We start from the raw sequence: 144,179 nt of genomic DNA, 5'->3' as shown, positions 1-144,179 counted from the left end.
TGTAGATAAGAGGACTCTGAGATAGTCTCTAAAACTGTGGAATTCATAAATATTATTAATTTCATCTGAATTATTTCCTTCAAATATTGTAATATTTTTGTTTTGTTGGCATACATGTAGTTTTACAAAAGTATAAATGTGGCTTCCTTCAGGTAAATGAGAATTTTTATCACTAATCACTTCTGTTGAACATAGTACTGGCAATCTTTTTTGTATTCCTGATACTGGAAAATACTCTGGCTTCTATTTCATTGTCTTAAATGCAGGAAGCATCCATGAACTATGCCTGAACTAAAACCATTTTCAAGCCAAGTTCAAGGCTGGAAAGTCTGGTGTGAGGAACTCCCAGCAGCAATCCTTCTGGTTTGAGAATGCCAGGTGCTTGTGGCTTCCTACCTAGCTCCATCAGAAGTGCAGCTTAGCTCTGGAGATGAGTGTGACCTGCTAAGAGCCAAACAACCTGCCTACCCCCACCTATATCTTGCTTTTTGTGAATATGCAAGTTCTGAGACAAGACTCCTCCCACACTGAAACCTTATACCTACCAATTCCCTTTGATCTATACTGCTATAAATAAAGCAGGAGTGGGATTCAACTTTGTTAGAAGCCATACTCCTCTGGTTGGCCTAGTCCTTCACTGCCCCCACTCTTTAAACTATATTTCTCATATTTATTGTTATTTCATGGTACTATTTACGTAGCTTGTATTTCCCAGTCAGCCCATCCCTCCAATGGGAACCCATTTCCTTGCCCATGCAGGACAGAGCAAGACTTAAGAAACTATGATACAATCCTCAATGGTAAAAATATAATTTTAAAAAATCTAAGATGAGGAATAAGACAAAGGGTGCCCACCCTTATCACTTCTGTTGAAGATAGTACTGGCAATCTTTTTTTTCTTTTGAGAGAGAGAGAGAGAGAGAGAGAGAGAGAGAGAGGGAGACACACACACACACACACACACACACACACACAGAGAGAGAGAGAGAGAGAGAATTTTTAAATATTTTTTTTATTTTTTTAGTCGTTGGTGGACACAACATTTTTTATTTTTATGTGGTGCTGAGGATCGAACCGAGCGCACTACCACTTGAGCCACATCCCCAGCCTATACTGGCAATCTTAATAAGAGCAATTGGGTAAGAAAAAGAAAGAAAGTTCATACCAGAATGTTAGAAGTTAAATCATCCCTGTTTTTAGATGACATGGTCTTTTTATAGAAAATCCTAAAGAAGTCACCTAGAACCTGATAGTGAAGCCAGATTTAAAGTTAGGTAGTCAGTGTAGTTAGGTAAATCGGGTCTAATATCGAGTGAAATCTAAAATGGAGGCCATGCTGGGAATGACTCAGGGAAAACGCAGAACAACTCATGGAATGTTAATGAAGCCCTGAAAAGGCCCTAGGCCAAAGTCCACCTCAAAGAAATGTTAATGGAGCCCAGGAAACAGCCCCAACAGATTTGGAGATAGCCCATCCCAAAAGGTGATAATTAAGCCCACCTGTGTCCCACCCCTGGGGGCCTCCAACCTACATTCCATCACCAAAACTATAAAAAGGAGAAACAACAACACTTCCACGGATTCCCACCTCTTGGGTCCCCTTCTTCCTCCGGGAGAAGTCTTTTCTGCTGTCCTTTAATAAACTTCTAATTTCTATTCTCACCTTGCCTCGGAGTGCTTCTTTGGTGTTATTCTTCAACATTGGGGAAGCAAGAACTCGTCACCGGTCAACAGCGGTATCAATAGAATAACCAAATTTAGTGAAGTTACAGGATACAAAATCAATACATAAAAATTAGTATAATTTCTATACACTAGAAAATATTTGACTAATAATTGAAAAAAAGCAATCCTATATACAATAGCCACAAAAAATAAAACAAAACAAAATCGAATAGGTAGGAATAAATTGAACCAAGGTGATGAAAGAACTCTATTCTGAAAACTCAAAAGCACTGATGAAGGAAATTAAAGAACACAACTACTAGAGAGGATGAGAAAAGGAATATTGCTTGAGTTTAGGAGTTCAGTGATGGTGACATAGGGAGATTCTGTCAAATAAATGAATACATAAATAAATGAACAAACAAGAGAATCAAATATTCCTTTACAAGCAAGAAATAAGTAAAGAGAATCTGTGAAATGGGGCAATTTATTTGCAAACTTATATGTGATAACATATTAACACATATAACATTTAACAATCAACAGTGAGAAGGAAATTAAAATTTGAAAAAAAATAGGCAAATGGCTTGAATAGACAAAAATATGAAAGAATATATACAGATATTAAATGGCATATAAGAAACCACTCAAATTCAATAATAATCAGGGAAATGCAAACCACATGAAATATCAGAAGCGTTATTATGAAAATAGCAAATGTTGGCTACAATGGAGTGAAAAAGGAATCCTTAACCACTATTGATGGGGATGTAAATTAATACAAATACTATGGAAAAATAATGAATCTTCTCAAAAAATTAAAAAGATTTCCATATGATCCAGCAATTCCACTATTGTCTATATATCCAAAGAAACTGATATCTCTATATTGAAGAGACATATTTATACTCCCATGTTCAGTGAATCATTATTCTCAGTAGCCAACATAAGGAATCAAGCTAAATGTTCACCAGCAGATGAACAGATAAAGAAATATGGTATTTACACACAGGGATTGATATTCAGGCTTAGAGAAGAAAGAAATCCTCTCATTTACAATAATGTGAATGAATCTGGAGGACATCATGTTAAAAGAAATAACTCAGGCTCAGAAAAACAAATACCACATGTTTTATTTTGTATGTGGAGTACTAAATTTGAACTATTAAGAACAAAATTACATGATGGTTATCAGAGTCTGGAGTGTGGGAAAATTTTGGTTAAGGACAAGAAATTTCAGTTAAATAGGAGGAAAAAGTTCAAGAAATCAAGTGTACATCATCCTAGCTACAATTAATAACAATAGGTTGTACATTTGAAAATTTCTAGAGAAAAGAGTTTTCAATGATCTCACCACAAAATATAGGACACAACGTATGTAAAATTGGTTGATACAAACTTGCACAACATGTACATATATTAAAAATCTCATAACCAAATTAAAATTTTTATGTTTCAATTAGGAAAAAATGAAATAATTCCAAGATGTTCAGAAAGTACTTTAAAATGAAATAGAGTCTCACTGCATTTAATGTTCATTTCTGAAAGCTCTTAGGCTTCTCTTCCCCTTCTTCCTATTATAGACCACAAACAGGAAAGGTGTTAGGGAAGCCTTGTTGTTCTTTCCTGTTGCACCTATGAGAGGGTGAGGCAACAGGAGTGGAAACCTCACTTGGGAAAAATCCTTCACCACACTCCCACACAGTAATCACTGTAGAAACCCAAGTTAGTCTCTCCTTTCTGGATTTTTCAGTTTTGGATCTGCTTGGGAGTTAGCCCTATTTTCCTAGAATATCACAAGTGCAAGTAGTAAACATTTTAATACTTTGATCATATGCATGTGCTATGTTCATACTGTACACCCAAGACAAAATTGTGTGTGCATGCATGTGTGTGTGTGTGTGTGTGTGTGTGTGTGTGTGTGAGAGAGAGAGAGAGAGAGAGAGAGAGAGAGAGAGAGAGAGAGAGATTCCACGTTTAGGATAATGATAAAATATAACACAATGACACATTTTAGGTAATCAAAACTTCTGTATAGAAGTTAGCATTCAGTTTTCTTTAGAACAAATAATAAATATTTTATGCTATTAGACATTTCCTAAATACACTTTTCTTTAAATTGAATTCAATATACTATTGTTTATTGATGTTTAAGAACAGACAACTCTTTCCAATTCACCAAATCTTTCTGACATTACTAGCTTGCACATCCCATCCTGAGGTCATGCTTTTTTCTACCCCCAACTGTTTCCCATATATACAAAAAATTATCTGTGGATCTGAAAATCAAAATCTTTCTCACCCACACACATTTCTTTGGAAACTAGTAGGAAAGCAATTGGAAAAAGAGACAGGGGTTCTTCAGTACTTGTCTGTCATCCTTCTGTTTGATATCTTTTCCTCATACTTAGCTTTATTTTAGTCTAGGTTTGCAATCACATGCTAATTTACACAGATCAATTTGCCCAGATGGAGCACAGACTTTCTTAGAGGGTAACAGCACTTTTCTTTAGACACCTTTTCTTTTTTGAAGCTCTCATCATTCAAACATCCCCAGGACCAACTTTCTTAAACAGCAATAAATATTTCCACTGATTTTTAAGTTATAAAAGTGTTTACTGAACTTTTTTTTTTTTTTTTTGGTGATGCTGGGGATTGAGCACAGGGCCTTGTGCATGTGAGGCAATCAAGCACTCTACCAACTGAGCCATATCCCCAGCCCTGAATTGTGTCTTATCATGTGGCTTTTATTTAATAGCCATGTGTTATACTAATTCTAGCAATAGCAGCAGAGATAAAACACACACACTCTCTCACAAATCACCTTTTGGAGAACCTGATTATGAAGAAGTCTATAGAGTGCAGGACATTTATTTATTAGGTAAGCAAGGTCTATGTGTATCCTGCGGTTATTTTAAGCACTAGGTTTTGGTTAATACATTCAAAATTGATAAGATATTTTCTTTTACATGATTCATATGTTTATGAGCACATCTAGTACAATGTACATCCCTTGCCTCCACTGTTTATAGTAGAGGTAAGGAAAAATAAGTTTGAATGTTACCTTTAAAATTTAATTCTCAAGAAAGAGGTTTTTGTTTAAGGGAAAATATATTTTGATTTATTATCTTGGATCAAACTTTGAGATGAACATAAAAAATATCTGTTTCTATAGGCAGGGATATTTTTGCATTGCACTAGTTAACATTTAGTTTTGAATGTGTCAGGAAGTATTAGCCATGATATTTTCTTGTGTTTCTATATTCACAAATCAATATAGCTATGATCATAGGCTCACACAATGTTTCAAGTCAACCCACATATCAAAATTGGAGCTCAGAGAAGTCTCTAAAATTATAGTTTTAGTATTGTGCTACTTTTAAACAATTAAGTGAAATTACAGTGCTTTGTCAGGTAGAGCAAGACTTAATTAACTCCTTATCACAGAGAAAAGTGTTGGTCATTAATTAACACTCTAACTCAGAATACAACATATAAACCAAAAAACAAAATTGTAAAATCTCATTAGTGCTGACTGTAGTGTTTACAATATTATTTAACTGATGTGATACAATGAGTCAGAATTAACTTTTTATGAATTAAATAAAACTGAAGGGGTAATTTTAAGTTAAATAATTTAAAAAGTCATTTTTTAATATGCAGAGTATTTAAAAACACCTATATCAAACACTGCTTTGGCCATATTTTTAAATGGTTGGGTAATAATGTCTAAATTTTTTTTTTAAACACGTGTTTTTCCAAATATTTCATTAGGATATTGATATATATATATATACATATATATATATATATATATATATATATATATATATATATATATATATATATATAAATGGAAAAGACCCTTCTTTGAGAAAAAATCTACACATTTGAAATAAGTATACATTTACACATGAAACTTTTAGATATTTAATAAAGAGGTTGACTGGAATTGGTTATAGTAAACTTATTTCTAAAGAAAGACTTGAGTCGCCAAATACTCATTATACAGAACAGCAGATACATGTCTTCCAAATTAAAATATTGGGATGGCGGTATCACCCTTTCTTCTGCTTTGCCTAATGATACAGAAATTTCAGAGATATTTGAGATAGGGAAAACTATTAAAAAGATTGGGCAGGTCCTAATGAATCTATCCCATATAGGAAAATTAAAAAGTACCTGATTACTATTTGCTAAGACTGGGCTCATCTGTGCACACATTTAATTTATGGTTTTAATTTATCTTTAATGTAAAATCTAACTTCCAAGGATTTAATATATTACTTGTTCTTAATAAATCTGTCATGAATGTGAGTTAGTCTTGTATGATTTTTAGAAGCAATCTTAGACTCTAAGAAAAGTTCAACTAAATCACATTTTTTAAAATGTTTGTTATATGCATTAGATATGTCTGCAATAATGCTACAGTAGTTAGTTGGGCATTTGCTTTCAATGGAAAGAAGCAGAAGATTTAAAAAAAAACTATATTGCTTGGAATTTTCTATATTAGTATATTTTAGTAAAGCAGGACTTATGACTCTTGAGATGACTACTCTTCTGGATATTCAATTTCAAGTGATTAGTGTTTACAGAAAAGAACTCAAGGAGCAAAATCTAGGAGAATGAAAATGAATGATGTTATTGTGAGACTCAAGGACAGAAGTTAAAATCTCTCTTAATCATGTTCAAAAATTCACCAACACCTGCTTATTCTGGTCCAAATACACTCTTTTAACCACTTTTAGAGATATTAATAGTTAAAAAATTCTCTTTTAATTCACACTTTACTTATGTGCCAGTTCCAGTTTCCTTTTTAAGTATTTAAGAAAACATTCCACAAAGTCAAAATTTGAAAGGAAAAAAAAGTAAAGGAGGAAAAAAAATCAAGCCCTGAACAGTGATCAATATGCTTCACTGGCATCTTTTTCTTCTATATGATAAATAAGATTAAATATTTAATTTTTTAGTCAACTTTTATTAATGGTCAAGTATGTCTGGAATATACAATAATCAATTCAGATATTTGAGTCTATAATGGACTATAGTATAGTTCACTAAACTGGAAATAAATCCTACATTAGACTTTCCTACAGAAAAGTTGATAACAACATATAATGAGTAATAAAAAAATCGTTCAATAATTTAATCTCATTGAAATTTCCTACTGTAAGATAACATTTGTATTTTAAAAGAACAAAGACATTTTAAAATGCTGTCAATCTTTTCACTTGAACAATTATCATTGTTCCATTTCAGTAAAGATACATTATACCAAAGGAATACTGCAATTACTTAATACTTAGCAATTGGATTTATAAGAGTATTGGTTCAAGTATTACTTAGTAAAGTTTCCAATTCAAATCCTAAGATAAAGGAAGCTAAAGTAATATCTGATTTAAGCATTTTAATTTGAGGTGATAGGTGATATTAGTTATAGTTCCAAATTTTCAAGTAATCAGAAGTATGTTTGAATAGGATATTTTGATAGCATATCTATACTCTGTCCATTTGCAATATATTTTTTTAAAGAAAGAGTGAGAGAGACAGAGAGACAGACAGACAGACAGAGAGAGAGAGAGAAAGAGAGAGAGAATTTTTTAATATTTATTTTTTAGTTTTCAGCGGACACAACATCTTTGTGTGAATGTGGTGCTGAGGATCGAACCCGGGCCACACGCATGCCAGGCGAGCACGCTACCACTTGAGCCACATCCCCAGCCCCAAATTTGTAATATATTTTATGATATTAAAAATCTAATATTTACTAATTAAAATCAAATTAATTGATTCAGATTTAATTTTTTCCTCTCACATTATATCAAATGGAAAATGTTATTACAAAAAAACCCCACAAAATCCCTTAAAGGAAGGGTTAGTAACAACAGAAAATTGAAAATATTAGTTTTGCTTATACCCTATAAATTGTATATCAGTTTGTATATGGATGACAAATATAGTCTGAGAGAGGATAGGACTAAAAATATTAGGTACTATAGTAATTCTCATAATGAGGAGGACGGAAAAAGTGCAAGCCAGTCAAATTAACCATTGTAAATTCAACCTCATCATCTAGAATTAAGTGAAAATGACAAGAACACATTCATGGTTTATAATTTATTAATTCATGCTTATATGAAATAAAAGTCTTTCAAAAAAGAAAATAAATATTCTATACATTACAATTAAAAGGGATATAAGAAACTTTGAAAATTGGAATATAAATTTCAATTATAACAATCCAAAGTAAAAAAATACATTTTGCTTTCTGAGATAACAGGGTGTGAGTTGTGTTTTCCCACTGCAGCACAATTATGAAAAAGAAATGCCAAAACTAACTCTTTATAAACATCAAGTCAGTCAGAATCAGAGTAATTCATTAGAACCAAGAGGTAGCCCCAATGTGTCCCCCACATTCCCATATATATTTTTCTTTCCCATTAGCCAAGTATATGCATGTGAGAGGGTATGTGTTCTTAAAAAGAAGGAGGAACTGATGATTTATTTGTCAGATAGATCTTTGCTTAAGCAAAAGTTTTGTGGTCTTCCCTGTGCATCTGAGTAATGGAGAAGAGAATTTGAAAGACTGCAGAGCAAAGAGGAAAGTGGTAAAAGAGTGGCCAAGAGTTCCACTGGGTCACTAGGACACAGGAGTACGTTTTCTCATAGAACAAGTGTACCTTTCAGAAATTAGTAGAACTTGAGCTGCCTTGCTAGTATTTCTTCTGAGAAGGTTATCAGATGATGAAACCAACAGCAAGGACTGTGGCATATATTAGATAGCAGGAAGCAAAGAGAATCATTGATGAAGACTAGGTAGAACTAATCCCCCAGTGTCAAGAATCCTAGGACATATCAAAAACTGGAAACCTTTGGTTGGGCATGGTGGCACATGCCTGTAATCCCAGAGGCTCCAGATGGTGAGCCCAACTTAGCAAAAGCAAGGTGGTAAGCAATTTGATGAGACCCCATCTCTAAATAATATTCAAAATTGGGCTGAGGATGTACCTCAGAGGTCAAGTGCCCCTGAGTTCAATCTGCAGTACCAACAAACAAACTAGACACCTTTGAAAGAGCCAGCCCTTGAACTTGTGCCACACCTAGAATACTGAAGCCAACTAATGTCAATCAGAGGAAGATTCAAAAACAAGAGAGAAAGAAAAAAAAGCAACTGCCAGTGGGTGAGAAAACATTGCTATTTCAACTTCCTCCTTTTTTTAATACTTTAGAAGAAACTCGTTTTAAAGAGAGAATATGAAAACAGTGACTCAAGGCTCACTGTAAACTTCTGTTTTATTCCTACCATTTAGAGTTTCTGATAAAACATGAGCTGCAGTATGGACATGAAGATGGGGGAAATTGAATCAATTTAACCTTAACTGGATTGACCTTTAAAGACCTCATGGTCTCCACAGAGTGGTGGAATCTGTTCAAGACATCATTAAGAAATAAAACATGGAAATTTGACAGAGCATGATTAAACCTAGTGAGTGGAATAAAATGAAATATTTCATTCCTAGCCCTCTGATTTGAGACTTCTTAGCACACTAAATTCAATATTTATAATATTTTTACATCTGTAATCATTTTAATATATCTATATTACTTTTAATATAGTGTGAAGGTTTTTTAAATATATAACCTGATTTTATATATGTAGAAAATATACATGGAAATGAAAATTATTTAAGTGATTGTGCTCCTTTGTGATACCATAGATATTTCAGAGGTGACAGTGTCATGCATATTATCTTTTCTCTATATTATGTTAAAAGTAGAAAGGAGATATTAACTAAGGTGTGAATTTGTCTTTATTTTGAACAGAAATGAACACAAACAAACCAACTGTAACAACAAAAGTGACAACAAAAACTTTCTTTTTCATTTAGTTAATAGCTATTTACTAGCAAAGAAAAATGTTTCATGTTTTTTAAAGTTACTCTAATGAAGTAATATTTTTATTATCAAAGATTTTTCACTAATATTGTCACTCTCATTCCAAATGTCTAATTATACATATCTACTCCTTATAATTTGCTTTCTTAAACAGGTCACTTATAATATAAGTAATACCACTTTGCTAGAAAACATTTACTTTGATGTTAGTAGTTTTTCAGAAAACCCATTGATTTCAAAGTTCATTGCTTAAAGGCAAGATATCTTTCTGTAATTGTTGGAAGTATATTATTCAAAAAAAAGGCACGTTTACCCTTGAAGTTTTATATATATATATATATATATATATATATATATATATATATATATATATATATATATATATATATAAACACATAAACACAAATATACATGCACACACATATATGTGTAAAATATAGTCTGTTCACTTAAATTTTAGGCATATGAGATGAATATTGCCCTTAAAATAACTTTCATTCTAATGAAATTCTTCACAAATAACAAATGATTTTGTTTGTTGATTTCTAAAATGTTAAAAAAAATATCTCAAGAACTACATGCAAGGGAGAGGCTAACTGAACATGTTCATGTTCTGGATATTGCAGATTAATAATCCAAATTATTAATAATGCAAATTCAAATTTAAAAACTCTTACTAATTCTTTGTTTTATCACATTAATTCAAGCAATTTGATAGTCTATTGCTCTTAGTCTGAGGGAAGTCTATAAAAGGGAAGTCCACTAAAGCCTTCTCCCTTTGACTAGTTTTGTAAAAGTGGGTTTCTAAAGATTTTACAAAGAATTTCTGAATGACATGTGTCAGGGAAGATGAAGAATAACCTAGAGGGAGAAAGGGATGTTATGGAGACCTATTTTCCCAGAAAAGCCAAAGCTTGAAAGCAAAACTTCAAGTTTTTTGTGGAATCTGACAGCACAATGTTTGTCTGAGTATGAATACAGGTGCATTCATTTGATTGGATGTCCGAAGGTTCTTAACATCTGAAGAAAAGCATTCAATGTTTCAAAATGAATATAGGATTTTTAGTGCTAGAAAATATTAATTAATCCAATACTCATTATAACATAAGGAGTTCATCAATAATGGGTTTAAATTTTAACAGAAGCTGAATAGTACTTGCTTAGGCCAATACCAATTATAAATGTATTTTGACAAGTAGTATTGAATTATAGTAGTCCAGTCCTATATGTAGAAATGAACACAAGCAAACCAACTATATTCAAAAAGTATGCCACCTAACAAAAATTTTATGCTATTTTACAACACCTCATTCTATGTGTATCCTGTATTGTAATTTCAACTATTGGGAGAATTACCAATGCCTACAGAGGAATATAAATTAATCTTGGCAGATTTGAAGCTGAACCTTTACTTTTAGGCTATGCATTCACAGGCAGATTTTGCTTAGTTAGCCAGTATCCAGTACTACAAGAAATTAAAGGCTGTAATTCACTAGTGAGGAGGCTGCTTAATACACACACAATAAGAACTTGTTTTATTTTAATTATGAAGACATGCAATGATAAATGTGATAGCTAAAGCTATAAATGTCAATGATATTAACATATAATTCATAGGGTAAGCTGTATTTTGTAGCATAAGAGGGAAACCTAATAAGTAAACTAAATTCTAATCAAAATTTTATTTTATATGTTTACCTTGTTTCTGTGAGTAATAAATTCAATTACTTCCTATGACTTTAAAATCTATCTCACAAAATCTAACAGCAAATCTTCATAATATGATTAGTTCCATTTATATGCTTTGAACCACATATATCCCACATATATGAATCAAAAATTTTCTTGAATATGTGAATCAAAAGACTCTTTTTATCAGAGAAGTTGCAGAAAAGGAAAGAATGCATGTAATTGTTCAAAGTTCTCTTTTCTGTAAAATATCAACCCTGTTATTATGATAGACACAAATTAACATATTGACAGCACCTTCCAAAACTGGGAATAGAGGCAAAACTTCTCAAGCCTTAACACAAGATGACTGTTTTTTAGAAAAACAACAACAATCAGAAAACCAACCAACAAACAAAAATAATAACAACAACAACAACAAAAAAAAAACAAACATTAGAATGCAGTGATTACTACTTATAACCAGGAACACCTAAGGGAGCTTGAGGAGAGTGGGAACATTGAGATTTCTTTAAGCAGCTCACTAAAGTAAAAGAAAGAAGAATGGAAATCCCAAAACATGACTGCAGGTTTATTTGAAGAATGAATATACTCTGTAGAGGATCCTCAGAAATAATTAAGATCTTACAGGTGTGCTATTTTAATTCATTTGGTGATTATTATCGCAGTAAATATTTAAGACATACACACTTTGGTTCTTGAAGATGAAGAAAGTTCTTCAGAAGATTCATTTTATATAAAGCTATTTGTGTCATAAAGTTGGTAAATCCTCACTGCACTCTATTATGATTTTCATACTTGAGAGTTTTATGGATTTCAGCAAGAGATGGTAAAGGCAATGTTCCGTATTTTATATTTTTTAAAAAATTACCTACTGAAATTCTGGCTCAATTTCTACCTGGTGATCCCAGCTGGGACACTTTTCATCTGAAATTCTAGCCTAGAGCCCTAAGCTGTTAGGTCCTTACTGATTCTCCCTGTGTCCCAGCATGACCTATTTGGTTACCCTGAATCAATAGTTCTTCATTAGCAGAGAAAATAAAGCTTCAGGCCAAAATAAGAAAGAAAAAATATAAAGTAAAGTAAAAGAATAGGCACATATTTCTCTCATTGGATTCCTTTACTTCTCTCATAAAAGGCCACATAGTTTTTTCAAATAATCATGGCAGATGAGAAAAATCGATAAAATCTTTTTCATTGAAGTTAAGTGTTATTCAATATCTTTCCAATGATTGTAGGTTTATTACGTCAATATATTATTGTGAATTTTTGTTATGTTTTCCTCTTTTTCAGAAACTTTTATGTCCATCATATTAATATTCCCTATACTCCATTACCATCTTATGGAGAATGAAATGCATTAGTTGAACTTGCGGCCAATTCGTATTTTTCTTACCTCTTTTCATCCCATTTTATTGTCTTCCCTTTGACATTTTTTGCATTTCAGCAATATCTACTGTGTTTAAGTTTTGAATTGGGGCAACCAAACAATGTAGATTTCTTGAATAATTTTATTAGCAAAATATTTCATTTAACATGTGAAATATCTGCACTGGAATTACTATGAATTTACATTAGTATAAAATTATGAAATTGAGGGATCCAACATGGCGGCCGGCGAGGAAGCAGCACTTTCAATATCTCCACATTAACGGGATCAGAAACACCCATTAAAACAGCTACATTCTACATACTGAGGATCTTCTAGCAAAATTCCGCTGAAAGGAGACCTGCCGAGAATTAGTAAGTTTATTAGACATGACAGTTTGCCCCAGACAAGTGAAACTTGACCGGCAGCGTGGGCTCAGAGTCCAATCCCGCGGCTACCCGCCGCTTCTGCAAGCAGCAGGCGGCCCAGAGCAGTTCGGCAGAAGGGTCCCCGCCCGGCCAGCAGACAGCTCCCGCCATCCCGGCTACCCTGGCGGCCCTGCTCTTGCTCGGCGAACAGCCACCCCGCCCGCCTGGTTCTTAGCCACGCGGCTGCAGTCACCCGGCTTTACAAGTGGCCCCCGGCGGCCCCGCTCTTGCCCTGCAAACAGCCACCCCGCCCGCCTGGGTCTTAGCCACGCGGCTGCAGCCGCCCGGCTTTACAAGCGCCCCCAGCGGCCCTGCTCGTCGAGAAGGGTCCCTGCCCGGCCGGCAGACAGCTCCCACCATCCCGGCACTCCTGGCGGCCCGCCCGCTATGCGAAGGGTCACCCCGCCCGGCTCTTAGCCACGCGGGCGCCGTCTGCCTGGCTCTGTGGGCGCCCCCTGCGGCCCAGCGCAGCCAGAAGGGTCCCCGCCTGGCCCGACAGAAGGCCCGTGCCCTTCCGGCTCTGCTAACGGCCCTGCCCACCCGGGAAAGGGCTCCCCCCCTTGAGAGGACGGGAAGGAAATCTAACCAAGCCTCTATGAATTAGCGAACTGGGATCTAAAACCAGAGATTGTGTCAGACCAGAGACAAGCCAGTTCCACCTCTCCCTTTGGTCACTTCTGCAAGGAGCCAGGGGCCCGCCATAGCAGAGAGGGGAAGTCACCAAAGATCGGCCAAAGAGATTCCTTCCCAGCGGATTCTAAATTAGCAGGAGCAGCGCGGGAGCCGGCAGGAGCCGAGGCGGCGCTGACGCAGGAGCTGGCAGGAGCCGCGCGGCGCGGGTCTCCCAGCTACCGCTCCCACCAGTGCTGACAACTGAGGTCTCTTGCACCAGATACGGGGGCGTGGCTACCAGAAGGTAAGCAAATTTGCTGGGGGTTCTCAGCCCCAAGCTCTACAAACTTAGGGCCTGAGGGAGGCAAACAAGGAGAGTGTGCCCAGGCACTAATGAAACAGCTGCTCCACGCGTGTGCAAGGTAGGCGGAACTGTGACCACCGACAAAACAGGCCCAGTGGACCGCCAGACACATCGCTCCAGTTAGGGGAGGGGCAGAGCCGCCGGGCGCCTGCAAGGTAGGCGGACCCACTACCCACCAGCAGAACAGGCACAGCAATACACAGAGCGGCAGAGCCACCCCCCGAGCCTACAAGGTAGGCAGACCTGCGACCCACCGGCAGGTCAGGCCCAAAAACCTGCGGAGGGGCACAGCTGCCCCACGTGCCTGCTAGGTAGGCTGAACTTGACCACCAACAGAACAGGCCCAGCGGCCGGCCAGACACATCGCCCCGCCCCGGTTGGGGGAGGGGCAGAGCCACCGGGCGCCTGCAAGGTAGGCAGACCTGCGACTCACCAGCAGATCAGGCCCAGTGACCCGCGGAACGGCAGAGCCACCCCCGCACCTGCAAGGTAGGCGCACTTGCCACCCACCGGCAGGTCAGGCCCAGCAACTCTCGGAGGGACACAGCTGCTCCACACATGTGCAAGGTAGGCGGAACCGTGACCACCGACAAAACAGGCCCAGTGGCCCGCCAGATACATCGCCCCGGTCGGGGAAGGGGCAGAGCGGCCACCAGCGCCTTTTAGGTAGACAGATCTGCAACCGACAGACAGAACAGGCCTAGTGGCCAGCGGAGGGGCAAAGCCGCTGCTCACGCCTGCAAGGTAGGCGGACCTGTGACCACCGAAAGAACAGGCCCATCGAAAGTACAGGTACAGCGGCCTCCTGGTGTGGTAGGCACATTGCCTCAATTGGAGGAGGGGCAGAGCCACCGCCAAAGCCTGCGAGGGAGACTTTGCAGCTATACAAGAGCAATATAAATATATAGGGGGAAAAATCAATAACACAACAGTTTCACCAAGCAGAAAGAAACGCGATCAGTATGAAAAGACAAGGAAAGAAAGAACCACAAGCAATGCAGGTCAACTCAACTTTAGAAGAGGTAATATCTGCAGCAGATGGAATGTCAGATAAAGAATTCAGGATATACATGCTTCAGATGATCTGGAGTCTCAAGGAAGACATTAGACAGCAAAATCAGACAATGAAAGACCACTTCGACCACTTCGACAATGAATTACATAAACAAATCCAAGAAGCAAAAGATCAATTATACAGGGAGATAGAGGTTATAAAAAACAAACAAACAGAAATCCTGGAAATGCAGGAAACAATAAACCAACTTAAAAACTCAAATGAGAATACTACCAGCAGAGTAGAACACTTAGAAGATAGAACATCAGACAATGAAGACAAAGTATTTCAACTGGAGAAGAACATAGACAGCTCAGCAAAGCTGTTAAGAAACCATGAGCAGAACATTCAAGAAATATGGGATAACATAAAGAGACCCAACTTAAGAGTCATGGGGATACAGGAAGGTATTGAGGTCCAAACCAAAGGAATGAGCAATCTATTCAACGAAATAATACGAGAAAACTTCCCAGACTTGAAGAATGAGACAGAATCCCAAATCCTAGAAGCCTACAGGACGCCGAATGTGCAAAATTATAAGAGATCCACACCTAGACACATTATAATGAAGATGCCCAACATACAGAATAAGGAGAGAATTTTAAAAGCTACAAGAGAAAGGAAGCAGATTACATTTAGGGGTAAACCAATCAGGATAACAGCTGATCTTTCAACACAGACTCTGAAAGCTAGAAGATCCTGGAATAACATATTTCAAACACTGAAAGAAAAGGGGTTCCAAACAAGAATTGTGTATCCTGCGAAATTAAGCTTCAGGATGGAAGATGAAATTAAAACCTTCCAGGATAAACAAAAGTTAAAAGAATTTGCAGCTAGAAAACCATCTCTTCAAAACATCCTCGGCAAAATATTACAGGAAGAGGAAATGGAAAATATCAATGAAAACCAACAGCGGGAGGTAGTACAGTAAAGGTGGGGGGGAATAATCAAAGAGGAAAACAAACCATGTTTAGTAACATAAATAAACAAATATGGCTGGAAGAACAACCCATATCTCAATAATAACTCTAAATATTAATGGCTTAAACTCACCAATTAAGAGACACAGGCTAGCAGAATGGATCACTAAACAAAACCCAACAATATGCTGCCTTCAGGAGACGCATTTGATAGGAAAAGACATACATAGACTGAAGGTGAAAGGTTGGGAAAAATCATATCACTCATATGGACTTCGGAAACAAGCAGGAGTGTTCATACTCATATCAAATAAAATAGATTTCAAGCCAAAGTTAATCAAAAGGGATGAAGAGGGACACTACATACTTCTCAAGGGAACCATACACCAACAAGACATAGCAATCATAAATATATATGCCCCAAACAATGGTGCAGCTATGTTCATCAAACAAACTCTTCTCAAGTTCAAGAGTCTAATAGACCACCATACAATAATCATGGGAGACTTCAACACACCTCTCTCACCACTGGACAGATCTTCCAAACAAAAGTTGAATAAGGAAACTATAGAGCTCAATAACAAAATTAATAACCTAGACTTAATTGACATGTATAGAATATACCACCCAACATCAAGCAGCTACACTTTTTTCTCAGCAGCACATAGATCCTTCTCAAAAATAGATCATATATTATGTCACAGGGCAACTCTTAGACAATATAAAGGAGTAGAGATAATACCATGCATATTATCTGATCATAATGGAATGAAATTGAAAATTAACGATAAAAGAAGTAAGGAAAAATCATACATCACTTGGAGAATGAACAATAGGTTACTGAATGATCAATGGGTTATAGAAGACATCAAGGAGGAAATTAAAAAATTCTTAGAGATAAATGAAAACACAGACACAACATATCGGAATCTATGGGACACATTGAAAGCAGTTCTAAGAGGAAAATTTATTGCTTGGAGTTCATTCCTTAAAAAAAGAAAAAACCAACAAATAAATGATCTAATACTTCAACTCAAAATCCTAGAAAAAGAAGAGCAAAACAACAGCAAAAGAAGTAGAAGACAAGAAATAATTAAAATCAGAGCTGAAATTAATGAAATCGAAACGAAAGAAACAATTGAAAAAATTGACAAAACTAAAAGTTGGTTCTTTGAAAAAATAAATAAAATCGACAGACCCTTAGCCACACTAAAAAAGAGAAGAAGAGAGAAAACTCAAATTACCAGCATACGGGATGAAAAAGGCAATATCACAACAGACACTTCAGAAATACAGAAGATTATCAGAAATTATTTTGAATCCTTATACTCCAATAAAATAGAAGATAGTGAAGGCATCGATAAATTTCTTAAGTCATATGATTTGCCCAGATTGAGTCAGGAGGATATTGACAACCTAAACAGACCAATATCAATTGAGGAAATAGAAGATACCATTAAAAGACTACCAACTAAGAAAAGCCCAGGACCGGATGGGTATAGAGCAGAGTTTTTCAAAACCTTTAAAGAGGAACTAATACCAATATTTTTCAAGCTATTTCAGGAAATAGAAAAAGAGGGAGAACTTCCAAATTCATTCTATGAGGCCAACATCACCCTGATTCCTAAACCAGACAAAGACACTTCAAAGAAAGAAAACTACAGACCAATATCTCTAATGAACCTAGATGCAAAAATCCTCAATAAACTTCTGGCAAACCGGATACAAAAACATATCAAAAAAATTGTGCACCATGATCAGGTAGGATTTATCCCTGGGATGCAAGGTTGGTTCAATATACGGAAAACAATAAATGTTATTCACCACATCAACAGGCTTAAAAATAAGAACCATATGGTCAGCTCAATAGATGCGGAAAAAGCATTCGACAAAGTACAGCATCCCTTTATGTTCAAAACTCTAGAAAAACTAGGGATAACAGGAACATACCTCAACATTGTAAAAGCAATCTATGCTAAGCCTCAGGCTAGCATCATTCTGAATGGAGAAAAACTGAAGGCATTCCCTCTAAAATCTGGAACAAGACAGGGATGCCCTCTCTCACCACTTCTGTTCAACATAGTTCTCGAATCACTGGCCAGAGCAATTAGACAGACAAAAGAAATTAAAGGCATAAAAATAGGAAAAGAAGAACTCAAATTATCACTATTTGCAGATGACATGATTCTATACCTAGCAGACCCAAAAGGGTCTACAAAGAAACTATTAGAGCTAATAAATGAATTCAGCAAAGTGGCAGGCTATAAAATCAACACGCATAAATCAAAGGCATTCCTGTATATCAGCGACAAATCCTCTGAAATGGAAATGAGGACAACCACCCCATTCAAAATATCCTCAAAGAAAATAAAATACTTGGGAATCAACCTAACAAAAGAGGTGAAAAACTTATACAATGAAAACTACAGAACCCTAAAGAGAGAAATAGAAGAAGATCTTAGAAGATGGAAAAATATACCCTGTTCATGGATAGGTAGAAGTAACATCATCAAAATGGCGATATTACCAAAAGTTCTCTATAGGTTTAATGCAATGCCAATCAAAATCCCAACGGCATTTCTTGTAGAAATAGAGAAAGCAATCATGAAATTCATATGGAAAAATAAAAGACCCAGAATAGCAAAAACAATTCTAAGCAGGAAATGTGAATCAGGCGTTATAGCTATACCAGACTTCAAACTATACTACAGAGCAATAGTAACAAAAACAGCATGGTACTGGTACCAAAACAGGCAGGTGGACCAATGGTACAGAATAGAGGACACAGAAACCAATCCACAAAACTACAACTATCTTATATTTGATAAAGGGGCTAAAAGCATGCAATGGAAGAAGGATAGCATCTTCAACAAATGGTGTTGGGAAAACTGGAAATCCATATGCAACAAAATGAAACTGAATCCCTTTCTCTCGCCATGCACAAAAGTTAACTCAAAGTGGATCAAGGAACTTGATATCAAATCAGAGACATGGCGTCTGATAGAAGAAAAAGTTGGCTATGATCTACATACTGTGGGGTCGGGCTCCAAATTCCTCAATAGGACACCCATAGCACAACAGTTAATAACTAGAATCAACAAATGGGACTTACTCAAACTAAAAAGTTTTTTCTCAGCAAAAGAAACAATAAGAGAGGTAAATAGGGAGCCTACGTCCTGGGAACAAATCTTTACTCCTCACACTTCAGACAGAGCCCTAATATCCAGAATATACAAAGAACTAAAAAAATTAGACAATGAGATAACGAATAACCCAATCAACAAATGGGCCAAGGACCTGAACAGAAATTTCTCAGAGGAGGACATACAATCAATCAACAAGTATATGAAAAAATGCTCACCATCTCTAGCAGTCAGAGAAATGCAAATCAAAACCACCCTAAGATACCATCTCACTCCAGAAAGATTGGCAGCCATTAGGAAGTCAAACAGCAACAAGTGCTGGCGAGGATGTGGGGAAAAGGGTACTCTTGTACATTGCTGGTGGGACTGCAAATTGGTGCGGCCAATTTGGAAAGCAGTATGGAGATTTCTTGGAAAGCTCGGAATGGAACCACCATTTGATCCAGCTATTCCACTACTCGGTCTATTCCCTAAAGACCTAAAAAGAGCACACTATAGGGACACTGCTACATCCATGTTCATAGCAGCACAATTCACAATAGCAAGACTGTGGAACCAACCTAGATGCCCTTCAATAGACGAATGGATAAAAAAAAATGTGGCATTTATACACAATGGAGTATTACTCTGCATTAAGAAATGACAAAATCATAGAATTTGGAGGGAAATGGATGGCATTAGAGCAGATTATGCTAAGTGAAGCTAGCCAATCCCTTAAAAACAAATGCCAAATGTCTTCTTTGATATAAGGAGAGTAACTAAGAACAGAGTAGGGAAGAAGAGCATGAGAAGAAGATTAACATTAAACAGGGATGAGAGGTGGGAGGGAAAGGGAGAGAGAAGGGAAATTGCATGTAAATGGAAGGAGACCCTCAGGGGTATACAAAATTACATACAAGAGGAAGTGAGGGGAAAGGAGAAAAAATATAAGGGGGAGAAATGAATTACAGTAGAGGGGGTAGAGAGAGAAGAGGGGAGGGGAGGGGGGAGGGGGGATAGTAGAGGATAGGAAAGGCAGCAGAATACAACAGACTCCAGAATGGCAATATGTAAATCAATGGTTGTGCAACTGAAGTGATTCTGCAATCTGTATATGGGGTAAAAATGGGAGCTCATATCCCACTTGAATCAAAGTGTGAAATATGATATATCAAGAACTATGTAATGTTTTGAACAACCTACAATAAAAATTAATTTAAATAAATAAATAAATAAATAAAAAATTATGAAATTAATCACAAAAGAAGCCACATTAAAAATATGAGCTATAATATGATAATGTTTCACTGCACACATGGGTGTATACAGGTATATGCTTTATTTTTTACTTATTATGTGTCTGTATCTAAAAGTGTACATTTATATTGTATGACATATACAGACATAATTTTTATAAGCTATGGTAGGTAATAATTTTAATAAGTGCCAATGTTAAAAAAATACGACAAGTTGGGGCTGGGGATGTGGCTCAAGCAGTAGTGTGCTCACCTCTCATGCACAGGGCACTGGGTTCAATCCTCAGCACCACATAAAAGTAAAATAAATTTGGTGTGTCTACCTAAAACTAAAAAATAAATATTAAAAAATTCTCTCTCTCTCTCTCTCTCTCTCTCTCTCTCTCTCTTTCTCTGAAAAAAAAAGACATGTTTATAATTCAATTTTCATTTTAATGTTGTACTTAATAATTAAATCATAAGTTTTGTTCTCTGAAATATACTGCTACATATGCTATACAGATTTCACTAAGTAATGACTTTCATTAAATATATACAAAGTTATATTAATTTGACTTAGAGTAATAAAAATTCTGTGATTCCACTTTTCTCACAATAAAGTAGCATAATATCTTTATGAAAAACTCATATAACGTAGGTATTTAAATTAATATATAATTTACTAATGCTCCAAATTTTATTCCCAAAGATAAATTCAATGCATTAACATGTTGTTATATATATTGTTGATTTCTAGTATGAAATTAGAAAAATTAATATACAAGCAAATCCTCACAACTGTCCTTTATTCTCATATTTTTTCCTGAGATTAAAAATATCTATGTTACCTTTTCATGGTAATATGCCTATAAAATTTATGGGTTTTTTTGTTTTGGATAATAATATCAATTTCATTTTGGTTTTGAAATACAATTATTTGTGTTTGGATGTATGAGCAAATTAGCATATTACCACCATTCTTTTTTCTATCATTAGTACCAAGGTCATGACACCCTATTTTACTCACTTTATTTAATAGCTGTGCTATTTTTCATTGTACTATTTTGCTGTGCTGACATTTTGATCTTGATACTTTTGAAGAAGTGCATACTATATTTTTTATAGAATCATGTACAAAATGCTGGTATATAATTCTGTACCTTTTACTTTAATATTTTAATGATAGTCTTCAGATGTGTTCTGATAATTTTTGTTCTACTTATTTCCTATTGCCCTATTTTTCAATGGTGTAAAGACTGTTAATTTCTGAAAAATTCTGAATTTGTAGGAAATTTCTTTTTGATTTGTTTATTTATTTGTTATTCTAATTTGTTATATAGGACAGAAGAATATTACAATTCATATTACATATACAGAGCAAAATTTTTCATATCTCTGGTTGTATATAAAGTGTATTTACACCATTTGTGTCTTCATATGTATACTTGGGGTAATCATATGCATCTCATTCCACCATCTTTTTTACCCCTATGCCCCCTTCCTCCCTTTCCCTCCCCTTTGCCCTATCTAGAGTTTATCTAATCCTCCCATGCTCCCCTTCCCAATCCCACTTTGAATCAGTCTCCTTATATCAGAGAAAATATTCAGATATTTCTTTTTAGTTGTTTTAAATAAGTATTAATTGATACAAAACAAATATTTTTCTTTGCATATTAAGAACTTCTATATCTCTATAAAATTTGTCTGTAATAGCATATCTTCCAATACTTTATATAAATTCATTAGTTCTGTTTTTCATATTGCACTGTATGCCATTCATGAGTAATTTCACTTATATTCTTTGTTTATGAGCTGGATTTTGGTTATTTTTTTCCAGAGGACATTGCTATAGTTCAAATTTGCATTTACATTTACCTAAAATTAATTCCTTACTTGGTTCCAATATTTATGCTTTCACCTCTCTAGTCTTCCATTTTAGTCAAATCTTTCCTTATCATATTTTCAGATACTACTTCAACAAGCTCACAGAAATATTTAAATTATGGCATTTATGTCCTTTAATAACCAGTAAATATTATCAAGGATAATATTTCATTTCTAATGTGCTTCTTATTTGAAATACATCAGTGAAACTATAGTGATCATTTTAGTGTTATCTTTCTCATGGTTTGTATTTTTTATGTGAATGTGGAAGTAGATGAGAAGATGGATTCAAGAGAATAAAAGGAAAATGGGTATTCTAGTTAAACTAAAGACAATAATCATTCTCAGCTCATTTTTAATGCAGAAAGAGGAAAATTATGTTAGGACAAAGAATAATGTTTTTTTTTTTTTTAACAATAGAAGGTATCCAGCATGTAATAGGGTACAAATATCACTCTGAGAGAAAGGGAGGGAAATTAAAAAAATAATCAAAACCAACTAAAATTAAGTATTTATTATATTTGTTTCTATGAAACAAAATAGAAAGATGAAAAGAATTACAGGTGCTGTTAAGTAAAAAAGATCTTTGGTAAAACACTGACATGTATTTCTACATAATTAGGAAAATATTTATGTATAAAAAATCAAGTTAAGTATTTTTAATGTGGTACATGTGAAATAATAATAGTAATACTTTCAAGTATTTGCCTAAGGTATACAAATAAAATGATGTGAATTTTTAAACATGTTTTTATAGCTAATTATTCCTACTTGTTTAAAATCTGCAATAACATAATTCTTAATGACTTTTTGAAGAAAACATTGTAGCTAATTTTACACAAAAATAAAAGATATTCATTTGCATTTTGAATGTAATTATGAGTATTAAATAATAACAGCATCTGGTTTCATGAACAATTTCTAGAAGATTTCTGTGTGTATATGTGTGCATGTGTCTGTCTACTTTTGTGCATGTGCATACACTTCTGTGAAGCTGCCTGTCACTTCCCTGTTTAGTGATTCCTAGTGTCCAAATTTATTTCTAAAAATAAGTCAAAAATTTAAAAACAATTTTTAGATTTTATATATATTTCATTACAAATTTAATTTTGAGGGGAATGCTGAAACATAATAAGACTTATCTTCTTTCCTTTAAGAAGATTAGAAGTTAAACTGTAGTCTCTAAAAACACTTCAGGCACCTTTCTTGATATTTTCTCTTATCTAAAAGGTGCCTGCTAGCATGAGAAACTTAATAATGAAAAACTATAACAAGTAAACCCAAACCTTTTCTCTTAAGGAAGAAAACATTCAAATCACCTGAAAATTAAGACTATTTGGGCTTTTAAAAATCTAATATTGTGCCAGATGTAGTGGTTTATGCCTATAATCCCAGCAGCTTGGAAGTTTGAGTCGGAAATCTCCAGAGATGATCAGCCTCAGCAAAACTGAAGGGCTAAGCAATTCAGTGAGACCCTGTCTCTAAACAACGTACAAAAAAGGGCTGGGGATGTGGCTCAGTGGTTGAGCGCCCCTGAGATCAATACCCAGTACCACCCCCAACAAAAGGCGGCAAAATAAACTAGTATTGTTTCAATGGCTAAGGTACAAAATCTGTAGACAAGCAGAATAGTATTTCACTTAAAATCTTTTCCTGCCTTTTGCACTAAAATATCAAGAATACTAGACTAACAAAATATATCACTTGTGTTCCTTAGGTAAGTAAATTTTATCACAAATAATAAGCACTAAAAATACAAAAATTATAATGTATATTTTATATACATATACACATATATACATATACACATATATACATATACACATATATACATACTATATATATATATATATATATATATATATATATATATATATATATATATATATTTATATATGAAATACTGCAATCAACAAAAGCTAACCTCCATTACTTTAGTGACCTCAGTGGAAATATGACTTTCCCTTATTCTTTGAGAATGACATTACTCTAACTCTGCCATATTCCCTTAACTCTACTAAAACCCTATAAGGGTAAAAGAAGCATAAGTGAAAGTCACGTAAATAAAACTGAAACTATAATAAAAATCTTTCTTTTAAAATAGACTTATTTCTTTTAAAATAGATTTTGGTGTCAAACAATCGTTTATATTGCAGAAAACAACATGTAAGTTGTCATTTTCTTTTTCACATTCAGGACTGTTATAATCAAATAATAATAATAAAAAAAACATAAGAATGGTACCCTTTCGTCCATATGTTTGTCTTACCATCTAATTTTTCATTGAACACAATGGATATTCATTTGAGATGTATGTTCATTTAAGAGAAAAAAAATATTATTATATTCTCAGAAAGATAAAGCTCTGTTTTTGTCTTTAAATCATCATATGAGAGATGCTCTCAAATTTTATGAATAGATCTTTTTTGAACTGCTAAGAAAAGCAGAGAAGTTTAGGAAGTTAAGTTATATGTGTTTTCTCTGATATTTGCAGATCATCCATAGTGGTGTCATTTGATAGAATTATATATTAGTAAAGGTAACAGAGTGTAGCGTAGTTTATGTGTGGCTTGAAAATTAACAAATCAAAGGTGAATGTTTCTCCAGCTTGATTCAGAAGTGAGTTTTATTTGATCTAAGTGGATTCTGACAGACAGAATCTCCTGCCTCAGAGCTAACTGAGAGAGCTTCAGCAGAATGGAAATATGTGCAAAAATGAACATGAAACTTCCACAGTGTCAAGTATGGGTGAAGTAACCTTAAACATGCCTTCAGAGTCAAGAGTGAAACCAAATCACGCACATCATGATCTACTTCGCAAGGCAAAAATGCCTTGTGAAACAAACATCAAAGGATGCAAACATTATGAAATGTTTTTTTTGAAAGATAGTAAATAAAAAATAAGGAAACACTCAAAAATAGGAACATTCTATTAATCACAGAAATATTACTCCTTTGTGGATATGTAAATCTACATATGGCATGAATCAATAAAATGGAATTTTCTTTTTCATTAAGAAAATTTCACATTATATTTTCAATTTATCAAATTCAATTATCATTTTTAGCAGTATTGTCCATTTGTCAAAATTTTTTCTAGTTCTGAAAATAATCTATTTTCATAGTGATTGCTTTCTTACCAGATTCTTTGGGGTTGTTGTTGTATTTTGTTTTTACAACTTACATTTTGTTTTTCCTTTTCTTAGTCTCTTCACTTAATATTGTGTAGTAGCCTAGGACTAAGTGAGAAAGATAGACAGGGTCATGTAGGAACTGACAGAAGTCATTCTGAACACTGGCTTAGAAAACCATCATGGTCTCAGATCTCAGGTAACAGATCAGGCTAGAGCTATAACAAACTTGTAACAACCATAACAAACTTCAGTAAACCACTAAAGTAAGTCAATGTGCAGTTGAATAGGGGAAGAAGCAATTGAGAAATCAAAAATTATATGAGCTAGTACTACAAAATTAGCTGTTTATTCTTATTTGCAATGCCACAGAGGATCTAGTGTATAATTTGACATACTCTGGTAACAGAGTGGTTTGTAGCTGACAGTCTCCTTGTAGTACAAAAAAATCAGTTCCCTGACATGTATCAAATTCTACTTCTGAAGGAGGATTGTGACAAAATTTAAGACAAATCATAATATTATCCTTATGTTATTTATTCACCAATCACAGGCATTAATTGTGTCATGAAGTTGACAATTAATGGTAGCTTTGGGGATTTGTTAAAAGGCAAAAAATATGGAAATGTTAAATTACAGTCATCTGTTATCCATTGTAGAACACCAATGCCTAGTACATAATATGGTTGACTGGGTCTGGTTAAATGTAGCATTTTGCCCCTTACTGGCTATTACATCATGAAACCTTCTGATTCGATGTGTATTTAAAGGTGAGACAAAAAAAAAAAATATGTTTCTGGAATTGTATTTCTCAGAGTGAAAAATTTCAATTCTACCAAGATTGTTTTCTAGCTCGATGATACAAATACAGCACATACATGTGGAAATCTATTATGATGTTTATAGTAATCACCTAGAGTTGTATTGAGAGCTCAAGAAATAAAAATCTCTGTTGAGCACTCTTGGATGTAGATACATGGAGATAGGAGGGTTATGCACCTGTTCAGGGGCTTCACAATAGCCACTCACCACATGCACCTGTTGAGCACTTGGCAAGCCTAGTGCAATGGCAAAGGATTTTTTTAATTTGTTCTTTTTGGACATAAATGACAGCAGAGTATATTTTTACATATTATACATACATGGAAATTAGGATTCTATTCTTTTGGTGGTACATGATGTGGAATTTCACTAGTTGTGTATTCATATATGAACATAGGAAAGTAATGACTGATTCTTTCAACTGTTTTTGCTATTCCTATCCTCTCTCCCTTCCCTTCAGTCTCCTTTGTCTAATTTACTGAGCTACTATTTTAATGGAATTTAAATTAAATTGAAGTTAAAATAGAAAAAAGTATGTGGTTAATGGGTATTTTTCTATACAGTGAATATCTGTAACATAAGTTAAAACATCTATAAATGAGTGACTGACATAGTTAAAAGACAACAGTTTAACAAGAATTTTGGTCTCATAGGTATCTTTGGTCTCACAGTTGTCTCATAGATAACTTCACTTCTAAACAGAAGTCCAAAGGAAAATATTTTGCGACTTATCATTCACCCCAAAGCCCAAGTTCTCCCTCATCATTTTTTAGGGTATGTAACTATTGCTATTATTAACAAATAATGTTTCAAAAGCTCCAAGAGTTCAATCCTCAATAAAACATCCTAAAATGGAAATGGAAAGAATGAAGTCTTCCCATTTATTAAGTAATAAAACCATCTCTACTTGTTTTAGGGTTACAATCAGTTAATAATCTATTATTGGCTGCATACATTAGACTAGGCATATGCTCAGTAATAAATAGCTAGAAGGTTTTGCATGTGCTTACTAATACCCTGATTTGGTGATTACACAATATATAAAGAGAATCATCATATTATATCACATAAGTATGTTCGAATATTTTGCCACAATAAAATATGAAAATAATAAAGATTAAAAAAAAAACACCTGTTATGGTTTAGAGATGGTTTTCCCACAGTGAGATAATGCAATCTCAGAGGTGAAATGACTGAGGCATGAAAGTCTGAACATAATTAGTGCATTAATCCCCTGATAGGGATTAATTGGGTGATACCTGTAGACAGGTAAGGTATTGCTGGAGGAAGTGGGTCCCTGGGGCCTGCCCTGGGGATTTATATTTTGTCCATGATGAGGAGAATTCTCTTTTTGCTTCTTGGCTCCATCCATATCCTGTTCTGATTTCCTCCACCACACTCTTCCACCATGGAGTTGGCCATCTGTGAACTAAGACTTCTGAAACCATGAGCCCCCAAATACACTTTTTCCCATCTAACATTGTTCTTATAAACTCCTTTGGCCAAAGCAGAGAGAAATCTGGTTAGAACAACCTCCAAACTCATTTAATTCATTTATATTGCTTAACTTGTTTTCTTGATATTTTAGTTTGCAATCTCTGATATAATTAATTGAAAACTTGAAAAGAATACAAAAGTATTCTTTTCGCTTAGTATTAGAGTCTCTGTAGAGAAACTAGTTTTAATTACTTCTATTTTTTCAGTGAAATAGAACTATTGATTGATAGAACTTTACTCTTATTGTTTAAATGTGCATATTTTGATAATAATTATTTTGTTTTTCAATTCAGGATATTAGCCAGTTCAATACATTAATTAACTTCAACTCCAAAAATTAATTAAATTTAAGACATCACAAAGAGTCCTGTTGTCTTCAATTAGTATTTGGCCTTAAGAAAACCTGAATAGAAAAACATGAGTGGAGCAATGAGGTTGGGAGGCTGCAAAGTTTATACAGGTTGACAAAGCTGTAATATTTTTCAGCACTGGTATGTTTCAACATATTTTTAAAGTAATATAATTCTAGAATAGTTTGTAAGTATAAGCCAAGAATGCATTAGAAGAAATCTGAAACTGTGACCCTGAAGCTTCATGAGAAGGTAGTTATATATCCACTTGTTCAATAAAGGTGAAAGAAAACCAACCTCTGGCCCCCATCCAGACTAAGACTTCAAGTGTTGGAAATTTTCTAAACCTTGACTATGCTCCCTAAAATTTGGAAACATTCAGAGAAGTGATTTAAACTGCATTGTGCTTCTGCATGTTTAGAAGGATGTTTGAAATTTGTCGGTGCCTTTAGTATTGAGGCAAAAGTTTATTCAGGAAAGGGGTCTGTATTTACAGCATTGCATGCCCTTGTGAAGGTTAAGGAAGATGAATCCAAAACTCATGAATAAGGGATAGCCTCTGACATGAGTTAAGGGACACAGAAAGGAAAGCACAGTGTGAATGAGATGTAAATGGTTTGATACATCTGATGCTGGGAAGAGGTCATTACTATCTGACTAAATTTATGTGTTACCAATCTCTATGAAAATACATATTATAATATCTGTATTTTAGGGGGAAAGAAGACAATATTGTGCAGTGAGAATGAGAAGTGATAAGAAGTATTGAAGTTTGAGGGGAAAACAGATGGTGCAAAAATGGATATTGAGAATGTGGGAAAACACACATAGTGAAGGGCAATAAGACTGCTGGACAGTTTTGAGGAACTATTAGAGATGATTTATGAGGCAACTGCTCAATATACACATGTGATTTTCCCCAACTAGCATCAATTGTTGATATGCTGGTTCAGACTATGCTAATTTTAATGTAATTAATTACCAATAATTGTTATATTGAGGGTTGATATATACTTTAATATCCATTACACACTTTAAATACATAAACTCATTTATAAAAATGAGGCCCTATAATCATTCAGGTACTATAATTAATCCAAAAATCACATGAGATTTTGTGATATTAAATTAACAAAACTATTTAAATAGAGGAAGAACTAAGAAATGATTACTAACTGTGGCACATACAACGACTAGCTGCTGTTTCTTATTTTCTCTTAAAATAATGAACGCTGCTTATAAAATCAGAATGAATAGGGAGAACAGAAGAATTTATATTCAAGGCAAAAATAATTACAGTATTATTAGTGTTTCTGACTTTCAACTCTTGACTCCTTGCTACATTTAGAATGAGGGTGGAATATTATTTTTTTACACTGCCTTACTATGAAATTTAATTTTACTCATTCTTATAGCTGCAAATAGACACTCAAAAAGTTTCTAGGTGACATTTATGTCTCTAAATATGCAATGCATTTTATGCTAGTGTTTTACTCTAACTTTAAATAATTAAAAAGTGTAAAGACATATCCTTACTTCTCTATTACTAAACCAACATTGCAAACTAATGAATTTTGAATCAAATTTTTACAATATTAATAATGGTTATTCCTGTATTTATTTTTCAAATTTCTATTTTCATAAGTGAGTAATAGGTTGTTTCAGCCATAAATGATTTTATAGAAATCCCTTACATTTGTAAGTTACGCATAACACTAAAACATAAAGAAAAAAATCCCTGCAATTAGACTATGTGTACCTGGAAGAATTTTATATTTAAAATTCAAAATAGCCTTTTATATCACTAGCTACAGAGTTTAATATTGTTCAAAAAAGTAAATACTTTCTAGAAATCCTTCTCCAAGCTATTATGTAAAACATTTGTCTGATCATCATGGCAGAAAAAAAGTCTTCAAAGAAAATATGTATGTCTCATACAATGGACATTTTATCTGCTGTCAAAGAAACCCCTTTCTTTTATTTCCTTCAGAACTTTTGAAGAGAGAATCTTTAAAAGAAACCTCTATATAATTGCAAATAATCACTTTCTCCATAGGTTATCTTGTATAGAATAGAAATAATTTTGTCAGTCTTTTGTGATCTCCATCCTTTTACAAATGAGGTTTTATATTGTGCTTTATTGAATATTCTCCATTTATAACAGTTTTTAGAGGTGCTTTTTAACAAAGTACAACACGGCTCATAATTAGTACATGCACAGGGTTTTCTTTCTTTAATTTGCTCTGAGGTTTTTCTACCAGCATTCTTTGACTCACTTCAGTGCATCTACACTTTCCACATGCCCGGACATTATTATTTTGTCTTTGATATATAATGTTAAACCTGCTTTCTATTTCTATTTCTTGTTCTATTTTAAAATTTTAAAATTGCTCTAGACTTTTGGTTATCTTAACTCCACTAAATCCATATTGACAAATCATCAACAAAAATATACTCTATGAATGCTCCAAAACTACTCAAACCCATCATTTCCTATCCACTTCTTTAAGGTCAGGTTCTAAATATTTTTGGCATTGTTCATTGAATTTATACAAATAATATTTCAGTTTTTTATGCTATTTTATTGTGCTCAATATCTACCATAATTTGTCTAGACAAAGATGAATTTATAATCAGAATCCTATGCTTTTTTATTTATTCATAGTATTGATATATAAATTAAATAATTTTGTTTTTATGTACAGATCAATAAATAAGTATCTAGTATGCATTTCCTAATAGAATAAAATATTTACCAAGCAATATAAATTTCTTGAATAAATGTTAATAACTAATTAATTTCGGTATCAATACAAATATCTTTAAAATTATATTTATTTTTTCAAGCTGCCAAAACAAAGTATCATGGTCTGAGTGGTATGAAATACAGTAACTTATTTTCTCATGGTAGTTCAGTTTGGAAGTCTAAGATCAAGGTTGTTGAAGGGTTGCTGTCTGTTTAAGGTCTTCTTCTGGACTGTAGTTATCTATTTTTTTTGCTGTGCCTTCACATGATCTTTAAAGTTTATGCTGAGAAAGGAAAGGAGAGTGAGAAAGAGATTGTTCTCTGCCATCTTTTCTCACCCTATGCCCTCATTGAAACTTCACTACTTTTTAACTACAAATATAGTCACACTGGAGATTAGGGATTAACATACGAATTGCAGAGGAGGGAGAACACATACATTCAGTTCATAACACAAGAATTTAAAATTTTTCATCAGGCTGATAAAAATTAATAATAATATTTAATAATTTAAAAAACATATTTCCCAGAGTAATTAGACATTGATATTACATATAAAATTTATTCTAATTAATTTACACTATTTGATTTATAAAAATTTGTTTCAGACTCAAAATTATGAGAATATATGTATGATTTTACAATGTCTGTTTTTTATATAGTCACCAGATTAAAAATAAACATTTGAATATTACTCAACCTTAACAAAGAATGAAATTATGGCATTTGCCAGTAAATGGATGGAGCTGGAGCATATTATTCTAAGCAAAATAAGCCAGTCTCAAAAACCCAATGGCTGAATGTTTTATCTGATAAATGGAAGCTAATTGGTAATATGTACATGCCTAAGAAAAAATAGAGGTACTGTGCATTAGGCAGAGGGGAGTGAAGGAGAGGAGGGACTATGGAGTAGGAAAGATAGTATAATGAATTGGACATTATTGCCCTATGTACATATATGATTACACAACTAATGTGATTCTACATCACGTACAACCAGAAGAATGAGAAGTTATACTCCATTTATATATGGTGTGTCAAAATGCATTCTACTGTCATGCACAACTAATTAGAACAAATTAAAAAATAATAATAAAATAAAAATAACCCCTTGATTCTCAGGATGAAATTGTGGTCATATATTTTAGAAGTACTTTTAAATCTATATGCTAAAGATAGATGGAGATGAAGTAACCCATATTTTTATATCAAATTCAAATGTAAATATAACTACATGAGACGATAGTTTAAACTGAAAATCAAAATATTTAAAGATTTTCTCAAAGTACAGTAGCTCCCCTTTAACCCCGGAAGATATGTCCCAAGATTCTCAGTGGATGCCTCAATCCATGGATAGAAATGGGCACTATATTGTTTTTTTCTATATACCTATGAATGATAATATTTAATTCATAAATTAAGGGCATTATGATATCAATGTTTTTTCCAGAATTGAAACTAAGGGTGCTTTACTGCTGAGCTGCATTCCCAGTCCTTTTTATTTTTTCTTTTGAGACAGGGTCTCTCTCAGTTGATTAGGGCCTTGCTAAATTGCTAAGGTTTTTGCTTTGAGCATGTTATGCTCTTGCCTCAGCCTCCCAAGTTGCTAGAATTACAGACGTGTGCCACCACGCCTGACTAGATTAATGATTCTAATGATATAATATAATAATGGTGGAATATTATAATAAAAATGCAACTGTGATTTCTATGTCTCAAACTATCTTATATACAAACCCTTTATCAAGTGAAGATGTGAAATGATACATCATTCCAATGAAAAAAGTATGTCCACTGTCCTGTATATTAAGGCCTATGTGATGAGATAAAGTGAAGTGAATGATGTTTGTGTTGTGGTATATCATTAGGCTATTAATAAGACTTACTTGAACACAAGCAGTGTGATATAGATAATTTGATATCAGAGAAAGCTAGTAAGTGAATAGTGGGTCAATAGAATCTGCAACATGTAGATAAAGGAATGAAACACCTCTTAGTCAAGACAAAGCAGAATGGCAAAATTTCATCATACTACTTAGAAAAATGTGCAATTAGAAACTTGTGAATTATTTGCTTCTGGGAATTTCCCTTTTAAGATTTTTAGACTGCTGTCAATTATGGTCAACTGTGAGTTGGTAACATAGAGCCACAAACAAAGGGAAACTATGTAATCAGTTAGAATATAATGGATTTTAAACATTTCCTTCAAAAATAAGTAGTATTAACTAATAATACTTTAGAAATGATTTCATAATAGAAAAGAATTTCAAATTTTTTAAAATGTAAATTAACTATAAATTATAAGGTCTTAATGTGGTAATGCAAGTACAAACAAGGCTAATTTGAAAGCCTACAGACAATAACAAAATAGTACCTCTTAAAATGAAGTCTTTGAACATGGAAATCTGTTTTTTTATTCCATTGTTCATTCATTCTCATTTTTATACCCTTTGGATAACTGTATTATTATTCTTTCCTTTCTAAAAAATATACAATTGACCGGAGACTAGGTGGTTTATAAAGAAAAAAGATTTACTTAGCTCATTTTCGGATTCTGAAGGTCCGTGATGGAATAGTCCCATCTGTTTGGCCTCTGGTATTGGCCCCCTTGCTTGTGTCTCCGTATGGAAGATGACATCATAATGTAAGAGCCTGAGGCCAATTACATAACAAGACAGAAAGCCAGAGGGATCAAGGATCCACCATTATTATTTTTATAACAACCTGTTTTTATGAAACTTAATAGGGTCCCGTGACAACTGCATAGGACTTCCAAGAATGGTACCCCCCAGTGACCTAATCATTTGCACTAGATGCACTTCTTAAAGATTCAACCACATCTCAGCCTCACTACATTGGGAATCCAAGCTTCCAGCATGTGAATATTTGGCGGGGGCGGGGGGAGTACTAGTTAAGTCCAAACCATAGCCTCTATCTTCCTCATAAGGGTACAAGCATCATAAGTAATGCTTCTTATTCACAATGTTCTAGCATTGTACCTACTCCACTACCCAACCAGAATACAGTAATTATTGAATATATATTTGCTTAGATAATTAAGGAGGAATAAAACTTTTATTTTATTAAAATTACTGTATATTATGAATTCTAAGACTGTTCTAGGTAGTATGATGAAGTCTTGTGCCATTCTGCTTTAACCTAAGATGTGTGTCATTCCTTTATCTAGAGTATCATTACTGTATATTCTTCCTACTCTCTCTAGCTGCTTACTAACCCTCTCTGTTATCAAACAGACTGTTATCATAGTGCTTGTGTTCACCTAAGCCTTATTCATTGCCTAATGATATAGCATAACACCAACATTATTCACTTCACTTTATCTCATCATATAGGCATTATTTGATTAAAATTGTATGCTATGTTTAAAAGGAACAGCCATGGAAGGTAGTATTATTTACATAAAGGTACATTAAGAAGAAAAATATGTCCACTGCTCTTATATTAAATACCTAAACTATATAGTTAGTGTACAAGTGATATCAAGAAAAATTAAAACGTGGAGATAAAATGATTCTTTCATAGGAAGAATGACTAATACTATTTTCTGCAAGAAATATACACACACAAGCACACACACACACACACACACACACATAAAGAAAGAGAGGTAAATATACAGATAAAAATGCAACAAAAAGAAGCAAGACAGAGGTAAGAAAAGAGAAGCAACACAGGTTGCAAGTTTGAAGTAAAGAGATCTCTAGAGTTGCTGTGAGTCATTGCATTTTTTTAATCATAATTATTTTAATTGCATTTTATTATGTTTTTTTTGAGATGCTTTGTCTCTTTCCTCCACTTTATAACACTGTCATAAAACATGCAATATATGAAATCTTATTTTTTGTTGAACTATAGCTCTCATATGAACATTAAACTTTAGGTCATAACAAAACATCACACAATCATTCAGATTATAGAACATGAAGCCAAAAATTTTCAGGAAGTTGGTAATTTTCATGAGGAATAAATGGTCTTCGGGTGTAAGGATTAGATAGCAACACAGTTTCCATTTGCCAGGTCAAATACAAGCAAGGAAGGCATTATGAAGATGATAATCAACAGATATATTTCTCCTTCTAAGGCTCCAACCTTCTCTACCTTTCTTCCGTTCATTATCTTACTGTTCATGTAATATACATTAATTTCAATAAAACACCAACTTTGTAGAAGAATTCTGTGTTAAAACATAATTTAAAAGAAACAAAGAAAAAAAATCTACCTTGATATAACACCGCTTATATAACTGAAAATAAACCAAACAAGTGAAATAGTAGGCTATCAGAGGATAAATAGGTTGTTCTTCTGAATTAAAATTGGAGGGTATAATTTCCAAGTGCAAAAATGCATCAAATTCATAAATAATAAAATTTGATAAAGGGGGGTTTGTGTAACACAAACATCTCAGGCTTCGTTAATCTAACAGTCCCAAATATGCAAACAAAGATACAGCAAAAAATGTAATTTAAAAGGAAGAGTTATATAGTTATATCTTAAGAGTTTAGTTATATCTTAAATTCATTGTTTCATCAACAGCTAATGTTCTTTCCCTTTTAATGAAAGTCAAAGAATTTTTTAAGTAATTTAATATTAGTCCACAAAGAATACTAAGATAAAATCTCTGAAGTGTAGTCTAAAATGTATATCATCATTATAAAAAAACCCAAGAATCTAACATGAAAATATTTCAATAAACAGCAACAACAAACACTTGGACATTTGTCATATTAATTTTATAAAAACAATGCATTTTATGAACAGTTTTTTGGTCAAAGAAAAAATATATCCATGAATTTAGAGTATCTGAAATATTATGGTAATAAAATAAGACATATAAAATCTGTGAACCTAAAGAATATTTCTAAAGGAACGTTTACAAGAAAAGTTAATGGAAAAAGTAAAGCAACAATTCAGGATATTTGGTAGAGGAAATAATGATCCAATACAAAAATAAAGTAGATTTCACATGGTAAAAATTTAAAAGTTCATTGACAGAAAATGGGGATTAAAAACACAGTAAAGTGAAAAGTATTTGGAGATAATGATGCCAACAATGTAGACATTGTAGACTTTGAATTCCCTGTAACATCTGCAAAGAGAGGAAAGACTCCAGGAAAAAAAGGAAAGAAAAGAAAACATTTTATGGTATATAAATGACAACCTTAAATATAGGTTTTTTTCTTTTCCAGACATGTCACTGTAAGACCAGGAGGGATTACCCAAAACGATAGTCCTGACTGATCTGTGAAGTAGACTTTTCAGAAACATAAGGAAAAATGACTGGGGAACCACCCCATTACATTAAATATACTACCACTGCTTAAAACTTTTGGAATGGTGACAAAGAGTATGAGAATGAAAAGGAGGGAAATTCTAAGAATGTTTGGAGTTAAATTTTTCTATCATTTAAGTAGAGGACACATGAAAGAAAAATTAGTTTAAGTCATAGAAAATATAGTACTCTGATTTTCTTGCAGATAGTTTATGGATTTTGACTTTCATGACAAATTGATAAAGACTTACATGTGGTACAAGAACTATGTCATGGATAGATTAAAAACTAAAACTTAACAATAATATTGATGCAGATGTTTTAACCTTGTGAAATAAGAATGTTTGGAATGTGGGTGGTCTTTCAGTAGTTAATACTCATTTAGGCAGTATTATCAAACTCCAATGAGCTCAAATTAAAAAGAGTAATATGGGATATTTGTAATTGTGACCAAAAGGAAAAACCTGGAGAAGGAAAGAAAAGTTAGTGAGTGAAAACTTTTAAGTAATTTTTTCACATGTTGAATCATATTGATTTCCTGGAAAATGTAGAAAGATAGAATAAATAAGTTTTTCAAATGCTTTCCTTTGATCTCATTCTTTTTAGCAGAAACTAAATACTCTTAGCTCAGAAACACACAAAAAATAATCAGAGAACTATATTCTTGTATAAATTCACAAAGCACAATCACAAAAGTCAAGTTGAGTCTAACTTCATCCCTTCTTTGGCCAGTAAAATATTTGATAAATTTGATTCAAAAAAGAGATGATTATACAGATGTTAATGGTTTATATGAGACAGTTTTACCACAATATACCAATATCCTCTGTTGTTTTAGATCTTGTGTGATTTAGCTTCCTTTTAAAATACCCAACAACCCAAAAACATTTTTGCACACTCAACTTCACATGCTAACTGGATTCACTTCTAAACAATATATAAATCTCTCAAAAATATTCAGGGTTTGAAATTATACCTTATTTCCATAGTAACAATGGTAACATGGAGATCTCCAATTAACATTTATTTTATTTCCCACATCATTTGTTGATTCATTATGGTTGTACATAATGATGGAATTGATTGTTATGCATTTGTACATGCATAAAATATAACAATATGATTGGGCCAATATCACTCCCCAACATGTCCCTCCTCCTTCTTTTGCCCCCAACCCTGATCACTTTCCTCTAATGATCTCCCTTTGATTTGCATGAGATCCACCCCCACTTTTGTTTTCCTTTGTTATTTCTAGCTTCTGAATATGAGTGAAATCATACAACTCTTGACTTTCTGAGTTTGACTGATTTTGCTTAACATAGTTGCCATTCATTTGCTTCCTGTTGAAATAATTTTATTATTTTTCATGGATGAATAAAATTTATATATATATATATATATATATATATATATATATATATATATACACACACACACACACACACACACACACATCATACTTTCTTTCAGCATTCATCCATGCAGTTCAATTCATGTTTTTCTGCAAATGATATGATTTTGTTCTACATCAGTCAATAATACTCCATTGTGTATATATGTACCATATTTGTTTTATCCATTATCCATCAATGGAAGCCTTGGCTGATTCTATAATTTGATTATCATTAATAGTACAATGATAAACATGGGGGTGCACGAATCTCTATAGTATGCTGACTTTGATTCCTTTGGCTACATATCCAGGAGTAGAATAGCTGGATTCTCTGGTAGTTTTTAGTTTTTTTATTTTCTTTTCCATAGTGGCTGTACTAATTTATGTTTCTACCAACAATGTAAAAGTGTTCCTTTTACCAATATTGTTACCTGCATTTGTTAATTTTAAATTTTTGACAATAGTTATTTTTCAGCAATAAGATGATTAGATTATGAAAATTGTAACTTCATCCATGAAATGATGCATTGGATGGATTAATAACTTAAATGAGCTACTGTGAAGTAAATGTAGGCATTTGAACCATGGCTAGAGGAAATAAGTCAGTTGGGATATGCCTATTATTGTTTAGAGTATGAGGTGTCCCTAGAAACTCATTAGTATGACAATGCAAAAATGTTCAGAAGCAATATTATTAGATTATGAGACCTGCAACCCAATCAGTGTATTAATCCACCAATTGTCTATTAATTGTGTTGTAACTGTGGGCAGGTAGGGTGTGGTTGGATTGTACTTTTGATCTCTCACTAGATTCCTGGGTGCCTTGAGTTATTCACTTTTTCTCTATCACACCCTTCTGACAAGGTGTTCTGCCACATCTTTAGGCAAGAGCAATGAGGTTTTCTGAACTTGGACAAAATCTCTGAAACCATGAGCTGAAAATAAACCTATCGCCCTTTAATTAGATGTTCTCAGATATTTTGGTTTCCTAAGAAAGAATTTGGTATCAATAAGTAGGGTCATTGATGTGACCATACCTGACCATATGGTTCATAAATCTTAAGAACTGCTTTGTAGGAGTGGTTTGAAAAGTTTTGAAAGTCAGGCTAGAAAAGTCATAAAATTTTGTAAGCAGAGCTTAATGAGTAATTCTGGTAGAAGCCCAGATCTGAATGCTTATAGGGATTCAGAAATAAAGACAGTGCTCACGAGGATCCAGAAGACATGAGAACTCTTGAAAATTGGACTACTGATCATTTATGTTACATTTTGGCAAATAACTTTTCTAAATTTTCTCTATATTCTGAGATTCCACATAAGGATGACTTTGATGGTAATGAACTAAGTTTTCTGGTAAAGCCAATTTCAAGGTGACACCAATATTCAGGTAGTGTCATGGATATTGCAGACAACTTTTAACCAGGTTTAATGTAAAAATCAGAGAGGAAAAATTTTAAAAATTTGATCAGAGAAGAAACACATGTACAACTGAGGCCAAGAAAGGTGTGAATGTTGAAGAAATTACTGCCACTAAGGAGGGGCTAAGTACTTTGCACAGAGACAATAGGAAAAAAAAATGCTCAGGAATTAGCAAGATTATACCCATTGCTGTGTCAAGGGTGTAAAAATGATACTTCTTTGATAAGATACCTCAGTGGTGCTAAAATATGGCAGTCACATTGTTTCACAAGTGTGCCTAGAAAATTCCTTCCCCAGGATTACTTTCACTATGTTGGACTACACAGACACTCATAGGCCACTGCAGCTATGGCCCAATGTAGTCTGGCTCTTGCTTGAGCCGATGGCAGACTGTGTTAGCGCTATAGGAAAGCTGGATGATAGAGTAAGAGGGTCATGTAGACTTATACTAAGATTGAAAAGGAAGAAATAGGAGGCTAGATAAAGTGTAGCAAGGTTGAAATTCCAGTATGCACCCACCAAGAGTGTGCTGCATGAAGATGTGAGAGTAAGGCTGAAGCTGCAGTGTAGACCTCAGAATGCCAGGAATGTTGAACATCTGCAAAGGAAAGCTTCAGAAAATAAACAGAGCCATCTTGTCAGTGTAAACAGCAAGGTCATAGGGACAGGGCTGCTCAAGACCTTTGGATTTCACATCTAAGTGTCATGTTCACTAGATGCAGGACATGTAGTTATAGGATCTAATGGTTGTCTGTCGGGATTTCAGTATTATTTTGATCCAATCACTTCTTTCTATGCCCCTATTCCTCCATTTTGGAATGTAAATATTTACTCTTTGCCACTCTATAGTGGATGTATCTAAATTGCTTTTGATTTTTTATAGGAACTCAGAACCAAAATTGCTTTGAGTCTCAGAGACTTTGGATTTAGAGGTTTGAGCAATGCTTACACTATTAAGCTTATGGTGACTATGGGAGATGGACTAATTTAATTTTACACTGTGAGATGGATAAAACTTTTGGGCTCTAGTTGCAGAATATTATAGTATGGACATGAAGTGTCCCCTGAAAATTCATCCATTATATATTTGGTGAATGTTCAAAGATGAAAAGTTTAGGTTATGTTATTGTAACCTCATCAGTCAATTAATCTATTTGATGCATTAATCATTTGAATTGATTATTGAGAGACAACTGTAGGCAGGTGGAGAATTGTTGAAGGAAGTAAATCACTGGGCACATGTCCTTGGATGCTGGGAGCCATCAGCAAAGTAGGTATGACAAATTCTTTGCCAGCTTACTCCCATGCTGTCTAGTGGAAGGACTTCTGAAAGGTGACCTTGCTCAAGGACCAGGGCAGGATCCGTGTTTAGGGTGTTCCCCCTTTAGAATAGGGCGGTTTAGCATAATAGGAGATTAGGGTGTTCCCCCTTTAGAATAGGGCAGTTTAGCATAATAGGAGATTAGGGTGTTCCCCCTTTAGAATAGGGCGTATCCTGCTGCTGAGTTCCTCTTGAGTGCTTAGGGTCAGACAGTATAATTTGGGAGACAGAAGCCCATGCGGAGTGGATTTGGGCAGAGTAGTGGATTTGGGAGAAGTGGATTTGGGCAGAGAACGTGGATTCCCCCAGAACGTGTTTGTAGATGGCCGGTGTGAGATCGGGAATAAAGAATTGCTGTTTGAATCTACAAGCTGTGTGGAGACTCGTGATTTGTGCCCAGCCAGAGACTGCGGCATTTGGTGGCTCGTACGCGGAACGCCTGAAGCTTGGGGGTAAGTGAAATTGCTCGCCCCTGAAGGAGAGCAAAAGAATGGGTGACCATTTCAAAAAACAATGTGTTCTTCTTTTGATTTATTTTGTTTTTCTTTCAAGCTGCCTATCCCTAGAAATTTCTCAGGCAAACTGGAAAAAATGGTTGACTAAAAGTTTGAAGTTTGTCGGCCCTGAGGAAGAGAAAATTGATACAACAATTTTTAATTCCGTTTTTGTTTCATTCAGTTTCGGTTTTGTTTTGTGTTACCATATTGGGTTGCATTATCTTTATAGTAGATTAAAACAAACTGAAAAGATGTTAAGTAAATTGTTAGAGGTTCAGAACATGGAGAAAGACATTTTAGATCAAGCAAAAGAGAAGGTCTCTCGAGCTAGTCAGACAGAGGAAGAAAATTTAAAGGAAAAGGGGTTGTTAGGAAAAAGGCCACAACAGGAGGCTGTTACTAACTCCGTTTTATCACAAGAGGGTTTAATTCAACCAACAGCCCCACCGATAGAGACAGCTGAGTGGCCCTCAAACCCCGTAGTTGATAATTGGGATCCTGAGACAGGACCTCGAAGATTAGCATGCCCTGTACTTGAACAGGTAGGAGGACAGCGAATTCACCGTGCTTTAGATTTTAAAACAGTGAAGCAGTTAAAGGAGGCTGTAACAACCTATGGTCCCCAAGCTCCCTTCACAGTGAGCATGGTCGAGTCCATTACTAACTTGGACATGACGCCAGCAGATTGGGCTAGCATGTGTAAATCTGTGCTAAATGGAGGACAATATTTGTTATGGAAGGTTGCCAATAAGGAATTTTGCGCAGAGACAGCTAGGCGAAATGCAGCAGCCGGTTACCCTCAAAGAAATATAGAAATGTTACTAGGGAAAGGACCTTATGAGGGTCAGCGGCAACAAATTGAATATGATCCTGCTATTTATGCACAAATTGCTGCAGACGCAGTTAGGGCATGGAAGACTTTACAAGGACATGGAGATTTACAAGGTCAGCTATCTAAGGTAATACAGAGAGCTAATGAAACTTACGCTGACTTTGTAGATAGGCTAATTCAAATGGCTGCCAAAATTTTTGGGGATATGGAACAAGCAATGCCATTAATAAAACAACTGGCTTATGACCAAGCAAATCGTTGCTGCAGAGAGGTTATTAGACCATGGAGACATGAAGATTTAAACACATATATTATATTATGTAGAGATATTAATGAACAAGGGCAAGTCTTGGCAGCTGCAGTACAACAGGCTTTAGATGCCAGGCCAAAAACATGCTATGATTGTGAACAAACAGGACATTTTAAAAGGAGTTGCCCCATAGGAGGAGGATTTAACAAAACTAGGTATCAAAGAAATAGAATACCGGGTATTTGCCCACGATGCCGTAGAGGGAGACATTGGGCTAATGAATGCCGTTCTCAAACTACCATAGAGGGTACTCCCTTATCGAAAAATGGACAAGGACCAGGTATTTACCCATGATATAGTGGAGAAAGGCATCAGGCTCCATTGCCAAAAAACGGACAGCCGGGCCCAATGCTCCGGGGTCCACAACCACAAATATACGGGGCAGTGGAGGAACCCAGCAACACCATCAGAGTAGTGCCCAGGACACATTGTCCATTAAATCCCTCATCAGACAAACCCGAGGGAGCGCAGGGTTGGACATCTGCGCCTCTGCCAGAGCAGTACTAACTCCAGAGTTGGGAGTTCAAATCATTCCCACAGGAATAAAAGGACCTCTTCCCCAAGGGACAGTAGGCTTATTATTGGGACGTAGTTCATCTACATTAAAAGGACTTATGATACAGAAATTTGTAATGAGAAAATTTTAAGTTTAAAATCACATTTTAAAAATTATTATTTTTATATTTATTTAAGATAACTAGATGAATAAAGAGGATGAAAATTGTAGATGAGGTTTTTTTTTTTTTCTAACCAGGATTCTCTCTGAAATGCTAACTTGTTACTATATTATTGTACTGTAGTAATAATCAGGACGACCATGTGGGAACCAAGACCATCTTTCAAGGGATATATCATAGAACAGAACCTATAGTACTTTCTTTCTCCTAAATTAAAGTGAATAATTAGCATAGCATGATTCATATACGGTAATTGGTTATGGGGATTAGGCTATCTGTGTCATTATGAATGACTTTATACACATAAACCTCAAAATTCTCGACATAATTAATATTTAATTATTTTTTTAATAATGTTGAGTTTTATTTTTTAATCTTTATTTATTTTATTTATTTTATATATGGTGCTGAGGGTTAAGCCCAGTGCCTCAAATGTGCTTAGACAAGTGCTCTACTTCAACCCCAGCCCCTTATTTTGTTATTTTTATTCTGGTACACTTACATTTAAACATATTCAGTAGTTTTATTATATAAAATGAAACTAAAACAAAATGGATACAGAATATGAAAAAGAATTAACAAATGTCAAAAATGTCCTTAATGCTATTTAGAATTAAAATCCATACAGGGAAAAACAATCAAATGTCATCATTGAGTAAGTTCAGTTTGGGAAGATAGCATTTCCAATGTATTATTCTCAATGAAATAAAGAGGCCTGCTGTTTTCATTAACTGAGAAGTCATTTCAGTGATTGTGCTTACCTACTTTTAAATGTGGCACAATGATCTATTTTGAAAACTTAATTTATGGCAGAATGGCCTTTGCTGTAATGTTTATGTTTGACTTTAATGCATTCCTTTAATTTCTGTTGTATTTTTGATTTGCAGATTGCTCAGGGAACAGTCACAAACATGGAAGAAGCAGTGAAGTGGATAAGTTACACTTACCTTTATGAACGAATGAGAGCAAATCCATTAGTGTATGGCATCAGTCACAAAGCTTATCAGGTAGAAAACTCAAACTCGTTTATTAAAAAAAAAACCTCAAGGCTTCTTTTTTGTTTTGTAATCCTTTCATGATGTGAGGATAAATATTTGCTACTGTTGCCTCATCTGAATAGAGTTATGGACCTAGAAGAAAAATAAAGAGCCTTAATCGTTTTTTAAAATACAATAAAAAAATTAAATTGGTTCCTTGTAATTATTTTCCTTTATTTAAATCTCTTTTCCCATTAATAATGTTGATATTTGTATCATTCTATTTTTCAGGTATATTTCTGTTAGATGTTAATATTTCACCATGATTTTTTACTCTGGTACATTGAGTTTTAGAAATAACCATATATAAGGAAACATATAAACCATTTTTAAGAATACACTTGTTATATACAATCTACTCCTCCTGTCGTGTCCCTTCTATTCCCTATAGTGAAATAAAAGACAGCATTAATGCATTATTGTCTTAACAGTTTAAAGTTTGAAGTCAGTTTCATGATTCAATGTGTGTGCATAGACAGAGAATTAGATACATGTGATAGCAGGTCTTCCTATGAGCTTTATAGTTGTGTGGTCCATGTGGCTTACAGATCTTGTCTTTTTTTTAGAACTCTGCTTTATATACTGTAAATGCTTCCTAATTACAGATAAAATTCAGTTGTAATGTAATAAAAACATTATTTCACCATCTTCATATGATATTTACTTCTGTTAAGTCAAAATTATCAAAGAGGTTGAGTCTAACTCAAAATTATAGTTTTTCTCTATTTACCAATATACATACACACAAATATTATATTGATAAATAAATACACATACATATGCATTGAGAGTGTGTGTGTGTGTGTGTGTGTGTGTGTGTGTGTATTGGTAAATACATATATATATATATATATATATATATATATATATATATATATATACACATACACACATACATACATTTGTTATCAAAGCAATTGCCAAACTTTTGGGGTTTTTCTTTCATTTTTCCTTTTCTTGTGCAGTAGATTTTGCATGGAAGAGTTGAAACTTAAGACTTGGGGGGAAACATTAAGAATAGTAGTAGCAACTAGTTCTGAAGTTGGTAATCTGAAATTTTTAGGTTTCCATACTTGGGTCTTCTTTACATAGAATTCCACTACTTTTCTGCTTCTCAGTTAAAATATGTGCTGATCTTTAAATGGATGTCTTATTAACAATTTATGACTGCATTATAATCTGTGATTTCATACATTTTTATATTTATTAATTTTTTTTTCACATGACAAAAGAAAACTGAATGCCTTTATTGATTCACAAATCCAGAGAGAGAACAACCATTACCAGATTACAGGCTTCATTTTATCAGTAGCCCCACACTTTATCTCCAAGTTCTGCTTTGGTTACACTGTCTTCTTTTACACACAAGCTATCTCCATGTGACAGAGCTCAGCAGTTTCAAGCTTATATACTCCTTACAATTAACAACAGAGTAGATTTCTCCTGAAGACTGCTGACGGTGCTAGGAAGCCATCTGGAGAAGCTGAACATTTTCAAAATCATCAAGATGTGGCTTCTTTGGGCTTAACAGTTCTTCCTCCAATCACATCTCTTTCCTCTCACTTTTTCCCATGAGAAGCAAGAATAGAATAGGTGACTCCTTCAACACTTTACTTGTATATCTTCCTAATTAAATAGTTGAGTTCATTACTTAGATGTTCTTATTTTGACAAAGTACAGGAAAATTTTCCCTAAGCTTTCAGTCAGTACATGACACAATCTCCCTTCTGGTGAGTTGCTAATAACCCATTTCTTACTTCCTTTGCAGCCCCTACTGAAAAGTGTCCCAAAAGCCCATATTTATACTGTCTTTGAAGGGAATATAGGCATTCTCCATAACAACCCTCAAAAGCCTTCCAGTTTTGCCACTGCCTGATTCCAAAGCTGTGTCCACATTTTAGGTGCTGTTAGAGTAGTAATCATCATTTTATAGTACCTATATTCTATGTACATAAAAAATGCTTAGAAGACAATTGGATAATTTTATCTTTAAATGATTATATGGTTTATAGAAATTAAAAGGAAAAAAATGAACAGTGATCTTCTGACTTGCACACTTTCTAATGCAAATTCAACCATTACTTGAATCATTGTTCCCCTGTATGTAATGTCCCATTTTTCTTCTGATGTTTTCAGTAGAGCATGATTCCTATGCTTATGTGAGGAGAAAGAAACAAAAAAATCAAATCAACAAAATGCAATAAAGGGTCTCAGGATTTTGTTGATTTTGTTGTCATTGTTACTTTCATTCTGAAGGAAAAGAATTTGCATTATCATTAATAGAAAATTTGCTTTATACATTGTTGTTATTTTTTCCTGAAGAGTATAAAACAAGCACAATGACCCTCAAATATAGCTATCACAAATGACAAACTGAAAAATAGCTGTCCTGAAAGAAGATACATGTGTGTGTGTGTGTGTGTGTGTGTGTGTGTGTATGCGTGCATGCATGTGTGTGTGTGTTTATATGCCCAGGTGTGTGTGTAAAACTAAATTTATGCATGAAAACTACATTGTGTGCTTTGTTACTTTTTTTTTTTTTAAAAAACTACAGTTTTCAAAACTGACATAAAGGTGAGTGGAGGCAGAGGTGTTCAACTTGAGGTGATCCATCCTTCAAGAGAAATATCCCCATCCTGACTTATTATTTTATCAACTATACTACAATTTACTTAGGGAATGTGGGACAGTGAAAAGTGCTATAGTTGGTTGACTTGTCCAAGCAGTAAATGCTGCAGTCTGTATTTTATATCATAGTGCTCTTAAACATGTCAAAATGAATTTCTTCCAAAGCCTGTGCATAAGACCAGGATAAACTAAATAAAAATAACTGTCTGGAGGACGGCATTCAATCACTTTCTCTCCTTCTCCCCAAAGCATTAAACTGCTAAAATATTATGTGATCTTAGTTGCGATTTTCTGAATCTTTATCTTTCTATACAACTTCTTGTATTTTGATGCTTTCTTCACCTTATTTTAAAGGAAAACCCTGTTAGGTAGTTTCCTGTGAGTATGTTTGTACCAAGCAGATCAGATGGTCACTTTAAGGGACACATCAAGTTTTCCACTGGTTTGTCTTTAGTAAATTAGTTACATGCATCTGATGTTTTTCCTTGCTTCCAACAATCTAACCAGGTAGCAGATCATAATGAGATCATATATTAGTTGATCTGAAAGTCTTCCTTAAATACCATTACTTCATTTTTCTATCCAATCTATCTACTCACTTTTTGATTAAGCCTCTTAAATTGATATCTGCTATGTTGGTTTAAAATAACATATTTGTGAGGTCCTACTGATTTTTTTTATATCTCAAGCTGCCAGCTATTATGGATATAACTTCAAACATTTCAAATTATGCTTGGAAGCCACCACTGTGATCTGAAATTAACTTTTTAAAATGTGTAAGGAAATAAAACACTTCCAGATCATGAAAATTTGAGCCTGGGTTCTGTTCTTTTCTGCCTAAACTTATGTTTATATAATATAAATACTTTAATATTTTAATATAAATTCTTTAATTTTCTTGGAACATTGCTAACATTTCTATGCCAACATTTTTTTCAGATGGATTATTAATTTAAGAGTAAGGGACAAAAAGTACATTTAACTCAAGTTCCTAGAATAAGTATCATGAACACTGTCATAGGCTGGGATAGATGGTCAGAAGGGCAAGGGGGAAGGCGTGGGCAGTGGGATGGTCTCAAATGTTGACAGTATCAGAAGATAAAAGGAACTAAAAGGTTTGAGACACAACCAGAGGCTCATACTAGCCACAAACAAGCATTCACATGTGCAATCAAATTCTAGCACCTATACCATTGCCCATTTCCATTACATCACACTGGTTGGTACAGTTAGCAGATGTCAAAGAAATGCATTTACATATTTCAAATGATACTGCAATGAAATACTAACTCCAAACCAGGAGTTACTATTTAGAAGGAAAATTCTTAAAGCATATTTTCAGCAGTAAGAAATACATTCTAAGTTCATTTAAGTGACAATGACATTGGAACATGGTTAAAAGTTCAAGTTTAAAAGTTTTTTAAACTTTAATATACACTAAATTTCACACTGAGTGCCGTTATGCCAATCATTTGCTCATCCTGAACAAGAACTAGAGCAAGTGGCATTACAGTTGAATAATCTACTAGAACAACGCACAATAAGTGAAAAATAAAATGAACCAAGTTCCATGGTTTTGCTACCTACAAAGCAACAAGAAGCTTGGGAAATAAAATTGGTGATTTTACTAAAGTATTTGACTATTTTACACAGCAGTGTGATTTTTATTTCTATAAAATACAACTATCTGTATTATAATTAATTACAAAACTCAGTTAACATAAAGAGTTAAACTTAAGCTGTTAGTGCTAACGTTTCTTAAAATAATTGAATACTGGAGCATTCACTGAACTCCAATTCTTCTCTCTGCTGAAACAAAGAGAGCTGACAGACTTTATCTCCCTCATGGTGTTACAGATCTATTAAAAATTGTTTAAAATTATAAGAGATCTGCACATATGAATATCTTACAACGTGCCCCATGTTGGCTCACAGAAGTGAAGAATAGACTCCACATCCCTCTGGACAGTGTGTACTATCTGTGTCAACAGCACCTTCATAATGGAGGGGAATTTAATGTTCAGTTGGTTAATAAATTAAAAAAAAAACTGAGACCCACGTTGACTTCAAAAGTCAAGATGCTTTTATGAGGAAAGTTAGCAGCATTAAAATAACCTCAAATATAAATATGATTTCCACCAGAAGAAAAAGGAAGTAAAGGGGCTGAGGTTATGGCTCAGCGGTAGAGCTCTGCCTTGCACGTGTGCAAGGCCCTGGGTTGGATCCTCAGCACCACATATAAATGAATAAAATAAAGTTGTTTTTTTTTTTTTAAAAAAAGCCCCTCTATTAAAAAAAAAGGAAGGAAAAATATTCTTGGGACAAAAAAATACAATCACATACCAAAAAAATCATGGGCTCATAAAATGGTAGCAAATGGCCCCTCGTGTTGCCATGAGAGTGCGAAGCAGCAGCAGTACTATCCTCCCCCTCTCTGGAGCGCTCCATCTTACATTGATGAAGGAAGGTTTCATACTAAAAGGGCAAAGATTAAAAGGATCAAGTAGCAGATACCAATGAGGCTCAGGATTCACCCAGCCTGCTAACACTCATTATGTTTCCTCCTCTCTCACTTCAACAGTTTCTGAATTGTTATTTTCCTAAAGGAGGTAAAACGAACCCCAATAATAGTAAGTAAATATCAACAATCAGAAAAACATCACTATTAATTTAAAAAATAATACACATCCCTGATGTTCAATAGAAAAAGCAGATATATTCTACATTCACTGAAAATTAAAGAAAAAAAATACCAGCCTGCTTTTCAACTGCGGTTTTCCAAACATAATTGGTTGCATGAGCAAATAAATAATAAAAGGCTATTTAGCTTGTGTTGTTTTTATAATTTCTGACACCATAGTCAGTCAGTCTCAGCATGAGGTCAAGTCCTTCCACAGGTCGACTTGAGGACAAGGGGAAGCACCTCTTGGCTCTATTTAGACTATGCTCCATTTCTGACAGTGTCTCTTCTCCATAGTTCCCATCTCTGCCATGCTGCCAAGCAACATATTAAGATCCAACACCAGGTGCAAAGAAAAACACAGATGCACATTTAGACACATCATGTCATCAAAGAGAAAAAGAAGTTCCTGAAAGCTTCCAACTAGGAATCAAAAGGACCAGCTTACAGGAATCCAACTTCACAGTAGCAGCACTTTTTAGCCATACCTGTCCAGGTGGTATCACTGGCTCCATAATTAAAGAGCATCTGGCACAGTGCTTGCGGCTATGTGGGGGGTCCATAGCTCACAAAGCCTGGTCCTGACCTGCCTGATACAAAACAGCTCTCCAAGGCAGGTGCGTAGCCCCCAGAGTGCAGCCCATAAGACATCCAGAGAGAGAGGGTCCAATAATGAGTCCTTGCTTCCCCAAATGCTGAAGTATAACACCAGAGAAGCACGCCGAGGTAAGTGCAGAGTGGAAAGCAGAAGGCTTCATTCTATTTATTAATTTTTAACTGATACTCTATAGGCAAACATAAAGGTGGGAATCACTGATGGTTATTCATACATGTACATAGCATAATTTGGTCAGTTTCTTCACTCGGTTCCTCCCTTTTCCATCCCTTCTCCCTTCCCTCTGTACCCTTTATCTACTTCGCTGATCTCGGTTCTATTTTCATGGGACATTGCCCACCCCCTTTCTCTGTTTTTTTTTTTTTTTAGTTCCTTAGTTATCTCTTGCTTCCACATGAGATAAAACATAAGGCTTTGTCTTTTTGAGTCTGGCTTATTTCACTTAGCATGATGTTCTCCAGTTCCATCCATTTGCCAGCAAATGCCATTTCATTCTTCTTTAAGTCTGAATAAAACTCCATTTTGTACATATACCATATTTTCTCCATTTATTCATATGTTAATAGGTACCTGAACTGGTCACATAATTTGACTATTATGATTTGTGCTGCTGTGACCCAACAATCCCAACAGACCTTGCACTTTTTAAATTATGTGTCTCTAAATGTTCTCATCACAAATATGATCATTGTGAGAATAGTCAAAGGTACAATGAAAATTTTCTGAAGGACTAAAAATAAAGAAGTACATGTATTTTCATGGGTTAAATATCCCTTGGAATAAGATAAACACATCAATTGATTTTTAAGTATTAGGTTACTATCAAAAGTTTTTTTGCAGTATAATGAAAACTTTAACATAGTTTTCTGGTATTTGAAAAAGAGGAATTTTGTTTCATTCCAGGATTCATAGTTTTACTGCCTTTACAGTTCTATATCTTAACTTTTTCTTTAACTTATATGTTTTGATTTTGTTGCTCTGTAAATTTGTATCTATAGAATTCTTATAGACAAAAACAAATCAAGTAGTTTGGACCTGATATATATAGTATCACTTACAGCAAATATTTGCTGATAATACTCTTGATGCTATGTTACTTATCTGCAGTTGGTTTCCTTTTGCCTCATTTTTCTGATTTTTAAAACTTTTTAAGCTTCCATAAAGATCTAAGTTAAAATAAATGGAAGAAGTATTAACTCATTAGATTTCTAGGAGTTTTACTACTTCTCCAACACCCCATTACAGGTCATATTTTACATTATTGCTCATAACAAGAGATTAATCTTCAAGACTTAGATGTGTATGGTTGTGCACTTGTACAGTATGGTTGTGCATGTATATTTGTTAGGGGGCTGGGAATGTGGCTCAAGTGGTGGCGCGCTTGCCTGGCGTGCATGTGGCCCGGGTTCGATTCTCAGTACCATGCACAAACAGGGATGTTGTGTCTGCCGATAACTAAAAAATAAATATTAAAAAATTCTCTCTCTCTCTCTCTCTCTCTCTCTCTCTCTCTCTCTTTTTCTCTCTCTTAAAAAAGAATATTTGTTAGTATTTTGTATTGAATATCAATTTATACTTAGAAAAAAATTATAATAGTTTTAAAACTATATAAAAGCTCACTGTCAACTTCATTTTATTTCTTTGCTTCTATTATTATTATAGACAAAATGGATTTTTCCACCAACAGTTGTGAAAATTACTAAAACAATAGAATTGTATTTTTAAGGAAATAACCATGCATTTATTTTACCTTTGACAAGGGAAAGCATTCTTGCCATCATATCCCCAAATGACTGATAAAATAGAAGTATGGTTCGGTAATTTAAAGTGCCTATTTAAGTGTGGGAAGGAGAAGATGATGTTTTTTTTTTTTTTCTTATACCACAGTTTCTTTATCCATTCATCTATTGAAGGGCATCTAGGTTGCTTCCACACTTTAGTTATTGTGAATTGAGCTGCTATAAACATTGATGTGGCTGCATTACTATATTATGTGGATTTTAAGTCTTTTGGGTAAAGACCCAAGAGTGGGATAGCTGGGTCAAATGATGGTTCCATTCCAAATCTCCATACTGCTTTCCAGACTGGTTGCACAGTTATGCAGTTCCACCAGCAATGTATGAGTGTGCCTTTTCCCCTCATCTACACCAACACTTTTTGTTTGTATTCTTGATAACTGCCCTTCTGACTGGAGTGAGATGAAATCTTAGAGTAGTTTTGATTTGCATTTCTCTAATTATTAAAGATGTTGAACATTTTTTTTTCATATATTCATTGATCAATTGTATATCTTCTTCTGATAAGTGTCTATTCAGCTCCTTAGCCCATGTATTGATTGGGATTTTTATAAGTGTTTTTTGAGTTCTTTATATATTCTGGAGATTAATTCTCTTCCAATGTGTTGTGGCAAAAATTTGCTCCTAAAATGTAGGCTCTCTCTTCACCTCATTAATTTTTTCTTTTGCTGAGAAGAAGCTTTTTAGTTTGAATCCATCCTGTGTATTAATTCTTGATTTTATTTCTTGTACTTTAGGAGTCTTTTAAGGAAGTTGGAGCCTAATCTGATGTGATGAAGATTTAGGCCTACTTTTTCTTTTTTCCTCTGTCAGGCTCAGGGTATCTGGTCTAATTCCTAGATATTTGATCCATTTTGAGTTGAGGTTTGTGCATGGTGAGAGATAGGGTCTTAATTTCACTTTGCTGCATATGGATTTATAGTTCTCCTAGCACCATTTGTTGAAGAGGCTATCTTTTGTCCAGTGAATGTTTTTGGCTCCTTTTTCTAGTATGAGACAACTGTATTTATGTGGATTTATCTCTCTGTCTTCTATTCTGTACCATTGATCTACATGTCTATTGATGCCAATACAAGCCGTTTTTGTTACTATAGCTTTGTAGTATAGTTTAAGGTCTGGTATTGTGATGCCTCCTGCTTCACTCTTCTTGCTAAGGATTGATTTTGCTATTCTGCGTCTCTTTATTTTTCCAAATGAATTTCATGATTGCTTTTTCTATTTCTATAAGGAATGACATTGGGATTTTAATTGGAATTGCATTGAATCTGTATAGTGCTTTGGGTAGTGTGGCCATTTTGACAATATTCATTGTGCCTATCCAAGAACATGGGAGATCTTTCCATCTTCTAAGGTCTCCACCAATTTCTTTCTTTATTATTCTGTAATTTCCATTGTAGTGGTCTTTCACCTTTTTTGTTAAGTTCATTTCCCAAGGTTTTTTTGTTTTGTTTTGTTTGTTTTTTGTTTTTTTTCTTTTTATAGGCTATTGTGAATGGGGTAGTTTTCCTGATTTCTCTTTCAGAGGATTCATCACTGATGTAGAGAAATACATTTGATTTATGGGTATTGATTTTATATCCTGCTGCTTTGCTGATTTTATTAATTCATTCTAGAAGACTGAGTTTGAATAATAAATTAATGACAAATTTAAAAATACATTGGACCTAACAACCAATGTCCCCCTTTTATTCTTCAGAATGCAGCTAGAATTGTTCGTGACCTTTTTGAAATTGCTCTGAGGAAACGTTGGCCTACCATGACCTACAGGCTCCTGAATCTTAGTAAAGTCATCAACAAGAGGCTTTGGGGTTGGGCTAGCCCTTTGAGACAATTTTCAGTGTTACCACCACACATTCTAACAAGATTAGAAGAAAAAAAATCTTACTCTAGATAAGCTGAAAGATATGAGGAAAGATGAAATAGGTAAGAAGGGGGAAAAGTGCTTAAATGAATTTTTATGTGAAAATAAAATATTTTACCAGATATAAAAATATTGTGGGGGCTGGGGATGTGTCTCAAGCGGTAGCGCGCTCGCCTGGCAAGCGTGCGGCCTGGGTTCAATCCTCAGCACCACATACCAACAAAGATGTGTGTCTGCCGAGAACTAAAAATAAATAAATAAATATTTTAAAAAAATATTGTGAATTTTCAAATTATTTAACATAAATTTATTTTCTTTTTTTTTTAAAGAGAGAGTGAGAGAGGGAGAGAGAGGGAGAGAAAGAATTTTAATATTTATTCATTTTTTTTAGTTATCGGCAGACACAACATCTTTGTTTGTATGTGGTGCTGAGGATCGAACCCGGGCCGCATGCATGCCAGGCGAGCGCGCTACCGCTTGAGCCACATCCCCAGCCCCAATAAATTTATTTTCTCTCTTCTTTTATTTGTTTTTTTAGTACATTATAATTTACATTGTTAATTTTGACATATCCATGAATGCATATAACTCAATATAAATTTTGAACCTACATGTGAAATCTCTTTATTTATGCAAAAGAGCAAAAATCACTCCAAATTTTATGAAGTTATTTAGCAGAATTAGCAATTAAGGCTGGATGTGGTCACACATGCTTTTAATCCCAGCAGTTCTGGAGGCTGAGATAGGAGGATCACAAGTTCCAGGTCAGCTTCAGCAACTTAGCAAGACCCTGTCTCAAAATTTAAAAAAAAAAAATTAAATGGGCTAGGGATATTGCTTGGTGGCTTAGCTGCTGGCCCTGGGTTCAACCCCCACTACCCCCTCCAAAAAATTAGCAATTAAAATAGTTTATATTAGCAAAGTTTTAAGTATTTTAAATGTAGATCCTACCCATAAATGATAATAATCATTCAGTGATTTTTATTCTCATTTTGTTTCTTAATATTGAACTAATTTCAAAGATCTGTTATGTATATCAGCAGTATCACAGTAAAAGTTTAAGTGAACAATAAGCTCTACATTCTCCAGAGTTTCTAAACAAGCTTAATCACACATAGATGCCTTTAAATCCAGTTGTCATCAGTGCATACATAGTATTCAGTGTCCAGCTTTTTGTGTAATATTGAAAAGTTATTCCTAAACATACATTTCCACAAATCCTAACATTTATGGAATAAATGTATAATGCCTTGATTAGACAGTATTGACTTCTGCAGAGGATAGACATTACACGTGAAAAGAGTCATTCTGAAGACGAGTAGAGAGGAGGGTTACTGTTGGCCAGAATTCTAAAGAGGAAACTGAGCTCCGTGGCACACCCCAGGAATCCCAATGGCTGGGGAGGCTGAGACAGGAGGACTGCAGGTTCCAAGCCAGCTTCAGTAAAAGCAAGGCACTGAGCAACTTAGTGAGACCCTGTATCTAAATAAAATTACAAAATAGGGTTGGGGATGTGGGTCAGTGGTCAAGTGCCCCGAGTTCAAGCTCTGGTACCAAAAAAAAAAAAAAAAGAAAGAAAGAATTCCAAAAATGTTTAGAGAGGCTGAGATAGTCATAACATTTGTACTCTAAGATAGAGTAGGAAAAAGGGCAGGAAGAAAGACGGACTATTAACAAAGTAAGTTGACTGTACACATATTGCACACTTGATGCTTTAAAACATGATCTATTTTCACTTAATTGCTCAAATCAGTTAGTCACATTTGTTTTTTAACAGCCTCTACCCTTGGTATTCCCATACATGTCTGCATTCCAAAACCTGATTATTTTATGTTTTCTAGAAGTGGGCCTGGGTGGATGAGTTGTTTTTAATTCCTGAAGCATTTCTTGTGATTTTAGAGTTCTAAAGTAGACCGTGAATAAACCAGTGGCTATGTACATAAAATGTTAAATATTTCTGTATGTGTTCTAAACTAACTCAAAAAGAAGTAGTTCTGTTTAAAGTAGTTTAAGCACAATATCAAGGCTCAGAACCCTAATAATACCTAAAGGAACCTTGATACTGATTTCCAGTGCTATGAATTGCTGCCCGAGGCAGCAAGAGCCACCCTATTGCCTGACAGTAAAGGTCAAATATACAACTCAATCAATCCAGCATCACAACAATTATATATAGCTTAACTCAAATCATCATCTCAATGGTTCGCTGGCATCACCTTTCAAACATTCCCTCTGGCAAATGCCAGGCATCATTCTGACTGGGCTGTGGCTCTCAACAATGCCAGGTCAAGTCAGATTATATTGCTTTTTTTCTGTCTGGACACATTACTTCTATGTGATATTTTTCTTTCAGGTCACATTTTGCATCGTGGATATTGGACGGAAGGTCAAACAATTTGTTCATCAGATTCCTTCTGTTATGATGGAAGCATCCATTCAGCCTATCACATGGACTGTCCGCATCTACCCTGATTTCACATGGAATGATCAGGTAGAAGTGGAAAATATCTATATCTATATTAAACTAAAAAGTCTGTACCTCAGATTTTACTACACCTCCGTCCTCAGAGAGCCTAGGGAACTTAACATTGCATAACTGGACACTATTTTAGTGGTTTCAAATCCATGAGAACTTTGCCATTTATTTTTGCCCTCTCTATTGACTCTCATTTTTGCTTACCAAAAATCCATTTTTAAATCATGATGTCTCTCAAAATACTGTTCTCTCCTTTTCTTAAACATTAGACTTGTAGAGAAAGGTATTCTACATTTTCTTTCTTGTCACCAGTTTTTTTTTCTGCTGAGACCACTTCCTCAAGGATCTCTAATATCTGATTGACCAGATGCCATAACCAGCAGATTTTTCAGTTATTTCCCTTCTCTGATTAGATAGCATTTTATAAGGAGCTCTTCCCTAGGATGTCCTTTCTTGATTCTTATCATGTTTCTATTTCTACTTTTATTCCTCCTTTTCCTGCTTTAATACTTAGAAGTTCTTCAATATCTTATATGTGTTTACCAACATAATGGTAAACATACATGTAAAAACCTACATTGTATCCTCTTCTTATTCTATCAATAGTTTTTAAGATATATCCTTTGACTAGTTACTGTGTTAGAAATTGTACATACAAAAGGCAAATAGGACTCAGTCTACAGTTTAAAAAAAACTAACTGGGGAAGGCAAGTAAATCAGAAACTGTATACAAAAATGCTTTACATCAAGTAGTCTTTAAAAATTCTAGTTAAATGTATTTGGATACTTTCTATATTAGTTAACATTTGTACATCTTTAATCTAAATGAATTTTGTTCAGCAGTGTGTCCTAAAATCACCCATCCATGTTATAATTTAATTCCACATTGTCATTAAAGCATTCAGACCTTTAATTCCTAAAGCATTCCTCATTCCTATTTTTCTCACAGTATATGAACACTAGTTGATAACACCAAATTACAGTTAATATTTTTATAAATATGAAATTTTATATAAAATATAAAATCATATTTAAGTATAAGCTCATATTTGAAATTTTTGATTGTTTTTAAAGGAATGGAAGTTTCATTATTTTTGCACATGGTTTTCTACTATTGCTATTCATAATACATCATAATTTAGTTTTATTAATTAATAGGAGAAAGTACATGTTTGTTTTTATAATTAACTCTCTTTTAATGCTATTAGCTTCAAGAATGTAAAACCTAACTTGCCTCAGTCTGATTTACGTAAGGTAATATATCCTTTTGTACAATAAAAGGTCCACAGATCAGATGGGCCCTAAGGAGGGTCCAGTCTTGAGGTTAATAGTATTGTTCAAGGCCCAAGATCTTTCCACTTCTTTGCTCTGCTCACACTGTTGGATACTTCCCAAATGTTTTCCTGCTTCTCTTTCACTTTTAATGGAGTAAGGGGAACACATACCCACTTCCTCAGCCCACAACATAAACTGTAAGCCCTCTTCCCACAAATACATGCTCCCCCCAGTCTAATTATGCCAAGTGTTTGTTATGGACTTCTCCTTTACTATAGATATTGTCACAAGAATGTCATGAGGTGATTGGCTTTATGTGAATCAAAATTATCCCAGGTGTTATGGTTTAAATGTGGTGTCCCCCAAAAGCTCATGTGAGACAGTGCAAGAAGATTTGGAGGAGAAATGATTGGGATGTGATATCCTTTTCATGAGTCCCCGAGGAAGAAGTGAATACTGAACAGTATTGGACCATATAAGGAAAAAAGAGAGATTGGCTTATATAAAAAAATATGATATATGTGTCCAGTGGAATATTATTTGACAATAAAAAGAAGCAAAGTACTGATGCAGTTTAAAACATGGATGAACTATAAAAATAGTATGGTAAGTTTAAAAAGCCAGTCACAGAAGACCATATGTTATATCATTCCATTTAACAAAGTGTTTAGAATAGCCATATCCATACTTCTAATGAATATAAGTACTCTCTTGGAGGTGATAAAAATGTTCTAAAATTAGATTATGTTCATAGTTGTACAACTTTGTAAATATGTTAAAACCATTGAACTGTATACTTTAAATGAGTGAACTTTGTTTTATAAATTATATATCAAAAAAAGTTGTTAGACTAATAGGTGCTGATATGTAAACAGTACTGTTACTTGAGTTATGATTTTCATAGTAGTAGGATAATTTTTATTCTAGGTCCATGGGACAGTAGGAGAACCCTGGGGATTTGGGTGGGAAATCCTACAAATGATCATATTTATCATTCAGAGTATTTTCTAGCTCTTAAAACCAGGTGAATATAACCTTATTATTTAGCTATCATAAAAAAATATATAAACAATTTTTGTTTTTTACTATCTCTCTGATTTCAGAGTGCCATGAAAGTTTTGTTATCTTCTGTTTTCCTGTTTTGTTTCAAAGGAACACAGAGATTCAGTGTGACAATATTGATTATTCAGTCTGATCCTAGTTCAAGAAATTCATTTATAATCTTTACCATGGTTTAAAGCATGGCTTCTAGAGGCGTGGAATATATAAAATAAGGAGGGTAAAAATAATTTCCTGCAAAATAATAAATTGCTTAGTGAAAAGATCATTCCTTGTAAAATTATCTGTAAAGACTCAATTGTTGTTACATCTTTAACTCATGTTTTATTTGTAATTTCTCTTTTTATCAAAGAGAAAGCAAGCTTCTGATTGAAAATCTTGACTAGATACTGATAGTATTTTATAGCAATATTTTGTTTTCATGCATTTATCTTCTTGATAACCATGTAACATATATATTTTAAGAGATTTCAGATATTCCACTTAAGATACTGATCAGATTTAAAGAAAAATATTAAGTAAATAATAATATGGTACTTGAAATTATAGAAATCATGAAATAATTGCATGAATCAAGTTTGGGAAATTCTGATAATGAATCAAACTGGTAACATGTCATAATGATAACATATATATACATAATATAAAGTGAGTAGAAATTTTTACCTTCTGTTATATCAAATAATCCTCAGAAGGAAATCACCTACAAGTTATTGTAGTACCTGAATATCTGAGCTATTTAGAAATCCAACATAGTTTATTTTTATTACATCTGGTATAGATACTATTAAGAATTGACTACTAAGAACTTTATTTATTTTAGACTTTATTTCACATTAGGTCATTAGTAAAGAAGCTCAACTACTGGTATTTGCAATCCCTATTTTTGAACCTTTGCCTTCCCAATACTATATCCAAGCAGTTTCTGATAGACGGTTAGGAGCAGAGGCTGTTTGTATTATCAATTTCCAACATCTGATTCTACCAGACAGGCATCAGCCCCATACAGGTAACAAATTGAACATTAATGTGTTGATGTGAATTATTGACTTCACAAAATTGTTATTTTAATTAATGTTGATAAGAATAAAGTTGTTTTACTCTGAATTAAAGTCCAACTTACTTGAAAAATTGTTTCTAAACTGTATGTTCAAAATTTTCAAAATCAAATATGTATATGTAGATAGTCAAATTGTGGACCTTTAATTTTTGTTTATTTAAGCCCCAAAAGCATTAAAGTAGGCTTAGTCAATTCTGATAACCATAGTAATGATAAGAGTTACTATTTCTTTGTTACTGGACTTTCATCTGTATATATAATCATTATTTCTCCATATAGCCTTTCTTTTTCATTTAATTGTCATTTATCATTTAATCTGTATTCTCTGTGAAAGTTTTGAGATATCTCTTTTTTCTTACATTTATTCCAATTCACATAAACTTATTTCTAGTACAGGTTATCTTTTATCCAAAATGTTTAAAACCTGAAGTGTTTCAAATTTCACATTTTTTTTTAGATTATGGAATGTTTGTATATATATAACAAATTATTAAAAGGGATATATAGTAAGAGCATTCAGCAGCATTTTTATTGTTGTATAAACTCTAGGTTTTCATAAAATGAACAAATGCCTTTCTGTTTTGATTTATTAAAAAAGCAAAATTTCATGAATAAATCTTTGCAGTGATACTTTCAAGTACCCCTGAAATCTATTTCAAAAACATCTCGAAACTAGTATACTAATTTCATTTTTTGAGAATTCATTATTGATTAGTATTGATTTTCAGAGGTCCTTAATTTACTTTACAGACATAAATTAGGAGTCAAATTTTCTTTCCCATGTATATTTCAGACACACTGTTTGACTTTTCAGAATAAAAAATGTTATTCTGACTACTTTAAATAGCATGCTATTTGACAGTCCTTTCAGAAGTGAAAGGAGACCTAAATATGACTTTATAATCTTTCATTTTGTCAAATGTACACCTTATTCATATTATTCATTGAGAGATTCTTTATACTACATCTCAATTTCTCTTTGATATCTTGGCATAGCAAAACCAAAAAATTTTATCAAAATAGAATGATATTGAGACTGTATAATCAAGTAGTCTACTTATTGCAGAGGGTCTTTCTGGTCTTATTTCATCAAATGTGTTTATGTGATATCTAGAATCTCATAAGTTCAAAATATGTGGAAGTGATGATGTTTTAACTTAAAATATATGCTTCCAATATCATTGCTAGGTTTCTTTCTTTCATTAAAGTACTTAATTTCACATACATTAGCATTATATGTTAATGCCAATTTAATAATTTCTCTCTTAAGCAACCAAATACATATCAACCTAATTATGTAATTAGCTGATATAGTATAAACAGACCATTTAGGTAAAATCACTGTAATAGATCATCTTAATTTAACATTGTCAATAACTGTGCATTTGACATTGTACAATGTTTAATTTTTAGTCTTTTATTAAAAAAAATATGTTTGATTAACATTGCATGCCTTATCATGCAATGTCTTCCTCCTTCCTGGATTTCCAGAGCTATGGAAAATTTAAACAATCATAATTAGACATAGAGAGTATGAAGTTAGCTCTCAGCTATCCTTGTAATAGAGTAGAGCAATGGGTGGGGCAAAGATAACTTTTTAAAGTCATCTTTTTATTTTGTTTTTTTTTCCTTTAGGGACAAGGTACCCAGGATTGAACCCAAAGGGCACTTAACCACTGAAGCACATCCCCAGTCTTTTTATTATTATTATTATTATTTTGAGAGATAGAATATCACTAAGTTGCTGAGTCTGAGGTTTTCATTGTTTTACAAATTATGGCAGATTTATTTTTGTACCATAACATACATATTGTCATGTACTTTTATTCAAGTTATTTCCCTATTTGGAAGAGAAATATATAGTTGGTTTATAGGGGATTCTTCAATAAAAGTGTTGTGTTATCAGTTATGTTAAATGCAGTGACTGAATAATATGTGTCACTGGTGTATAAGAACTTATATTAAATATGTTCTTCTCTAGAGATAATTAGGAAATGTTATTCTTTATAATACAGTATTCAGTATTGTGCATGTTTTTTCAGTTATTGTATAGAAGTACCTGTTGGATCTTTTCAGAATTACTGGATCTTCAGCCTTTGCCAATTATGGCTTTAGGATGTAAAGCATATGAAGTCCTGTACAACTTCAGCCACTTTAACCCTGTGCAGACACAAATATTTCATACACTGTATCACACAGACTGTAGTGTCCTAGTTGGAGCACACACTAGATCAGGAAAGACTGTTGCAGCTGAATTAGCTATTTTCAGAGTCTTCAACAAGTATCCCTCCTCAAAGGTATGTTGAACATATTGTGTGCTTATTATATTCAATTAGAAAAGATAGTTAATGTCTCTAAAATAGCCAAGTCCAAATATTCTGGCATACCCTGGTGAATAGCTTTGTTATACTCTCAGTGAATTTTCCAGGGGGCCAGATCAGTATTAGAATAATTTGTTGCAAAATAATTGATATCAACTTTGGAGTCTTCTATGTGAATTTCTCATGTATATAGTGCTCACACATCCTCATATCTATAATTCATGGGTACTTCTTTTATGAGGTAATTAATTCTTAGCTGTACTTGTTAGGTATATAATGATTCATAATAATTCTTTGGATATAAATGAAATGCTAATACTTTAAAACACTTTGATTATACACAGGAAATATAGACTTAATTTATGCTACATTCCTCCAAATATTGATATTATCAATTAATGTCAAATAACACCAGAATCAAATAAGTATTGATTTTTATTTTTTTAAAACATATTTAGTAAATTTTTCCCAATACTATTTTAGTTTTAATAGAAATGATTTATATTTGAGGTGTTCAATGTGATACTTAAATATACATATACATTATAAAATAATTGATAGAGTGAAGATAGCTAGATATCCATCACTTCAGATAATCACATATTTTTGCAGTGGGAACATTTAATATCTAGTCAGCAAATTTCAAATCTATTAATACGATATTATTAAATACAGACACCCTTCTGTACCTTAGATGTCTAGAACTAGTTCTACATAAATGAAACTTTGTATCCTTTAAGGAATATCTCCTCATATACCCCATTTTCACCCCTCTTAACTATTATTTTAATCTGCTTCTATGAACTTGACTTTTTATTATTGCACCTGTTAGTGAAATTATTCAGTGTTTTGTTGTTTTCAGCTTATTTCTCTTAACACAAAGTATAGTATTGCAAATGGCAAGATTTTCTTCTTTTGTAAAGCTGAAAGATCTCCTATTGTGTTTCAGTTTCTTTTTTCATCCCTCTTGGGTCACTTAGACTGTTTCTTTATCTTGGCTTTTCTAATCAATGATGTAATAAACATAGAAGTGTACATGTCTTTGAGACATTGATCTCATTTCTTTTGGATATGTATTCAAAAGTAGAATTCCTATGATGCTGATGATGTTTTCCATGTGTAATTTTTTAAGGCTGTTCATGTGTATTTTCCATAATGACTTCCCCAACTACATTTCTACCAGTAGTGTGTAGCAGTTTCCTTTTCTCCACATCCTTGCCCATAACTTCATTGTTTTAATAATATTCATTCTAACAGATGTGAGGTGTTGACTCATTGTGATTTTTTAAAAAATATTTATTTTTTAGCTGTTGTTGGATATAATACCTTTATTTTATTTATTTATTTTTATGTGGTGCTGAGGATCAAACCCAGGGCCTCTCACATGCTTGATGTGTGCTCTACCACTGAGCCACAACCCCAGCCCTCACTGGGATTTTGATCTGCATTTACCCAGTGATTGGTGAAAGTAAGCACCTTTTCATGTCTGTTAGCCATTCTGTATTTCAACAGAATGATATCTATTGGCCTCATTTGTCCCTCCACCTTCTTTTTCTATAATAGAATTTTTAGCCTTTTTGTTCTTGGGCTATATAAGTTCCTTATAGGTTTTGGATATTAACACCTTACTAACATCTGTAAGTATTTTCTCCTATTACATATGTTATTTTTAAAATTCATTGATGGCTTCCTTTTCTGTGCAGAAGGTTTGTAGCTTTGGTGCACCCCTATTTGTTTATTTGCACCTTTTTTTCCTGTGTTCTTGGGAACATATTCAAAAACTCATTGCTAAGACCAGTGTCAAGATCTTTTTCCCTGTTTTTCCTCTAGGATTTTTATGGTTTCAGATCTTACATCTAAGTTTTTAGTAAATTTCGAGATGATTTTTGCATATGGTGTAAGACAAGGTTCCAGTTTCATTCTGTTAAACGTAGATGTTCAGTTTTCTCAACATCATTTATTGAAACCTATCCTTTTCCTTCTTGGTATTCTTGTTAGATTAGTGACAGGGTGTTTGTTTATTTCTAGACTCTATTCTGTTCTGTTAGTCTATGTGTATATGTTGGTGCCAGCACCATACTATCTTAATTATTGAAGCTTTGTACTATAATTTGTAGTCAAAAAGTAGAATGCCTCTAACTTTATTCTTTCTCAAAATTTCTTTGGTTTTTGGTTCTTCATGGTTCTTTAATAATTTAGATTTTTTCAATCTGTAAGAAAAATGCTATTGGCATTTGTTAGGCATTATATTGAATCTGAAGATTGTTCTGGGTAGTTAGTTTCTTACTTTTTTCAGTTAAACATTTAATTTTATTTTATATGCTTATAAAACAGCATAATGTGTCTCAGATTGCAATGAAGTCTACATTACTGGGAAGTGGAAGCTGGAAAAGGAGACTGTGATCCAGAATAGGTAGACACTTTTTCATACTTTATGATGGCAAGTTTCACAACTTCACTGGAGCTTTATTCCTTGATGAAATAGATGAACTGTGATTGCACACGTTTATTCTGGTTCTCATTGTTGAGGAATTTTTTCTGTTGTTGTCAGTACTCCTTGAATAAATGTAGGAACAGGGCAAACTTAATTTAACTAAATAAAACTCCAAAGAAAACATAATGATTTCATTACATGAAATCAATCAGGGGCTTCCAAATTTTTCCACAGTTTGTTAAAGAAAGAAAATCAGGTTTTTGTTCTACCCCCACTACCAATTTATTGTGTGACACAAGGAATGTCACAACTTCTCTGGAACTTTTTCATAAAAAATTGTATTAAATCATTTCTAAAGTCCCCATAATTTCTGAAATTCTAGAATTCTTTGATTTCAGCTATAACACTATGAAAAAGAAAGGGTTTTTTTCTTTTTTTATCATTATTATTTTTTTTACATGACAGTAGAGTATACTTTGAAATATTATACATACATAGAATAAGTTGTAACTTGTTACAATTAGGATACTGTTACTGTGGTTGTACATGATGTAGTGTTACACTGGTCATTTATTTATAAATGAGGATAGGAATGATATGCCATATTCATTCTACTGTCTTTCCTATTGCAGTCACCCCCTCCCTTTGCTTCATTTCCCTTTGTCTAGTCCAGTGAATTTCAAATCCCTCCTGTTTGTTGTGACTTATCCACGTATCAGAAAGAGCATTCTGCCTTTGGATTTTTGTGACTGACTTATTTAATTTAGCATGATATTCTTTAGTTCCATTTACTTACAAGCAAATGCATAATTTCATTCTTCTGTATGACTAAGTAATATTCCATTGTGTATATATACCACAATTTTTCATCCATTCATCTCTTCAAGGGCACCTAGGTTGGTATCATAGCTATTTTGAATTGAGCTGCTATAAACATTGAAGTAGCTGTGTCACTGTAGTATGCTGATTTTAAGTCCTTTGGATATAAAGAAAGGAGTGGAATAACAGTGCAATACAATCATAATTTTTTTGCATTACGATTCTTAATACACCTTTATACCATAATTTATTAAATCTCTGTATTTATAGTGTTGACTCTAGCTCAGCAGTTCCTTCGACACAGAATGTACAACCAGTCCAAGTGTTCTAAGGAATCTCCAGACTGCTTTCTGAGTATTTTCACCAATTTGCACTCCCACCAACAATATATAAATGAACTTCTGCCATTCTGACTGGGGTGAGATGGAATTTCAGTGTAGCTTTGATTTGTGTTTCTCTAATTGCTAGAGATGTTGAACATTTTTTCATATATTTTTTGACCATTCATATTTTTTCTTCTGAGTAGTGCCTGTTTAGTTCCTTAACTTATTTGTCATTTAGTTTATTTGTTTTTGTTGTTGTTGTTGTTATTTACTTATTTATTTGGTTAAGTTTGTTGATTTCTGTATATATCCTGGAGATCAATCTCTGTCTGAGATGCTGGTGGCAAAGATTTTCTTCCATATTGTAGGCTCTCTGTTCACATTCTTGATTGTTTCCTTTGCTGTGAAGAAACTTTTTATTGATTTTTTAATTGATTCTTTATTTTATTGCTTGTGCTTTAGGAATCTTATTGAGGAAGTCCTTTCCTAAGCCAACATGGTGGAGCATTGTAATGCATTCTGCTGTCATATATTAAACAAAATCAAAAGGAAAAGTTAATACTCTAGTTTGAGACATTTTTTAAACAAGTGCTATTTTAGTGAATAATGTATTTTATAAAATTGGAACAGCTAAAATATATGACTGGAATTTTTTAAGATCTGCATTAATCCCACTATTGGGATTTTCTATTTCTGTCATTCCTGAAGTTGCACTATAAAGTCATACAAATTTCTTTCACATTTATTACTTTATTCAGTTACATAACTATAGAATCATAGATGTTTGTTTTATCCTATTGGTTAAACTGCCTTGCTGTCATTTTTATTTTGCTTCTCAAATTGTCTCAGATTAAAATTTTCTGTAAAGACTGATTGATAGTTCTAATTTTGTGCCTTTGTTCTCATTTAGATACATGGGTACTCTTAGTCATAGAAAGTATTAGCTCAGCAGTTTTCCAAGATACAGCCCTCCTAGCAATTGAAAATTATATACTGCATTCATGGGACAGCAACCTGATCCTGTCCTTTATGGATGGGACTTCGTACACCACCTCTATAATTTTCCTCTGCTGTCATTTTACTATGAAACCTTAGGAAGATCACTTAACCCCTGATGTCTGAGTTAAAACAATATCTTACAAGCATGAAGCATTATTAATTGTCATAAAGTAAAACAATAAAATTGGGAACTCAAGTAAATAAATCTTAGGATTCTCATGGTTAGTAGTTTTTCTATATCCTTACGGTGTCATAATGACTTAACATTAAAAATTTTTTATTCTCTTTATTTTATAGAGAGCCTTCTGAAATTTGCAAAATAGATCTTTTAAAGTTTATTGGCAGGGTTTTTTTTAAATCTAAATTTCAAAATAGTACTTTGACATTCTTATTCATATAACAACATCTAATAAATTAATAATATATTACATTTCACATAGCCAATATTATATTTTTCTGTACTCTCTATAATTATAGAGATGCATAAGATATATGTGAGTGCACATGTATGTACACATCTCAGAGTCAGAGAAGAGGAAAGTAAAGGACACAGAAATAGTTTCCCAGCCCTGGGTTTGGTCCCCAGCAGCACCAAAACAACAACAACAACAACAACAACAAAAGATGGGTAAACTCAAAAAAGGCCTTTTAATTGAGGATACTATAAGAGAGGTCTATGTCTCATTGACAAATGCTTCCGATGTATAGTAGATTAAGAAGCACAGAAATATCTGATGATGCCAGGAAGTGGAACTGCTATGGAGCAGGGCTCAGGTAACCTTTTAGAAATATTTGCCTATGTGTACACTAAGCATAGGCCCAGTGGTTTGGCAGTGTATTGAAGAATGTCAGTTTTAGAATTGCAGAGTCAAATGCAGTTATCAGTGAAAATAGTCCTAAGGTAGTATCAAATTTAACAAAAGAAGTCCTTAGTCAAATCCTTAATCCAATACTTGCAAGAAATGTTTTGATACAGCAAATGACAGGTAATCTTCAGAACTACTCTTAGTAAAATTCTTTGAAAATTTTAAATGTTTATAATTAAACCAAATGAAAACAAAGGTTAGTGTAGCACAACAGGCTTTAGAAAGCTTCTTCAAATCATTCTGCTAAAAAGACAGGTAGATTATCAGTCAATAACATGTCTATCATGACATGTTTCAAAGAATATCAATAGTTTGAACATATATTTGGAGGTTTTGTGTCACCTAAGATGTGCTGGAAAATTTTCAATACCTGTAGCATCATTATTAAGATGACTTTGGCCCAATGCTTGGCATATAGTAGATATCAGTTTCAGAATGAAATAAATATTTCAGTTTTTCCTTTCTAGTTTTTTCATAAGAAAAATTTGGAAAGGGTAGATTTATTCTATGTATATAGATTCCCACTTATTTTAAGATTTTCTACCAAATCTGAATTGTCTACCAATAAATGTAGTCTCTGTTATAAATATTTGTGTAGTGTTATCAAATTCATAAAGAGCAGAGTAAACTCTAATCTGGCTGCTCTCCTGGCCAGATTTCCAGAAGCTAAGATCTTGCCATAAAAACCTGATGACGTTTTATTAATGGGTATTTAAAAGCAAATAGTTTTAAGAAATGAGATTACTCTTGAATGATTTACTTTTACAAAGATTCACACAGTGGTGGAGAAAAGTCATCCTGGATAGTCAAAGGTACAGTTTAACTCCAAAGGATAATAACCAGAACACCCCTTAAAAGAAAGCACCATTCCCCACTAGGGAAGCAGCACTGAGCTGGTGTATTTAGCATGTCCGAAACTAACACAAATGTGTGTATTTTGCAGTGTTAAACACCTTTAATTACTCTTGTGGATTTACAAGCAATCTCCCTTCAAGGACTATAATATAATTTGGGAGGCTATTTTCTCATGGGTAACTTTACCTGTAAGCTTTTGTGTGACAATTCAATGATGGTGCATTGAGGATATGATGCTATTATGAAGGATCATTCTCCCCGAAATTCCTCTCTGCATCCCCACATAAAAACCCTTTTCCAGGTTGGGGCTGTAGGAAATGAGTAATGCTTAACCAATTTGTGTGATCAATTCACTTAAGCAGCTATTGTGAAATGTTAATCACAACTTTAATTTGTACTGTATTAGCATTTTGATTAACTTGTAGGCTTGCTAGCACACTTGAAGTGCTGTTACTCATAGTTACAGCTCGAAAATGACTTTTTTATTAATTAAGTTTGTTAGACAGCAGCTGAGCTTCCTGAATGCTAACCTTCTGGGGGTACAAGTTCAGGAGAAAGTTACTATGAACAACTGTTGCTATTGGAAAAGATTCTTATAAATGTACTTACAGCATTTTAATTATTGACAAAATATTGTATCATTACTTGCAACTGACCTGAACCTTTAAAAGAGTGTGCCTTTCTGTCAAGAAAGCTTTTTATAGGTCTTCCCAACACTGTAAAACTTTGGGGAGCTCTTGAGGTAAATAATGCATTTGCTAGCAGATGTCTGACAACTAATGTTTTAACAAGCTGCCTAGGATAAACTTCCATGGTTATGTTATTGTTTTGTAATGAACTTTTAATTTGAGAATAGTTTTAGATTTCCAGGAAAGTGGCAAAAATATAGAGTTCCTGTGTACCTTGAACCTGCTTTTCCTCTAGTGTTAGTAGCTTATATACATTAATAAGCTATTTTTGCTATCAACAAAAGTGCATATTCATTCATAACCCTCTAATTTTTATTTCATATCTTTTCTGTACTCAAGAATTTCATTTAGAATACCACATTACTTAACTGTACTCTTCATGTCTCAGACTCCTCTTATCTTGGCTGTGACAGTTTCTCATACTTTTTTGTTTTTCCATTAATAACCACTTGATTTTTATAAATCAATGCAATTTTCTTCTCATTCTGGACTAACTAAATCTTTATTTTAAATCTGATAACAGTATATTATCTTCATATCATTTAACCTGAATAGAATTAGCAACATCACCAGCCATTTTGACATTCAACATGATATGATTTTCCTGTGCTGTTGCAGTGCCTGTAAAATCACTGGTGACAGCAAGATGACTCCAAGAGATACAGGGGGCAGGGGTCCCTGGAGGAGGAGGGAGGATCAAGAGAAGAGGAAAAGAGGGTACAAGTCTATAGAATGTGCCCTCTATGTAGAAAAAGCCTGGAACATTATCTGTTCAGCTCCACTCATGCATCCTACAGCCAGAATCTTGACAACACTGAGGGTTAAACTGACAGATTTCTCAAATTGAACTTTAGATTTTAGGAGAAATTTTTAATAATAAATCTTAGAGCCAGATTTATTAATATACCTTTTTATGGTATCATTTTTCTTCTAATGATGTCATTTTTTTTTCTTTTATTAGCCTAGGTCAGTGATTCAGTTATCTTACACAGAAGCTGACTTAAATTGATCACAGTACTCAATTTTCCTATTCTACCCTTGAATTATTTAACTTCAGAATTCAGGTGTGGCCAAAAGGTAAAGGCCTAAAGATCAAATATTCAGATGTAGTTATAACCAATGGTAGATTAAAATTAATTTTTAAATTTTATGTGTTTAAAACTTATGTTAACATAAGTTTTAAATTCACTCGCAGAGATAATAATTAAATAAACACATAATTTTATCTGCAGTTTATAATTTCAGCTATGTAAACAAAATAGAATCAGATGTAAGCCATCTCAAATCCTTTTGAAACAAGACAGGGTGCAAGTCAGCAGAAGTAATGGGTTATTGTGCAATGAGCATAGATCTGAGAGCAATCCTTAACTCCGTCCCATTTTTTTTTTTTTTTTTTACCAGAGGGATGACATAGTGAGTTTCAGTTTCCCTGTCTGTGGAAAGCAGGTAATACTGATGCCTGCCTCATAGTTGGTATTGTTAAGGTTTAAATGATAGCCATTAGTGAAAGTGTTTTATACTATATATTACTGTACAAATATTTTCATTATATTATATATACATACTGTCTACACAGTCTGGACTTTATATAATTCACCATTTGAATCTTTTCACAATAATTGCATGAGATTCATAATACTTGCTATAAAATATAAAGATATTGTCAAACTTAAAGTATTAGCTGTTTAAAGTATAATTGGCAATCTCAGAAAATAAGAAGAAAAATATCAGTAGATTTGAATAAATCTAATATGCAATAATAGTTCTAGCACTATAAAACTGTGGTTGAATTTAAATGCTAAGACCAAGATTGATGAACTTAGGGAATTCTTGAAATGGATTCAAAATAAATGTTGAGGACATGAAATGTATCCAAGTCAAAAAGCACACCTTGATTTTAGGAGTCTCACACCCAAAACATATTTCCTTCTAGAGATTGTTCATTTTCTAAGTTCTCACTGATTAAGCTTTTTCTTCTGGTTTGTTTTTTGCCATTGCTGATTTGTTTTGCTTTACCCTTGTATATAACCAAGTACTTCAGAAGCTCTTGCACTTCCCATATGGGGAGGAGTTCTAGCAAGAGTATACTGTCTCTTTTTATTTTTTTGCCTCCTTCTTTCACCTTATCCTTTTTTCTCTCCTCCCTTCTCTTGTTCTCTTGCTGAAATAGAGGCAGATACACACACCATCTTCATTTCTTTCTCTCTAAAACTCTTGAGTTGGCTGATTCTTTTACTCCCAACAGTAAGAGTAGACCTCCCTGGGTCTCTCCAACCACTTCCTTCTCAGATTCCTGCTTCTTCCATCTATGTTGTTTTTAATTTTCATTGTACATAAGATTTGTTTTCAAGTGTCTCCCAATCTCTAGATCTCTTTCCCCACCTTCCTTAATCACCAGTTAATAGCCTTCAGCTCTCCATCTTCAGTTCCATCACAGTAGCTTAAACAAATATTCTTATGTATATCATAATGATATACATCCCAAACTCCTTTACTCTTATTGCTGTTATATCCAAACCACTTCAACCCCCACCTTTGTGATATCATCTTCCAAGTCATCTCTTTAGCTGCAGCATTTTTGTCAATCAACTTGAGTAAACATTTCTGATACTATGACCTGGGATCTCTTCTCTCTTTCCTGAACCCTCAGTTTATTCCTCAGTCCCATTATAACCTCACTTGCCACCTAAATAGCATCAGTCCTAGAGTTAGCCATTTTAACAATAATGCCAGGATTCCCTAAAAGATCTTATCTCCTTGGGAAACACCTGAATTCTCTGCTTTCACACCCAAATTATTCATTATTGCTGTAAACAACCACAGGGCACTGCTAATTTTTGCTACTACAGAGTCATTGAAACTCACAGCAGCTCTAATTTTGTTTTGTTGTTTTCCACATCTTTCATCCTACCAGTAATTATTCCCAACATTTTTCTTTCTCACAGCATAAGATATCACCTCCAATTTACAGAGATTACTGAAAGCCTCTGGCATCAGTATCATCAGTTTCTGGACCTCAGAAACCCTCATCTTCTGAACTCAGGAGGGTTTTTTTCCTCTATATAGCTTATTTTGTATTTAGTATAATCTATCCCCAACCTTAAGAATCTTATAGCCCACCTAAAATGATAAAAAGCAAACTTCATAAAAACAAATAATTACATAGTATGAGTGTATTGGTATTTAATCACTGAAAGAGTAAAGCTTGGACAGAAGACAAACCTTAAAAAGTACGTAATCAAATTATATTTTTCAGTTGAGGAAAATAAATACCAGGAGTTAAGGGATTTGCCCAAGGTTTCATAGTAAAATTAGAGGCACACAACTCGAAACTGTCATTCTGAGTCTCTTTGAAGTGCACCACACACCACCTTCAAATCAGTGTCAGATATTCATGAATCATACTATTGTTTACACTTTATCCAAAATTTAAAATGTTGGCCTTCCATTTTCTTCAATTCCATATCTGCAGATTCAATCAGTGGTACATTAAAAATGTAAAGGGAAGAAATTGTATCTGTATTGAATATGGACAGCATATTTTTTCATCATATTTCCTAAACAATTCAGTATAACATCTAATTGCATAATGTTTACAATTTGTTTGGTATTGTAAGTAATCTAGAGAGAATTTAAAGCATACAGGAAGATACATACAAATTCTCCACTTTAAGTAAGAGATTGACCATCTGTGAATTTTGGTATCTGCCAGGGTCCTACAACCAATCCCTCATATATACCAAGGGATGACTGACTACATTCATTTTAAATACAGTGTGTTGTCAGAAAAACTTCTCAAAGTTTCATTGTTAAATCTATACCCATTTCTCATAAAATCTGTAATTCTAGTTTATAGCCCCATTTAAATTCTACACACCTTCCATATTACCCACAATGTTGTTAAAGTAAATCATTTGGATTGAATTTGAATCCCACTTACCAGAATTATGCAGGCTTAGACATGTTTCTTTACCTCTTTTAGCCACAATTTTTCCATCTGTGAAATAGGCTTAAATTCAGTATCTTACATAAAACATTTTACAGAATTTTTGGCAAATAGTAGACACTTAACAAATGTCTGTTCTTGGCCTTGATAATCCTTAGATATCCTCCTCCATTATTCTTTTCTGTCTTTCCAGATCTCCTGGTAACCTCAATTCTACTCTCTCTACTTCTGCCACAGACAGGGTGGCTCATATACCTCTTTGACAGGATTTCAGAGTCCAGAGCTCCAGTCTGTACTTTCTCCACAGCTCATTTTCACCTGAACTTCTTACCTGGCTTCATAGTAGCACCCCAGTTAAAATGTTTTCAAGATCAAACTCATCGCCTCCTTTTCAACCCACCCCTCATCAGCAAATGACAATAGCCCCACTGTTTCTAGTAATAAGGATAAGGGTTTTCTTTGGTTACATTGTAATTTTATAAATGCATAGTATACTAGAAATCACATTTCCAATCTGCCATGACTGTATATGAGAAATTGTTTTGAATCAGCAATCAATTGAAATTGGTGCCAATGTGGTAGAAGGTCTTATGCAGTGAGCCCCCATGTATTTTCCCCCTGTACTCAGAATTATTCTTTGTCTGATAGATAGTGTGCCAAAGAGAAAGTGGTTAAGAGGTGAAAGGGGATTTAGTATCTACCTAATATTAATGTAAAGTTGCTAAAAAATGTCCAGGGTTCTTTCTCAATGTACTGAAGAAGCCTTTTATTGTTAAGCCTTGCATCTCTGTAAAGGACTTCAAGGTAACATGGAAACTAAGCCATATTCTCCACTGTAGCCAAAGCCAGACTCTGGAGAGGAGCATATTAAACCTTATCTGCCAGACAGACTACTATAAAGATAAGGAGATAGAGTAGTCAGTTCTTCTAGGCTCAGTATCATCAGTTTCTGGACTGATGATACAGTCCAGATACAGGTACATACTACCAGGATCCCCCAGCTTGTTTACCTAGACCACCTCCATTTTTACCTCCTATTAGTTAACACACTTCTGAAGAGTAAATTGAACTTTCCCACTGAATTGAGAAGGCCCACACCTTCCAGTTTGACCTAAGTTGCAGGATCGGATTTTGACCTTCTCTCCTGGCTTTCCTATAACTGCACACCTCTTTTGATGGACCTGTACTTTCCATCCCATGCATCTCCTTTGCCCTTCTACTACTGCCCAGTGTAGAAATCAACAACAAAAAGATCAAAGAAAATTCCTGTTAGAAAGAATGGGTTGATTTAGGATGTCTTCATCTTACCATAGAGGAACTTTAAAATAGGCATTTGTCCATTAGTTTCCATTCTGTAGCATAGTATATTAGGTACTAATATAGTAAGTAGAACATTTCATTTTAACCTCATAGAATACCTAAAAGGAAATATGATACCTTTTTTGTGGGGGGATTGTTGTTGGAGAACTCAGGTTTATGATTTCGGCATACCCAGATGAGCTAATGCTCTAAAATTCTGGACCCCAAACTGAGGTTACGTGGAACTTTTGTAGGAAATTTGATATTATTTCTTTTAACCATTACAACATTGGTGAGTTTGAATTACTGAAGTGTGTGACCAAGGATCATGCACAGGAATTCTTCAATAAGTAGTACACAGATGCAGAATGAATGCAGTGAAATACCTCCAAGTGACATCACAAAGTGACCTTCACCACAGGCAGCAGTTTCTCAAAAACTGTAAGCTTACATTTCTAAGAGGTATATTAAAAAAAAAAAAAACTAGCACTTAAACTACACTCTTACAAGGACCAGGACCTTTGTAAGAGTGTTACTTACAAAGACCAAAACTGTAAAGTAATGTAATGTAATGTAAACCAATGTTTCTTCTTCATTTCCCCCTCTGATGCCTGTCTGTATCATATAAGGCATCAACCTTTATAAAGCTGGATATTTAAGGTCTTCCTGTTCAGAAGTCAGGACCATCTTTAGTTTTGTTGCTTTTAGGCATGACGTAACAAACTGGACCAGGCAGCTTAACATGTAAGGAGTGAATCAGGCCTACGAGTGTCATAGCAAGGGGTCTTGCCAAGGGCAAGAGCCAGGCTTCCCGGCCAGGTTCACCTCTTAAATTTTTCAAGTTTCCATTGTCATGGCAACTCCAGATCACCTTCACCCATGCTGACCCGTTCCAATTGGATTACAGATTTTATGGTTAGAAGGAACCTCATTTTTTTTTATCTCCCAAAGTTTCAGGATCTGGTCTTCAGCAGTTAACATATAGTTTGCTAAAGAATGTGACATTCTGTCCACTTAGGCCAGGCAGGGCTGCAAGTATCTTGCTTCTTGGAAAAGAAAGCATGTGGAGGTGAAATATGATACTCTTCTATTAGTGAGAAGCTTAGGTTCAGTAGGGTAAAGTGATCTTCCTGAGTTATAAATGGGACAGAATTAGGATACAAATCTGTGTGAGTGTGACATCAAAACGTGTTTTATCTTCTGTTTTGTACAGTAACTTAGGCAGAATTTACTATAATTCTTATAATTTTTTAACCTATATTCTTTTGTTAGTTTGTTACTGAGGATTGAACCCAGGGGTGCTTAACCACTGAGCCATATCCCCAGCCCTTTTTATTTTTTAAGACAGGGTCTTGCCAAGATGCTTAGGACCTTAATTACATTACGGAGGCTGGCTTTGAACTTAAAATCCTCCTGCCCCAGCCTACTGCGCCCCTCCCCTGACTCAGGCAATGGCAAGGCCCTACTGAGGTGGATGGCACAAGGCGTCCATCCTCTGGAGGAGCGCAGTATGTTTCTGGGAATGGGCTAATTTGTTTTTGTATTCCTTTAATTAGTTGTGACTTCTCATATGACCATTAAGTATGAAGGAAAAAAACATGACTTTCCCAATTAATACAACTACTTCTAAAGAATGGATCTGTTTGCTCTAAATGCAATGATTCAGCTGTGGAGTGTAAATTATTAATGTCTAATGAAAAACTCCCTGTATTCCTGTCAAGAAAGTTTTTGAGAAATTAAATTAAAATCTAGAGAAGAAAAATTAATGTTAAGAAGACAGATTAGTGCTTAGTACTGGGCAACTTGTTCTTGTTCCTGTCCACAATGGTTTGTGCTCCTACTCTTGTTTGATTAAAATTAATCACAAGTCAACCACTTGCCATAACCATGGCACCAGTTCCAGTCAGTAAGTCAAGAAAGAATAGTCAAGGTATAGGCCAATAGTTTGGGACATTTGTAATTATTATTAAAAGTTAACTAAGCAGAAACAGCTCAAAGCAAAACATGAACTGAAAGTACAAATGTTTGCTTATGCATAAGCCAAGATACATTCTTCTATTCTGATTGTAGCTAGGTAATATTTTGTTTCTTTGAATAAGGATTCCTGTTTTCTAACCACAAAGTACTGTGAGCCTGCCAAAATGAAAAGTATATATGATCAAGTTCACAAGTAAAGATTGGGATCAACACCTGCACTTTGGTGTCTGTGTTGTTTCTCCACCCCTCTTTCGCCGACTTCTCACCATCCGTTCGTCTCCTGAGACCCCCTGTTGGAGCTGGTCTCCGACACCAGCCTCCTGAGCCACTGGGATTATAAGCTTGTACCATGCGCTTTCCAGTGTGCTTTAGTAGAACAGGTATTTTTTTAGTGTTCTTTGCTAGGGCTGGAGTTATAGAAAATAATTCCAGATTCTTGCTGTCAAAGAACCTATAGTTCAAAGGACAAATGTGTAAACAAAAAGTCATGCTATAATAATGATGGCATTCCTCAAAAGCAGCAAAGGCATAGAGAAAGAACTAAATCCATCTGAAAGAATCAGTGAAGGGCTGGGGATGTGGCTCAAGCAGTAGCGCGCTCTCCTGGCATGCATGCAGCCCGGGTTCGATCCTCAGCACCACATACAAACAAAGATGTTGTGTCCGCCAACAACTAAAAATAAATAAATAAATATTAAAAATTCTTTCTCTCTCTCTCTCTCTCTCTCTCTCTCTCTCTCTAAAAAAAAATCAGTGATGTTTCATAATATCAGTAGTGTTTAAGCTAGACCCAAAGAATGAATAGGAATTTCTCAGGTGAACAAAAGGAATGATATTTGTTTTACAAAATAAATAAATAAAAGCAAGGGTAAATGTAAAAAAATACCAGTAATTTTCTAGTGCTCTATGCAAGGGGATGGCCAGAGAGAAAAGTAAGGACCAGATAAATCAAGGACCAAATAGATAGTGGGGTGTTGACCATCTGTAATGCAGAGAGACATGTTAGTTTTGTTCTCCTGACCAAATGATGACATTGAAGAAATTTAAGCAGGGGAATGACATGACCAGTTTTACCCCTTTAAAAATTCAATTTGAAAAATTTTAAAGTACAAATTAAAGGAAAATTATGAGATTGATAATAAAGGAAATTTATATAACATTCCAGCAGAGACAAGGAGCGTCAGTATCAAGTAGTGGGGAGGAGACAACAGGAGCACCAGGGCGGGGTGAGCAGAGAGAAAAGGGGAATAGCATTTGGTTCACCACACAAACCTCAAAACCTTTTATCATTCCGAATTCTTGATCTACCCACCTGCCTTTTCTGTAAACTAATAAAAGATAATAGTTTTTCAATTCGTGATATGGCCTTTCATTTATTTCACATGATAAGCACTAATTTTGCTTTTTTTTTCCTAAATTTTCACATCTGGATCATAAAATGAAAAATTCTGGGGAAGTCTCATAAATTTTATGCAAACTTTCAACTTTATCGTCAAAACTTCAGTTAAAAACATATCGTTCATTCATTCAGCTCTCCTGGTATGTGAGTTTTGGGTCTGGAATTTATTTCCAGTCAAGTTGTAATGTAAAATCACATGTAAAATTGCCATACTTACTCCGCATTACAAGTTATGATATTGAATTAGGTATAATTATTCATTTTTCCTTTTCCTTTTCCCTTAGCAAGTCTCAAGAGTTACAACTAGTGAACTACTTTTTCTGTATGTAGCATATATTCATCATAAGCTGCTTGTTTCCTATACTTCACAGAAAAAGTGCATTTTTCTTCATTGTAAAGAAAAATATAAATATATCTTCTCTGAATTCATAAATATGTACATTCATATGTGTACACACAGTCATACATGCACATAAAGACACATATATTTATTACACCAACATTCAGGCTTTATGATGTATAACTAGCAGGTTAGCAGGTACTAAAAATTATTTTGACCATCCTTTAACACTAATTAGGGTATGCAAAAACTTTATTCTATTTCCCTGTAATGTATATAAAGAGATCATAGGTTAGTTTAAACAAATTTATTAAAATAGTTTACTTTTTGTAAATTAGAAAACACAGAATTGGAAATTTGCAACTTAGAAGAAGAATGTGTCTCTATCAAAATTCTTAGAAGTACAGGAAATTGATTTTACTAGAACAGCTTAAAATTATTTCAAAATTAATAGATTTTTGTTCAATATTTTTAAATATTTTGCTGTCAGTGAGATATTTACCATTAAAGTATCATTGTAATGCTTTGCTAGGTACATCCAAAAATAAGAGTGGAGTCTTAAAACTGTATGAAATAACTGCCTAAGATCATAATATTAACTTATGTGTCTTTAAGACAGCATTCTCCAGAATCTAATTTAATTCAAATGGCTTTGCCTGTGTAAACTTCTAAGATTTCACTGTTTAAACTAATAAGATTTCACTGTTTAATTTTGCTTTAAGCAAATGCAGCATTTTGTTTGTTCATAAAACATTGGATTAAATGTATAGACTGATATGAATAGCTCTCCATCATTCCACATGTACCACTGGCAATTGCCCCTTTGTGTATTATTGTTATTGTGGATGTGGTGTATTATTCTCATTGAGAACAGGATTCTATTCTTAAGTTGCTCTTTGGGGAAAATGAGTGTTTTACAAGAAAACCTTCTCTCTCCTTACCATCATAAATAGTTTTCAAATTTAAAAGACTCTGTGAAGGGCCTGGGGTTGTAACTTAGTGGTGGAGCACTTACCTAGCATGCATAAAGCACTGGGTGCAATTCTCAGCATTGTGTATAAATAAATAAATAAAATAAAGGTTTATCAACAACTAAAAAGAATTGTTTTAAAAAAGAAGAAATGCAACTACTAGTATTCTTGATATAGTGAATTATTAAGTATTTGTTTTCAAAGTACAATGAGTTTTTACTCTTAAAATTAGCTTAGGGTTTGACTTTTTTGTAGGATGTTATAGGAAATTCATTTTGCTCTCCCCATCCAATGGTAGTTTATTCTGTTTTTATTTGGATGAATAGTAATTTAGTGATAAAATGATTGATTTTTTGTTTTTGTTTGTTTTGTTAAAGCTAATGTAACATTTCCAATGGGAGAGGGTGAATGCCTTGATGTTCTTGTGACATGTGCTCTTTGCCTATTCAGGCAATGCTGGATGTGGCTGCAAAGCAAGGTTGGCTGGTGACTGCCCTGAATACCACCAACCTTGTTCAGATGTTGATCCAGGGCCGGTGGTTAAAAGATTCTTCTCTTCTTACACTACCAAACATAGAACAGCACCATCTTCACCTTTTCAGGTAATTGTCTTAATTTGCAATGTAATTTCTTAAAGTTTTTTAATGGATTTTTTTGGGGAGGAGTGGGTATTTTTGGGAATCAGACCCAGGGCTTCATGCATGCTAGGCTGTACCATTGAGCTACACCCCCAGATTCCCCAAAATTCCCTTATTAAAATACATATAGACACTGGAATTTCATGTGGTGCCTACAATATTGATTCTTTGGCTTAAAAATGCCCTTTTCCCAGAAGGAGACCTGCCCTCAGTGCCAAGATGAACCACAATTCATTTTAACCTTCTCCTACCTAAATTGTGTGTTCTCCCTTTGCAATATTAAATATGTTTCTATTTTAACTGCATTTATTCCTTTACAATATCAGCTTTATTTAAGAAAACGTTATTAAGGAGCTTTGTGATCTAAAACCAAGATAAATTGGCAGCTTCTGTTATGTAGAAGAGACTGAGGCATCTGAAATCCATTGTCCAAAGTAAACCATGGGGAGCTGGGGTTATGGCTTAGTGGTAGGGCTCGCCTAGCACATGCAAGGCGCAGGGTTCAAGCCTCAGAACCACGGAAAAATAAATAAATAAAATAAAGATATGTGTCCTATGACAACTAAAAGAAAATGTTTTTTAAAAATAGTAAATTATGAATCTGAAATGTCCAAAACTAGATAGTCAGGTGTAGTGGGAGTTCAAGATATAATCTGTACTGAGTTTATAATAGTATCAAATAATTCAACCCTTAGGTCTCACATACATGGCTGCAAATGTTTCAACAAGGAAAAGAACAGTACAGTATACAAGCTAGATTGACAGTGTTTAAATGAAAATATCCTTTCACACCAATGTTTCACAGCAGTTGAGATACCTTGCAGACAGAATGTTATTTCACAGTTATGGAGATAACCAAAATAGTCTGGCTTGCCATCATTCACCCTCTACCTCTTGTCAGCTGCATGAGGATCACAGTTATTTAAACCATCCAAGTACAGATGCCAACAAGAACCTCAGAAACACCTGGGGTCCCCTAAGAAAAATCCCTAATTTGAATCAAGTGTACTGGGTGACAGGGTGACAGGTATGCTTGAGTCCCTATCATAGGATGTCCCTGGAAACTAACAGACACATTCAGAGAGTGAGCCATAGCAACAACAGGTGGCAGGGAGAGAAGGTAGATATATCTACAACTTGTCAGAAGCTCTTCTGGTAAGGTTCTGAAGGTTATGTGAGTTGGATTTCAGCAGTATAGAAAGCACATTAAAGGCACAACCTCACACAGCATCATCTATCAGGGAATCTGCTGGAGGGTGTAGGAGATTTGTTCCAATTTTCTTATCACCCTTAAAAATTCAATATTAATGTAATTTCAACTATATTTTCTTCTTACTATAACTTTTAGGTGGCTCATGTTCCTGTGATCTGGCACAACTTAAAATTATCTCAAAGATCTCCAAAGTGTACTTTAAATTCTGTGCTCCCCAAACTTAAAATTTAAAATTTTATTCAAGTAATTATAGTTGACACTTGCACACATTCACCAAAATCATGTCAAGGTTTCATATCAGCACTTTTATCTCCATGGAAACATTGTTTCACACCGGTGCTTCCTATAGAAAGACATCCACTGCATATGAACTCTTTTACGTATTTACTGAACCTGATACATTATTTACAGTTTACAGATTTCATACAATGATAGTGATACTGCCTTAGGTTGATATAAAGAATGTTAGGCAATATTTAAAACTTAATATAATGGCCTATAAAGAGTTATATCTTAATTTTTAACAATTGTTAATATCATACACACCAGTGTTATCAGAAAATCTAACTTGTGCTTTGAAAGAGTTATTTTGTTGGTGTTGATATAAGTTCTAAGGAAATGGAAACCAGTTATAAAGTGCTCACATGCTAGGTGCCAAACTTCCAATGAGTGCCTCCCTGAACTGATTCATGCCTGTGTAGGGAAAGACCATATATTCAGCTCCATGGTCGAGAAGGAGCTACAGGCCACCAAAACAAAGCAGGTAAGGCCGCCTTACTCTGTGAAGTTGTACCAAGAGTTTTCTAACTTAGGGCATGGGTTTTGAAGTCAGTCCCGCCTGTGTTTAAATTCTGTCTTTGCCATTTACTAACCATGGAAACATTATATATATCTTATGACATTCTTATGAAAGTTAAGCAAAATAGTATTATGTAAACTGCTTTATATAGTTCTTGACATAGAATAATAATTGAACAAATGATAGTAATAGTGATTAATAACATTACTGGCATTATGAGAACTTGTTCAGTATAAGGCTTTCAAGCTTGCTTTGGAAGGCTCTATTTAGCCTTTCCATCACCAGATTGCATTACCCAGGAGCCTACTCCATCTCTTCTAGGGAGTTTTTCCCTTTTTATGGTAGGGTATATTTTCATCTAATTCCTTCAATTACTTGTTTATGTTCCACTCTTATTTTAATTACATTATTGTTCCTAGATTCAAAGAGATTATTTCAAATAAACCCCTTATTTGTTCACTATGTAACTTATAAGGAAAGTTAAATCTAAACAATCTTTGGAAGGCCAAAAACCAAATGAACAATGCCAGATACTTGGCTTTCTAGCCTTTTAAGTCTTAAGCAGTTTTACCCTAAATGTGTCAAAAGTAAATGTTCAGGATTTGTAACATGATTATATTGATTTGTATGTACAATATTAAAGAAACTTTTAAAGCATGTCTCTTTTTCTTTCCAAGTAAAACATTTTTTTGAAAAAGACTTGTTATAATTAGTTCAGGGAGAATTCACAGGTAAACTTACTTAATTTATTTGCATAAATTTCCATTCTGTTATCTTTAAAACCAAATGCAAATTGGCTCTGTCTGATATGATGATGGTTATTTTGGCTCAAAAGTGCTTCAATTTTGCAGAGCAATCTGGTGTCGGCTTTGCAGTGAGGCGATCCCAGGTAACATACAAATCCTGAATTATTCCAGAAATTAGTATGTTTAAAGCATCAATTTAAGTGCTAATTGCAGAAGTAATGAGAAAAAGCAGTACGACTGTGAGATTTACATCTCCTACCCCATCAGTATGCCTGGAACGGTTGCTGACTGGCAGAGGATTTGACTGCTAATTAAATAATTGTGTGCATGGCAGTGCTCTTGCCTGATTCGATAGATGAAGATTAATCCTCAGATAGATATGTTTGGCTGGTATTGAAATATCTTAGCAGTTTCTTTTAAAAAGCTCATGTTTTGTATACATAAATATACCTATATACCAAATAAATATATCTGTACACATTATAAGTTAAAACATAATAATAATAAGTCCTACAAAAAGATGTCATATGTAAATATAGGCCATTTAGACATTTGGAAGCTTTGTAAAGAAAAATCTCAGTGAGTTGCTAATATCAGAAAACATCATATTGGTGACTAATTTAATGGTATGAGTACAAAAACATGAAATCCTGCTTTGTGTGGTAAATATTACTTTCCTTGTTTCACAAAATTAAATGTTTTGCAGAAATTAAATATTTAAGTGTTCCCTCTACCACTTTTCTGTGTCGGCCAATATTAGAATATTAATTAGTGCAGCTTCTGAACTCAGTGACTTTTGGTTCTAGTAGGAGATAGACCATCTTTTGTACTTGAAGTACATTTTATAGCTTGACAATTTCAATTTCAGAAGTCTAGTTGTAGGCATAATTTCAAATTCACAAGACAAGTTACAGGATTGGAGTTGAAGTGAAATTTTGCATTGGATCTATTTTTTTATCTTATTTTTTAAAAAAAAATTCGTAAGTGATATTTTGGTTCATCAGGGCTACTGCGTTTGATTACATATACCAGCAACACTAAAGTCTTAGCAAACAGAAAATTAAAGCTTATAAGGAAATCCATACCATATATAAAAGAACTAAAAGGAAAACTAAAATTAAACTCGTTGTGTAACTTTAAAAATGACCTTAGAAGATAACAATTGATAAAACAGCTATTAAGAAGTTGTCTTGGGCTGAGGTTGTGGCTCAGCGGTAGAGCATTCGCCTAGCATGTGTGAGGCCCTGGGTTCGATCCTCAGCCCCCCATAAAAATAAATAAAGATATTGAGTCCACCTACAATTAAAAAATAAATAAATGTTAAAAAAGAAGTTGTCTTGACCAATAGTTACATTACCACATAATTGTAAATGTTAAAAAAAGGTTACAGTTACCTAGTCCTAAAGTTTATTGTGTTATATACTTTCCGTGGATATAAGATTCACTCTTTCATTTGTTCATTCAGCATTGTTAAGCATGTACTATTGGAATACTGATTACTCACAAATATCTTTTAATTTAAAAGGCAAGAATAAAGTTGGTAAAATATTTCTACTCTTTTAATATGTGTGATTTTAACTGGTACTTTCAGCATGATAATGCCAAAAAAAAAAACTATTTGTTTCTACAAGGAACCCTAGTCTTACAGGATTCCCTGTGTTATATGACAAGTGTCAATGGATTATACTGACATCAACAATTGCATCACAGATTTATTTTCAGATTTCCTTTATATCTCTAAGTAATGTTTTCTACCTTAAAAGTCACATAAATGTTAAAATAGATGCTTCTCTTTAAAAAATACAATAAAAACTTTTAATCCCTCTTTTTTTTTAGTATAGTCAATAACCACTCAATATGAAGAGGCATTTATAATAAGTTAAAAGTTTAGATAATAACTTTTTGGTTTATAAAAAAAAACTTAAAGAAGATTTTAAAAAACACTGTTCTACATATATTCACCTATGTACAAGTACAAGAAAAACTAGGGAAACCTGAATAATCAGTGGATTGTGTCAATGTCAGTATCCTGGTATTGAAAAATGCCACCATTGCATGATACTGGGTAAATGACCCAAAAGATGTCCATTATTTCTTTCAATTGCATTTAATTCAGAATTAATCTCAAAATTAAAAGTTTGATTTTTTCTAAAATTACACTATTTCTTAGTTGATTACTCCATGTGACATTTTTTGTTGTTTTTCCTTTTTTCTTTTTAGGCATGGAATTTTTTATCTCATTTGCCAGTGATAGATGTTGGCATAAGTGTTAAAGGCTCATGGAATGACTTAGCTGAAGGACACAATGAACTCTCTATCTCAACTCTGACTGCAGACAAATGAGATGACAACAAATGGATCAGATTGCATGCTGATCAGGAGTATGTGCTCCAAGTCAGCTTGCAGAGAGTCCACTTTGGGTTCCACAAGGTATAGTATTTGGTCTCCATTCTCAAATATTTGGCACCAACAACCAGCATGTGCCACCACACATATCTTTTCTATTACTAATGTGTCCGTGTCATTCATGAATCCTGCTTTCTCAACTGGCCTTAACCAGCAAGAGTCAGTCTTTGACAGTAGTCAGTCAGTTCTCATGTGCCATTTTTCAACCCCAGAATATCCACCTTACATAATCATATATTGCCTGGAGTACTATTTTCAAAGTGTGGTTTACACACTCAGTCTAGCAGAATTTCCTAGAGTGCCTTTATAGTATAGATTCTTGGCCCCACTACTGAATGACTGAATCAGAATCTCAGGGTCTGAGTGAATCGCAAAACTGAAGCTCTTTTGGGTGCCCCACTTGATCTTTTTTTGTTTTTGTTTTTTGTTTGTTTTTTTTTCTTGTACCTAGGATTGAATCCAGTGGCCTCACACATACTAGGTAATGCTCTACCGTCCCCAGTCCCCCCATGTACACATGATTGTTAAGGACATTAAAGTTTGAGAAGTACCGCACTAGAGGCACTTTGGTATGGGAACCACATCAGGCCAGATGCAGATGAAATTGAAGCTTTCCTTCTTAGCTCTATTGAATTTGAATAAGATGCTAAGCTTTTCTGAGACTCAGTTGCCACATCTAGCTGCTTTCTTCATTATAATGCATATGAGAGAGCTTTGTCAATTTCATACAGACCAAAAATGTACAGTAGTTTTATTTTAAATTACTATGCTCTTTTCTGTAGCCTCTGACACCAAAATTAATTATTTAGTCCTCTAAGAACATTAGTACACATAGTGTGAGCTGATTGGTTTTTAGTACCATAGTAATTGAAATAAGAAAAAATTTGTCCATTTTTTTCTTTTTATCCTAGTGGATTCAGGGTTTTTAATATCTAGAGTAACCCTCTGGGATGAGTAAGCCCCTCTGTTTTCATAGAATAGTCATATGTATTGTTACAATGTCCTTTCAGTACAGGTCTCACTTCATTTCATTTGTAATACTAAATATCAGCCAATACGAACATGAACTGATAGGCCTCTAGCATTTAAGAGCTTCAATATGAGCATTTCTAGATGACTTACTAAATTCCAGATTCCAAAAAATAATAATCATAAACTAATCATAGAAATAGTTATAAAAATCATAATAATAAAGATAAAATCATGGAGCAAAGGTAGATTTCTTTTTTTAACCTTCAAAATCTACTTTAAAATTAGATTTAATCATGTTCAAAAAAATTATAGATTTTATTCCTAACTGCTATGGAACTATATTACTCTCTGGCTCTGTTTTAAAATGCTATAACTGAAGCATCTCCCCTTGGAATACAGAGTGAAATATCAATAGGAACATGTCATTATTAATATGTTTTATGCCATAAAGTCATTGTCTTAAAGACACATTACAATAACCTTGTTTTTGTAAAAGTTGGTCCAAGATAAAGACTCCAGATTCTGTCATTACATTAGTACTGGTCTTTTGTTTTTAATTAAAAAAATATATTTTTAGATATAGTTGGACACACAATCCAACTTCAAAATATATTATAAAACTATAGTGACCCAAACTATCTGTGGTGCTAGCACAAATATAGACAAAGACTAATAAAACAGGATTTTTCAAACCCAGAAATAAATTCTTGCACTTAAAATCAAATTGTTGGCAAAGACACCAAGATCATGCTTTTGAGCAATTACCCTCTTCAGTAAATGCTGTCGAGAAATCTAGATGTCCACACATAGATGTATGAGATTAGATTCCTCTCTCACACCACATTCAAAAATTAACTTGAGATGGATTAAAGGCTTACATATGTAAGATCTGATTCTATAAAACTAAAAAGATCATTTTCAGCAAAAGATTATAAATAACAATGAAGAAAAAACCCAAAGAATGGGAGAAAATATTTGCAAATTCTTCACCCAACAAGATCTTAATATCAGAATATATAAGGAACTCAAAGAAAAAATAAGAGAGAGAACTAAATTGAAAAGAACACAAATAAATGGAAATACATTTTATCGTCATGGATTCGAAAAATTAATATTGTTAAAATGTCCATATGACCCAAAGTGATCTACACATTTAATCATTTAATGCTGATGATTAGAACTGGGAGGGCAGGATGAAAGAGGATTCTAGTTAAAATAGTATTAGCAAGACTCTGAAATAGCCCAACCTAGAGTGTCTAGCTGGTCTGCATTTTCTTTCTTTTTTTTTTTTTTTCACTGAAGCAAAAGTAGAAAATTTATGGAAAATCAAACAGAAAAATAACCTCAAACAAGTAACAAAACAAAGACTAAAAGGAAATAAGAGGGAAAATACCTAAATTAAGACAAAGCTCCAAACTATTTCAAAATGATGAAATTATATTGGATATGGTATCTAAAAGATGGAGGTGGGGGATGGGATCTGATGTGGGTGTGGCTGTCAACAGAGGACTGTGGAAAAATCCTTGGGGAAAGCAGAGGTCCCTCATTCCTGGAGATGCAGGCAGCTGCTACACTGGGCTGCGGACAAAGATCCCCGTAAATTAGGAAAGAGTGATAAAATTGGCTATGGGCGGGGTCAGCATTAAGGGAAGGAAATGCACCCAGGAACACCCATTCCACTCCTGGACTGGAGACTCAGACATTTCCAGGTGACTCAAACGACAGGTGGGGACAACAATTAGATGGAATAGTAACCGGAGGGAGGACCTGAGGGACCTGTGGAAGGTGGCAGGTGCAGAACTCGCATCCATTCAGAAATATGCTGGACATGATTTGTCTGGGTCTTCAAGGTCACCTTCCTCAGGCTCTGCAGTGGAGAGTCTATTCAAGGTGGCTTCTAGTTCCTCATCCTCTCCCCTGAGGGGCCAGGCACTCTCCTGGGCCTGAATGGAGAAGCTTCTGGTTCTTTCTGGGCTGAGGTAGTGGACATCTTTGCAGGATGGGCATGGACAACAGAAGCTAGACCAGGATGGACCTGCCCAAGTGGAGTGTGCCCAGGGTGAGCGTGAGGCCTCCCGAGGCATCGTGCAAATGGGTGACAGCCTCGTTCAGAGTTGGGTTATATCTTCTGTTGCACCGTAAACCAATTCTGCACCAGTTGCTTCTCTAGGCTGAGGCTGGAGGCCAGGGCCACCGTGGTACTGTAGGATGGATAGGGGTCCTTCAGGAAGTGTGCCTCCAGCTCCTGCATCTGCTGCTTGCTGAGGGTCAAAATAGATCAATCCGAGGTTGATGGGCCCAGCATATTGGAAGGCTTTCCATCTCATCCATGGCAGCGGAGGCTCCTTTCAGAGGAAAGGGAGGTCTGCATTTTCAAAGAGTCCAGCAAACAAAAACCGAAGTCTGTGAAGTAACCTTGAGTTAGTAAAGACTGCAAACCTCATGCACATGCCATGGAATTCTTGGAAAATTCACCAGTGCTCAGGGCTTGAAACTGGAGAAACTTTCTTTAGAAAATCAATCTGATGTACATGTAGGAATGGTATGACTAAGAAAGTCAAGGAAAAAACATTCTGAAAATAATTTAATACAGAATATTCCTTAGTAAGGAGTCCTGAGGGGCCAGAGAAGGTTTTGAAAAGAATATTTTGAGAGTAGAACAGAGAACCAGTAGAAAGAGGAGACACCCAAGAGCCTAACAGGGCAAGCATCCATGTCTGTTGTGGGTAATGGGTAACAAATAGGCAAGAGGTCAAGGAAGCATGAACTAAGTCAAGGGTTTTTGAGTGTAGTTGTAATTAGTGATGGTTAAGTATTTCAGCAAAACAGGAAGGCAGAAACTTTGAGAGTAGGAGGTAAGGATCTGAGTGGGCAACTAGAAAGGATAGGTAATGAATAAGTAAATTATCTGGCTTCACTCCTCAAAGATCCCATGCTATCACCTGTATTGAGGTGGGTGATGATAGGGCAGACACTAGTTGGTAAGAATCTGCCTGTTTCCTTCCAATATTTTCCCTTGCCACATCCATTAATGTAAATTAATTTATTTGTATGTGTACATATATCCCCATTATATATTTGTAATTTATTCCTGTTACATTTTCTATTGCATGTAGGACATACTAGAATTCAAGATCTGAAACCCTCCATTTCCTGTTCTTTCAAATTCCACAGATGGCTTTGGTGGGAAGAGGATACAGTGACATGAGATAGTTGATCACCAAAAATTACACACACAAGTAATACAACAAAGTCAAAATACAAAATCAGCCCTCCCCCTCAAATTTCAGCATGCCCTTGTAGTGAATCACTAATCAGCGTCCTTGGAAAGCTGCAGTCGTTTCCCAAGCACATCTTCCACATCTGTCAGCAAACCCTTTCAGCTACACCCTTGAATTCGTCCAGACACCTCCACCCCTACCACCCCTTGCACGCTACATCCTGATGGGCTTCCCACCCATCATTCCCCTTCACAAATCTTTTCTCTACACAGTCAGCCTTTTGAAACCTAAGTCTTAACAGGAGTCTGCTTTGCTCAAGAGATGCCAATGCCTTTCTCAGAAATAAAACTCAGATCCTTACAGTGCCTTCCAAGGCCCTGCCTGGTCTGCTGTCTCCTCCCTTCACCTCCTTTTCATTTATCTCCTTACTCTCCCTCCTGCTCAGTTCACATCAAACCATGGGTCACATTGCTGCTGGTTGAAAACCCTCTGCCCTTTCACTCCCTCAGTCAGAAAGCTTTTCCCTGCCTTGTTAGGCATGTCTGACCATCAGTTTAAGTGCCAAGCCCATCAGTCATACCCATTCTCCTGTCCTGTTTGGTTTTTCTCCATCATTTCTATCACCACTATAAAAATATCCTTTGGTTTATTACTGAAGCAAGAGTCTCTCCTGACTAAGATTCAGGAAGGCAGAATTTTTGTCACTTTTGTCTTTTACTGTAAAACCAGGACTGACAGCATGTCCTGGCTTGTGGTAGTGTTCTAGACCACGCTATACGGGCAAAGACCAAACAGACTCCATCTTCCCCTGAGACTCCCTGTCATGTAAAAACTGCTTCTCCCATGGGAAAGCCCCACTTCTGTACCCATCAATAGTTGCTTAGCAAAGCATATTTGGCAACACAAAATGGCAATTCTTATACAATGTAAAATTGTTCTCTCTTTGGTTCTCATTTTTCTTGGACAATGTACCCTCTCCAAGACTGATTGTCTAAATGTGAGTAACCATTCAACTTGTACTCAACTAGGGACATTTTGACCAACTCCCCCTTCTACTTATGATTTTAGATCTCATGAAATTTGTTTTGAATCATAGCAACAGTTACTTATGATTAGTACGGTTTTGGACTACAAAAAGTGTACCCAAATCCCAGGAGGGAGTTAAAAGGTATAGACTTGCAGCCTACCCCTTGGCCCGCCAGCTGGTGGATCTGAACCAATGGCTGATGAATAAGGTTTTTGTCTCCTGCTTTAAGATCGACTTGGTGATTTATTGTAATCTCACCTTAACAATAGCTCAATAAATATTTCTTGAATCACTAAATGTTCATGGGCACTCAGATGAATAATAAAATACCCATACACCTCCACTTTATTCTAGAAATCACAGCTATTCTTAGAGGCTCAACAAAAACTAAGTACTAACCAGATCTTCTTATATCTTCTGTCAAGGAAAAATTTACTTAATCGGTATTTTGATGATAACAATGATGGTGATTTAAGGCAAAGGAGAGTGAATTTTTTTATATAGCAATAGATCTTGGATATTACAAGTATTCTAAAATTTCAAATGAATAAGACCATTTTAGTTTGCCTCCTAAACATAAGCTTCATATATCTAAAGAATAAGGATTGGTAATAATTTGGGCCTTCTGCCTTTCAGAAATAATCCAAAGTGAGTAGGCAAAAAATATGTCATAAACCACCTTATTTTCAAAAAGAAAAATGAACTTGAATTAAGTTTTTAGCTTTCAAATTAGTGTTAACTGAATATAGAAATTGGTTTCAAAGACATGCATTTGATAAGCTTTTTTTCGTGCTTTCAAAACTAAAAATTTTAGGCACTGGGGTTGTAACTCAGTGGTAGAGCACTTGGTTCTCATGCAGGGGGCCCTGGGTTTGATCCTTAGCACAACATAAAAATAAACAAATAAAAATTAAGATACTGTGTCCATCTACAACTAAAATAAATAAATAAATAATTTTTAAAGATAAATTAAAAATAAAAATTTTAAATCTAGACAACACAAGAAATAAATATTTTGAGCTTAAGAAGTTTTGTTATATTATTTCTTTCCAGGTTCTCAAAAATTCTGAGAATGATAATTGATTTTTGGTTGTCCTGAAAGCCTATTTTTTTAGATTGCTACAGCCAATTCTGGAACTCACCAAAGCCAATGACCCATTTTTCAAAATGCCCTTAAAGGTGTCAAATGTTACTCCTTTGTGGGATGAATGAAACTTCTGAAATAACCAAATAATTTCTGAGAAGGAGAAGGCTGATAACACAGAGTAATGCTGACTGCCAAAAGTGAAACGACTTTTCTCATGCCTTGTGAATTGACATGAAAGACAATCAAAAAAGAGAAGTCCTAAGAGTGTTCTTCATGACAACATGTCAGGATTGGCACATATTCTCCAAAAGTAGCAACCTAAAAGGACACGATTTCTTTGGATATGTAAGTTCTAGGTTTATAACTGCCTTGGGTCAAATTGTATATATGGGTTAATTTAAAAAAAAAAAACTAAACAGAGTGAACTGGCAAAAAAATGAGTATCTAATAGTTTTATTATTACATGCCTTACATTTAAGCTTTTAAGCAATTTTGGGTTGATTTTTGTATTTGGTGAGCAATGAGGTCTAACTTCATTCTTCTGCAGTTTTCCCAGCACCATTTATTCAGGAGACAGTCCAGTTAAAATGGTGAAATAAGTTCTGGTGTTCTATTGCACAGTAGTGATATGGCTAGCAATATTAATCAAACATTTCAAAACAGCAATATTTATTGACTACTTCAAAATAACTAGAAGGAAAGTTTTTAATATTCTCACCACGAACAAGCATATGAAGTGATGGACATGCTAAGTACCCTGATGCAATTTGTTGCATAATGGACACATGCATCAAGATCCTCATTGTACTCTATCAATATGTACAATCATTTTATGTCCATGAAAAACAAGATACATTTTTAAATAAATAAAATAAAATTATAGAAGATAAATTTTGGATTAAAATGAGAAAAAAATCAAACTTCACACTATGGTTAAAAAATAATGAATAGGCAAACTATCAATGGAAATCTTCATTAATCAAACATTATCTTCCTCACCATAACTGTTTCTCTCTACCAAACTCCAGGACACACTGGAAACAAGTCATTGAATATTTCTTTAAATATCTGAAATCAATATCGCATGAAAATGTTTACAATTCTAACAAAGAATGCTGGTAACTTCAATTTTATCTTCAAATAAATTCTTCTAATTACAATACAAAAATGGCCTGATTATGGGCTATTTACCAAGAGTGTGCATCTTTATCTGTGTTACTTGAGCTCATTAGTATTTTCAGAAATATGCTTTACTGTCTTTCACAACATGATTTCACCAGGGATCTAGAAGGAATAGGAACAGCTTATGAAGAAAAGCTATATTTGCTATGCCAAAAGAAGCAGTTCTTGTTTGTGTGATTGATTGGTTGTTTTTAATGAGCTTCTGTGTTGCTACTTCACCCCATGTTGTATTTGGTGATCCAACCACATTTTGAAAGATTGAGAGTAATATATCCTATTGACTCCCCTCTGCTCCCATGTCCTCACCCATAAAAACAGAGGTAACTCTTGCTCAGGCTTCCTCTCACACAGCAAGTGTTGGATCAATTTCATTGAATGAATCATTTATGTGAAAATGCTTAGAAAATTATAAATAATTAAAAATAGCAAACAAAATGTGAATGGAAGTCTATGTTAGTAAAACTAAGAATAATGTCATTCTCAGGGTTGATTTTATGTGTCATTAAGGTAGTAGACTAAGAACACACTTTACCATCTCCACTTCTACCAAAAACAATAAATTTTTGTATTTGTGTTCCATTTCTCAGGAATAGGTATTACACTTCTGAAATGCAAATGAATTTATATTTTCAGTGTAGCTCAGTACACATATGGAAATGTGAGTTACTTCATTGGAGCTTTTCTGTGGGTATTTCCTGAGACCATGTTTTGATGGTATAGTAAACAGCCCCTAGAAAGACCAGAGAGGTCTGATTGCCTCATTTCTACTCATCTGTGTTCTGGAGACAAACTTCACAACTTCGCAGACTACTAAGGGCCATTTCTGATGTCCAAATCAGCAGAAACAGGGATCTCTCTGGAGTAGAAGAACTTTTGAGAGCAGGAATATGGGGTACCTCACACTCTCATTGAGTGTATGGATCATAAGGTTTGTTACACCTAGAGTGAAATAAAATGGTTAAGCAAGTTCTGTAGTGTCCTTTAAAGCATTTATGTACTCTGATTAATATTGCAAGTCATACCACTCTGCCCAATCTTCCTTGGAGTGGTGTTCCTCCCATGCTTACATAAGCATGACAATCAATTTAACTATATTCACTAAAAATCTAAACGCTTTCCTTCTAAAAGCAAATGTTTGATCTTTTACTTTCAGAAGCAACAATTTTTACATGATTTTATCCAACTTCTGAAACTTAATTCTAACAAAAAATAGGGAGGAACAAATTAGGCCTCTGGCTTCTAATATAGTGCTTCTGTTAGCAGAGGCAATGAGAATAATATAGATATCTTTGTAAAACCTCAATCTTATTTTCTGATCCTTTAGAAAATTCATTCCTCTAGAAACACATTACCCTACAAGTGGCCTTTGGAGAAACTGAAACATTGAAGAAATCCTTAGATTGCTGGAAAGAACATTCTCCATGGACAATTCTAATCAATTACAGAAACATAACTGTACCCAGATCATGTAATACACCACAGTGATGATCCTTGTTTCTGTCCATCTTATAAAATGCTGCAACTCATAAACATCAAACCTGCTGCTGTTTGCAACAATCCTGCCCAGAAAAAAAATCACTCTCAATTGATTGTTACTTTTTCATGCTGCAAACAATTGTACATCTGCATCTTCTATTTCAGTTTTGTCCTTTTGTTATCTTTGTCCACAGTGTTAATTATTTTTGGATGTTTCATCTCATCCTCAAAAAATATACTTGAAACACTCCTGGGGATGCATTGCATAAATATTGAATGTGTTAAAGACAGAGTCTGAGGTAATTCAGAATGAATTTAAGTAAGTTGACTGGAATCAGTTTTTACTTAGGAAATCTTCTAGGAACAATCCTGGCATATTTAAAATAACTGTTCACAGAGATGCAATCTGCATGTGCATTCCAGCAAATCCATGAATCAGCAATCATAAAGGAAAAACACCAATTAAAATGCAGGAAAACTGCTAAAAAGGAATTTAGAAAAACATTACCAGTTACAATAATAAAAAAAAAACTAGGAAAATGCTTCATAACAAAAATCTTTTAATAAGATCAGATGAATGGGGCTGGGGATGTGGCTCAAGTGGTAGTGTGCTTGTCTGGCATGCGTGCGGCCCAGGTTCGATCCTCAGCACCACATACCAACAAAGATGTGTCTCCCAATAACTAAAAAATAAGTAAGTAGATAAATAAATATTTAAAAAAATCAGATGAAGATAATGTGACAACAATGAGATGTTAAATGAAAAAGGAAAATGTAGAGTATACACAAGCTGCAATTACATGCATGTTTTATGGATTCAGTGGACAAATAGGAGATCTGTTCCACCTGACAGAGAAGTGGCAACAGTAATTAGAAGTCAAATACCTTGCATTGGATTTGGAATAATGTCTTGGGTCTGACACCAAGGACACAGGCAATGAAAGAAAGAAAAGCAACCCACAGAAGAGAAGAAAATATTTACAAATCATATCTAGGATACATAAAGAACTCCTAAAACTCAACAATAACAAAAACAAACAACTTGATTTTAAAATGAACAAAAGACTTGCATAGACATTTCTCTAAAGAAAATAATCAATTAACACATGAAAAAATACTATAATGAATTATTACAGAAATGCAAATCAATGCCACATGAGATCCACTTCATACCCATTAGGATGGCCCTAATTTAAAAAAAAATCAGGAAATAAGTGTTGGTGAAGATGCAGAAAATGAGAGCTCTGAGGTATTGTTGATGGGATCATACATTGATGCAGCCACTCTGGAAAACAGGATAGCAGTTTCTCAAAAAATTAAAAATAAAATCAGCATATGATCTAGTAATTCTATTAGTTGGTATATAACCCCCCCAATTGAAGGCAGGGTATTGAAGAGATACTTGCATACCTGTGTTCATAGCACCATTGTTCACAATAGCTAAACCTAAGAAGCAGCTTAAATGTCAAAGGATAAATGAAAAACCAAAATGTGACATAGAAACATCTAATGAAATATTATTCTGACAGATGCTACAATATAGATGAACCTTGAGGATATTATACTAAATGAAAAGAGCCAGCCCCCCCCCCAAAAAAAATACCATATGATTCCACTGATAAGAGGTACCTAAAATAGTCAAATGTATTGAGGCAGAAAGTACAAAGGTGGTGCCAGGGCTGCAGGGAGAATCAGGAGTTATTGTTTAATAAGTTCAAAGTTTCAGTTTTGTAAGATGAAAACTTCTGGATTTGAAAGGAGGTGATAGTTACATAGAAATGCAAATGTACCTCATACCATCTATCTACAATGTTTAAGATGGAAAATGTTATGTTGCGTATTTTTACCTTAATACAAAAAAGGTGTTATTAAAAATTATTCAAGTATATTTAATGAAAAACAATGAATTACAATAAGATGACAATATCATCTAAATGTTCATTTAAAGTTCATTACAAAACACTATGCGGCCAGAATTATATAAGCAAAAGCGAGTATTATAAACAGAAAAGTTTCAAGACCATTTCACCAGTTCATTTCATTGAAAATTTATTTCAGTAACCTACTAAATACTAGAGATGAAGTTGTTGTTTCTATAAATCTTTAAAAATAAAGTGCAGAAACAAATTTCCATTCATGAAAACTTAACTATGCCTTCTCCTGCCAGGATCCATATCCCTAAATTAGGGGAGAGTAGGGTTAGAGTGTGAGGGTGAGTCAGCTTTCCTATCACTCAATGTAAGACTGTCTATTACATACTAAAATGTTACTGGTTGGCTGAATAGTGGTCCTTTAGTAACACCAGAACCTCCAATAAAGTGAAACCGAAGAAAAACAGATAACCAGAGAGTCAGAGATTCCCTCTCCTTTATCTCTCACATCTCTGCCAAATATCTGAAGCCCATCCCAGTGAGCTCACAGAAAACAGATAAAGGGGTTTTAATTATTTGTATTTTGCTCATTCCTTAGTATTGTGAAATATTGTAGACCTATCAAAAATACAGAAATGTTAATGTACATTTATTCACTGTCTCCCAAATTTATTGAATTATAACATTTTTCATATTCACTCTTTTTTTTAAAGAGTGAGAGAGAGAATTTTTAATATTTTTTTTTTTTTTGAGTTTTCGGCGGACACAACATCTTTGTTTGTATGTGGTGCTGAGGATCGAACCTGGGCCGCACGCATGCCAGGCGAGCGCACTACCACTTGAGCCAAATCCTCAGCCCCATATTCACTCTTTGAAAGAGAAATGAAACATTACAGGTACTCTTCACCCTTTCCCAATCCTGCTCCCACCTTCTATTGCAAGGGCCAATCCTCACCCAAATTTCATATGTTTCTTTTAATAATATTATTACTGATGTTACTACAATTTTTTTCATATTTTATACTATTTTATCATTTATTTTAATACATTAAAAATAGTAATCAGTTGTAACAGCCTCCACTTTGTCCCCTGATGATCTCAACCTTCTGTTCTTCACAGCCTTGGGGAATTTTCTCTCATTAAGTGAACAGAATATGTAATGTGATGCCACTTAGAAGGTTAGGTCATAAAATGACTATGACTTCTATCTTGGGTGATCTCTCTTATTCTTTCTAGGATTCATCTTTTTGGAGGAAGTCAGCTTGCCATGCTATGTCATGAGGCAGCTCTGTGGAAAAAGATCTACAGAGAGGCACCAATAGTCAAGAAGTAAGTTTGAAAGCAGCTTCATCAAAGATTCTGAGCCAGAATGAGCTGCTAAATCCTTCCAGGATCCCTGATTAACAGAACCTGCAAGATAATAAGTGTGTATTTTTTTAAGCTAACATGTTTGGGGTTTATTACCAATAAATAACTAATACAGAAGTACCTACCAAGTTTTTAAACTTTTTTCACACAAAATTAGTTTATCACACTGTATGAACATAGCACAGTTTGCTCATTTTTAAGTTGATGAGCTTTTATATCCATGATACTACAAATAATTGCTGCAACAAAATTTTCCCCACTTCTGATCTTATCATTTTAATTTAATAAAAATGCACATAGCCAGGATGGAGATATAGCTCAGTGATAGAGTATGTGCTTAGCATGCATAAGGTTTTGGGTTCAATCCCTAGCAGAAAAAAAAATGCACATAGGTAACCAATATTCAAGTTCAAATTTTAGTTCAGGTATCAAAAGAAATTAGACAGAATAAATAATGATTTCCCTAGAGTAATATGACTTTTGGGGGGTGAGGTGCTGGAATTGAACTCAAAGCCTTGTGAATGCTAAGCATGTGCTGTACCACTGAGATATACCTCCAGCCCCTATTTCTAAGCAGGTGATTCTGAAATTGTAGAATGAAGGCAGTCACAGAACATATTTCAAACCCAGGTTGAGGTACACAGGGCAACAGTTTCTCACAATTACCCTAAAGATATCAAGATGACATGGTTAGCATGCTCTTTGCTTTTCTGCTGTTCTAAATTTTTCCTTTCCTGTTTTATCCCTTTTATTTCTTTAGGGCTCTGGCTAGAATTTCCAGATCTATATTAAGTAGGAGTGAGGACATGGAAATCCTTATCTTTGCTGAAATTTTAAAGGAAATGCTTTCATTTTTTCTGCATTTATTATGAAGTTGGCTTTATGTTTTTCTTATGTAGCCTTTATGATGTTGAGATAAGATCCTATTCCTAGTTTATTTAGTGTTTTCTTTTTTTATGATGAAGTAGTGCTGAGATTTGTCAAAGAACTCCTCTTCATCTATTGGGACTACTACATGGTTTTTGTCCTTAATTATGTTTATGTGATGGGTTGCTTTTATTGATATGTGCATAATCAAATATCCTTGCATGTCTAGAAAAAAAAACAATTTGATCTTGATATTTAATCTTCTTAATATGTTGCTGAACATGAGTTGCTGATATTTTATTAAGTATTTTTGCATCTAAATTCAGCAGTGATACTGGACTGTAATTTGCTTTCTTGATGTGTCCTTGTTTGGTTTTAGTATGAGTGTGATACTGGCTTCAAAAAACAAATTTGAAAATGTTCCATTCCTTTCTATTTCATGAAATAATTTTAGGTAGAATAGCATTAGTTCTTTAAAGGTTTTGTAAAATTCAGCTGAGAATCCATCTGGCCCTGAGCTTTTCCTTGTTGGAAGGCATTTTATTATTGATTGTATCTCATTACAAGCTTTTTGACTGTTTATGTTTTCTATGGCCTTTTGATTCAGGTTTGGCAGATCACATTTGTCTAGAAATGTATTAATTTCTTCTAGGTTTTCCAGTTTATAGGAATGTGTTTTTAAAATAGTCTCTAATGGTTCACTGGATTTCTGAGATATCTATGGTGATTTCTCATTTTTCATATTAATATTATTAACTTGGGTTTTCTTTCTTTTTCTTTTTTTTTGTTTGGATAAGGGTTTATGTTGTTTATCTTTCAAAGAAACAACTCTTTTTTTTTCATCAATCCATTATTTTATATTGTTTTCTTCTTAATTTGTTTTGTATTCTGCAAAATTATCATGTGAACACATTTGTATTTCTCAGTATATTTTCCATACAAAATATGAAAGTATAGAATATATAGAATTTCTCTACTTGTAGTGACTCAACTTATAAAGGTTTTTTTTTAATTTTTATTTTTGAGATCGGGAAAGGTTATATACATTCATTCAATAGAAATCATACTATGATATGCAATAAATTAATATTTTAACTACATTTCAACTGTGCTATTCTTTTTTTTTTTTTTTTTGGATACTAGGGATTGAACTCAGGGGCACTCAACCAATGAGCCAAGTGCCCAGCCCTATTTTGTATTTTATTTAGAGACAGGATTTCACTGAGTTGTTTAGCACCTCACTGTTGCTGAGGCTGGCTTTGAATCTGAGATTCTCCTGTCTCAGACTCCCAAGCCACTGGGATTACAGGAGTGAGCCACTGTGCCCAGCTCACTTTGTGCTATTCTTAAGTTATGATGGTTTATCAATACATAATCCCATTACATGTCATGGGACATTGACCATATACTCTGCATGTGAATGAGTATAAGTATGTGTGTGTGTATGAACATAGCACATTAAAATGTTCTTTTATTTCTTCTATTTTTTTGTAATCTAAAATAATACTTCTGCCACAGTACTTTTGTTTTAAGGAAATATATATCTGTGCCTTCTCAGTATTCATATGGGTATAGGTGAATTTTCTTTTACTTTTTAATCACTCTATATAAAATTTGTCTTTGGTCTAAAATTTTATTTTAATGAGATGAGTTGAAGCACCTATAGGAGTAGCATTTGATAGGTTAAGACTCAGTTTATTTTTCTGTGTATATTTACCCTTTATTTGCAGTTATCCAAAGGAAATGTAAAAAGGATACACTCCTTGATTCCTCGATTTTTTTTCTTACCTCTCTGCCTATTGTTTTCTCAAAGTTTTTAGCAGTTGTCTGTGTTTCTTCCTTTCATTAAGACTTACTGCAGTATTTGTTTCCATTTCATGTATATAATTTTTGCTTATGTCAGTTTCAGGAGGATAATTTGTAATCTGCTTTCACTCATATTATTTCCAAAAATATATTTCCCCTTGCTTTAGATTTTTTAATTATGTATGTTAATGTAGTTAAAATTATTCCAAAGAAAAACATAGGATAAAATTAATTTGACAGAATTTGAAAGAGACATACATCAAAATTTGATTATACAAGAAAAGTCACTTGTTTAACATCTTTCCACTTCAATGCATGCCTAAAACACTTTTAAAAACACATCTACAGTAGTGACTAAAGTCTATCTGGAGAATTAAAGCATTAAAAAGTTCAACGGCATTGTCTTATGAGGTTTCAGGTCCATATGTTTAGAAAGTCTGTTAAGAAATTCTTTGGGGCAGTCACAGATCATGTGCATCCACGTCAGCTAACCAAAGGGCCAAGGCACTTATTTAGGCTACTCATCTTGGTCTCAGGCAACACAGCCATGGTCAGTCAGTCCCTGGAAGTCCAGAAGCTACTGAGGGTGGAAAAGTAGACCACCGTAGTGTCCAGGGTCCACAAGTGAATGAACCTGAGGCTGAAGCAGGCCAAGGCAGCTTAGGCTTAAAGTGAACTATTCTTCCTCTCAAGGGAGAAGGTATGCAATGTCAAAGCAGCTTGTCCCTGGGAGCCCATGGCAGCTGAAGCACTGAAGTGAGAGAGACCCAGTAAATGTGGGCATCCTCCAGACCTACTTTCAGCAGAATAGGGATGTTGTCTCTGATCAACTCTAGATCTTTGCAGTATCTGGCCAGAAACCCATGAAACCTAACACATGGATGGATAAAAGAAGAAGTACCTGTTTTAAGAATTAAGATTTTATTTATTTATTTTTCATATTTTTATTCGTTCCTCATAGTTGTATATAATGATGGGATTGTTATTACATATTCATATGTGCACATAATATAACCATATAATTGCAAATATCATCCTCTAGTGGTTCCCCTTTCTCTGCTTCTGCCTCCTCCTTGTACCTTCTCTCACTTCTACTGAACTCCCCTATATTTTTGCAATATTCCTGGCCCCGTTCGTTTCTTTCTTTTTAATTTTTTTCCCTCTCTAGCTTTCCCATATGAGAGAAAATATAAGACCCTTTACTCTCTGAGTTTGATTTATTTTGCTAAACACTGACATTGTAGATGCCATCACAGAATATGAATCTGTGGCACAGCTCCAGTTAGGATCTTATGAAAACGTGGGGGTAAGAAAGATGGTAGAATGAGATGGACATCATTACCTTAAGTACATGTATGAAGACATGAATGGTATGTCTCTACTTTGTGTACAATCAGAGATATGAAAAATTGTACTCAATATGTATAATATGAATTGTAACTCATTCTGCTGTCATATATAAGAAATTAAAATATAAAAATATAATAAATAAATAAAAACCAAGGCTAAATTTAAAAAAAGATATTATGGAAATCCATTAATTTATTTCTGTATGTTTATAGGAGGTCCCCTCATTTTCTGGAAAGTAGCATATCTAACATCTTTGTAAAAATTTCATGCTTATCCAAATATTTTATTACTTTACCTCATATGTCTTACAAATGTAATGAATATATATATATATATATATATATATATATATATATACACACACACACACACACACACACACACACACACACACACACATACATACATATATTTAGTATTCTATGCCTTTTAGATCAAGCACCATACAAACACACACATATATACATAGGTATATGTGCACTTTCACTGTAATGCAAGAGACAGAGAGATAATTACTTTTTAATATTAAATTAACATTTTTTATCTTCAAACCATAAGTCATTGATATCTCTCTCTCTCTCTCTCTCTCTCAATACTCAGGTTGATTCCTCTCATACAAACACAATTAATCTAAAATATTTAAAAACCTGTTGACCATAATAATAAATTGTATTTAAACTTTGAAAATTTTTCTTTTTTTTCAAATATTATTTTATAATATATATCATACAGATAGATTAGTTTTGCTCCCTAAGTGTCCTGAAATAAAGCAAAGACAATCACACACTGTCTTATTGGGCTGATCAACATAGAATGAGATAATTATCCTAAAATTCAATGCATTATCTACATTATATACCTTACCTCAAAATAAGAAAAAAGTCATTTTTATTGAGAGTGAAAGACGGTAGTAATTGATCAAATTAGGAAATAAATGTAAATAAACCAGAAAATATTTCTAAAGTTGAACACAAAAACTTCTCCAAAGTTTACAAGAGATATCATTATCTTTTCAAGGAAAAGAAGTAAATTATATGCTAATTTTATTATTACATAATATCAATTGTAAGATATTTACAATTTCAGCTATGATAAAATGTTGGAAATGTGCAGGTAGAAATTGATACAATTTGGTACCTTACATTTTTAAAAGGTATTAAGCCTGAGTATCATTAATTATTCTTTGTTCTGCTTGCTTCACAGGGGCACTGAACAAGTGCTGAATCTTCATCCTGAATAATGTCATACTGTTGATTAACATTCACTGAGAAAGCAAAAGGCAAAAGGAGAAAATGATTAATTGTGACTGAGGTGAGCAGACAGGGTCAAAGAGGCTTTAAAAATAGAAAATATTTAGCTTGAGAGATAGTAATAGAAAGTCTTTCCAAGGCTGAGGGAACCTAGGCAGAGTCAGGGAGATATGAACAGATTGATGCACTCAGAAGAACACTGACAATTTCATATTCCTGCAGCATAAACTCAAAGTGGAAGGTGTGGAAAAGAGATTGTCAAATACCAGATTGAGTGGTAAATTCCCCAAACAAATTATTAGGAAGACAAAGTTGAAAGGTTCAAAAATATTATTGTCTTTATCTCAGAAATGCTAAGAGTGAACAAGAAAGCATCAAATAAACACTATTTTTATTTGTATTACACTTCAAATGTGTACCAACAATATTTTCTAAATTGATTCTTTAAACAAAATTAGTTGTAATACATGTCTTTTGCAATAACAGTTATGACAATCATTAATAATTAACTAGATTAAAATAATCTCAGGAATAGCTTTATGTTAATTGTTTTTGTAAGAATTTTATAGAATAAATAAAATATCTTTTTAATGTGGATAATTTATAATAAACTAGTAATTAATGAAGAAAAAAATGCAACATTCTAGAGTACTATGTTGGTATGTATAAACACACTATGTGAAAGGGGGGATAAAAAAGTAAACCTGAGTCTTAATTTCAGTCAGTTAAGTGTTTACTGAACAGTTTATTAGTCATGTTTACTCAAAGAATGTTTTCTCTAAGAAAATGAAAATTCAAAATCGGTAATATAAACTTGTTTTTATAGGGGTTTGGGTGATATTTAAAAATGAAAGAAATTGTTCTTTTCCCTGTGCCTGAAAGATGAAGATGAGGGATCAGTTGTCCAAAGATGCAGAGCGTAAGTAGAGAGGATGGAGAACTACCCACTTTAACAGTTCCAACAAATTCACAAGAAGCTCACGTTCCTCCAGCACTCAGATCTTGTGCTGGCGCCTCCATTCTGTCTATCTATACACAACACACATCAAACTCCAGACATGTCATCATAGCAGTCTATCTGCAGCAGTTTCTCAGAGCACACTGCAGTGTAGGGAAGGTTAGATAATGTCTTCAGACAGGCAAACCGATTAAATCCTGGTGATACTACTCCTTTTCCCCATCTTCTCCCACAGCATTAGTTCTTCTCTTTCACTCATTTGAAAAACTTGCATACTCAACATAAGCAACTTGTACTTCTCATCAAGTTTAAGTAGCATAATGTCTAAAATGGTAAACAACCAAAAGATGTACAGAAAAATATCAGCATAATTGACATACCATGGACTATGAAAGAGAAAAAAAGAGTTGCCATAACTCTTACACAAATCAGTGATGAAGCAAAACAAACATTATTTTACTATATATCATGGTTAAGAATAGGAATTTTCATGTGGCTTCTACACAGAAGACTTTAAAGGTTTTACCAGTTATTAAACATATCTATTCCTTCCATACTATTGAGGAATGAATTTGTAGTCCTATTGAATTCGCTGCAAGAGTCAAACAAAATCCTCATCAACCATCAGAAACCTGTACTGTATGAAAATCTTGCTAAGTTGAAAAGTTCAGATAATTAGTGTCAGTTCAGAGACAGTATGATAAACCCCAAAACTTTTGGGGTTTATTGTTTTATTGTTTATTGTTTGCTTTCCTTATTTGACTTTTCTTGGGAGCTTGTTATCATTAAATATTTAAAATTCCCTTTGCAAAAATGCTTGGGTGGGTTCATGTTAGAAATATGTCTCATTGTTGTTAAACCCTTCTATAAATATAAATATATATATATATATATATATATATATATATATATATATAAATTAAAAATTCCCACTCCATGAAGTGGCAAAGGTCTGGCGCCTGACTTGCCTTTCTGATCTATGGCCTCAGAACTTTTCTGCTAATACCTGTCATACAACCCTTTACTGGCTGTCAATCTATATTATCCCTTGAAACCTATGCTTTATTAACCATCACTAAAAATTCCTGCATATTAAAACATTTTAATTATTATTCATGCCTTGAAATTTATTGGAACATTTGCGTTCACTGTGTATCTAAGGTCAATGACCAACAATCTGCCTCTCGTAATATCTACACCAGTGCCTTTTATGGAATTTTGGGGAACTCAAGTTTATTGTAGCAACCTTTGCCACAGTCCTAACAAATAGGTAGGTTGTAATTGAAACATTGTATTTAGAGGTAGCTGACAATGTTTCTTTCCTAACATTACAGTCTACATGAAGCTTCTGATTTCTTTCTATACATATCCACTTCAGAGTTCTGAGTTTCAATCATATTGATAATTTCTAGAATTCCCTCTTGAGTATAGGATAGATGGAAATAAAGTAACTGCTCCTAGGAAATCATTCCATGTCCTAGATCCAAAATATTAAATCCCAGGTTCCATTCAAGGACAACTTATAAATAGTTTTGGGTGGCATTTACATTTGTTTATTTCAGTCTCCTGTGTCTAGCACTCTCAGAATGTCCCATACAGTCCCATACATGCTTGCTGGGCTCCTGTCAACTCAAGCTAATGGAATTATGTAACTGTTCTATAAATAGACTTCCTAAAGCCAACTTTGTTCTCATTTGTCATATATTGGACAACTCCTGTGTTCATGAAGGTAATAAGGGGTATTTATCATAACTTCTGCAGAAAAAATAGTTCCCAAATAAGGAAAATCTTTCACAAAGGGAAAGTCTGTTTCCCTCAGAAAGGTTTAGAAATTGTTCCTTTATGAGCAAGGAAGACTTTAGGAGCATGTAGGAGGGGAGTTCAAGATTCTTGTCTGCCTATGTCTTCCAAATTTTCTCTATTCTATATCTCAGGGACTCAAGTGCTCTGAGTTGAGGATTTTACTGACACTGAAAATGTGTAACTGCTAATAAAAATACTATTTACTGGTCTCAATCATATCTGCTGTGAAACTGGAGGAAGAAAAGAACTCCTTCAAACTGTCCTTGAGAATGTCTGATTTTTCCATTTGTTATATGAGTTGGATATTTGATTTTATTTTACTCTTTTATTTGAATGTACTTTCTAGAATTCTAAGCTTTTGTCACCTAAACATGCATTTGTATGTGTATATATATATATATATATAATTATTAGTAGTAACAGAATGGAATTCCAAAGAATTTTTTTTTTTCTCTCAAACCATATATCTTATTTGCATTTCTTTTCATGTAAGGCCCAGCCTGGATATTTTATATATATATATATATATATATATATATATATATATATATATATATATATATATATATATATATATATTTCTTGTATATGGACACAGTATCTTTATTTATTTTTATGTGATGCTGAGGATTGAACCCAGTGCCTCAGACATGCAAGGCAAGCACTCTACCACTGAGCTACAACCCCAGCTCCAGCCCAGTGACATTCTGAGACTCTTAATGCCACAACTTTTCACAGATTTCCAGTGTCCAATTTCTCTGGAACCCATTTTCTTGATGGATTTCTTAATATATGTACAATTCAACCTTGCAATCCTATTTCCAAGATTCATTTCCTGGTGACATTTCTCATAATTATTACATTAGTTAAGACTGTCTAACAAATGAGTGAACAAATACACACATACACACAAACATACACACACACACACACACATTAAAATGGGTACTTTGTGAAAAGTTTAACAAAGCAAATTATTTTATAAAACATGGCTTATTGAATTAAGAAATTCAAGGAGGTAGTTTGTAAAGAGTATTTGAGGCAGTGGAGTGTTCAGATAGTTTTAATAACTGGATTTTCATAAACAACAACAACAAAAATTTGTAGATGTTAGTTTCTCTGACACCATTGCTCTCTCCATGGCTGATTTCAAGTTGGGGGTCCAGCTCCAGGGAGTAGAGAATTGGGAAGCAGTGCCCAGACCTGGACGAAGGGAGCTGGTAAAAGTTGTTCCAGCATACCCACACTACACCTGGGCCTAGAGCAGAAGTAAGGCATTGCCTACTTAGGCCAGCCATGGCAGGGACAATAGCAGTTACTATGATTTAGAGGTGGTATTTTTTATGAGATGATTGTCTGGTATGAATATTTCAATCATTTCATTGAATGCTGTGGAAGAGAGTGACTGAGGCAAATTAGAATTCCTCTTCTAATCTGTTTTTGTTAGTGTGGAACACTGACTAAAACTGATTGAGATCCTAAATTCAGATAGCCCAGAAAACAATGTGCAGGGGTCAAGTCCTAGGTGCAGAGGTAAGAAAGTCGACAGGGAAAGTCAAACTAAAGATATCTAAATTGCATGAGTTTTTGTTTTTTCTTATGTACTTCACAGTTGATTAAAAGTCCTGAGTATATTTTTCTACAGTGTTTTCGTGTATTATTCAATACAATTATCTGTCCTACAGTGGTTGAAATAATAACTTACGATATTCTTTGTTACTCAAAAAAAGTCTAAGTGTTCTCTAACTGTAGCTATAATTTCAGATTCATACCAAACAGAATTCTGAATGGTTGTGTATGCTTGGCAATTTTTTTTAAAAAATGGAGGAATATTATAAAAATGTAACTGTCATACAAACTATCACTCATCTGTTTTGGGGCCTCCCTTTCCCTACATCCAGACTTCTCTTTATCACTCTAAGAAAGACAAGCTTACATAAGTAAATCTTATAACTAGATCTGCTCATTACTCTACATGAACCACATTTTTCATCCAAAAGAATCTCATTATCTTTCTAATGCATCATTTAAATTTCTGTATTTTTCCAGTTCTTCTAATTGATCTTTTTCTGATCTTTGTAGGCTTAGCTGAAATTCAAACTATTCTTTCTAAACATATTGAGCACTATTTCTCCCTTTTTTCAATTCCTAATTAAATTTAGAAAAAAAAAGAGAGAGAAAGAAAAGTGATTATGTCACCTATTCATATATACATCCTAATACTTGAGAATTCTCTTGGAAGAACATAGGAAATTTATTTAGACATTCTAGGCATTTACTCTATAATATAGACTTTGATGAATTTAATGATTGTTTTGGTCCATGTGTTGCATTAATGTAACAGCTAAAAAATAATAATTTATTAGAAACAGCAATTTATTCTCATCTGAAAACTAAGAAGTTCATGATCAAAGCAATGGCATGATCTGGTACAGGCCTTTCTGCTCTATCTTTGGTTGGTGGAAAGTGGAGCAAGGCAGGGATGAAACTTGGATCTTCTCCTGGTACAAAGAGCGGAAAGAGACACACACCAAGAATCCATTTTGTAGCAGGGTTGACCTATTCTTGAGTAAACAGTCCACCTCCCAATATTGTTGTTCTAGATTAAGTTTTGAAGACAAAGTTTTTTTGGGGGGACACAGTAAATTTATAGCAGCAATTATAGGCAATTACAAATCTGATCTCGATTTTCATCATGTGTAAAGTAACTGGAAGTCAATTTTTTTCCTTAAAAGAAACTCAACTCTTATAATTTAATTCATTTTAAATTTATGAATATTAATTATCATTAATATTCTCACATGACATTTCTATAACAAAGACCTTGGATAAAACAAATTGTCCCTCCAATTGGAAATTTAAGAGCAAAGAGAACTTAAATTACTTTTTCAAAGACTACACTATTAGCATTTGGTAGACCCAGGACAAAAACTCCGGATTTCTTACTTTTATTATCTTGCAAAAGAATTACATTGTTATCCTTTCATTCCAAGTCCTTCAAGTCAGTTTTCAAAGAGTAGCAGACAGAATGTGAAGCAATACTTCCAATGTACATGGTGATGCCTCTCTCTTCATCTGCATCAGCTCCTCAAAAGGTATAGACCTAATCTACACCCATGCATTCAATTCATTGAACAAAATAACATTGTCATTATGGCTATATATTTGTGCCTTTGGTTTCAGATATGGTTTCCAAGTTATTTTCTTTATTATTAAAGTCTACATATAAAATAATCATATAAAATTGATTTAAATGTTGCAAAAAACACTAATATCTAAAATTATGCAAGAATAAAACAAAAATGAATTAAGTAAGTCAAATCTAAATTTTGGTGATGTTATAGTTTAAATATGAGGTGTCCCCCAAAAGCTCATGTGAAAGACTAGTGTGTTAATCCCCTGATAGGGATCAACTAGATGGTAACTGTAGGCAGTCAAGTGTAGCTGGAGGAGCTTGGTTGATAGGGGCATGCCCTTAGGGTTTATATTTTGTTGTGCTCAGGAGATCTCTCTCTTTCTCTCTCTTCTTCCTTCTGTCATGTCCTGAGCTACTTTTTTCACCATTCTCTTCTGCCATGATGTTCTATGGGTTCAGAGCAATAGAGTCAACCATCTATGGATTGAGACTTCTAAAACTGTGCTAAGTAAACTTTTCCTCCTATAAAGTTGTTCTTGCCATGCCTTTTGGTCACAACAATAAAAAAAACTTACTAAATAAATGAAAAGTTTGAAGGAAGTGCCACAAGCTTGAAAATATGTAACGACTATATAGAAAATAATAAGAGAATAAAGAACAATAGATATATTTTACATGAGATATATTGGTACATTAATATTAAAAATAAAAATTATTTCTGTGAACCTACAGTATAAGGCACTATTTATGGGATTTTTCAACTCATCTAATTGACATTCAAAATATGTAATCCTTTCAATGAACTGTGACTGCTTGATATGCCTACACCCATTCAACAATGAAATCATTTAAAGAATAGAAATAAATTGACTTTGGATAATTTTTTTAAAAAATAAACACTTTAATTGTTTCTTTTGGGTTTAATAAAATGACTCTTTTGAAAAAAATAAATGAAATATAATTTTTCTTTGACAAATAAAGCCCACAGTGCAAATGTGGACTTACATTATATACTTTGTTAAATGTATATACAGTAGATACATTCAGCCAGATGATCATGAAAACTAATAATCAATACTCCTATATGTTGCTCAGCTATGGTGTTCAGAAGATTAGTTATATTTAAGTGCATTCTTTTAAATTTATATTTTCAACTTGTTATGGGTTTATTGTAACCTAATTACATCATAAGTTGTAGAATATCTATATGATCCCTGAGAATTAAGATTTCAACATACAAATTTTCGAGGAAAAGAGCATTCAGTTAATAATAATGTGAGTATATTAAAATATATATATGAAAATGTATATATAGAAGTTTACAGAAATGCATATTTATTTCTTTCCTGCTTTTCTCAGCTAACTGCTAGTTACTTGTCCTTAATGAATATGTAATCAGGAAATCATTAATGAAAAGATGTTTATAATATATTCAGTTAAATGTGTATTTGAACAAAGTCTTAAGCTGCATCTTTCATTAAGTTTAATTATGGAACTGAATTTCATAACCTTGGTGAGATTTATTACATCATACTTTAAAAAGTAATAGATATCCTCTTCTGTTATCATCTAGATTTTTCTTATTTTAATACTAAGCTGAATTCCTCATTAATTCTAACCAATCTTTATCTGTCCACTCTCTGTTCCTTTGTGGCAATATTGTCTCTGTTTACTTCTTTTGAATCAAACTTGCATTTTATTTTTATTTTATGCATATTAATGAAGGTGATGATATATAAGATGTTGTTAGGGAGTGGTTGAGAGACTTTGATTCCCGATCAAATATGTAAAGCATGATTATCAGAGGAAACAAATTGCCTGAGAGAATTTGAACCTCAGGAACTAGGAAAAGGAATTAGGGATCCTCAGGGCAATTGTGTTTTCTTAAGGATTCATAGAGATTATCATCTTGGTTTTAAATATATTGAACTGATCTTTTAAAACTTACTTTTCTGTGCTTTAAGTTATCCCTGAAAAAAAAATGTTTTCTGGTAAGAAAACTGTGACTTCTTTAGTCAAAACACATCCTATTTAGATAAAAGTGATTGATTTTTTTTTTTTTTAAGTAGAGACGGGGTTAAGAATACAGAAAAGTATAATGACATTTTCTACAAAAAAAAAGGAAAATAAATTTCAAATCAGATTATTTGCTTAACATCTCACCATAATAAGTCAAGATATATGATTTAAATATTCAAAAATACTGGAAAATAGAAATTTCTCAGCCTAAGTTCTGCAGAAAAGCAAACTGGTTATGTATCAGTAATTTAAAAAGTAGTGCAATGCTGGGGATGGTAAGTAAGAGAATGAGAGTGTGGATGCGAATCATTCCTGAGCTGTCCAACTCCCACAGATGCAAGTGAGTGTTCACTGCCAGGCAACTGTTTCTGGAATGATCTTATGCCCCATGGTAATTCAAGACTGTTTGCCATTGGAGAGTGGGAAGAAATTTAGTTTGGGAGCTTCCAACTTTCACTTATCAGAAGATTGCTTCTGGAATTGTTTTTTCCCTTGCAGTTCTGTGTTCCACTGTATGAGCTTTCAAGCAGTGCTTCTTATACTTCAGCTTCAACAAGGATTTATGGGACAGGATAGAAGATACAGGGAGCAGACACACTGAGTATGCTGCTGTCAGGAGTACTTCCTTAAGTCAGTTAATTTAAGCATCTACAAAAAAATTGTTGTAAAGAGTCCTAGAGATATGTGAAAAAACATGTTCCCAAAAGAAATACTACTAATCAACAGTTGAACTCTCACTTTTACAAAATATGACAAGGTATGTATGAAGTTATGAATCAAGAATCTGTATAAAATTATAAATCATGAATCTCAGATTTAATTCCATATATAGCAATTACGGTGACCTAAAAAATAGTGATATTTCATATTTCTGTAAGAGTATTTCTTCTTTTGCTTTATCTCATAATCTCTAGTCCTCTAGACAAACACTTCCTCTTTAGTGGTAGCAACTTAACCATTTGTAAATGTATTTTAGTGTTTAACATTTTTAATCAATGTAAACATTTACATATTTGTGAAGATAATATGAAATATGTGTAAAATGTATCATGAGAAAATCAGGAAATTTGAATTTCCACCTTCTTCAACATTTATCATTTCTCAGTTTTAGCAAATTTTGAACTCCTCTCTTCTAGTTCTTTATAAAACAAATAATAAATTGTTGTAGACTATAGAGACTCTTGTGCAGTGTACCACTAAAACTTATTCCTTCTAACTGCATGTATATATGTATAGGTATACACATATATATTTAAATCAACTTAAATTCCTTCATTCTGTAGTATCCATTAATAAATTTGCATATGATTTGCAGTGTTCCATTCTATCACAAACCCTGTCATCATCTTGTGTGAATAATAAATCTAGGTGGACATCTCTTCCCTAAGGAATGTGATGGACTCTGGATGACTTGGCTTCTCACTGTGGCTTTTTACCCCTTCTGCCCTCCTTTTCCACAGCCTTATCATCCCAGATTGCTTCATACTTAAAACCACAAACTTAGTCTTGCTTTTGTCTCACAACAATTCCCTGTCTTTCTACAATTCTTACTCAATTTCTCTTGACACAATTGTTATGTCTCATTTCACTCATATAGTTGTGACTTTTTCAACTTATTCTTTCTTTCCTTTGCATTTTTTTATCTCCAGAAAGCTTAGACTTCAGAGTTCTTCATCTGAATTTAAAGTTTACTCTTTCATTGTTATTGGTCATCCCTGAAAGTGAGGAAAAAGGGAAAAAAAAGAAACATTATTTTTTTATTCCAAACCTAAAACTGAACTTTGAAGATCTATGCACCAAGTAATTCTAAATAAAAATTAACTCAAAATTACCAAGTATTCACACTAGGCCTACTGCCTCAGTTGTATGTCCATCATGTTAAAATGTTAATGTATTTTGTCTTTGTTGTGGTAAGCTATGTCTTCAAATGACAGGGAATCCATAAACCCTTACATAACTGAAACCAACATCCCCTTCTTTCTATTCACTCAAAAGTTTATTCATGAAAAAAATACTAATAATTGGTACTAACAATGTTCCAAACTCAAGAGTCAACATATCAAACTTCAGTAGAGGAACATTGCTCTCTTGGTAGGATTCTTAAAGACCTAACTTTGGTTCTTTCTATCACAAACTGCTTTAGATCATGCCATGGATTTCTGGAAAAGTTTAAGTTTTCTTATTTTGAGTTAATTATATTCATAGCAAATCACTTTAAAAATGTTTTTCTTTATCTGATTCATTTACTAATTCTTCAGCTAATGATTCAGTTCCTAATTATGTGTTTAAATATATAATCAGAGTCAGGTGTGGTGGCACACACCTGTAATCCCAGGAACTCCACAGACTGAGGCAGGAGAATAACAAGTTCAAGACCAGCCTCAGCAACTTAGAAAAATTCTGTCAATATAAGAAAAAATTTTTTTAAAAAAGGACTGGAGATGGACTTTGTTGTAAAGTGCCCCTGGGTTCAATCCCTAGAATGTATGTGTGTGTGTGCATGTGTGTGTCTATATCTATCTATCTATCTGTCTACCTATCCATCTTTCTATCTAACTATATATGATTTTATTAGTCAATCCTTGAAGAGAGGAAAAGGATAAATATATTCAGAACCTAGAAATACATCTGTGAAAAGACTCATTGTCTACTTCAAGCAACTTCCAATTTTTATTTGATCTTTTAATTTGCACATGCTCTGCTCTGAAACTGGATCTACAGTCTGGTGACTGCAGACAGTGTGGTAGCATTGGTGTACTCCAATCACATTTGCTACATTCTCAAACTGAAAATGCATTTCAGTCCAGGTCTAGCAATAAAGATGTATAAACTGAAGGAAATTAGAAGTATATGAGACAACTGCTTGTTTTAAGATCTCTTGGAAGGAAACAGGTAATATCTTTTTATTTTCCCACCATGTTGAGTCAGGGGATTACCAGTAAAGGAACCATTATGGGATGTTCCTGTGGCAGGAGAAAGTGCAGACCAAGAAATGTTGTAAATGCCATGGGAAAAGCAGCACCTGCACTAGCCTTGGTTCCTGAGGGGCATGGTGGGCATTACCTACATTATCATATCCATAAAAAGGCCTCTCAGTGAAGTGTCCTAATTAAAAATTATTTGGGAACTACACTTTACTTGACCCAGTCTTTTGTAACCCATCTCCATAGTTGTTTTTTTTAAATCCCCACTTTTCATATTTGTAACTCTGTTTTTGACAGTAAAAAACTTGGTTCCCACTGTCTACAGCATATTTACTTATTTTCTAAGTCATAGAAGATATACTTTTATAATAAATTTTGATGATATATGACTGGATAAGTAGAAAACTGAATGTATATATAGTTTAATAATTATAGTATTTGCCTATGAAAAGCTATGTCTATAATAAAAATAATTTGAAACAAGAATAAAATATTTTAACATAATTATTTTTAATTTTACCTTTATATATATGACTATTGTCAAAGTTAATTTATAATGAAAAGTTAATGTAATTAGTCTTCTTTCTTTGGTGTGCATATGGTATTCATTTTAAGTCTAATTAAATTATTTTTTTTATTTTTCTTTAACTTAAAATGATTCTTTTTCAAAGAATTTTTATTTGCTTAATTTATGAGAATGTAAATTTTTAACATAATCTCAACAATCAAAAGTACATAAAAGTGGGTCTGGGGTTGGGGCTCAGTGGTAGTGCACTTGCCTAGCATGTATGAGGCACTGGGTTCAATTCTCAGCACTACATATAAATAAGTAAAGGTCTATCAACGTCTAAAAAAATTTAAAAATATATAAGTGTTTAGAATCATAGTGACCTCATTTTCTATTATTTCTGCATCATTTCTATCCTCCCACACCATATACCTGTTCTTTATCAACCCCAAAAGGTAACTTTTTTGATGTCTTTTTTATTTCTGATTTATCCATTTTATCCATCTTGGTGCTTTAAAAATAAATTTTACATACATATTATAATACAGACACCTTATTTCTGAACTACTAACATGAGAAAGAGCATGACATAAATACTTTCTAAAATTTATTTTTAAATTAGTGTCCATTCTAGGAATCACTTCCTCATTCTTGATTCTAGTTGCATAGTACTTTGATTTGTAAATCGATCATATGTTGTAGAACCGTTTTTTCCTTGTGTACACCTACCCGGGCATTGCAATATTTTACAGTAGTTCTATGAATAAACAGTGATATTAATGTTTATGATAATTGAGGAAAAATATTAAGGCAAATTGCTAGAAAAATGTTTGCTGGGTGAAAGGTAAATTCATGTGCAACTTTACTGTATAAACGTAGCCCATTCCCCAAAGCACAATTTTACAAATTTGAGTTCTAGGTGCCAATTATTAGAGTCTCTATTTCTCTTAAGGTTCATCAAAATATATTGCATATTTGCTAATATAAAATAATTTGACATATGGGAAATAAATGATCTCTCTGTATAGTTTTATATGTATTCTGTAATTATGAGTTTAGTGTTTTGTATATTTATCTTTTTTATATTTTTCTAATGAATTTTTGCACATTTACATTAAACATTTTTTAGAGATTATGGTCATTATTTCATTATATGTAATATTATTAATAATTTTATATACCTCTCTTGTTTTATTATTTGCCAATTATCTTTATTACAGTCTTTTTTGTTCTATGTTTTGCTCTGATTCTTTTCTTTTTTGATTTTCTTTTTTATATATATATTGTTAGAGCATTCTGATTTGGATAATATAAGAATACAAACACGAAAGTTTTATTTTAGATATTTTTGTATTCTGAAAGCAATAAAACAACAGAAATCTCCACAGGCTTCATGAGATTATATTAAAAAATTATAGCTATGTATGTCTTATAAATCTGTCATGTCAAGTGGCAGATGAACAAATGAATTCAAAGGTAAGAAGAAAAGTCTGAATCAATAATCAAAAGAACTGCTCATGGGCAAATAAATTTTATATCAACCCAAAGAAAAGGAGAGATAGCAGAGTTAATTGAATATTAAGGGTTGGTAGAGTAGGAAAAGTCATCCAAAAAGCAGGGAGGATTACAGAAGGAAATGGGTTCTTGGAATTTCCAAGGAATTCATAAAATAACGTACATAAGCTAAGGTGAATTTATTTGTCAACTTTTTATCACTATAACACAACTTCCAAACAGAATAATTAAAAATAAACAAGCTTACTTAGCTTACAGTTTTGGAAGTTGGCATTCATTCTAGACAGCACAGCATAGACTTTGGTAAGGGCCTCAGTGTGGATGGCAGGCTATATGTAGGAAGATTGGTCATATCTTCAAAATTAAACCAGAGAGCAACTCACAATCAGGCATAGGCTTATATAACAATCCCCTCACAAGAATTAATGGGGATTCCACAAGAAATACTTCAATGCCTTTCAAAGACATATTCCTATTAGGCTGAAGAATCCTCACTAGGTCCCACTTCAAAATGGTTCTACCATCTCTTAAATTCTTCAGCCTGAAGACCAATTTACTAACACATAAACCTTTGGGAAAACACAATATATCCAAACCTCAGCCATGTATATGTCAGTGGTGAAAGAAAAGAAGTGTGCAATCATAAAGAAATGTTGAATTTATTGAAGACTTTCTGCAGCTATTGAGATGATTATGTGATATTTGTTCTTGCTTATATTATGTGGTGTATTGATTTTTGTGCTTTTATTGATTTGTGTATGTTGAACCAACCTTGTATCTCTTTAATTAAACTGATTTGATCATGGTGTGTGATGTTGAAATGTAATTTTGTTTGCTAGAAGTATCCTTATCTGATTTTTGCTATCAGGGTGATAATGGCTTAATAGAATGAGTTTAGCAATGTTCCTTCTGTTTCTATTTCATGGTACAATTTGAAGAGCATTGGTATTGGTGTTTCTTTAAAGAATTAAAAATCAGCATACTTTAGGGATATAATCACACCCAGATTTATTCCAGTACAATTCACAATAGCCAAGTGAAGGAGTCAACCTATACAACCATCAAAAGATGAAAGGAACAAAAAAATGTGGTTTATATACAGAATGGAGTTTTTATTCATCCATAAAATATGAAATCATGTCATTTGCAGGACAATGAATGGAACAGTAGACTTTCAAGCTAAGGGAAATAAGCCAGACACCAAAAGATATATATTGTATATTTTCTCTCGTATGTAGAAGCTTCAGGGAAAGAAGAAAGTAAAGGATGTTCCGAAAATAGGAGGGAATCATTAAGGTAAAGGAAGGGCACAGTGGGAAGGAAGAGGCAAAGATTAGCGAAGGTGTCAGGAAGCAATAATGACCAAGTTATGTTATGTGCATCTACAGACATGTCACAATGAAACCTACTGTTCTGTAAAATTAATATGGAACAATAAAATAATATTTTCAAAATGATAACAGAGACTGACAGGAGCTTGAATGCTTTGGAAACACTGATGAGACTCGAAGAAGTGTTTCAATGATAGTGCAAAAGCAAGTGAACCATATGCCAAAGACTAAGTTCACTGGAATTTGTGTTGTTTTAAATAGTGATTTTAGAGGTGGAAAATTTCACAATTTTTGACAGAAATGTTCAAGGCTAACATGGAGGGAAAGTGAATGAAAGGAAGGGAAGTAGGATAAAAATCCAGATGTTGCCTATGTCATACAGAGGAATCTAAAGTCACTAAGATAACAAGTTGTAGGACCTAAAGGACTGTGATCCATGTTGTAGCACTTTCAGTAAATTCAGGCATGTGACCAGGAGGAGAATAGTTGGTTATGAGCATGGTCAAAAAAAGAAGAGGAGGTATAAATATCAAAAGGGACACTATGGTATCAGAAAAATCTCAAGCCACTTTCTCATTTTTAAAAAGTTCTAGAGAGTAAAGCAAATCTCCAACTAGAGTAGCATTCAGAAATTGCAAAGCCTTAAAACAGAAAGTGTTTGGGAGTATTTGGAAATGAAAGGACATGCTGCTCCTTGGTTTTCTCCTGTAAATTCAATCTATGAACTTCTTATAAGTCATTTTCTGTTTTGTTAAGTACAGTAGAGTGAGGTGTATTATTTGGTTCTAGTGATTACTTCAACGGGATAAATATCTTTTGATCTAGTCCTGAAACTAGTGCATCAGAATAATATTGTGAGGACAGTGACCTAAGCAACAGCAATGGGGGTCTGGGGGGAATGGTGTAGCACAATGAGAACAGACTTCCAGAAAAAAGAGAGGGAGAGAGGAGTGACAAAGAAAGGCAAAGACAGAGTCAGAGAAAAGAAGAAAGCATTCTTGGAAGTATTATCTTTCATAGTGTTTGTCTTATCTTTCTGATAACATTCTTAATTGTCTACCATGAAGTAAACAATGTTTGGGTTTTGTAAGTCGGAAAAAATTGACAGTTACTATTAATATATAAATAAAATCATAGAGAGAGGAAATACTCAAAATGTAGTAAGTTCCTTGGAGTTGGCCTTAAGGTAGAAGATATGTAATCGTGAGAATGCTACCAAAGTAGATTTTTAAAAAGCACAAAATTTCAAAAATTTTCAAAATTTTCTTATTGATAGAAATGTCTTTTTTTATTATTATTATTCTCTTTGAATCCTTTCAAAAGATCACACATGAATTAATGCTAGTGAGGTGGTCATCAGAAGGACCCATTCAAGTCCTGCAGGGTGGAAGAAGATGGAGGCCAAAGAAACTCTTGGACAGTGAGATTCAGTGAGCTTTCATGGTGGTGAACAGAGGTTGCTCTGAGGGTGGCAGCCCAGGAAGAGCATGGAACTCTGTGTGCCCCATTTCCATTCCATACTTGGCTCTAAACAATCTCTTCATTTCAGCTGTTTCTAAGGTATATTAAGTAAGTGTTTTCCTGAGTTCTCTAAATGATTGTAATCAAAAAATAAAACACTGGAAGGAATCATGGGAACATCTAAAATGGTAGTTGGTTGGACAGAAATGTGGACAGCCTATGCCTTTTATTTGTGTCTGACTTAATTGCAGGCAATCTTTGAAGCTAAGTCTGTAAACCTGTATAGTCTGAAGTTAAGTTCTGGTACTTCAGAAGTGAACTCAATTATTGGACACTCCGTTAGCCTCAGAGGACTTGATAATCTCATAGATCATTTCTTCATTGGGAGTATAATTTAAAAAGCCACATAATTCAAGAGTAGTGAAAAAAATTGGGATTCCACCTAGTATTTTATTTAATATCAAAGATGTAAAATAAGGCATATTTTTGTCACATCAGTAGACATAAGTGGAAAGATTTATTTCTTTCAGATAGCATTATAGAGTCTCAGGTATAAGTATATAACACTGTAGCCATGCATGATACAAAATACATAATGCTTCCAAAAGTGCTTTGAAATCTTATCACAGTCCAGAAGCTATTTTGTTGTAAGGCAAATTCATCCTGAATCCCAGCCAAGTCCTCATATGCCAAAGGACGTAGCTGTAAATCTTAAAAGGCTGCCTAAATACAAGGATCCTGAGGACATAGTTATAGGAATATGTGAGCATGTTTTCTTGCATGATGGTCCAGGAGGCAAATGTTAATGACCAGAAATTATAAAAAAAGATGCTGCAAAATGGCAAACATTTATCTAGAATATGTAAACATTGTCTTGAAAATTTAGGGATGGGAATATTGAAAAAATCAGTGAATAAAGAAGCCTTGGTGGAAAATTCATGGAATAAAGTCAAATAAATAAGAACTACACAGATTTATCATTATTTAGTTTTCTTTAATTTAAGATATGGTATATTACTTGCTGGGAGACTCTCTTTGTTGCATATTTACAACAAATATAATTTTTTACATGTCATTACCTGCAAAGATATTGCATAGAAAATGTAGCCTCCCAGGTTAAATAGTAGATATAAAAGTGGGACTCAAGTCTTTGTTGCCCATTCTTTTTACTACACTATTTTGAATTATCTGTTCCATTTTCTAAACCAGTTTGGAATGTGATGCCATATCTATTCCCTTTCCTGAATCAATCAGGCTTATTCCAATGTCAGTCTTCTCCTGGAAAATGTCACACAGGCATTTTAAGCAGGTTTGGAAATGATAGCAATTTCCAAAGAGTGCTCAGACCCATAAATTAACATGAGGCTATATTCTGCCACAGACCTTGAAGTGCTAATGTAGCGATATATTCATAAGAAAAGACAACCATGTCAGAGTTGATATAACATAAGGAAAGCAAAACTTAAGGCAGAAAGTAAATTTGAAAAAAATAGTAAATCATTACGATACTTTTCATTTAGGTTTATCCACGTTTTTGTTACCAGATTTCTAAGAGATTTTGAAAAAAGAAGCTGCAGCCAAACAGTCCATTTATAGCTCCTGACAAGGCAGTTGTCCCACTTCTTTGTCTATTTTCCTTTCTGGAGAAAATTGATTAGACAGTTTGGAAGAAAATCAGCACATCTCCTTTCCTTCTTTACCTGGAGCCAAAAGTCTAGCAAAAACCTGGGCCTTGTTCCCTAAGTTTTATCATTTTTCCAGTGCTAAACCAAAGTTTAAAAATTATCTCAATAAAGATGTTTAGAAAAGTCCAGATGCCAGAATATGCCATAGACTTCAACATCCATTCCAAAAAGAAATAAAAGGCACCAAGGTCTAGAGCCACTTCAGCACTACTAGTTTCACAATCCACTTACTTTCCTGAAAAACCAAAATAGTTTAATCCTGTCATGACTGCTCACAAATTAGTGTGAAAACAAAACAAAACAAAAAACAAGTTGCCCCATCATATCTCCTTCTTGTCCTCCTTCTCACAGTTTCTACCCCAGTCTGGGGTTGAGGAGACAGGTTGGGGTAGGGGTTGGGTTTGGGGTGTGTACTTACTTTGCATTTTTCCTGAATTGTCCTTAGGAGATTGTAGTAAGGCAGTGAAACAATGACTTTATAATTTATGTCTTTAGGAAGTACAGCAGACCGATCTTTATAACTGAATATGTTAATTTTGGTGCATTTCACTTGTAGATGCAGCAGAGAAGCACCCCAGTTTAAGAATAGTTTCCAGAGGGCTAGTGTTGTGACTCAGTGGTAGAGTGTTCACCTAACAACTGTGAGGCACTGGATTCGATCCTCAGCACCACATAAAAATCAACAAATAAAATAAAGGCATTGTGTTCATCTATAATTAAAACAAAATATTTTAAAAAAGAATACTTTCCAGAAACCATCTGCTAGCATTTAAATACTGGCTGACAATTACTAACTCTATTTCCTTAGACAAATTGTTTAATATCTATGTGCTTCAGTTTTCTAATCTGCAAATAACACTATCACAAATTGGTCGGTTTTAAGGATAAAATAAAATAGCAAAATTTTCTTTTGTAAGTACCCAATGTATCTTTATTTTTGTGACCTCAATTCTCAACTTTATATTTGGTAATTAGTATATCTCAATTATTGTGATGATTTTTATTGCAAAGACATTTTCATATATTTCTTAGACATCAATATACTGAGTCATCCTCTAGAAATATCATTCTCATATCACAAACTCTATGAATTTGTGAGAAAATAGCACATCATTTAGTAAACAGTGTGAAAAAAATGCATACCTATGGGAGGATACAGCCTAAGGTTTTTCTGTTAATTTTGCCACCTTTGTCACAAAATTATAACGCACACAATGACATTTCTTGATTCCTGTCTAGAGCTGGCTCTGATTTCTGGAATTGCATGCTTTATCAAAATTTATCTTAAACCTTACAACCAACCGTGAGAGGCAGAAATGATTATTCCACTTTACATATGAAAAAAACTAAGTTCCTCAAATGTTAATTGTCTGCCCTAAGGCCATGTAATTAATCATTGTCCATGTTGGAATTTGAATCAGGATTATTCTGAATCCAGATCCAGTTCTATCTTTGACTGTTTAAAGTTTTCATAAAGAAATCTTCTTAAGCTTCTAAACATATTTATTTGATTGAAAATGTACAGAAGGAAGGCAAAATCTTGAACTCTTTAAAATTTAGGATGCTATCATTTTCAGGTGAAGGAAATGACAGCAGCCCTAGGCAGGTGTGTTACCAACACCTGTCTCTCCTTTAAAAGCAGTGCAATCCAACTTGAGAGAGAGGGCAAGAAAGATAAGGCCTAATGTCTTAGAAAATGACAAACTCTCAACTTAAAGATAAGTTGTCCTGAAGAATCTATGAAGATTTGAAGAATACACTAGCACATTGAATAGTAAAATATTATAAAAGTGGTGTGGGAAGAAATGTCCAATAATTAATAGAGGTAAATTAAAACAGAAGGCAAAGCCAGAGTACTGAGTACTTCAGCTATGCATAGATGGGAAAATGAAAATGATCTGCAGTTCACAGAGGAATGAATACAATTGTATATTATAAATACAGTGAACTATAAACAAATTTTACATAACTTACTAAGTGATTTGAGAATAGGAAAAAATCAAGTATTTTTATGATCTGCTCCTATAAATAGACATTTGTTTCATATTACTCATAAATGGCCAATTTATTCAACAAATAGGCTAGTAGTTTGCAAACTGAAGTAGATATCAAAATCATCTAGAACACTTGTGAAAACAGTTTTCTGGAGCCTCCCTCCAGATTTTCTGTTACAATGGGTATTGGGTGGTGCCTAAGAATTTGCATTTTTAGCATATATCCTGATGATGATGCTAAAGATGCTGATCTAAAGATACTTCAGAACCACTGAAATAAATTTCATTATTTATTATTTTACCTTTAAAATATATGTTCCTTTTTCTAATTTTTTTCTTTTCCTTTTTTTGATGAAAATAAGTATCAAATTGTAGAAAAGATGATTTTAAAAATAAAGAATTTACATTTATAGAAGAATTATCCTATTTTTATAATATGATTCCCACAATGATGGACTCTTTTTTGAGGAATTAAAGAGATTTGTTTCAATTATGCAGAACAGCAAGAACAACAAAAATTCAAACAGATTCTTTGTTTTTCTCCTTAATAATTTATCATTTTGTCCTTTTAAAGAAAATATGGAAGGTCTCATGATTGTAAGTGAGGTTTTAAAACACTCTAATTCAAAGTTTCTTAAATGTTTAATTTGTTTAAAAATATATTGAAATAATCTTAAGGCTGTATTTTAAATATATTCTGTGCCAACCAACATTACACAATGCCCCTCAGTACAATGTGGTATGGTATTGACTAATGTAGGAGACAGGAGTCTTGTGCTATATCCAGATTTTGAATGACTTGAAGATATTTGTCATGTCACATTTCTATTTATTTTCTTATTTTGTTATTTTTAATTAAAGTTGACATAAAAAATTAAATTTTTTAATAGTGCTTGCACAGCTGATAAAAAAGTAAGTTATAAAAAAAAGCTATTTTTATTACTGAAGAATTCAGTATATTAACTGCATTTCTAGCTAAACTAAGAGGTTTTCTATATATTCACATAAGTCTTCTAGTTATCACAGTAACTTTCCTAATATATGCTATTGTGAAATGTTCTGAAGGTCTAAATAATTTACTTTATGTATATTATTTCCTTATTCTGGGATTATAAACCTCAAAGATTAAACATATGTCCTCATATTATGAACATTAATTAACCTAACACTATCAATATAATGTAAGCACAAAAGTTAAGTGTTTTGGGAAAAAAAATGAATGAGCCCTTATTACTTGAATTAAAAAAGATTCTCAGACATAACACAAAATCAAATAAAAATGAATAATTTGTTTTTCATAAAAATTAAAAATCATTAATAAAGTGTATAAATAACCCCTTTACTGGGAGAATGTATTCACAATACACAATACACAATACAAAGATAATTATTTCTAGGATATGCAATGTGTATTTTCTTACACCTAAGTAGTATATTAACATTACTAAAATGAAGAAATAAGACTTTCACATTTCTTCATAAAACTCTCTTGCAGTTATTTTGCACATATTTACCTGATCTTTATATTTTCATTAATTCTGCTTGTTCTAGAAGTGTGCAATATTGAGTTAAACAATATATTACAATTTTTGAATCATTTCTTTTTCTTAAAATTAGGTTAAATAATAATGTTTCACCTTAGTTATTGAATTATTTGTACTGTGTTCATTTTTATTGCTGAAGAGTCAATTATTTGAGTATAGGAAAAAATCTTACATATTTTTTTTCTGGTCACTTTTTTACACGAATACTCCTCTAAAATTTAGTAAGCGATTTGAGCACATAGTTCCAGGAAAGAAAATAGGTGAATGTATATTTAATGCCTATAAAAAATGTATTGAGTTTGTTCATTCATGAAGAAAATGTAAATTAGAACTCTGTTTATAACAACTACAGACATAGTCATATGGCTTAAATTTAACATGTAGCAATATCAAGTGTTAACATGGAGAAGGAAAAGCTTGAACTCTGGTTTACACTGCAGCTGGGAATGTAAACTTGCATAACCATTTGGAAAAGAGTTTGACAGTTTTTTTATTAGGTTACACATATACCTACCCTGTTACTTAATAATTTGACTCAAGTATTTTCCCAAGAAAAATAAAATGATGCAAAACAAAGACTTCTTTCAAATTTATATACAGTTTTTTTTCCTTTTTTTAAAGAGAAAGAGAAAGAGAGAGAGAGAGAGAGAGAGAGAGAGAGAGAGAGAGAATTTTTTAATATTTATTTTTTAGTTTTCAGTAGACAAAAAATCTTCATTTTACTTTTATGTGGTGCTGAGGATCGAACCCAGTGCCCTGCGCATGCCAGGCAAGTGCCTTACCACTTGAGCCACATCACCAGCCCAGCAGTTTTTTTCTTAATATCCAAAAATATAAACCATATGTCCATAAAAAGTGAGCAGAAAAAAAAATATGTAAGATTGTTTACTAAATATTTGACTCTTCAGCAATAAAAATGAACACAGTACAAATACACTCTAACTCAGGTGAAACATTGTTATTTAACCTAATTTTAAGAAAAAAAAATGATTCACAAAAGGCAATATATTGCTTAATTCAATATTGCACACTTCTAGAAAAAGCAGAATTGATGGAAATATAAAGATCAGGTAAATATGTGCAAAATGTTAACTGCAAAAGAGTTTTATAAGTAATGTTAAAGTCTTATTTCTTCATTGTAGTAGTGTTTACATTGGCAGATCATTTTTCAAAACTCATTGAAATTTGAGATCAATAAGATTGATATTTTTAACTTAATAATTTAGGTAATAAAAATCAATGTGCTGTCAGTCCCTGCAGCCGCCGCGGCCAGCCGCCCTCAGCCAGCAGCTCGGCGCCACCTCGGGCCGGCGTCTCGGGCGGGCGGGAGCGAGGCGGCTGACGGGCGTGGCTGGGGCGGCGGAGCGCTCCTCGGGCTCCGGCGCAGCGCAGCTCGGGCGGCGGCATCTCCATGGGACCGGCCCGCGGCGTCCGGGCGCTCTGAGAATATTTCCACTGCTGGACGGAGGACACGGGGTTTGGAATTCCTGGAGAATTACCTTTGAGAGAAGCTGGAAATAATTTCTTTAAATTTCATCTCTTAGTTTCCATCTTGTTGCATTTCTGGGGCATATCCAGGAGCCATGAACAACTTTAGTAATGAAGAGTTTGACTGCCACTTCCTTGATGAAGGCTTTACTGCCAAGGACATTTTGGACCAAAAAATTAATGAAGTGTCTTCTTCTGACGATAAGGATGCTTTTTATGTTGCAGACCTTGGAGACATTCTAAGGAAACATCTAAGATGGTTAAAAGCTCTTCCTCGTGTTACCCCCTTTTATGCAGTCAAATGCAATGATAGCAGAGCCATAGTGAAGACCTTAGCTGCCATTGGGACAGGATTTGACTGTGCTAGCAAGACTGAAATACAGTTGGTGCAGAGTCTCGGCGTGCCTCCGGAGAGGATTATCTATGCAAATTTTTGTAAACAGGTGTCTCAAATTAAATATGCTGCCAGTATTGGAGTCCAAATGATGACTTTTGACAGTGAAGTTGAATTGATGAAGGTTGCCAGAGCACATCCAAAGGCAAAGTTGGTTTTGCGGATTGCTACTGATGATTCCAAAGCAGTCTGTCGTCTCAGTGTTAAATTCGGTGCCACACTCAAAACCAGCAGACTTCTTTTGGAACGAGCTAAAGAATTAAATATTGATGTCATTGGTGTCAGCTTTCACGTGGGGAGTGGCTGCACTGATCCTGAGACCTTCGTGCAGGCCATCTCTGACGCCCGATGTGTCTTTGACATGGGAGCTGAGGCTGGTTTCAGCATGTGTCTGCTGGATATTGGTGGTGGCTTCCCTGGATCTGAGGATGTGAAGCTTAAGTTTGAGGAGATCACCAGTGTGATCAATCCAGCACTGGACAAATACTTTCCATCAGACTCTGGAGTGAGAATCATAGCTGAACCAGGAAGATATTATGTTGCTTCAGCTTTCACGCTTGCAGTTAATATCATTGCCAAAAACTCGTATTAAAGGAACAGACAGGCTCTGATGATGAAGATGAGGCAAGTGAACAGACCTTTATGTATTATGTGAATAATGGAGTATATGGATCATTTAATTGCATCCTTTATGATCATGCACATGTAAAGCCCCTGCTGCAGAAGAGACCTAAACCAGATGAGAAGTATTATTCATCCAGCATATGGGGACCGACCTGTGATGGCCTTGATCGGATTGTCGAGCGCTGTGACCTTCCCGAAATGCATGTGGGTGATTGGATGCTTTTTGAAAACATGGGTGCATACACTGTTGCTGCTGCTTCTACTTTCAATGGATTCCAGAGGCCAACTATCTATTATGTGATGTCAGGACCAACATGGCAGTGCATGCAGCAAATCCAGAACCATGGCTTCCCACCTGAAGTGGAGGAACAGGACGTTGGCACTCTGCCCGTGTCTTGTGCTCAGGAAAGCAGCATGAAACATCACCCGGCAGCGTGCACCTCCACTAGTATCAACGTGTAGATGCCGCTCTGTAGCTGTTCACTACAGATTTAGCTTAAGTTAAGGGATCTGGGGGGACCATTTAACTTAATTACTGGTGTTTTGAAATGTCTTTGTGAGAGTAGGGTTGGCACAGATGCAGCAATACGGATGACTAGAAGATGGGGTCACACTTATCTGTGTTCCTATGGAAACTATTTGAATATTTGTTTTATATGGATTTTTATTCACTTTTCAAACAGGCTACTAAAGAGTGCCCCCGCAGCTGCCCAGCAAGCATTTGTAGCTTGTACAGTGGCAGAATGGGCCAAAAGCTTAATGTTGTGACCTGTTTTGAAAATAAAGTATCTTGAAATTAAAAAAAAAATCAATGTGCTTTTCTCTGTATTCAGATTAACTAATAATAGTAGTAACTTATTATTAATTATATGAGAGTATCTTAGGAATTCAGAAAAGTTATTGATAAAAGTCACCATCCATTCACAACTGAAATTGACAGAAGGTAGAAATATAATGAAAGTCCATCAATCTAATAATTGGAGTCAACAACAAACACAGTTAAAGAAATTAACAAAAACCTACACCTAGCATCATACATAATGGTGAGGAATTGAACACTTTCCTCCTAAGATTCAGAACAAGGTAACAGTGGTTGCTGTCACCATTTCCTTGTTGGGTATAAAATTCTCTGGGCAATTAGTTAAGTGGAAAAGAGGCATGAAGAATTGAAAGTTGAATAAAACAGACTTCATATATAGGCTATATTATTAGCAGTTAGAAAAATAATGACAACTGTATAGTAGCTATTATAAATGATAACTTGACTGGAATGTTGCAGGGTATGTTTTATATATAAAATGGAATTTTATCACTTGCACATCTGAAAAGTTGATACACACTTGATTTTCCCCTACACTTCTTATTAAATACAGAAAAACCCTGAAATAGTATATAAAATTTGCTTTAAAAGATCCTGAAATATGAAAAAAAATGAACAAAAACAGACACGCACACACACACACACACACACACACACATATACACACGCATAAACACACAAAAAACAGACATGTCGGAGACCTCAAGCACAAGGGTCCATAGCTATAAGTTTTCTTTGGTTGTCTTTTTTTGTTCAGACTTCAAGCTAAAAAGCTGCAGTAGAACAGTGCCACACCCTGTGAATACAGGCAAAAACATATTCCAACAATATGTTTTTGCCTGTATCTAGCCAAAGGAACAAGAAAAGGCAGCCTAAAACCACTCAAGTATATACAAATCCAACAGAGAAAGATTGTTGTCCTCATTTTTCCACACTATTGGAAACATATAGGGAAACCTAGAGTTTCCAACATTGCCAGGCTCAGTGAACTTAACACCATTGCACTGGGGAGGTACACAAAAAGACTGAGTACAGAGCTGAAGAATAGATAGGCTTTTTTTTTTCTTATCAAGTGATACCAAGTCTTCTCCCCACTATCTTGCATCAGTGTGTAGATGTGGGAGATATTAAGGGGAAAAGGCATTAGCCAAACATTTTATTTCTACCAAGGGGATTATCATTGATGGCTATTGGAGCTGCATGACTTCCAGTTCAACCAAGAAATAGCAAGAAACCTCACCCTGTGTTATCAACTGAAGCCAAGGGGGAAAATGGGACATGCAGGTCTTTTCTATATTCCTATGTGTACCTACCTGTAATTATGTATAACTCTGTGTGTTTGTGGTGTGTGTGTGTGTGTGTGTGTGTGTGTGTGTGTGTGTGGGTTTGAAGAGTAATTGGTATTACTTAAGATTAGAAAGACTCAGAAAAAATATATTATATTCATGGTTAATGTTTAGTATAGTAAAATTATATGAATTTAATCAGCAAAGGAAAAAGTCTCATATGGTGTAGACCAGGTGAGACCAAAAAGCAATCTTCCAGGCTGCTGTGGTCTGAGTGTTTGTGTCTTCCCAAAACACATACATTGAAACCTAACTCTCCAAAGTGATATATTAAGAGGTGAAAGCTTTAGGAGGTGATTTGGTCATAAAGACTTTGATCTCATAAATGTGATTTTTTTTAATTATAAAGGAGGCTTAAGGGAGCCTTTTCATCCCTTCTTCCACACATACAAAGCCCCATGAAGAACAACTATACATGATATACTAAATTTTTCAGCATATTCTTCTTGGACTTCCCAGCCTCCAGCATAGACAGTAATAAAATTTTTTTATTTATAAATGACCTAGTCTAGTATATTTTGATCCAGTATCTTAAATGAATTAAACACAGGTGTCCCTTCCCAGTGGATTTATAAAGGACAGCTTTTGACAGCAAATGTGAAATGTTACCATCAAGGGAAGATCTTTCAAATATCACTGGACAGAGATTTTATTGAGTGATAGTTACATAATATATGTAGCAGCCAAGTTAGTCACCCCAGACACTCAAGACTTTAGATCTTCCCCACCCCAAAAGAAAAGAATAGCTGTTCCCCATGAATCACATTGTTTTATAAACTTACTTGTTGAAACAGGTTAAAAAAAACCTCTCATATTGTCAGACCTATAAAACAGACTAAATATAGCCATTGGTATAGAACAACCATAACTGTCAGATTTCCTTTTTCCTTTTCTTTCTTTCTTTCTTTCTTTCTTTCTTTCTTTCTTTCTTTCTTTCATTCTTTCTTTCTTTCTTTTTTTGAGTAAAAGGGAAAAGAAGTTTTATTGCTTTTTTAACAAAGGAGAAAAACAAAGACACTACTTCTGTCCCAAAGGCTGTGACATCACCACTAACAGGGAGGGTTTTAAAGAGGTGATTCTAAGCCTATATTCCACTTGAGCTCTGTTGGAGTTGTAATTCACTTGTTAATTTGGGAGATAGTCATTTCTGAGAACTCTGGTACCATCCCTAAAGTCTGAATAACTTCATTCCTATGGTGAGTATGTACTCAAAGACAGATAAATATGCCTAAAATGAGGAAGAAAGTAATCCTCTTTCCTCTGACATTAGGGAGGGAAAGAGATTAGGGAGGAGCTGGGAGAGAGGAAGAGAAAGAAATGTGTACCTGGAAAATTATTGAAAGGAGTTAGAAGTTATTTTCTAAATGCTATCCAAGGACCAGACTGAAGACAAGTCTTCTTCAGAAAGTGCAGAATTGGGGCAATTGGATTTTAAGTGTACTTCTTACTTTTATGAAGGGAATCAGTGTTCTTCAAGGACAGGACCAAGGGAGGTTGGGGGCCCTTTCCACTAAGTGAGTACACAGAGAGCATGCTCCTTCTATGGATTAGAAAGTAGGCACTGCTATGTGTTAATCTTGAACTTGTCTCTCTCCAGAGCCATGAATATTAAATTTTTGTTAATAATATGCTACCTTGTGCAATAGTCAGCTTTCTTTCTCTATGACAATAATGCCTAACAAGAGCAATCTATAGAAGTAAAAGTTTATTTGGGGTTCATGGTTTCAGTCCATGGTTATCTGTCTCCATTGCTGTGGGTCTTAAGAGGGAACATCATGACAGAAGAGGCAGAACATCATGACAGAAGGACCAAGTGGAGGAAAGTTGCTCAGTTCATGGTAGCCAGGAAGTAAAGAAAGAGGAGGATCCAGGGACAATATACATATAATCCCCAAGGCACACCCCTAATGACCTACTTCAACCACATGCTACCTGCCAAGAATTTCAACCTAGTGATTCATTGAAATTATTGATTTATCAAATGGATCAATCCACTGATTAAGTTGCAAATCTCATAGTCTAATAATTTCACTTCTGAGCTTTCCTGCACCAATATAGTATATTTAGATATGAGACAGCTCATATGTAAACCATGATTCTTTATTTTATGTTATTATTGTTATAACAACCCAAATGGACAAAGACTATATTTCTCCTTTAAAAAAGAATAAAAGAAAAAAAAAAGAAAAGAAAACAGAAAAGAGCCAGAAAAACTTTTAAAAAACTTATTCACAGTGAAATTATATTTTCAAATATTAATGGTACTATTAAAAACTATAATAGTTTTTCAAATATATGCTACCAATGGTTGATAAGAATGGGCTAGAAATTTTATATAAAAACAAAGTCTAAATTACAATTTAACTTATTAAATAATTTGTAATACCTTTTCATAGGTAAAATTGATAAAATTACATTTTAAATAAATATTTTCAAAGACATTATCTGGTAAATTTTTTAATAATTTATTTTTGAAAGTTATAACTAGATGGAAGATTTTGACTAACTTTACCAAGATTATATAGTATTTTTAAAATTTTTTGGGGGGGTATCAGATATTTAATTCAGGCACATTCAACCACTGAGCCATATCCCCAACCCTATTTTGTATTTTATTTAGAGACAGGGTCTCACTGAGTTGCTTAGCACCTCACCATTGATGAGGCTGGCTTTGAACTTGTGATCCTCCTGCCTCAGCCTCCTGAGCCACTGGGATTACAGGTGTGCTCCACAGCAAACAGCTGGATAGCTTTATCTATGTCTCTGCAAAGAAGATCCAAATGAGCAAAAAGCTAATTTAGGTACTAGAATACTTCAAAAGATGAGAAATTGCTGTAAGATTTTAGTGCTGGATATATGGTTAAAAAGTGCAAATAAGAACACAGACATTTTTAAATTTTCTAAATAGAGAAATCGGAAGTTTTTAATTTCTGTAGTTCCTGTCTTTGTGGGTAGACAGTTAGTGTGTAATAATATTAAGACCTATTTAGATTTAATTAGTTTTTCCCCATGTACATGAGAAATTGGAGGTTTACTCTGTGGATTAATTTGGCAAAACATATTCAAGTTCCCAGTGTGTCAACCATTCATGGGTGGTAAGGTACTGAATATTTAAGTAGGTATCTTAAATGAAACTGAAAATAGTAAACAGTAGTGACCCAAGTTGCTTCCACCATTTATTTTTTTTTCAATTTTTACACAGATGAGATAGGATAAATGATGGCTTCTCACACACACACACACACAAAAAAAAAAAAAAAAAAAAAAAAACTCAGATGCTTAATAACAAAAGGTAGATACTAACATCTGTGAACCCTTAAGAAAGAAAAAAAAATGGCCCATGACATAATAGAATGCCAGCCTTTCATTGTAGGTGGATAGCAAAGGAGTCCCCAACATCTGGTTGAGTTTCTGACATGAAAGATAAAGTCCATGATCCCATGACTACAAATGACAATGCTGAGTGCCAAATAAACATGCCAGTGCTATGCTTTTCAGAGAAATAAGGGATGATGGAACTCAGAGAAAAACAATATTTTAAAGCAAAATAATAAAGTGGAAAAGGGCCACCAATGCACAATATATGATGGCTTCCTTGAAATTTCACTGAATTTTGTGCATAATGATCAAGATGATCTTTTTGAAACATAAGACAAACAAATATTTTAATATAATGAAAGAAAATATAATGCTATTAATTGTTCAATTTAGGAGTTGCAATTTACAGTTCAGGAGAATTCCAAAAAAGAGAAAACAAGGTGAAATTGAGGACAGTAGTAAATCACAGATAAGAACACTATCCAGAACGGAAATTATAACTCAGAATCCACAACTGCAAAAATGACAGTACTGAAGTCTATCATCATCATGGCATTTCTCAGCACCAGAAAAGAGCTTTCAGATTGTGAAAACTTTTCAGGCTTTATATTTAATGGCTCTAGTAAACATCTAGATGACTATACAAAGAAATGCATGTGCATTCCTAATGGAAAATGAACAGTAATCAGGATACAGAAAAAAAAATCAGTTTTCATATAGAATAAAAACATTTGTAGCTTTATGTGTTCTCAATAAATAGGTACACCAGTTGTAGAAAAGTAATATAGAGTATGACTTACTGAAATAATAGAATAAATAAGCAGACAAAAAGCATGAACACGTGATTGCAAAGATAAAGTTTCCAAAATTCTGAAAATGTCTGAGACTATTATGCAGAAGTGATGAGCAGAATGACCATGAGAAAGAAGTCAACTAAACCTTCAGTAAAATGAAAATAAAATAGATTTTTGTAGTTATGATATAGTGGGAACAATTGGTAATAAATAACAAAGTAAATCTAAACATAGCCAGTATTAACTGAAATAAAGTCAGAATTATACTGAAAAAATTTACCAGTGAAAAACATTAATAGAATCTTAACTATGTAGACTCAGAAAACTGTTACCAAAAATTGTGCGGCATCTAGAACACAAGTGAATAAGGTGTAAAATTGGGATACAATTTGAGAATGCTAATACAGATGACACTTGAAGTACAACAGATTTATGTCCTCATAAACCCATCAAAAATTGAAACTATCTTATAGTCAATATGAATTTAATACATCTATCCCACCATACATCATAGAATAGCAACACAATGCAAGAGAGAGTATTGGTTCTTTATCCTCATGGTCATGAGGCTAATTGGGAGCCTCTTCCTGGCATCAAAAGTGAGTAGCATGCTGCATAACTCCATCCAAGGAAAATATAAAAATTCAAAGTATGATCATTCCTGAATGCATGTCATTTTCACACAATAGCAAAATAGAGAAAGCAGAGACCCTCTATACTGATCTTGATAAAAAGAAAATAAAAAATGATTAAAATTTAATTAAGAAAAAATGACAATTGATCATATCTAGAAAGAGTGAAATACTAGAAGAAGGATCAATAAATCAAAAGAATGAATTTGGAAGCATTGTTGCACATTTAAATAGATTGGTAAAAAGAAATTTATTTTTTTGCTGAAATTTTAAGATTGCTCTTTTGAGTTTATCAAGGTCTCAATCTAAAAATTGATATTTAAAATACAAAGACAACATTATGTGAAAAAAATGAATAGAATTTCAGAACCAGCAATGAAAATCAATAAAGAAGTGTCATGAGTGAAGTAAAAAACAAATAAAAAAAATATGTCATTATATTGTGGATGTATTATATGTAATATATACCAAATGCAAAATTATATATAGTTTAGTAACATAATGTGCATTTCATACATTATATTATGAAATATATACATCTATATACATGCATACCACAAACTTGTGCATGAAAAGCCTTTCTGAATGTGTCATGAAATGGAGAATCCATAAGAGTACTGGACACCTTTGGGAATAGGATAACAAAAACAAGCTGTTAACAAATGGAATTCTTTCTTCCTCATCACCAAAATGAGATAGTGTTCATGACTTTTCCATATTTAAGTCTGACTTGATGAGAGAGCCACAGACTAGATCAAATGTGAATGTCAAATATAAATGTGACTGCTGATAAACAGAAACATGGAAAATCAGAGTAGTCAGATAAAGTTGCCACATCTGTGCAATCTTGTTGGTTCAGAAATTTCAAACAATACGTAAATAAATATAGACAATTAAAGTTTCATTTTCAAATTTATGACTTTATAAAACAGCATTATAGCTATAATACTGTATTGAAAACTAATTATTTTTTTACTAAGCAAGAGGCTATTATCTATTTTTTTCTTTTTATTTTTTTGTCCTAAGGCACAACTCTTGTGCATAATGGTGGAGTGGAGTTATGCTTTCCATATACAGTTATGTATGGCTTACCAATTGCTGGTGAATTTATTCATCCGGTACAGCAGGACCTGTGTACCAGGTTTACAGTCACATTTTCCAGTATTCTATGAAAGGACCTCTGACTCAAATTTGGTAACATATAAATAGAGTAAAATTGCTTTCTTAATATAAGCACCTGCTTGCTCCCTGTTGCTCACATTTCATTCCTGTTTGGAATATAAACTTTGTACTAGAACTCAAGCAACCCTAGCAGTAGGACACTAAGGAGAAGGCCAAGGAAATTTCAGAAATCTCAGCTCTGATTCTCATGAGCCATTGATATAATTTTAATCTTCTAATTGTTTGGAAAAATAAGCCCATTATTGTTCAAGCCAGTGATGAACAAGTTTTCTGTTTCTCACAGCTAAATATAATCACCAACTGCTATAGCTCCCATGAAGTTTCTACCTGCCTGCTAGAAAAGCATTACTAGTGCAATGATTCTCCCAGTCAGGGAGGTAAACAGACCAGGTGCCAAGAACAATTTGCTTATCCTGAGATGGGCTGTCTCCCACAGATATCTGGGAGTTCAGTCATTACCACCTTCCCATGGACAACCCTAGGGCATTATGTGAAAAATTACTTCTGTAATGTGTCCCTCCAGTTCTATCCACTCTGGGATTCTGCAACAGTGTTAACATAGTTAACTCCAAAATAATGCATGTATTTTAGGCTCTATGCAATTTGAGAGAAACAATTTTTAATATAAAAACTCCATAGTGAAAAGTGTCAAAGTATATCGCTATTACAGAAAATTAAACATGCAATTCTTATATGGAGGTCAGTGGCTCTGGAAATATTCACCTTGGAATTTCCTGAGGTTTATGGGTAAGACATCTTTAATCGATTCAGGACACAGATGAGAAAACTAAAACCTGTAGGTGAAATCCAATTCTGTATGTGTATTTACAAATAAAGTTTCATTAAGAGATAGTAACAATTTGTTTACATATTATTTGTGGTGACTTTGGCTTTAATACGATAGAATTGAGGAGAGGCAATAGAATCTATATGGCCCACAAAGCAAAAAAAAAAAAAAAAAAAAACTTAGCTATATGCTGCTTTACAAAAAAATATTGTCAAATTTTAGTATTTATTTGGATTTTTATAATCCAGTATATAAAATAAGTACCAAAATATATACATATACAATTATATATGAGTATATAAATAGGAAGTTATGTCAAAATTGTATTTAACAAGGATCAATGTGCTGAAAAAGCTAGTAGCTACACCTAAAATATAAAATTAAAATAGAATATATTAGGCTTAAACTTTAAAATATTAAAATTCAAAGCAATTTGAAATACATATGGTGGAAGAAGTTTAAATTCTTTGTAGACAATGTATTAGCATTTTGTTGCTGTAAGAAATACCTGAGGTAACCAACCTATGAAGAGTAAAGTTTCATTATGATTTACATTGTTGAAAGTTTCAGGCCATGGTTGATTGGCTTTTGGGCCTGTGCTTAGGCAGCACATCATAATGGAGAACACAAGACTGAGCAAAGTTGTTCACCACCTGGTACCCTCCAGAACAGAGAGAGAAAGAAGAGACCCTGGTCTCTCAATCCCTTTGAGGACATGCTGCCCTCCATGACCTTAAACCTCCCTGAAGGCCCCACCTCTTCAAGTTTCTACCACCTTGCAATAGCACCAAGCTTAAGACTAAACCTTTAACACATGGGAATTCAAGGGACATTCAAATCAATTTTCTGTGTTAGTCATCTTATTGTTAATACAGCAAATATACAGTCAACTTCAAGTGAAATAATGTTATTTATTTGTTTGTTGGTTTGTTTATTTACTTCTGACAAACACTTCTGGAGGGTTCAGCTCATGTTCCATTGATTTATAGCCTGTGGTGAGGAGAAATACACAGTAGGGAGTATATGGAAAAGCAGAAAATTCACCTCCTGGAGGGATAGCAGAGGGAAAGAAGAAGGGGCAGGAACTGCCATTCCTGTAAGGGCACTCCCCCAGTTACCAGATGACCTCTCTAGGGCCTCATTTCTTAAAGTTTTCACTTCTTCCTAACAATGCCATTCTGGGAACTAAATCGTTCACACAGACTTTTGGGGACATTCCATATTATAGCAGACACCTTTAAAGATAGGTTGTTAGTCAGCTTCCCTCCTAACCCCAAATACCTCATGCAATTAACTTATAAAGCAATAAAAATGATTTATTTTGAAACACACTTCTAGTGCCAAGCTGCCACAGGCCTATGATGAAACAGCACATCATTCCAGAAATATGTAGCAGAGAAAAACTGCTCAACCCAATCATCTTAAGAGAAGGAGAGTAAGAAATTAGGAGCCCACAATCCCCTACAGGGTCACAACACCTTCATGACCTCAGGATGTCCCAAGTGGCCTTACCTACTAAAGTTTCCACAACATCCCAGTAGCATCCACTGCTGTCAAAGTCTTTAACACTTAGGCCACTGAGGGAGATTTAATATCCAAACTATATCAATATTCCAGGGCAGAAGTTCTCTCCACATTTATTTAATATATAATAATGAATATGTGATTACTTTTTTCTCAGTAACATTTTGGGAAAAAATCCTTGAATTTCAGAATAGCAGTCAGAAAAGCAAAATATTGATTCTTAATCACAACCTTGAAATAGAATGTTAAAAATTTTATGAGTCTCGGTTCTATTACCCTGAAGTCTCATTTTAGGAAATGAATAAAATGTGAATTCCTATATGAGTCTCAACATAATTAGAAAGATCTCAACACCATCATTTTTGATTGCCGCTACAAATACACCAGAGCAGAAAATATAGATTTGGAGACTAAGTTGACCAGGTAAATAGTGCTGATGCTCACTCCTTTTTCCTTTGTTCAATACAAATTTAATGACTTACTTTTAGAAACGCTTAATTTTATTTAGATGTTGTTTATCTTGACACTAGAAGTCAATCTCTTACCTGTTATTCACAAGGATGTTGGTTAGAGAATGTACATTAAGATAAGCTGCATCTGAAAATGATATTCTCTTTCTCCCTCTGATTTATTATTTTCTCTTGATTCTCTGTTGATTAGGTCCTCTTATTTTTTTTTTAGATTGTGTAAAATGTTATGGCCTGTGCTGAAGCAGCACATTTGAATCCCTGAAATGAAAATGAAAAGATAGCGAAAAGCCAAAATGCTGATTTTTTGACCAAAATGAGCTTTAAATATAAATTGTTTGGTTCAGTACTCAATATAACTCTAGAAATGTTGAATTGTCCTATTTTGCTCCCTCAATTTTTTTCAGAATTCTATTTATCTAAATAGTGCACAAAATTCATAGATCCCCTAATTCTCTTATTGGTTTTCATCATTTGCTAATCTTATGTACTTTTGAATCCACCTTGATTTCAGAAGTTGGTTCTTTCCATCATTTTCTAACCAATCTCTTTGGCGGGTATATTTCAGGTACACTTGAAAAATTAATGACTCAATCTGCCAGTTTTTGTGATTGTCATTATATGATAAGTACTGCTGGGATAGAATGTACATTTTGGTCAAAAAAATTCATAGTCATTGACTTTGATCATGTCAATTTCCTCTTTCATAACTCTTAGTGAAAAACTATATCAATTTCATCAAATTCCTATCTCAACCAAAGTTCACAATCATTTCTCATCAATGAACATATATCCAAATTACAGATCATTATACAATTTCACCAGATAGGTGTGAATGTCAGCTTTTAGTCACAAAATCCCAGCACTATTGCCATCCACATTCTTCACTGTTACCTTGAAATAGGTATTGATTCTCTTGTGCAAAGTTAATACTCCAGGTCATACACATACCTTCTCAAAATCTTAGAATATTTATTTATCTCTTTTTTCATTACTGTTGATGCATTCTCTCATAGTTTCTTTGATATATATCTGGACAATGTCAGGTCTCTTATATGAATGCAGCCTCCTTAAAAAAACTAAGATACAAGAAAGAGGAAGAAGACAAGGAAGAGGAGGAGGAGGGGGAGAAAGAAATGAAAAGTGAATCATCAAACATGTCACCTTCCAGCTATTATCCCAATATTTCAAAAATTTGTTTTTGAAAATATCTATACATGATCTCTCCATTATTTTTACTTTCAAATTACATAAATATATTTCAGCCTTACTAACATATTTTAATTATTTTTGTTACAGGGTGGCATTTTAAAAATTAGTTTATTTATACTACATTTTCTTTATCCATTCATCTGTTGATGGGCATCTGGGCTGGTTCCATAGCTTGGCTCTTGTGAATTGTATGCCTCTAAGCATTTATAATGATTACATTAATATAACATACTGATTTTAGATATTTTGGAGTGTACCAAGGAGTGTGATATCCAGGTCATAGGGTGGTTCCATTTCTAGTTTTGTGAGTAATCTCTATACTGCTTTCCAGAATGTGTTGCTAATCTGTAGTCCCACAAACATTGTATCAGTATAACTCTTTTTCTCACATCCTTACCATCATTTATTGTTATTTGTATTCTTGATAATTTTTATTTTGACTGGAGTGAATTGAAATCTCAGTGTAGTTTTGATTTGCATTTCTCTGATTGTTAGAGATGTTGAATATATTGTATATTTGTTGGGCATTTGTATTTTTCCTTTTGACAGTGTCTGTTTAGTTATTCTGCCCATTAATTAATTACACAACGGAGTTTTACTATACTAAGTTAAAAAAACTAAACTGTGGCATTTGCTGGTAAATGGATGGAACTAGAGAACATCATGCTAAGTGATGCAAGTCAGATGCAGGGGTGGATATTTTGTCTCATATGCAGAAGCTGGACCACAATAAGGGGGAGAGAAAAGTAGGGAATAGAATCTCATTAAAAAAAAAAGAAGAAGAGATCATCAAAATAGAGGAAGGGAATTGATGGGGAGGGAAGAAGACCAGGAAAAGAATGTAGAATGAAACGAATCAAACTATCCTATGTACTTATATAAATATACCAAAGTTAATTTGAATATACTACAGTTAATTTCACCTTTATATATATATATATATATATATATATATATATATATATATATATATATATATATATATATATAAAATGCTGATAAATACATAGAATAAAAACCAGTAAAGGAACGAAACAGTAAAAGGGAAGAGAGGAGGGAAATACTGTGAGTGAATTTAAACAAATAATTTTTCATGCTTGTATAATTATGTCAAAATGAAACCCAATACTATGGGTAATTATTATACACTAACAAAAACTCAGTGAATCTATAATGAACTAATTTAAAAATTATAAATACATAGAAGAAAAATATTTCATGCATTTTCATAACTCTCAAAAATGAATATGATTGTGTTCTCAACCTCAGTTCTATGTATCAATCCACATATTACAATGTTATTAATTAATGTACCTCACACCCCACAGTTATTTAACTCAATATATTGTCAGCCAACCATCAAAATCAAAATGAAAACTTTCCACCTTTTTTTGTGTGTGGAAGTCATCTCAATCTTTTCTTATCTCACCTTTTTTTGGGGGGAGGGGGGAACTTAGGGACACTAGACCACAGAGCCACATCCCTAGCTCTGTTTTATATTTTATTAGAGATAGGGTCTCACTGAGTTGCTTAGCACCTCACTAAATTGCTGAGGCTGGCTTTGAACTCACAATCCTCCTGCCTCTGCTTCCAAAGCTGCTGAAATTACAGGCCTATGCCACTGTGCCCAGCCTCTTTTCTCATCTCTTGCCATATACAGACACAATATTGTGGATTCCAAAGACTGCATCTCCAGTTTGTGCATTTTTATTCTCACTATCTCTACTCCAGCAAGCATTCCTCTTGTGTTGAAATTGCAACAGTCAACTGATACATATTCTATTCCCTAGTCTTTGTCCTATTTCAGCCATCCATTCCTCTACACTATTGGAAGGCATGCTGCCCCACCTGTCATTTTAGTTTTAGATCACATCACTAGATTTATTGTCAGAATAAGATATAAACCCCTGAGCATTACTAGCAAAGTCGTTCAAGATGTTGGCCTTGAATTGTTTGCCAAATCTGCCTCCTTCCTTTTCCACTTGCCTATGTATGGAACGTTTATTTTCTAAAAAACATTGTTTGCTTTTTCCCACCTAATAAATTAATTTTCATTCTATTCTTACTCAGTGTCACTAGCTCATTATCCTTAAAAATAATTTTTCATTAAACAGGGTCTAGAAAGATGCATAAATATAGGCTATGAAGAAAATAATGACTCAAGATGACAATATTTTTTTAATTTCGTTTTTTAGATGTTGTTTATTTTGTTCATTTATTTATATGTGGTTCTGAGAATCAAATCCAGTGCCTCATACATGCTAGGCAAGGGCTGTAACACTGAGCCACAACTCCAGCCCTCAAAATGACAATATTTTTATTGTAAGAGATTAATATTTCAGAACTAAGAAATGTTAAGGTCTAATGATTATAAGCTCAAAATGAATCAATATAATTTTTATAAAATTAAAATATTAAATATTTGAAATTAATACAATCCTACAAAAGAAGCACTTGAAACTAAACGGGAATTTCCTACATTTATTTAATATTTTTCTATTCATTTACTTTAAAATTATTTATGGAGATCAAAATATGGTCATCTTTTGCTGCTTTTGGTGTTTGTCATTGAGTTGGCTTGCTCTTTATTGCTTTAATCATTTGTTTCTTCAGTGGCTTCAAATAGCACCCTTGTCTGGGCCCATCTTAGAGTCTCACATGCATATATATGTACATTATAGTTTGAAGTTTTCCTGCTGTAGAACAGCTCAGTGTTTCTACTTAGAGAATCTTTGTTGGGCCCTGAATGTATATTTGTCATGTTAATATATAGTGGAGAATTAAATAAATACAAGAACTTTTTCAAGAGTAAAAGAATGACAGATTACCAGTAATCATTGATCAAGTAAAATTAATTGTTATTAAAACAATTATATATATATATATATATACATATATACATATTTATATTATGCTCACTCCACAGTTTAGCATAAATTCTACTGCAACATAATAAATATATAAAAAGCTATAGAATGTATCCTAAATAATTATACAATAATGAAAATGACTTTAGAAGTATATAGGAAAATAAGACTTATTCAAATCTCAGTTTTTATAAAGGTTTTTATAGCTTGGATTTTGCTACATCACTAGTCAAAGTTAAGTTTCATTTAGACTAAAATAATTTAAAAAAAAATGCAATGAAAGGGCAATAATGATCAATATTTATTTCATTTCAAGTGTGAGTTACCAGTGTAAGAAAAATTAAATATTAAAAATTAAAATTGATGATGTAGATATTTTATTCATCAAATAAAGGAAATTTTAAGACAAATATAAATTTTTAATGTTACTTATGGGCAATATCATTATGATATAATTTGGAGTAAAATTATAAATCAATTGAGCCCTTCTAAATTAAAATAAAGAGATCAAGAGATATTTAATTTTTTATGCTGTTGGCTCAAATTTCACTTTACAGAATGGAAACAATCAGAAACTTGACAATATATATTGACAAAATACAACAACAGTTTTTTAATAATCAAAGTTTAGTCATTAAAATGTGCAATATTTTTAAAAGTTAGCATATTTGGCTATCTATGAAACAGGAGACTCACATCCAATTAGTCAATTATTTTTAGAATATGTATCACATTACGTGGAAATTAAACCAACATTCAGTTTTATTTAAGAATTTAGCAAAGCAATTATAGTCAAAGTTAAGAAAAAATACTGTAAAAGAAAGAGAACTATTTCATTTATTAAATAAAGTTGAAGACATGAAAGAAAGTGAAATTTTTTGCACTCATAGAAGTGAATTTTGTATGAAGAAGAAGAAAGAACAGAAATAATCTTTGGTAGTGATATTAAGAGGCAAAGGTGGAAATAAACATTTAGGTGAGAAATTATTTCCCAATGCCTAGGTAAGAGATTATAATGATGTGAACTAAGGTGACTGAAATATGTAAGTTGAAAGTGATAAAAGTCATGATATAGTTTTAATGGTCGATAGTGTTGATATTTTGAAAAAATAATGGGATGTTCCTTCTAAATTTCGAACATTCTTTTTGCTTAAGAGCAATTTTCTCTACAAGAACATTTTACTTCACTGAATCTTCTACCTTCATGAAGATGAAATTACTATCAGTAAACCTAGAGAACCCTCTAAAACATGTTTTAGCTTCCTTTAGTATAACTTCCACAATATCCACAGTTTGATTGAAGAAAAAATGACTATTCATCTTCTATATCAATCCTAAAGAGATGTGGCTCTTCAGGTACTTAAATATTAAATATATTTGTAAGAATATAATTATTTTGAGAGTTCCAGAGAATATAACAAATAGAACATAAGACATTTTTCCAAAGACTTTTAGTTTAAGATTATTTTCAGGGATTAGGTCATATGATTGAAGGGGCTGATAAGGGGCTAAGATCTTTAACCAGCAAGCTGGAGAACCAAAGTGCTAAAGGAATAGTTGCAGTTAGAGTCCAAGTCTGAGTTGAGAGGCAGAAAACCTATTTGCTGACCTGAAGATATTCAGGCAGACAGAGATATTCTTAGTTCTTGTTTTGGTTTTATTCAAGTCTTTAATGGATTGATTGTGACCAACCATATTTAGGAGGTAACACACTTTACCCAGTTAATTGATTGAAATGTCAGCCTACTTCAAAAATGTCCTCAATAGGTGCTCACATTATAATATTTAACATATATCTCGGAACTCCTAGGTTCAGTCATGTTTCCACACAAATTAGCGATCAAAAATCACACCATCCCGTTTCAACTTGACACTCACGTACATCTCTTTTAAATATACTTAATATATATAAAAATTAAAATGTCTTAATTTTACCTAACATGGTACAACTATCCTGCCAAAATATATAAATAAACTGAAAAATTTTTAACCACTTTCCCAGAAAAGACAAAATCTTTGACAGAAGTTTACTCTTCTCCTTGATAGTACATAATTTAAAGACTCTGATATGAAATTAATAATATCTAAATACTATGCAATACATATAAAACATTTTACATTTTCTGCCTCATGATAAGAGAATAAGAAAGGAAGTAAACAGAAATTCTCTCTCTCTCTCTCTCTCTCTCTCTCTCTCTCTCCACACATACACACACACACACACACACACACACACACACTCACACACATACATTTATAACAAAAATAAATTAAGGGGTACTCATGGTAATTATACCCTTGTTTCTCTTCTAAGTGGTCATGTGGTTTAAACTGCTATTTATAATTAGCTCTTATCACTACCTATTCTGTATTTCCTTTGCCTTCATTAAGTATCTCAGCTGTTTGTAGTTTTTAACTGGTAAAGAGAAATCTATTCCTAAAGGATCTGGGACCTTAGCTTCTCTACATGTATTGTGTTCTTCTTGTTATCCATTGACATTAATCACAACCCATGCTCATACCAAAAGATGCCCTGCTATTTCCTGTAATCCAGAAGTAATTTCCCTTCTCTCCATTGTAAAGCAGCATAAAGTAGCAGTGCAATTTCCCATCAGGAGTCCAAATCACTTCAGCCAGCAAAGTAACTCCTTTCTTTGCCTGTTGATTCAAAGACAGTGCAGGTGTCTGAGTTCCAGTCTTTTAATTCTATAGAATTTTGTCCTTTGGTGAAAGAAATATACATTTTTATCAGTTCAAACATATTAAGGTCTCATTAAGCAGAGATTAAGCATAAAATCATGAGAACATAAAGCAAAAATTTGCTAGTGAATCACTAGGAATAATAGTGAGTGGTACCACTTCCATTTATACCTCTTGGTTTATGGGCATATAAACCCTAACTGCATGAAATGAGTGAGTCTTCTCCAAAATGTGTAAGTTGAATGCACAATATCAATGTGATATTTGGAGGTAGGGTATGTGGGTAATTAGCACATGACAGTGAAGTGCTCATGAATAGGATTAGTGCCTTTAGAAAAAGAAGCCAGTGAGCTAGGTATGTTTCTCTGCACCATGTGAAGATATAATGAGAAATCAATCATCTGCAACCTGGAAGAATATTCTCATCAGAAGCTGTCCATGCCAACACTCTGATCTCAGATTTATAGACCACAAAATTATGAGAAATAAATTTCCATGTTTTTATAAACCATATGGTACTTTGTTAGATCAGCCTAAGTAGAGCAGTGTCTATGAAAAAATACCATAGAGTACAGCTGATTAAGAGGATATAGAACCTTATTAAGAACATTGCTTCAGTGCTGAAAATTATTACACCTGGCTTGTACCACAATAGATTGTTCAAAAAGCCATTTCACAAACCAACTGTTTTCAGGATAGTGGGATACCTTGGGCAGAAACCCAATAAAATCAAATTGCTTTCAGTGGTTCTTGTTGATAGAGATAAATAAAAATGCATCTTGCTATACAATGGCCACATACTAAATACCAGGGGTTATTTGGATTAGCTCAAACAATGAAACCAGGTCTGGTACAGCCACTATAATTTGAGTCACTGAGTGGTGATGTTATGACAATGTATTATTCTTCCATACTACAACAGTCTTCTGCATATGTTAAGTTACCTAAATGAGAATAGATTGGGAATCACCAGTTCTGTATTTTTAAAATTCTTGATGGTGTACCTGTAACCACAACAGAAATATTGTATTAACTTGATTTATTCGTTAGGTAGGTGGAGTCAGTTCTTGTGGCTGTGAATTGTTCTTTTCTACTAAAATAGTCCTCACACCAAAGGTAGTCAAACAATATGGTTATTATGCCAGGTTCATATCTATATTCCATTATATATTCTGGAGTGGGGAAAATAACCACAAGGTAAGTTTAGGGACACAGTGGGCCCACTGTGAGATTTACCTAAACTAAAACTTCATTGATCACCTGATTTGCATAATTCCCTCCTCTGACTGGTGGGCCATCATGATATTTTTGGTCTCCTTGAATCAATATCAAGTCCAAACCTGGGTCCTGTGGTTCCTAAAAGGTTTGAGTCAGAACATAGTTTGTGTGGTAAAAGGCTCTAGGACTATAATCAGATTTTATCTGGGAATTAATTTAGGATCATAATTCTGTTTCTATGTTTAAGCTCTTGTTCACCTGACTTAAAACTTTTATACATATGCAAATCAAATAAGAATTTTGTAGGCTTCTATCTTTGTTCATTTTTTTTAATTTCTATAACAAAATACCTGAATAATTTATAAAGTAACAAAAGTTCCTAAGGCTATTATTCAATGAT

General features: G+C 33.8%; 2 pseudogenes; both read left to right on the top strand.

Moving 5' to 3' along the window:
* The first annotated feature begins 39,268 nt into the window (after window positions 1-39,268).
* Window positions 39,269-123,911, top strand: LOC143386218 (activating signal cointegrator 1 complex subunit 3-like; annotated as a pseudogene).
* Window positions 123,767-125,444, top strand: LOC143386238 (ornithine decarboxylase pseudogene; annotated as a pseudogene).
* The last annotated feature ends 18,735 nt before the right edge of the window (window positions 125,445-144,179 follow it).

This window comes from Callospermophilus lateralis, unplaced genomic scaffold (assembly GCF_048772815.1).
Source record: "Callospermophilus lateralis isolate mCalLat2 unplaced genomic scaffold, mCalLat2.hap1 Scaffold_107, whole genome shotgun sequence".
Lineage (NCBI taxonomy): Eukaryota > Metazoa > Chordata > Mammalia > Rodentia > Sciuridae > Callospermophilus > Callospermophilus lateralis.
Note: the sequence above shows the minus strand (reverse complement) of the source record. Positions and strands in the feature narration are given on the sequence as shown.